The 144179-nt window shown below is 29.0% G+C and overlaps 1 protein-coding gene, 1 long non-coding RNA gene and 1 pseudogene across 2 annotated transcripts; 2 read left to right on the plus strand and 1 right to left on the minus strand.

Moving 5' to 3' along the window:
• Window positions 1-8294: 8294 nt before the first annotated feature.
• LOC142332227 (uncharacterized) lies at window positions 8295-15831 on the minus strand. Its single transcript, XR_012758229.1, has 3 exons — window positions 15684-15831; window positions 13636-13826; window positions 8295-8565 (listed from the first exon to the last, which is right to left on the minus strand). It is a non-coding gene; the product is annotated as an uncharacterized LOC142332227 (long non-coding RNA).
• A 15357-nt stretch (window positions 15832-31188) lies between these two features.
• Window positions 31189-78319, plus strand: LOC142332189 (AP-3 complex subunit delta-1-like; annotated as a pseudogene).
• LOC142331959 (AP-3 complex subunit delta-1-like) lies at window positions 78278-82291 on the plus strand. The gene is made up of 3 exons (XM_075378013.1): window positions 78278-78334; window positions 80314-80431; window positions 82036-82291. Exons 1-3 carry the CDS (start codon window positions 78278-78280, stop codon window positions 82170-82172), a joined length of 312 nt encoding a protein of 103 aa, XP_075234128.1. The 3' UTR covers window positions 82173-82291.
• Window positions 82292-144179: the final 61888 nt, after the last annotated feature.

Genomic DNA, 144179 nt, shown 5'->3' on the forward strand with positions numbered 1-144179 from the left:
AGATAGTTGTTTGTCTATAGTTTTAACTGTGTACGGATTTAGATACGTCATGAGGGAGCGCTCGAGTCTCTACAGACTACACAACTCCGATATGATTGACCAATCAGAAGCACAGAACGGTAATTAACTTGTTTTTGAACGTCATACGCAGTAAAAGACCGTCGTACCTTTCAGTTGCGTCGTATCCGTTGCTGTGTGTGTGTGGAACTCTGAACAATCTACTAGAAAAGAAAACCACACAATTTAGGACATTATTTTAAGTGAGGTACATTTATTTTATTGTATGCAACATAGATTTATTATTTTTTTTTAATATATCGGTTTTAAATTAAACATTTCTTTCTTAATTTACAAACATTTAAACGTGGTTTTCTAAAGCACGTTGTTACAATTTATTTGTTGAACTTTTTTACTGTAATTTTGTTTTTTAATTTAATATCTATTATAGATAAATAATAATCTCACATTTTACAAAATTTGTTTTATAAAAAAATAAGGCAGGGGTGATGTAATCTTTTTTTGAAATGGATACATCAACTCGCAAAAATTTTATATTAATTACTGATGAATTTTCTGTAGGAACTAAAATGAATTTTATTTGAGAAAATGCTATAAAATGTATTAATATTTTAAATAATTTTATACGAATTGCATTTTTATATATTACATCTGGATTCATTACTTGTATAAATAGTTAAGTGTAATTTATATGTACTGAATAGATAAGTTTTTCTTGCGCTTGGCTACCTTTAATGTCTACTGAAAATAAGTACAAATACCTTAGTACGATAAATATCTTGCAGGAACTATCAAATTTTGTTTAATGTATCGAATACTTTATTATTGCTTAAAACAGGAAATATTGTTTAGAAACTGTATTAAGAAACAGTTTGTATTTTGAATTAGGAAAATAACAATGTGCAGTTTTATATCATATTTAAAATACACTTATTCCTTTTTGGTTTTTTCAGATGATCATAATAATTATGTTATCTCCCCACTAGAACAATCAGAATCTTCTTTCTTACAAAATCATTGAACTAAATCTTATTGGACAACCACACATTTTCACATCTACATTGTTTAAGTTCTTTTTTCTGTGATTCTCTAGAAAATTCTAGAAATAAAAGCAAATTATCACTTCTACAAATATTTTCCATTATATTCTTCATTTATTTCTCATTTGTGTTTCCTATGTTTCTAAATTTTTCCTGGACGTCAGTTGTAGTTAACTGCATTCATTTCTGGGTCTCTCAATTGTAACCTGATAAAGAAATCTTTTGTAAAGCTGTTTTTATTGTGTAATCGACCAATCCTTTTTTTATATTATATTTGCATAAATTATTTTAATTTTTTTAGTTCACTAATAAATACCAACAGAATATTCTAAAGAAAATAAAACTTGTTCTAATCCATTTTTAATATTTTCATTTGATCCATTACCATGTTTAGCGAATTGCCAACCGGCACACAAATTTCTGAATACTGATATAATCAAAAAAGTTTAATCATATTTTTTAATTATTTTCAAGCAGGTGCAAATTTTTTATTTTTCTGATTATACAAGAGACTAGGTAGAAAGAAAAATAAGGGCATAATTTTTTTAGTTACTCATTTTTCTTCTAAATGAATTTTAGTCTACGCTTTAATATATTTTTTTATGTAATTCTTAACTTTGTTAGGTTAGGTACTTTGGTAGTAAGGTACTACATTTATATCAGAAAGTTGGGCAATTAATTCAAATAATTTCTTCATTGAAATCATTTACAATTTTTTAGTCTGTTTTTTCTTTTCAGTTACAATTATTTTACTGAATTTATTTAATTATGTATAGCCGTTAGTAAAACTTCAAACAGGAAGAAAAATACAATCCCAATTTATATTCATGCCTTTAAGCAAGTAGTCAAATGACCATTACTGTAAAGGTTCCATTTATTTTCATAATAAGTAGTACAGTGTAATTTTGTTCTTTATGTGAATTCTCGGTTTTGTAATGTAATGTAAGTAATACATTTTTTCAAAAATATTAATAAGCATCATTTTCCTAACCTTTTAATTAAATATTTAACCTCTTTGGAGAGAGATAAATGTTTTTACTATGTATATTTCATATACAATTATGTTTACATGGTTTTGTTGGCTCATATACAGTAATTTAAATAATATACATAAAATAATTAGGTAGCTTGTAATTGCATGTACTTGTTATGTAGCTAGTAATTTCATGAATTTTTATGTAGCTTGTAATTGTTTTTATGTAGCTTAGAAATATAACTGTTTTATCATAAAAAGTTGTTTTACTAACATTAAATTACTAACATTAATTATACTAATTTAAGTTTAGTTGATGGGTATTTTATGTATATCATTCATTCTGCTGTATATGAGTTGAATATATAAATTTAAATGTAATATAAATCGATTTTCAAGTATTAAATTAGAACTGTGTCTTCAAAGAGGTTAAATTATAATATAATTGATTTTAAGGAAGAGGGTATTATATAAACCACTTAACAAGCTGTTAATACAATTTCTGCAGTTTTCTGTAAATTTATTATTTTTACTATAATTTTTTTTTAAATAAGCAGAATTTTGTGATTTGCTAATTCATAGTATTGGCTTTTTTCAACCGTATTTGATCTGTTTATGTAAAACAGCCTCGCATCTTACTTTCTTTGTGCATTTGCTTTTATTTATAATTACACTAAGTAATTTCTTAAATAAATAACCATATTTAACAACAAAATTAATTCTAAAATAAATCTATTTTTGACACCATCAAACAGAATTTGAAAGTATACTGCAGAGAACCATAAGGAACTATTACAGTATATCAGTCAGGAATCATTTTAGTTCTATTTAAAAGGCCCATCACTATTACCATTGATAATTTTTACAGGAATGTAAAACCTAAAAATACACTACATTAAACCTTTCATATGAGCAAACTATATACATAAAACAAAGCCCTGGTTTTAGTCTTCTAGAGTATATGCCATATCTTGCCTGGTGGTTATCCACTGAAATTATTAGTTTATTTTTCTATAAATGTATGTTTTTTATAAACCATTTTCCAAAACCATGTAAAACTAAAATCTAGCACATTCTCTTTTTTATACGAGATTAGAATTTGCTATTTAATCGGTACCTGTCACTGGTATTAATCATTTTGCACCTCCCACTGTTCACATATAGAATTAAACTGTAATTATATTTCATATTGTTGATGAAAAAAGACCTCCTTATGGATTACTGAATAATAAGATTTAATTTTTTTCTATAATCCTACAGATAAAGGTAACTTCAATATTACATTTAGTATTTGCATTAATAAATACCCCCTTTTTCACTTGGATTGTCATCAATCGCAACTTTTTTCCATTTGCTATTCATTAGTAACTTTACCTTTTTTTCAATAATATAGATTAGACTTTTGTTTTTTTAATTCCAATTGGGATTGGCCATATTATGCTGTGAAAATGCATTCTTAAGAGAATCTTAAAGGGGGTAATTAAGAGGTCTGGATGGTAATGCATACATCTGCACAAGTGCAAAAGGGAAAAAAAGAAAATATGGAAAATACAAGTCAATTCATTATGATTAAAAACTCTGAGTAACTGATTTCTTTGAAAAATCTTCTATTTTTAATATTGAAAATAATAGAAAAATCCTGTAAGTTATATTTCATAAAATCAATAACATTTTTCTGTTTAAATTTTAAAACAAAAATCTTCTGGTTAATTCATATATTTCCCTAGTTCAATCTTCTAATTCGGTTTCATTTATAGAAATACAGTTTCAAATTATGTAATTGTAAAAACACACATATTAGGGTGTATTATACAGATACCAAATTTGCAGATATGCTTTGGCACAGGTCAGGGTGTATTATTTTAGATTCTTGCTTAACAGGTAGAAAATTCTACCTTCTAACAGGTAGAAAAGGTAGTGTATTTATTATTCACATCTTAGCTTATCAGTTACTTAATATGATAACAATTATTTTTAATTATAATTCTTGATTACATATTGACATTGTAAATATCTATGTTGTATGCAATGAATAGTTTTTCCAAGTGCTGGGTACATAAAAAGCATTCGTACCGCGTCAACCGCGCCGCGCCCGTATTTCATCATCCCGATATCGTTCATCGGGTTTCGGTTGGGGGGGGGGGGGTGCTGTGTATATTAATGTCTATATATTGGGGGGTGATATATAAATATGTTATTATTCATAATATTTATAGTTTTTCTATGTGTATTATGTTTCTTTGTCTTTTCAGCTCATCTCTTCACTACAAGTGGCTGAAGTCCTCCTTAACTCAATTTAAATTCATAAAAAATTAAATTTTATAATTTAAATTTATATTTTAATTTTAAATTTAATCGCATAAAAATTCCTATTTTAGTTTATATTGCTTTATAAAATTTTATTTGAAATATTAATGAGTGGGTTTTTAAAATTACCTTTTTTGTAAATTATTTAAATTTTGATCATTTCATTGACAAAATTAATCATTTAAATAAGTTCAAGAAATTAATAAAATAAGTAAATATGTAGAGGCAATTTCTTAATTAAATGCAGCTTTCGAATCTGGTTCATGTAGGATATAATATGTTTATTTTTAATTTTTTTTTTTATTTGATATAATATTACATAAGCTTTTTCTTAAATTTTTTTGGTAGATGTTAATCAAATTGAAGGTTAGAACATATTTATATCTAATAACAGTTTTAAGAATTTTTTATTTTATTTGAAATAAATTTAAAATTTTGAATACCCCTTTGCTTTCCCCAATCTGCGTTCAGCCAACCTGCTTCAGAGAAGATGCATGCTTGCATGTTAGTTTAATTTTTTCAAACCAGAGTCAGCTGATTTTAGAGGTGCCATAATAAATTATTTCACTTTATTTGCTTATTTTTTTATTAAAAAAATTAACTTAGTTGCAAAATTTACCATTTTTGTGGTAAAAACCTAAGTAGAATGGTTATTTGAATAAAATCCATCTAGCATAACAGTAATCAAAATTACTTCAAAATTTAATAATTTTTATATGTAATACTTTGCCTTGCATATTAAAAAGGCGTGTACTGATTCTGGTTTTTAGTGTGTAATTATTTTATTTTCACATATTTTAAAATTGTGGGGTAAATAAAGTGATGGTGTAAATAAAGTGTGAAATTAAAGTGCGATCAACATCAAAGTGTGAAATTAACGTTATCTTCCTCACTACAAAAATGTACAAACTATAAATAAAAATGAGACTTGAAATAATACAGATTACCGGGTTATATTCAACATTTCATCAACTTTTCACTTCATCCTGCATCCTATATCTTCAGAGTACCAGATCGATCTATTCTTTCAGCTGCTCGATGAATTTGATCCTTGGATTAGCCGTGGTGATAAATGTAAAGCTGTGTAGCCAAATGGTAAAATATTAAGGTACTACTAATTCTTTACTACATCATATATATTTCATTATAATACTAGTATTTATTAAAAAACTCCATCCATTTATGCAATGTTTAGCTTCAGTTAGAGCGAACAAGTAATGGAGCTACTCACTCTGTGGCTTCAACCAGCCACTATCACTTACCTTGTACCATGGGCCAGGGTCAAGGCTTTACCCCACCTGGTCTAGTCTAGTGGTTAACTCATCATTGCAAGTCAAATGATTTCAAAGTCGAGAGTTCTAAGGTTCAAATCCTAGTAAAGACTTTTAAATGGATTTGAATACTAGATTGTAGATATCAGTGTTCTTTCATGGTAGGCTTTCAATTAACCACACATTTCAGGAATGGTCGACCTGAGTCTAAACAAAACTACACTTAATTTGCATTCATACATATCAATATCTTATGGTGGTTCCAGAGGCTAAACAGAAAAAGAGAGAGTCAGAGCAATGTTTTAGACCCCAGTTTACATCATCGATAGGTAACTTTCTCTTTTGATACTGCAGTTACTTTTATTTCTAACTTTTTTAATAATTTTATGTAGATCTGGCATTAAATGTCATGCGAAACATAGAAATTTTGTGTGGCAAATTACAATATAAATGCAATAAAGGAAACATAAGTATAATAAAGAAAAGAAATTTAGTAGTGTTACATATCAAGATATGCCAGTATCTGGCCAATGCCTAATTTGTTTCTGATATATATATTTTATTTGAAATATAAACTACAAAAACACACTAATTAGATAAGTTAAACTTGCCATATTAATTTCCATTGACTGTTTTTCACAGTACCCTGCATCTTCAATCTGTATTAAATTCTATTTTTATTACATTAAAACTTATTCTTTTTAATGATTTCTCTTTTTTAACATAAATTATAATGCTATTTATTGTGAAATTTTAAATGATATTATGAACATAAATAGGGTATACAACATACCCTATTGTACAGGTACAACGTATACCAAAATGAAACGACTAGCACAAGATAGGGAATCTTGGAGAGCTGCATAAAAAACCAGTGAAATGTCCTAAGACAAAAAAAAATTAACATAATAAATATACTTGTGAAAATATTTCTAATTTACACAAAAATAATACAAATAAATTAAAAAGAATAAGATAGAATTTAATAGCAAGTGAAGGTGTAAGATACTGCACAAACCGGTTATTGGAAATAAATAAGGTAAGTATAAATAATCTAATTACTGTTTTTAGGTGGTTTATATTTCATATAATGTTAAATTTTATATATATATATATATAATACATTATATATATATAATGTAAAATAAATGAAATAAGAATCAAATTATTGTCATGGCAGTCATCTTTCACTTAGATACCCCCAAACATTTAATTATAATAAAAATGAATTTAATCTACGTTTACAGATAGAGAGCAGGTTTTGATTGATGAAACAAAGCGATATCTTCATTTAACTATTATTTTAATAGAAAATATACTGTGTAAAAATTTAGAAGTGGTTTCACAAGTTTATTCTTTTTTGACAATGAAAATTTAATGAAACCATGCTTGCACCTCTTTGTCAAAATTTGTTGAATAACTTATAAAGTAGATGGCACATAAATATTTCATGAATTTTAAATACCAGAGGCAAGTGGAAACCTATATAAAATTGTAAAAAAAATAATATAAAAATTAGTAAAAGTATCGGGTGGTATATAGATATCCTGTATCGATTTTTGTTACCATTCAACATTATTCTTAGCTGAAAATTTTAGCTCGGCCAAGTAGGTTCATATAACACACATTCCTGGATGCGATATAGATTTGTTACCATTTACATCAGTGAACCTTAATTCAGAATAGTGTTTTTGCATCTATTCTTGGTAAAGCGCTCTGATCTTGTACGAGAGGAATCCTTGTTGCCTTAAAAGGGGCTTAGAATATTTTTGAGAGAGTTATTATTCCTTTGTAACCTTCTAACTTTCACTTTTTTCCTTTATTTTCTTCCACCTTGATTTATTAAAAGGGTGTTTTTCAATTTTTTCTCAATGGATATCTAACGATGCGGGGTCTGTAAAAACTTTCTTGTGTACCTATCTAGCTAGCAATTCTATTTCTGTAAAAAAATGTCTATATACATACTTCTACCTCAGGTTAAATATTTAAGGAGTAAAAATGGACCACCTAATCATTCCTAATAAATATTTTTGTTAGAAAAAGTTCAATGCTATCATATATGAAATGAATTTAATAATTAAAACAAAGCTCTATTAATTCACAACCGCTAATTGAATTTGTCTTATTTTCTTTTGTTTCAGGTAACTCAACGGTTCATTTAATATTCTAAGGGAGAGCTGCCATGTTAAGTGGCCCTCCTTACATTGTGGTACTCCCTTTTATTGTAGGATAATTTTCTACTATAGGTATTTTGTTATTATTTTCTACTTTTGTTGTTATTGTTTAATATTATAAATTTTCATGTTAAAAATAAGTTGTGTAGTTTTTAAGGTGACAGTATAATATTCTTATAAAATCGCGGTAAGTGCCTAGTCCCAGTAGGGTCCCCTGATAGGAACTTTCCTTTAGGGAATTTTTTATGTCTATTTTTGTGTGTTTCTATTTCAGGTTCAACATAAATTTTACATTAAAATTACTTAGATAAGCAATGTAAATTAAGTTTTATGAAAATAGATTTAGATTTTGTATATGCTGTGTATTTTTTTTCAGGTACAATGTAGATATTATTTTATTATTAGTTAGTTAAGTCGTGTCCGCGATCCCAATGCCTAGTCCCAGTAGGGTCCCCTGATAGGAACTTTCCCGTAGGGAATTTTTTATATCTACTTTTGTGTATGTTTTTGTTTCAGGTTCAACGTAAATTTTACATTAAAATTACTTAGATAAGCAATGTAAATTAAGTTTTATGAAAATAGATTTAAATTTTGTATATGCTGTGTATTTTTTTCAGGTACAATGTAGATATTATTTTATTATTAGTTAGTTAAGTCGCGTCCGCGATCCCTATCCCTAATAGGGTCCTCCTCCCTAAGGGGGAGGTTTTTTAGTCGGTGAGAGCCCGACACTACCGTCTGTTGCGGGCGCAGATGGTGGCTGATACAGCTTTTTCCTCCTCCTACGGAAAAAAAAAAAAAAAAAAAAAAATTAACAGTTTATATTACGTGCATTACTAATCTTTTTGCCAAGTGATTTTGAGTTGTAGGTGCTTTACCAGGAGTACTTTTAAATTCATGGAAGCTGTAACAAAAAAAAAAATTGTTACTGATTTTCAAATGTAATATTGAAAGCAGAAAATGATTATGGAAGATAAAGAAAATTTTAGTTAAAGTGACTATCAACCGCAGTTTCAAATATGGATTGAATAAAAAGTAAGTACTGTAAATGTCTAAAACATAATTTTTTTTAAAATGCAGCAAAATAAAAAAAAAAACATCTAGAATTGGGCATGGTGATTTTAACAAATATTGTGTGCTGAATTCAAAACTTACAAAATTTTGTGTAATACATTGCATTTTTAGTTACATACGAATTATTTACCAATAAATGCGTAATCAGTGTCACACCAATATTTCAAAAAGTTATTATTTTTGTGTATTCATTTATAATTTGTGTAAATCAGCTAAGTTTTTGTTATTCAAATACAGATGAATTGAAATATATTCAATACAGTTTTTAAATGATTAAATCATTGGAACTAAATTTTTAAAATAAGTTGGCAATTGTTTTCTTGCTTGTGCGATGTTTTATCAGTTTCTCTAAATAAAAACCAACAACAGTCATCAATCATTCTAGCATCCCATCTTCCTTGGAAGTGATGCTGACAGAAACGGTCTCCCTGCTCATCACTGACAGCACAAATTTTCAGGATAAAGTCTAGATGAGACTGTAGGAAATGAATTTTTAATGACATCCTACATACTACATACTAAATATTTGTAGTTTTTAAACAGTTTATTAACCATAAACATAGTTTTCATCTTTTCTGTTACCTAAAAACACCAACTATGTCTCTGAAGGACTTCCTGTTATTTATCATGCATTAGCTTGTCGTTTCCTGTTGAACCGTTCAGTTACTGAGCATGATATAAAAATAACATGAGGCACCCAGATTTTATGTTGATCCCTGAGTGCGCAATCAAAATTAACAGGCAGTTTTCATCGATTCATAAATAAGTATTTCTTTGAGATTTATGCGTACATTTACCTTTAATGTAACAATAACTGTCTGGATGATTTGAGTATCCACAAACTTTTATAGAGTCCATGCAGCAAATAAAAATGAGAAAAAAATCTCTTCAGTATTATAAAGAATTATAGCAAATATAGCAAAACACTAACAACTGTGTGAACACAACACACAGTACAGACAATTGAAGCTAGACTGAATAAAATTTTAAGCTCTGTAATGGCAACAACAGATGTCTGTATGATATCATACATGTCTACTTTCATGATACAATGTATACATTCTTTATTTATTTTTTCTTTATTAAGCATGTGTGCATACTGTTTAAAAGTAAAAATACAGAAACTATTCTGAATTGTGATGAGTAGTTGATCAAAATGAATTTATTACCAAAAAAACATTACAAATTTATGATTTATGTAAAACCTTAACATAGTAACACAATTTCAATGGCATATTGGAGATCAGCACCCAAATTACAGTATGGAAAGTTGTGTAACATGTTAGATACAAATTTTGCATAGACAGTGTTATTTCAACATCTGACAATATGTTTAAATTGAAACAATGTTTTATTTAAATTTAATAAAATATTTAATTATTTAAAACAAATAATTTTAATTAACTATTTTACATCTGCAATGATATTACATTATAAGAATTAATTACATTTTTAGTAAGTAGAAGCAAAGTATATAATGCACTAACACCAATCAGCTATGCATAATCTAATTACATATTCATTCACTTCATTCGATTTAATGCTGGTAAACGAGTACTCGATGAAACACATGATGTTACTGTTCCCAACTGTGAGGTACATTTCGCGAATCATTTTCTGTGACCTAGCAGAAGTTGTAACTTCGGTTATTGAATTAAATAATCTGTCATAATCACAATGTAGTGATGAATATAAAGCCCAAAAGAGGTAAGAGGTACAATTGCTTTCTATTTTATTAAGAATAATGATTTTGCATATGCGACCAGTCCCAGTGGTGAATGGAGTGAAGGGGTTCCTTGTAGAGCTGAAAGATTTCCTGCGTTTTAGTGGGCTTGGCCTACTCTGTGTAGAAGATGACTGGCAATTGTTTCAGCCCTCACTTTCCTTACTAAGCCCGGCATGAAATGCTGTTTTCTTGAGAATGCCAATGCCATTTTGTGGGACATGCATCTCGTATCTTGTCGCATTAAATCTTTTGTTCATAGCAAATGACATATAAATATGATTATAATTATTTTATTGAATTATTTTTTTCTAAGTACAATTTCTTCCTAAGTAACTAGAAATAAAAAAAATTATCATAACAGCTGCGGTTCCTCTATCATGTTTTAAAATAAATATCTAAATATCAATCAGGTTTAAGGTAATTCTTGATTACAAATTATTTTTCAGCTGTTCTTCTGCAATGTTAGGACAAATTAATAAAAACTGCCAAGTTTTACTTTAGTAAAAATATAAAACTATCGTGAAAAGTCAATTCTCCAAAACGTACAGACAAATATGGAATGTACATGAATTTTGGTAAGAAAAAAAACAATGTCTAAATATTTTATTATTTAGATCACTATATCTTATAAACATATCTGCACTACACTTTTCCCTAAAAACGCTCCACTCTCTGGCATTTGTTGCACCACAACACCAACTTTTGTAGAAATGATTTTAGAAAACCACCACCCATTTCTGAACCCCTTGTTAGTTTCATTATACTGATTAACAGACAAATCTTTATCTTAATAAAGAGATGGTATTCAAGCAGTGTCTAAACAGGAGTAACAATAAAAATCTCCAACTTGAACAGACAACTAAAGCCTTTGAGTGGCATTTTGCATAACGTTATGCGTTTTCATTCAGAAGAATAATCGCCATTGAGAGCAGTCTGCATGATTTGATTTGTCCAAACTACTTCAATTCATAATAAGATTCTGATATCGCTGCAGTCTCAAGTTCCATGAATTCTGCTAGTAGACTCTTTTGTTCTCAAAATATTGTGACAATCATTTTTCAGTTCAATAATATCATTTGAATCTGTCATCATGACTACATCACTCATAATAACATGAGATTACAATCTACAGATTTGAGTAGTTTCACTGTTTGCTTGCTCACAAAAAATGAATTGCAAAACGCATCTCACAGTTGGAAACAGCAAATATCATCATGTCTTTCATCAATTGCTCCTTTACCAGCACTAAACAGAATGAAGAAGTGGTTGAACAAGTTATTACACAATAAATTCCTGATCTGTGAGTTCTGTGTTATACAAGTCATGCAAGATACAAGTGATACCATATAAAGTTGATTTCTTTACATTTATTAAGACACAATATAACCATTCAATGTGAATTAGAGTAAAAGGACCAATTTCAGGGCTGAATATCAGCTATAGTTTAGTTAGCTTCGTGCTCATATGCAATAATTTTGAGGCAAAGGCATCAGGAAAACAATTAAATATCCATTTTCCTCAGCAAGCCTAACTCGTGATGTTGAGTTTTTATTAAGACTGGCTCTGCATTTTTTTTTTGGGAATAGATATGTGTCATGTCAGGTTATCTGTTGAATTGTGACACCTTCAGAGACATAAATATTAATTATTATTATTATTATTATTGAGAATTAGACTTCTTGAGTCGATTGGAACCCCTTTTCCTCATATAGATTCCATGAATATCAATTACATCTTTGAACTTCGTCTTGTACTGAGGCAACTTTCTTAATGTCCCCTTTATTTGTCATAATTTAATAATAACTAAACTGGTAAGTTTTCTTTTTCAGCAATGTCAGGAGTACTGATATGGAGGACTTTTATCCGAGAATTTAATCAGAAATAGAATCCTAATTTTCATTAAATTAGATTGGAGAGGAAACTGTAAATCGGTGAGTTTTTAATTTAATTATTATAACATATAAAATGTGCAACACAATAAGTAAAAACCATTAGAAAATTAATGTAGAAAAGTGGTGACATCAACATACATTTAAGTGTCCAGTAGCTGTTAGAGAGGGAAGACAGTTGTAACAAAAGATTAGAAGGGCTTTAAGAAAAAAAAATTCCATAGGTTTTTAAGTTCAGAGAAAATACTTAAAAGGATTACGAAAACCTGGGATTAACTCATCACTTCTTGATTCTACAAATTTTTATTTATTTTATTATATTTGAAGGCTTAGCTCTATATCATAGTTTATAAATGTAATTAAATTACATTATATCAAAAATTATTTGTCTTGAAGATCATTACAATATTAGTGATGAAGCGATTAATTTGGATAACATCGAAAGTTCCAAGTTAACTTTTAGATTACTTCATATAAGAAATGCAGCATCATATCCTGGTGGGTTTCAATGTATCTACCAAAGAGAAAAACGATCTACTTAATTTTAAAGGGAAAATTTTTTACGTTTTTTGGGATAAGTGACATTTACACTTTTACTGTTGGGAAATTTTATTTATAATCACCGATATTCTTCAGCAGAATTTACAAAATTTGCTGTAATATTATAAGTTTCAAACGATATAAAAATCACTTATTTTAATAAGTGTTAAGAGAATCAAGCTCATCAAATGAAAACACCTTTAAATCATTAATTCACTTTCAGGCATGATTTTTATTTGTAACTTACCTGTAAATTATGGTAGAAAATAATCTACTTTGTTATCGCACTAAAAATTCTATACCTGCATTTGCATGTAGAATCTACCGTAACTTAGTTTAAAATTATATTTTAATAAATGATGTCATTTTGTCATTATAAAATTTTTAACAGTTAAGCCCAAAAATATAATTTTAATAGAACATATGAGATGAAGAGGTAATAATGATTTGAAAATTAACATAATCATCACAGTTTACTTATTAACTAAAAAACCAAACTTTTGGTATTTTGTAATATTGTTCAGGACAGGTACAGTGGTGAAAAGATTTGTTATCACACCATAATTTCTAAAAAAAATGAACCTTCCAGTTGTTGTTGATGTAACCTACCATTGACAACCTACCTGTCAGTTCCAATCTATTCTCGGCAGTCGTATAAAATACACTTTCATGATTTATTACACCTTCAAATCTAACATTTTTCTCTGAGATCATTCTGTTATTATGTAGCATTACTTTGTTCTTAGTAGTATATTACATTCTTAAATTTAAAAATATTTTATTTTTCATTTTACCTTCAAATAACTTTTGTGAACTAAAAGAAAACAAAAACACAAAAAAAAAAAATGGGGATATGCTGGTTGTAACTTTTAAAATATTGTTACCATAAATTTATATGTAAATTACAATACAATACTATTGCAAACAATAATTCCATTTTACAATTTAATTTAATCTTCACTGTAGTTATTCTCTCTTTTTAGAGCTTAATTTATTGTTAATTTATCAGAAAATGTAATAACTATACAAAATATTATCAAGTTACCTCAAAACTTACTGAGAAATAACTTTTAGAAAAACAAAAATGAGACAAATAATATAGATGGTAATATACATAGAACTTTTGATGGTAATAAATGAACTTTTATTCTGTTTTTCATATACTGAATCTATTCTTAAAGTATGTTCTGCATTACCTATCCAAATGCTACTTGATCAGAGTAAGATGTGTATATTACGTACTTAAAATATCATACTCAAATGCGTGATAACTAAAAGAAAGTGTATACTTATATTGCTATGTTTATTCTTGATAAATATCATTGTACAGTGTACTGACGGGGCAGCTTAACAGCAAGTGCACCATTACATTTATAAGGTAATCTAATTTTTATATTTCCATTAGCAGACATGTCTTAAAAGACGTAGCCATTTCCTGGTTTTTGGAAAATATTTTTAATTCTTTAAGACAAAAAAAAAATATTAAGAACAAGAAAAGATATTAAAAAAATATTAAAATTTTAAGAACAGACAATAAGAGAAATATTGGAAAACATTTATTTATACCGATAAAACAACTTAGAAGCTCGTGGTATCAGTATCTGAAAAGAAACTTGCTTTTCAAGTCGTACCTCACAAGTTGTACACAAGTAGTAGAAATTTTATCATTTAATGATAAATTAAGAATACAAGAATACACATGTAAATTTAGATCCTCGCTTCAAGATGTAGAGTGTGGAGCGCCTCAGGAAAAATTTTTTGCTTTGTTTATTGTTTATTAATGATCTGCCGAAAATTCTTGAGCCATTCATTACAACTCTTTTCACAGCTGTATCTCTATTTCTAAAGATAATTAATAAAAATGGATTGAATTTTTCACAATTGCAGCTTTAAAAAATTTTCACTGGATGGATTGTAACTTAAAATATGGATAAAACTGTCACATTGTGCTTCTTGGTTAAACATAACATTGCAGATTGTGTGGCCAGAATTCCCATTACATATATAGTAATTTTGTTGTCCACAAAGCAAAACCTTTGGGTTTTTTATTTGATAAATTCTTGTGGGATGATAAATATGATTTTGTTTACCAAAATGTAGTGAACAGTTTTACTCTGAAGCATCTTTATAAAACACTAAGCTTGTACTCATTATCAATTACTTTTATGCCTAAATATTTTCTCGTATAATGTGTAAAGTCAAATTTGTGGGCTTTTGAAAGACATAACACCTTTTAGAATAAAAAAAAATTGCTTTCAGATCATTATTGAGGCATACTTTATGAAAAAGGAAACTGTATAATCAGTTATCCATCAGCTTATTTTACAATTAAAATATTTGGTTTTACAGAAACAATATTGTTCTGTTGATGAATTAAAAAAAAATACAATTACATGATTTATCTGCGTCCACTTCTACATGTACAGATATTAGTATATGCTCAATATGATTTTCAGTAGCGATTTCTTTACTGTTAATATTTTGTAGTAATATTTTATAATTAATTTACCTTAACGTCATTTCATGTATTTGATTAAATAATTAATACGAACTTTAAACACATCTATTTCGTTTTTAAAATTTTATAATTTGTTCTTATCAGAATAAAACATTTATTTATTTATAAAGCAGCAAGTTAGGTTAAATAATTTGTTATAAAAATCAACCTTACCAACAGTTTATATTATATCCCTAGCGTTTTGGGTCATTTGACCATCATCAGGAGATAGATTTTTTTTGTAATTAAAACTTTAAAATTAAAAACATAAACAAAAAATTACAAAATATTATTAACAAAACCATTCGTCAATGTAACTAGATAATCAAGTTAGGCAACTTGATAATTATTAATTTAAATAGAAAATCATCTTCAAATTTTATATGTCCCTTTATTAATTTATTGTTGTAAAAATATACATAATTTTTTTTGAGATTGCTGGTTTTATAAAAATTGTTGGAAAATCTGATAAAATTATCATAAAGCCCGGATAAAATTATCCGGGCTGTAATTATGTTTATTTTATAAAATGTGTTTAGCATAATTGGATTTTTCGAAACAACCTTTCTTTATACTATTAATATGTTGTTTAGCTGTAATATAAAAAGAAGGGTTGGTCATAACAATATGTTGTTGACGGTAGTTTTCACGTTTTAAACTATACCAATCTTGTCTAAGATATTTATTTCATTATTTTAGTAGAATCGCTATTGTGTATAAAATTTATGTTTTATAAAGTAATAGAACTTTTAATATATCTTCATATATTTTTTTTTTTCTTTAAATTGAGATTATACCAACCGGGCTGGAAGTGATTAACGTCTTTGCAAAGCAGCTGATTTCGTAGTCGCGAGTTACATCTTTCAAATCGTAATAATATGATTTGTATACTCATTATTTCAGAAGTAATACCCTCGGTGATTCACGGAGACTACAGAAAAAAAATTACAAATTGAGATCACGTTATACAGATTATGTACATCGAAGTTTTTTCCGTGATTTTCATAACCTATTCTGCTTGTGAAATGAAAAAAATTAAAAATTTATTAAACAAGGCTAAAATGTTTCGTTGGTAAATAACGGTTAATGAAAGATTTCGCTCGGGTTTCAGCAATCCCGGTGAAAGAGGTCGTACTGAAAATTTATAGGACAATAATTAAGGGGCAGAATTAGTGATTTCTATGGGGTTTTTACCTTAAAAATAGAATAAAATAGCTACCAAAACAGTATCTGAAATAGGTTTTAAGAAATCTAGGATGAAAATCAATAATTTACAGTAAAAAACCCGTTATTATGTTTGATCTACAATAACGTTGTTAAACGGGTAATAAACATGTAAAACCTTTAAATAAAACGAATAGAAAATGTAATTCTGAACATAATGGTGCAAGATAAGTCAAATAAAACAAAGAAAGTTTAGAAAAATTAGAATTCAATTTAGAAACAATACAGTAAGTCGTACCTACCAGTTTATAACAAATATTCAAAACTAAGCCCACCAGTTTCAAAACCTCCCTGCTGTACTGCTTTTGTAGCTCTTTATAGTACTTCAGGGCTATCCTTAAGTTTCTCAGCAGCATCCATAATGTAAACAATTAATTCCTCACGAGAATGTATTTTTGTTTTATATATGATATTTCTCATCTGTCCCTAGATGCAAAAATCTAAAGGTGTTATTACAAATGTTCTTTGTGCCCAGAAATGTGGACCTCCATGACTGATCCATTTCTCAGTGAAATGATTGATACATTATCCTTTAGGTTTATTTATTTTATCATTTTTTTTTTAATGCAAGTGACTATTTATATATCTTTGCAGATTTCATCAAGACAAGAGGGAGTACAACACTTATAATTTAAGATCTGATCATATGATCAACGGGTTTAAGAATTAAGGAGCCAAATCTTTCAACAACATCCATTTAGTTATTTCATATGGCAGTCATAAACTACATAACTAAATTTTATGATGGCTGTATCATTATATTGATTGATATTACTGTGAAGTCAAGTAACAAACTTTTAAAAATTAAAAGCGTCAAGTACCATAAAACAATAAAAGTAAATGAATTACAGTCAAACTAAAAGAGAATGATTGAAGTTAAAGCAAAATTAAGTAGGAACAAGTTTACAAGTTATTACAAAAGTAGATTCTATAGAAAGCCAAACGAATAAATGTAAAAAATAGAAATAATAAAGTCAATAGAGTTAATATATTAGAAGGAACGTGGAAGACAAAAGATGCAGTGAATGGTATCAAGTTAAATACATTCAACAGAAACCGGCGAAGGAAGATCGATTGAAAGATACTGAGGTATAGGAATGACAATAATTAAAAGAAATGGATGTAACCAAAAATAAGGAAAATTTTAAAGAAAACAAAGCTGAAATGAAATAGTGAAAGTGCATACGATAGCGTTTAGGGTGGAAGAAACATAGCAAATGACTATACAGAGTGTAAAGTTATAGTGCTGGTAGAGAAAATGAACTGATTTTGAAAAATCAAAATTTGATTAAGCATAGAGAGTACAATTTCTTCCTAAGTAACTAGAAATATAAAAAAAATTATCATAACAGCTCCGGTTCCTCTATTGTTTTTTAAAATAAATATTTAAATATCAATCAGGTTTAAGGTAATTCTTGATTGCAAATCAATGTTCAGCTGTTCTTCATGATTTTCTGGCACCATGACTATGTCACTCATAATATTAGTATAAACATGAGATTATAATCTACAGATTTTAGTTTAACTGTAAGTTAAACTAAAATTTTGGAAATAGTTTTTTTGGAAATAGATATGTGTCATGTCAGGTTATCTGTTGAGTTATGACTCCTTCAGAGACATATAAATATTAATTATTATTATTACTATTGTTAATTAGACTTCTTGAGTCGATTGGAATCCCTTTTCCTCAAATAGATTTCAAGAATATCAATTACATCTTTGAGCATTCTCTTTGATAAAATTCTGGATTTATCTCTTAGACTGAGGCAATAACTTTCTAAATGTCCCATTAAGAGAGTGATATCTGTCTGCTTATGAAACTTATTTCCCAGGCAAATTATTATATTAAAAGCACAACATACTAGACATGGCTATCTTGATGAATTAATTTACACTTCTTATAACTTAATTCACCAAATTTCTTCATAACAAAAAGCATAAAGTTAAATTTTATAATTTTAAGGTGGATTGAATTTTGTGTTAACTAAATATAATTAAACAAAAAATTATACCAATACAACTTATAGACTGTTACTTATTTGTAATTTAATAATAACTAAATTGGTAAGTTTTTTTTTTCAGCAATGTCAGATGGAGGACTTTTATCCCAGACTTTAATCATACATAGAATTGTCATTTTCATCAAATTAGATTGGAGAGGAAACAGTAATCGGTGAGTTTTCAATTAATTTAAAAAAACATTAAAAATTTTATGTAGAAAAGCGGTAACATCAATGTACATTTAAGAATGTCCAGCAACTCTTACAGAGGGGAAGACATGTGTAAGGAAAGATTAGAAGGGCTCTAGCAAAAAGAAAAAAAAGTTTCATAATTTTTTAAGTTGAGAGAAAACATTTAAAAAAATTAGGAAAACTTGGGATTAACTCATCAATTCTTGATTCGATATTATAATATTTAAAGGCTTATGAATGTAATTAAATTCCATTGTATGAATAACAATTTGTCTTTATAATCAATACAATATTAGTATATTTTTTTTTGTCTTCAGTCATTTGACTGGTTTGATGCAGCTCTCCAAGATTCCTTATCTAGTTCTAGTCGTTTCATTTCAGTATACCCTCTACATCCTACATCCCTAACAATTTGTTTTACATATTCCAAACGTGGCCTGCCTACACAATTTTTTCCTTCTACCTGTCCTTCCAATATTAAAGCGACTATTCCAGGATGCCTTAGTATGTGGCCTATAAGTCTGTCTCTTCTTTTAACTATATTTTTCCAAATGCTTCTTTCTTCATCTATTTGCCACAATACCTCTTCATTTGTCACTTTATCCACCCATCTGATTTTTAACATTCTCCTATAGCACCGCATTTCAAAAGCTTCTTATCTTTTCTTCTCAGATACTCCGATCGTCCAAGTTTCACTTCCATATAAAGCGACACTCCAAACATACACTTTCAAAAATCTTTTCCTGACATTTAAATTAATTTTTGATGTAAACAAATTATATTTCTTACTGAAGGCTCGTTTTGCTTGTACTATTCGGCATTTTATATCGCTCTTGCTTCGTCCATCTTTAGTAATTCTACTTCCCAAATAAAATTCTTCTACCTCCATAATCTTTTCTCCTCCTATTTTCACATTCAGTGGTCCATCTTTGTTATTTCTACTACATTTCATTACTTTTGTTTTGCTCTTGTTTATTTTCATGCGATAGTTCTTGCGTAGGACTTCATCTATGCCGTTCATTGTTTCTTCTAAATCCTTTTTACTCTCTGCTAGAATTACTATATCATCAGCAAATCGTAGCATCTTTATCATTTCACCTTGTACTGTTACTCCGAATCTAAATTGTTCTTTAACATCATTAACTGCTAGTTCCATGTAAAGATTAAAAAGTAACTGAGATAGGGAACATCCTTGTCAGACTCCCTTTCTTATTACGGCTTCTTTCTTATGTTCTTCAATTGTTACTGTTGCTGTTTGGTTCCTGTACATGTTAGCAATTGTTCTTCTATCTCTGTATTTGAACCCTAATTTTTTTAAAATGCTGAACATTTTATTCCAGTCTACGTTATCGAATGCCTTTTCTAGGTCTATAAACACCAAGTATGTTGGTTTGTTTTTCTTTAATCTTCCTTCTACTATTAATCTGAGGCCTAAAATTGCTTCCCTTGTCCCTATACTTTTCCTGAAACCAAATTGGTCTTCTCCTAACACTTCTTCCACTCTCCTCTCAATTCTTCTGTATAGAATTCTAGTTAAGATTTTTGATGCATGACTAGTTAAACTAATTGTTCTGTATTCTTCACATTTATCTGCCCCTGCTTTCTTTGGTATCATGATTATAACACTCTTTTTGAAATCTGATGCAACTTCTCCTTTTTTGTAAATATTTCACACCAATTTAGCTTTTTTTTTTTCTGTTTAGCCTCCGGTAACTACCATTTAGATAATACTTCAGAGGATGTATGAGGATGATATGTATGAGTGAATGAAGTGTAGTCTTGTACATTGTCAGTTCGACCATACCTGAGATGTGTGGTTAATTGAAACCCAACCACCAAAGAACACCGATATCCACGATCTAGTATTCAAGTCCGTGTAAAAATAGCTGGCTTTACTAGGACTTGAATGCTGGAACTCTCGACTTCCAAATCAGCTGATTTGGGAAGATGCGTTCACCACTAGACCAACCCGGTGGGTTGTGTAATGTACCTATCGCTTCCTTACCTGCATTGCGCAGTAATTCTGCAGGTATTCCGTTTATTCCAGGAGTCCTTCTGCCAATCAAATATTTGAATGTTCTCTTATCTTCAGATCTTATTATTGTTTCTCCTGACATCATCTTCTCCCTATATAACACCACTTTCTAATTCATTTCCTCCTTATAACTCATCAATATATTCCGCCCACCTATCGACCTTTCCTTTCGTATTATAAATCAATGTACCATTTTTGTTTAACACATTATTAGATTTTAATTTATGTATTATAAAATTCTTCCTAACTTTCCTGTTTGCTCTGTTTATTTTTCCAATGATCATTTCTCTTTCCACTTCTGAACACTTTTCTTTCGCTAGTTTGCACTTCCTGTTTACAGTATTTCTTAATTGTGGATAGTTTGTTTTACTTTCTTCATCACTAGCATTCTCCTATTTTTTACGTTCATCCATCAGCTGCAATAGATCCTCTGAAATCCAAGGTTTTCTACTAGTTCTCTTTATTCCACCTAAGTTTGCAGAATATCCTTTTTAACATTCTCCCATTCTTTTTCTAAATATATTACTCACTTGTTTATAGATATTTTAAGTTTAATCCACTGTGGCTGTTATTGCAGCATCTATTGCGTGCCGCCCCTGTCGATGTGGTACGCTCACCAACTATGGATGGAGGGAATTGGGGAAACAAAATACCCATGGTTGACAAAAGCCAGCAAAGATGCACAATGGTTCTGAAGGCAGAAGAGGAAGACTTTCCCAACGTCGGAGGGAACGGACGAGGCTAGGGAGATAACCCGAATAAAATTCAGGGTAATTAAATAACTGTTAGTTGGAGAGAAAGCTTTCTGTCTATGAGAAGGGAAATCTTCTAAAATAACTTTAAGTCGGGGGTTTTGCGTAAGTTAACAACCCTAACCTATAAAAATAATCTTATTATGAAACCCAATGAAAAGTATCGGATTGATAGGAGTGTTGAAATAAACACTAGAAATGAACATTACAAAATATTTAAGGGTACAGGCATAAAACTGACTGTGTGGAGTGTGAGGATGACATAACAAACCAGGAATATGAAATTGTCAAGGAAATTACTAAGTTTCAAGTGGAGGTAGTCGTCTTAATAAGGTTAGGACAGGGCAGATTAGACAAGGAGTTTTACACTATTATACAGTGGCTCAGACACATGAGTAGGGAGAAATGGAGTCGGATTTAATATTGCACGTGGGCAGAGAGTTAATACCCTTGGCTGTAATTTAATAATGAAAGACTATAACAATGAGATTGAAAGAAAAGTTTAGAAATCTCTTTAATTTCAGAGCGTTCCAACAGATTGTCCCGATGAAGAGAAGAATAATTTCTATGAGAATAATAATTTGTCTATGCTGCACAGAGTTGCAGAAACAGACTACCAAACTACGATACCGTTGTGGTACCTGGTGACTTTAATGCAAAGATCGTAAAAGAAGACATCGTAAGAAAGGTAGCTGGCAAAGATACCCTTCTTGAGATAATAATCGACAATGGAAGGAGACTGATACAGTATCCAGTGGAAAATAACATGATTATTAAAAGTATCTTCTTCTCGCATAAAGCAATTCACAAGGGAACATGGATATCTCCGGGGATAAATGTTTTGAATCAGAATGATCATGTGATTGTATCAAGAAGACACGCATCATCCATTATTGATGTACGATCAATGTGTGGTCCGAATTGTGATTCTGACCATTTTATGGTGAGAATTTATATATATGAGAGAAAAATTATCACATGTGTTAATTGCAAGGGGAGAACAAAAGAGAAAATGGATATGGAAAACCTGAAGTGTAATGAAAATGTCAAAGTATTTGAGGAAAGTTAGGTGAGGGGACTACCTCCTCGGCTTTGTATGGTATCGGTTGATAAAATAATCGATAAGGGCCATGAAGAGATGTAGAATTGTATGATACAGTTGTTAAAGGATGAATTGGGAGAAAGGAAGGAGGAGGATAACAGCAAGTGGTTCGACGAACAATACAAAGCAAAAAAAGAAAGAAAGAAGAAAGAGCAGGTATGTTGTGCAAGGAAATGCTTGTAGAAAATGCTTACCTCAGCTAATGCTCAAAAACAGAATACAAAGTTATGATGGCCATGGAAAATTCCACGGCTTGTCAGGTTCGTGTTTCGATGTCAGGCCTTCGTATTAAATATGTTCAAGTTAAAAAGTACCTCAAGGTATTTCTTGACGAGAAATTACAGTTCAAAAAGCAACTTAACTACGTCACAAAGAAGGCCTGTCGTGCCTTCTTTGGTATTCAAGGAGTGGTCAATCCTGCCTGATTGGGGGTGTTAATTTTAAAACTATGAGTGTCCTGTATAAAGGCATGTGCGAGGCAATTATGCTATATGCGGTCTCTGTTACCGTACTATTTCACGGGAGACAATCTTGATTTCAGACGTGAAACCGATAGATTTAATTGCGTCAGAAAAGTAGCAGCGTTATGTTGCTAAGAAATCAGGTGAATTGACTTCAGAAAGAATCCGCGAGATAGAACGGCATGACAATGCTTTATGGCAGGCCAGATGTGATGAGGCAGTGGGTGGACTTATACGCATGATCTCTTCCCAGATGTTGCTAGTTTGTGGGACACCCTTGGGTTCACCCTAACAAGCATGTGATGTAATTTCTTTCTGGTCATGGCTCCTTCAGAGAGAGACGTCAGCTATTAGGCCTGGTGGATTCAGGTGTGTGTCCAGATTGTGTACAACTAGATGACACATAACATGTAATTTTCGAATGCGAATTTTACGCACGGAGACTATTTGTCAGCTTGACATTAGATCTCCCTTAGAATTGGAAAAACTGGGCCGAATGGGTAAGCGTTGTAAATCCATCGGGTACCTGGCAAGAGAACAGATTACTGAGGGAATTTTAGGGTTCCACCTGGTCTTTCCATGTTTTGGTTTTGTTGTTCTTGTTTTATAAGAATTGATGTATTTGTAGTAACTTATTTTTTTAATTTTATTTTTATTTCTTGTTTTGTGTTATGTTATGGGTTGCGTGTTAAACTCAACTTCAAGTAGGTAGTTCCGTTTTTTGTTTCAGTTCCTTCATGTAACTCAGTCTTGTTAAAGACTCAACATAGACGTGTTTTGTTTTAAAGATTTCATTTCCTAGTAATACACCGATGTGGTATTCGCATCGGTGGCATTCTGACTGAGGGAAGAACAAGGCCTTCTACCAGGGTTCTAAATATGACCTCTGAAGGTCATATTCAGAATATGGCGAGTCCTCTTGAAGTTTGCAAATAATTTGAACAGCATTTAATGATCTGCTTTTACTTTCCCATTCAGATAACCCAAGCCGACGGGAAGAAAATTAATATTCAAAAAAGGTTTAACTTATGTATTTTAAAAGAATTGTACACAGCCTTCAAAGAAAAACATAATTTAAAAATTGATTTTTCAAAATTTGCTGATTTAAGACCTAAATTTTGTGTTCTGGCTGGTGGATCAGATACTCACTCTGTGTGTGTGTGTGTCAGCCACCAAAATGTAAAACTCATGTTATCTGCTCTAAAATTGAAATTTGATTATAAAATTCTCCTCTCAACCATGGTATGTGATAGAGAAAATCAAACATGCATGCTGTCACAATGTGAAAAATGTCCAGGCACTAATGAACTGCTCAGATTACTGCAAGAGAGCTGGAATGATTTTAATACAGAAATTATCTTCAAACAGTGGGTTTCTGTTGACTGCTGTTAACTAACTACTTAAATTCTTCATTTCAAGAGTACATATATAAATTTACTGAAAATTAAAATAATCTAAAAAGGCATCATTTTGTTGCAAAGAAACAAGCTCATTTCCTCATCATTAAAAAGGAAAAAGAGGGTGAGAATATATTGTAATGGAAGACTTCTCAAAATTTTCCTGTTGTGATACAGGATGAAGTGCATACCACCGGTCAAAAACTTATGCTACAGTACACACATTTCTCAAATATTTTTAAAAAGAAGGAAAATTACTAAGCCAAAGCTATTGTGTGAATAGGAGTTCTTGAAGCACAATACTACATCGTTCTTCTGCTTCTAAAATATTTATAACTTGCTTAATCACAACAGTCCCAGAAACAAGAGCCTTTCAAAGTTATATTCCACAAGTCAGAAATGTATTCTGTAAGTCTGGGCTACCTCTGAATCAGAAACATTTACATTAGTATCGGTACAAGGACATTAGTGTTTCTGATTCCTTTATTGGTTATCTGCTACATATAAGATGCAAGTAGTGATTATGTGAAGTCATTGAAGTCAAAATACATGAAAATGAAGAGGAATATCAAATACACTTTTTCCATCAGCAGGGTTCTGGTACTTCATTTAAGAAATTTTTTTTGGCTGGGCATGCAAAACCAGGGTGAGTGAGAATGCAGTACAACAAGGAAAAGGAATTTTGCTTGCTTAAATTTATATAGGAAAGTACTAATGAGTCTCAAAAACATTATTATAAAAATTTAACAAAAGTTTGAAAAATTCTCTGGGCACAGTTTTATAAAATTCCACATGTACGCTTCATTACACTTAGCTTTATTCGCTATCTTTGACAGCTCTATATTACTGATGAATTCAGAAATTCATCTACTTGAAATGGTATACATAAGATATATGGATTGCACAGTGATCAGCTGACAGCAAGCTGCATAAAAATTGGACCCATGTTTCTACCTTAATATCCACTGCACATATAAAATACTTTTTGGAGGTATTTACTGAATTCCGGAAATTTTCCTTTTGTTATGAAATTACACCCTTAAACCGATAAAGACTATTTTATTTTTTTTTATATAAACTAACATAATGTTGTTTTTTTTTCCAAATATCGAAGTCTCATCACTGTGAAACTGCAGCACCCCCTATTTCCACTTTATATTATCGATAACATTTAATATACTGAGTCCTTTTTTCTTTAATTCTTTCTTTACACTTGTACATTATATAATTGTAATTATAATTTTTAGCTTAATGTCAGTAGCCATCCGCCAGTTTATGAAAAAGATACAACAATCTTTGTATGGAACTGTGCGCTTCACAGTTCTAGCAGTGTGATGTTTGGCTGTTGTACGCATGCGAACATAGGAAGCTGGACACAAGGCTGCGAGGGAGAGAGAACATTGTCGCTTCTGCAGTGCTGACCCTGGCATGCTGATGGAAGATAGTTTTTTTTTTACTCTGCATTTGTATGGAACGTTCCTTGTTCATTCCCTTTTCTAGTTTAGTTGTTTAGTGGTCTTTCCATAGTAATCAAAAGATGACAGAAAGCAAGGGCTCTTTGATTGCCAAATCTGCCCAAGAACATGCTGAAAGTGTGAAAGAGAAGGTAATTAGTCAAAACTAATTATGTATTTGTTTCTGTGTACATAGAAATTGGTCTGTAGTGTTTTTAAGCTGACATTTTATTAGGTTATTATCTAATAATAATTAAAATATTATCTGTATTGATATTTTTTATATATTCCATATTATTTATTTTATTAAACCATATTCTTGAATGTAATAAAATATAAAATTAGATTATTATCCTTCTTCCAGGTATTATATTTGATTCTTTTTTTTGGTTCTTTTATTTTACATAAAACTTTAACCATGGACTTGAAAAGGCCCAAAAAAAATTTTCTGGAGTAGCACCCCCACTAATATTAGCTATGAACTGCCACTGTTTAAACCAATGGAATTTAAAGTCATTTCAGCCACCTTTTGTCACCTGTCAATATCAAATACATGATTGTGCTCACTACCCAGATTAGACAATTTATATGTATAAATCAATGAATCAACATTAACAGTTTTAGATATCTTCTTTGTAATTGACTTTTTCTTCTATTTTGATCAAAATGCTTAAATTCTAAACTACTCTCTTTATTTAAACCATGTTTGAATTATGTTTTTAATTTTGAAATAGGTGTAGGATTATAATATGGAATATTTGAAGGAAAAAACTTGTCTGAAGAAAACTTGTTTGCAAATAATATCTGAGAACCTTGTATTAGGTCCATTCTTAATACACCCGGTTTCATTTTAATTTAAGCTCTTTTCTGTTTCATGCAAGAAAATCTGTCTCAATAAGTTACTATCAGTTTGTTTTGAGTCACTGTTTAATGTGATTATAACAAGAAATATTTGTTTCTGTTTTACAATGTCTGACATGGCAATAATTACATTGTCATAAATTACTGGTATAGAAAGGACAGTTAATTTAAAATATCCTTTTGGTGGTGGCATTGCTCCTGTATTGTTATAAACTAGTTTATTAATATTATTTCTACAGTACCTAAAAAACACTTTGATAAAATAGTTGAAGTAATGTTAACTTTTTTACATTATTTACTTATTTCACAATTAAAGTTAATGAAATGTAACTCTGTATATAGCAATTTCTCTTTGGTGATAATAATATTAACAAAGGTAAATTAAATATGAATAAATTAAAATTATATAATAATATGAATTGTTGTGAACCCATTTCCAATATTGAATAATGTCTGAATCTCCAATAATTCCTTTCTCTGGTATTAATCATAAATTCAAGTACTGAATTGTAGAACCTTCAATATCCGTGGTCAGAGGACTAAAAATATGTTCAAATAAAACCCACCTTGCTGCCTCACCTTGGTTTGGTGTATTTATTCTGTCTACTAATAAGTTATAATGATAACTATATGTTTGACATTTTAATTTAATTTGTATTACATTGTTGAAGAATGTATGTAATATACTGTGTGCACTGTATGAAGTGTAAATTTGGACTAAACAGTATCAACTTATATACTTTACATGAATAAGAAGAAGGTAGTTTAGTTTCCTTATTTATAAAATAATGAAGAAATTATACATGAGTCTGAACACCTTGTTATTGCGACAGTTACGGTGGTGAACACATTCGGAATGTCGTTCAGGGTAGTTTCATTTACCTCGTCATACTGTCTTGAGTTTGTGAGATATAAGTTTCAGGTAGAAAATATCCCATTGTTGATAGGGGATTCACAAAATGAATTTAACATACCCTTTTCTTATAATGAGCTAAGGTATGCCTTGAGTAATTCTCATGACACTTCCCCCGGAAATGATAATATCAGGCTCAGTATGTTATCATACCTCCTAGATAGTGCTGTACTATTACATCTTTCGTGTATCTATAGTAGAATATTCTATGACCATGTGTTTACAGATTCTTGGTCAGAGGCACTGGTAATCCCCATACTGAAACCTGGTAAAGATAAATCATGCTCCACAAGTTATCATCCTGTTTCCTTGACCAGTACTCTATGTAAGGTGATGGAATGAATGGTAAATTGACATCTAGTGTGGTACCTTGAGAGAAACGTCTTAATTACCCCAGAACAATGTGGTTCTCGCCAGGGCAGATAATCAAGCTGTTATTCAAAATGCCTTTTTACTTCGCCTATACCTGGTTGCTGTATTTTTTTATTTACAAAAGGCATACAACACGGCATGGTGGAGCGGAATCCTAAATACACTTCATGAATGGGGTATACAAGGTAATCTTACATTTATCTGGGGTTTCCTCAGTAGTCTGTCCTTTCGATTTGGAGTTGGTTGGTATCTGAAAGTTTCAAACTGAAAAATTGAGTATCCCAGTCCTTAGTGTTCCTTTGTTTGGCATAGCCATAAATAATATTACAAACTGCGTGCGAAAACCTGTTATGTGTTCTTTATTTGTAGATTATTTTTCTAATCACGAAGCATGTAGAACGATAGCTACAGGTGATGAGAGACTTCTATAAAACACAATAAACTGCTTAGAATAGTGGTGTGAATCTATGGAATCACGTTTATTCTGGAAAAGTAAAGTGCATTTGCTTTTCACAATTGAGGGAACATGTTGACCCTCAACTATATTTACATGGTGAACAATTTGAAGAATATATGCGGGTTTGACCAACAACTTATGTGGGTAACACATTTGAAGGAGCTGAAGGTAGAATGACTAAAAATGTTAGACATGGTGAAAGTTCTGCCTAATACTCATTGGGGAGCTGATCATACATGTGTGTTGCATTTCAATTGAGCTCTGATCCATTCCCCGTTAGACTACAGTTGTGTAGCTTATTCATCGACGTGGGCCATTGCTCTAAAGATGCTTGATGCAGTCCATCATTTATTTAGCCATAGTGCTACAGGTGCGTTTGGGTCAAGCCTGGTAAGTTTGCTGGTGGATAGTGTTAAGCCATCTCTTTGTAATAGACAGAAGCAAATGATATGTTCCTATGTGGGAGGCATTAAAGTGCAACCAAGTCATCCAATCTTTATTGTGGTATTCTCAAACCAGGCTGTAAATTGTTACAGGAACAACGTAGATCTACTGTTCTGCTAGGCATCAGAGCTCAGCACCTTTAATCAGTTGTAAAGAAAAGAAGGCCCTTGGTGATCTTCTCTTGTTAATAGTTGCTTTGATCTTTGCCAGTATAATAAAAAGAACATAAATCCAATTATTTTGTGAAACAAATTTTATAATATTATAAATACCCTGAATCCTGATGTTAAAGTTTTTATTGATGGCTCTAAAATCGTTAATTCTGTGTGTTGTGCTTTTGTGGTTGACAACAGAACACACATATTTGCCTCCCATTATTTCTTGAATGCCTTACAGGCAATTAATGATGTGTACTCCTGATAACCCTGTTGTCTGTGAGATTCAGTGTATTTCGCAAATGAACCACCGTAATGCAACTGTGAGCTTCTATTGGATCTCCAACCATATTGAGATTTCAGGCAATGAGCACGCTGATAGTGCCGCAAAGTAGGCTTTTTTCCAGCTTCCTTTCACCAATTGTGTCGGGTCCAATGATCTTTTCTGTTTACTGAATTGGGTGATTTATGATGAATGGAATGCTACCAGGAACAATAAAAATTCAGCCAATTAAGAAAACTATGTTACCAAGGAGCTTCAACTGCAGAAATAACCGTTGAGAGGAGGTTATTATCTGCTGTTTGCCAATAGGGCACTCTAGGCTCGCTCATGGATGTATGATGACTCAAAAGATGCACAAGTTTGTGCTCGCTACAACTACAAACTAACAGTGCACCACATCCTTGTGATTGTATTGCATCACGTAGCATTTCGTCCCAAGTTTAAACTAGGGGCTAACATACTACTGAAGGGGATAATGAAATGCTTTCTTATGTTTTACGATTTGTTAGGGCACTTCATTTGTATTTAAATTTCTGCAGTGTGTTTCAACAGTTCGTGCTATTTACGAGCAGGTAATATATTAATTGCGATATATAATATGATGTGTCTTTGTGTGTTTATTTCACTTTTAGTATGCGTTACAGGCTTTTTACTTTGAAGATGTGTTTTTGCGTTGGTGGGTTTTAATTTTTAAATGTCCATTTTTTAAGTGTATTTTTTACAACAAATATATCATGTCTGGACGACGATAACACGAAAGCTTTTTTGCCCAGAAAATCCAAAATCTCTTATCTAGAAGGGAAAGTAAAAAAGCTTAAACCCCAAATAATCATATTGTAAAATGTATTAGGAATAATATTAAAAATGATGGAGAGAATTTAAAGGGAATGTGTGAAATTAAATGTAATGAATGTAATAAAATTTATATTGATAAAACTAACAATTTAAAAAAAAACATTTATGGAAGATTAAAATGCTTAGAGAAACTGAAAGAGAAGTGTCTTTCTTTTTCTTTTTTCCTGTTTAGCCTCCGGTAACTACCGTTTAGATAATTCTTCAGAGGATGATATGTATGAGTGTAGATGAAGTGTAGTCTTGTACATTCTCAGTTCGACCATTCCTGAGATGTGTGGTTAATTGAAACCCAACCACCAAAGAACACCGGTATCCACGATCTAGTATTCAAATCCATGTAAAAATAACTGGCTTTACTAGGACTTGAACGGTGTAAATCTCGACTTCCAAATCAGCTGATTTGGGAAGACGCGTTAACCACTAGACCAACCCGGTGGGTCAAAGAGAAGTGTCTAACGTAGCCGCTAATTTGTTGCAGTGTAAGCGTAAGTATTACTGATTATAAAAATAATTTTAAAAAATTTCAAATTTTTTACAACAGTAAAAAATGAGTATGCTTGAAAAATATTATATTTATAAACTTAAACAAAAGTGTGAAATAATTAATCAACAGATCGTTGTTGAAGATGATGTTTTAATTGAAGATATAGTGCGTTGTAGCAGTTGGCAAATGTTTATGAACGTAGTTTCGTGACGTTTTAAAAGTACATCGTTCCGGTACAGTTAGTTACAATGGCGCTGTGTTTACGAGTTTTCTGATGCCTGAGTTTATGTTTTTTAAGCTTTTATTTCTTTTTGGTTTTTGTTGATTTGAATGTAGAATTATGTACCTATTGATGATACGAGTTTCGAATAAGAAAAGTCGAATATTTCTATTACTTTTTTCTCTGTTAACGAGTTTGGTGGTAAGTTTGATATGTATATTTATATAAGATAATCTATCCATTCCTGATATATATTTATAAGAAGTCTACCAAAATACTTATAACATTAAGTTTACATTACATAAATATGCTCTAAGGCAGTTGTAACAATATTAATTAGTTTATGAACGATTTTCTAGACTTACGGACGTTGGCATTTTTTAAACAGAATTCTCTTTCCGTAAAATCGGATTTGGGCATTTTTTGAATAAAATTCTGAAGTTTGTAAAACCGGACGTTGGTTTTATAAGGGTTTAAGTTTACATTATTGTATTCGTAAATATGCTGTATATCATCACCAGGCAGAATATGTTCTAGCCTCAATCAACTTCTAATAAAATATCTGTTGTCGTAATTTACCATTCTATCTTAATTAAATTATTCTTAAGTTCTCTGTGATAGTTGACTAGGGACTCTTTGTTTCCTTTCCAGAAGATTGCAAAAAAAAACCTGTCTTAGGTATTTGTATGGTCAACTTGTTTATTCTAAAATTTAGAATCGATTCTTTGTTTATAATAAACATGTTTATTTTGAAACTATCAAAATAGTTTTCTCAACTTAGATTGATTGGTTAGGAAATTTTAGAAATATGATCAATTTTCAAACGTCCACATTTCATCCATTTTTTACAATATCAAAACCATTTTTTGTAACCTTTATCCCTTAATTGCAATGAAAAGAGTTTTTTTTTAATCCTATGCATAAGTTTGAAATTCCCGTTTATTTTTCTGATGTTTCGTTTTCTTTCTTCCAGATGAGATAAAAATATCTTTTCATTTTAGCGCATCTGGTTTCTTTCTTCGCTCCATTTTAAAACTGGATTTGATATTTTCTTTTCAACTTAAGGGTTCTTTATTCCTTTTGTCATATCTTTATACTGGAGATATGAATTATTTTAATAAAAACTGTTTGAGTATTCTGTAATAATATTACTTTAAGGAAAAAGAAAATAATGAAAATATAAGACATATTGTAATTCCATGAATGATGTTATAAATCAATTTAAACAAGAACTGTGATTTACTGTTTACAGAAATATATTTGTTAGCTTGTTTCTTGAAATTTCCTTAAAGTCTCTTAATTTTGAATTTTATCAATTCACTAATTGTAAAAATATTTTAGAAAACTAATTTACTTTTCTAAATTAGTTTTTTTTGTTGTTTAAACGATTTTCCACTTGCTTAATTAGGAAGTTGTTCGATTTTAATTTTAAAAGACAACTTTTTGTGTCGTACTTTTTCAACTTGTTCAAATTTAAAAAAAGAGAATGCATATATATATTGAAGTGTTATGTTATTAAATAGCTACTAATATTTTATTATGCCCTTTCTTTTTCATGTTAATCCTTTATTCAACCTCATGCATTATGTATCCACATTTTAACTTCTGCTTCTATTCCTCTGTTACTCTCACCACGTCTTCACATTTCTGCTTACATTCTCCCTCATCTTAATTATCCATCATCTCCTGGGTCCTTCTTTGGTCTTATTCCTTTCTTCTTTGTTTTTCCTGTAATTACCATTCAGATAGTACTTAAGAGGATGAATGAGGATTGATATGTATGAGTGTAAATGAAGCGTACTCTTGTACCCTCTCAGTTCGACCATTCCTGAGATGTCTGGTTAATTGAAACCTAACCACCGGTCCACGATCTAGTATTCAAATCCGTGTAAAATTAACTGACTTTACTAGGACTTGAACGCTGGAAACTTTTGACTTCCAAATCAGCTGATTTGGGAAGACGTGTTCACCACTAGTCCAAGCCGGTGGGGTTTGGTCTTATTCCTGCCAACATTATTCCTACAGTCTTATCATTCTCTCCATTTACTTCAAATTATCTGCATCTACAAATTCTTTTCCATACTAGTAACTCCTTAATTTTCTCTGCTTGTTTTTGCCATCACATCCTCTCTTTTCTAATTAATTTTACTTTCTCCTAAATTTCATTATTTCTGTTTTTACTTATTTTAAAATTGAATTTGTTACCAATAAAACATTCATTATTTCCTGCAAAATGTTTTATCAAACTTTAGAAAAAAGTGGAGATTTCAATTCATCTTGTATTTTCTTATGTATGTTTTTTATATTTTTTTTATAATATACGTATTTTACAACCCAAATAACAATATCGTTGCATAAATCCTTTTTAAAAGATTGTTAGTTTTACCAATATAAATCTTATAACATCTTATTTGATACATTCCCCTTTCCATCATTTTTGTTATTATTATTCCTAATATATTTTTATATGATAATTTGGGTTGAATTGTATTTTTATGTTATGTTTTTATTTTTTTTATAATACGGCAGCTTTTTGATTTAGCCCATACAATATTTAAGAAAAAGTATTACATTAAACATAATTAACTTTTAAAAGCTAGTAAATAAATTGATGTTAAAAAACCATGTAAAAAAAAATATTTATCCAATTATTTAACACTTCAATGGAGCTACTGGGCTGTTAGACCAGAGGTAAATTTCGTTTTGCAATAGTGGCAATCCTGTTTTGCTAAGATTGCTGCCTGTCTCACTACCTTCTTATACGACCCCCCCATCACCTTACCAAAGATTTTTTTTAGTTATGATTAATCATTTAGCGGTGGCATGTCGATAACTCCATACCCGGTAGCTCCAGTAACATATAGTTTCTCTATGGTCTGTTATACCAGATAGCTACAGTAACAGTGTGAACTTATAATGTTAGTTTGTGGGAAAAAATGGATCGTCCTTCTACGACTCAATCTGTGCATACGTGATGAACAATTTGTAGAATGCATTTGTAAGGTGTTAGACACCTAGCAATTCATTAACTCACCTAGCAGTTCATTAACTGCTAGGTGATGAATCAGTTTGTGAGGAAGAATTTTGTTTCTTCAAATTTAGATATAGACTCAGCAGGGACTGCGGGACTGCTTCTTATTCAGAAAGTGATGACGAATCGGTAGAAAACAGCCATGAGTATATCCAAGATTGAGCATGATGTAGATTTACAACAGCCTGACTTCTACTACGGTATTTGTAAAATGAAAAATAATTGTGTAGAGGCACCTGGTTTTCAGTGGAGTAGTCTCTTATTCTATAGGCTTCTCAACCTTGCTAGTATCAACAGTTTTTTTTGCATGTGCTTTGTTGATTGTCCAATGGTCACACATTTCAATTTTGTCAAAGATTTGGGAAATGATTTGATCAAACCACACCTTCAGTGAAGGCTTGAAACAACTAATCTACGGCGCGATGTAAAACACAGCATCATGATTGCTCTATGAGGTAACAAACTTCCAGCAATTCCAGAGGGAATTCCTTCCAATCAATTAGAGAAGTGGAAAACCTGCAGCAATTGCCCATTTGCAAAAGAGAGATAAAACCCATTATAAGTGTATAAAGTGTTCCAGTGATATTTGTCTGGAATGTAGCCAAAAGGTTTGTAATAACTTTGCAGTCATATGTATGTAAACTGGAAATCTTTTTCAGTTCAAATATATGTATGTCTTCAAGAGATTTTTGTATTTTTTTTTAAATGTATTTTTCTATTTTTTGTATAAAAAGCAAACGTTATGGCACTTTTTGTATTTGTAATTCTTTTTACTATCTTGGATAAAAAATATTTATAAAACAATTCTATGAAAAATGTTTATTTTTTATACAAGTAATATTTTGTATTTTTATAAACCAATTCATAGTTTTTGCATGTATTTTTTGTATTCTTACATGAAGAATCTAGAGTGTTAAATTTTTTATTTCTTTTGTTATTCTGTGCTGTAGAACTGTGATATATTTGTTACTGTATTTTTATTTATAAACATTTTGGTTTATCAGTGTGTGTGCTCTCCTATATTACATCTATTCAAAAAAGATGATTTTAGTTAGTTGGAATGATACCTCCCATCTGTTGATAGATATGAAACTTATTATGGTGATACGCCAAGGTTTCCACTGACCAAAAGCATAAGAACATAGAAATAAAAGAAAATTTCATTATCTTTAAATCGTGTAATATCTGTCTAATACAGTATAAGAAAGTATATATCAATTTAAGAGGTAGATCTTTAGGGTGATTAACTCATTCACTTTTGACACATTCCCCTCTCTAGGTAGATCTTAAGCTACATTATTCTTGTTTTATCTTTTAACAACTCTATTCCTGCCTTCTCACACTTCCGTTACTTTCTTAAAGGTCTTGGAGGACTTTCTTAAAGGAATTAACACCGTAATTTTTTGAGTATTTATTTAAATAAATTCAGTAATTATTGCAATTTATTATTTAAATAAATAAGCACTCCTGTTAATTAGTCAAGGTTAGCGAGCAAAGCAGCGTAGGTTAAGTTTGGTTAAATTATATTTATAAAATAAATAAATATAAATAACCGTTTATTAAAATTAATAAAGAGACTGTTTTGAATCTATGTTAAACTCTATATCGGCCCATTTTCCACCGAAATCCGATCGACTACTTGTTTTTAAATAAAGCTGTAGCTGCGGTGGCATTAATACGTAACTACCACTGCATTTACTACAAAATGAAACCATACTCTTTTGCTTGGAAGGATTAAGTAGAACAGAAACGTTAAACTTGTCGATGTAATTAGATTTTTATTATAATTACTCAATATTTCCCAATGGATTTACAATATTATAGCTTAGAAGTCCTTCAAAAAGTAAAATATTTAAATTTTTGTGAATTAAAATCTGGCTGTTAGATCACGGTTTGGTAAATGTAAATGTGTATTGTGTAGCCCAATAGATATTAGTAAATTTAAAATTCTAATATTTCATGCATTATTATTAATGCGCTTTAAAAAAATGTTTATTCCTAAAAAAATATCATTATCAACATGTTTCAAATCAAGAATTAGAATATGATTACCACGGAATAATATAAAGTACTAAATACAAAAGTGTTTTTAATAATTTAACAGATCAATTTTTTGGAAATTAAATTGTAAGATTTTTGTACAAATATATTTCTTATTTGAGTTTTTAAATTTTCTGATTTATGATTTAATAATTAATAACTTCTAATTAATCTTATTAATCTATTAATGCCTTCCTACTTTTCTTCTAACTCTTTCATGATTTATTCTGTCCTGACTATATTTATTTACTGTCTTCACATAAGTATATAAAAGTTGCTGTTGTATCATACATCTATTCTAATTATTTCATATTATTTCTCTTTTTTATTAATTAATTATTTACATGTGATGGTGCCCTAATTTCCACACAGTTTCCCTTTATCCGTTCCGATAAATGCTAAATACTTCTTTTTATTATACTTTACATTCACGGCACAGTTTATGTAATGTATTATATACTACTAAAAAAACTAAAAAAAGTTATCATTTTTTTTACCAGATGCTTTTGAAAAAAATACTGTTACTAAATGCGATTAAACTTTTTAATTGATTTTATATTAATTTTCTTTTGAATTTATTAGGATATGCTTGATGTAATTCAAGGAATGACCAGTATTTGTTTCCACATCAGAATAAGATTTTTTTTTAGTGTAGTTTTATACCATTGCCTGATATTGCCTGTAATTAATTAACTACAAGATTGTTTAATTTCATTTATTCTTCTTTGCGAAATTTAATTTGTAAAATAGTTCATGGTGAAAATTTTTCATTAAATATGTAATTATTAAACAGCTTAATTTTATGTAAATAGTAGAAGTAAAATTAATATTGGTTTCCAGGTAATATTATACAAATAAATATTTTATTCTGATTCATACATTAAATAAAACGCTTATGGAACGCATAGGTATGCTACTTCATTGATAAACAGCATTTACCAGGTTGGATCAAGGGAAACTGTACTAAACTTGATTAAAGTATCTTTTAAAACCAAAAAATGCTTTAACCACAATAACTAATAATTTAAATATAAACATGAGATAATATGGTAAATATTTGAAGATACTAAATATGTTAAATAAAAGCATTAATGATCATTTTCTGAGCACATATTTATGTAAACGTATAAAATTCAGGTCATTTTTATTTTATTTTCTTAATGTTATGTAGAAATTTATCTAAGGGTAATATTTAGTTTTCTAAAAGAAAATCTTTTAATTTTGTTTTAAATATATTGGTGGGAAGATTGTTTTAACAGATAATTAATTTAATAGAAATTTCAAGTGAAGTGTAATAAGGGGCTTTCTTATAAGCCAAAGTATTGTATCGAGTTAACATGTAAACAATTGTCTGGTTTCATAATCATCATCATATGATTATCTGTGCTTAGACAAGTCCCTTGCACCATGTCTGCCTATTCTTCTCTATTCCCAGGTAAAATTTTATTACCTTAATATTTCCCATTTCCTTTTAGGTTGTCTATAATCTTTGCTTGTTTCCAGCCTTTCTCTTTTGCACCTTCTAGCATCACTTACGATTGTACTTTTTTTCTCATTATGTTTTGCGCCAGTTGGTTTTTTATTCTGAATTAATGAGTTAATAATATACAGTTTCCCCTTGATCGTTCCCGATAAATGCTAAATATGTCCTATTATTCCTGATGGTTCATGTTAGGTCCTATTATTCATGAATCTTTTTGAACGTATGTAAATAATGATACCTTACTCCTTCTCCTAGGCCAAACGAATCTGTTAGAGCGCTTTACATTCTTGGCGTAGTCTATGTAACTTCTATTCTTGATATTATGTGCTCTTTATGTGTAACATTTTATTATGTAACATATGTTCTTGTTAACTCAGCTCATTACATCTTCATTTTTCACTCTGTCTTAATATCTCCTTCTCCAATCTTCTTCAGATCCACATTTTAAATGCCTCCAGCACTTTTCACTGTTTTATAAATGTGACAATGTTTTATATCTAAACAGAAGTACCTTCCAATTATACCGCTTAACAAGACTGCTTTTTCAAGTTTAACTCTTCTTTGCTATCTAATAACAATTTTTTTTCTATTAAATAGTTCCTCAGCCATTGCTGTTCTAATTTTTGGCTCATTTTCACTTATCCTATTCTCTGCACTGTTTTAAATATGACTGGTGTTTTTACTTGCCCGATTCTTTCTTCTTTTGAGCAGCGAGTCATTGATTTATAGTCTTCTATTCTAATTATTTTAATTTTCCTAACATTAATTTTCATTAAATATTCTAGTATATTATCATGTCATTTGCCACATATATTGTGCTTTCTCTCCTAAAAAGAAAAAAATCATTTATGAACCGTGAAATCATTCCCCTTGCTTCTACACTCATTCCTTCATAATCATGTAGAACGTTTTTGAACATATGTAAATAATGTTACCTTACTCCCTCTCCTAGGCCAAACCAGTCTGTTAGAGCACCTTAGCAGGTAATTGAAATAATGAAGAATATATACAGATATTATAAATTTCTACATACATAAAACACATTACTGTAGAAACTTTTCCATGCTTGAGTATAAGCCAGAAAAATCAATTTTACAATATAGTAAATTTGGAATTGATTCTTTTTTTCCAATATGATTTAATAAATAATGTAATACTTATTTTTAAAAAAAAATAACTTAATTGCAACAACAAAAAAGTATATAATTTTATACATATGTATATATAATGTTATAAATAAATACAAACGGCAAAGTTAAAAAAATTAGACTAAAGAAAAGTGAACCACCATTAAGACATTATTTATATTAAAAATCTTGTAATCTTTCAAAAAGTTGAAAAAAGGAATACCGATAATGAAGGAATTAGCTGAAATATTAAAATTGAAATTCATTTTGCATGTTTATCGTGTGTGTTTGTAGTCCATGGAACTGAATAAAACTTTTTGCCGTTTCTTAGATCCTGAACAGAAGGATGTTAGAAATTTTTGAATTTTTTTTATAATTTATCTCACCATTTTCTGTATTTTAATTTTTTATTTTGAGGGATGTACAAAGGGAAGTCATATATATTTAAAAACATTTATTCATAATGTAATATATTTAAAAACAGTATTACTCTGTTGAATTAAAAAAAAAAAATTATAGTGGCTTCCTAATTGTAAACAACCAATTTTTTATATTTAATGTACTATATTTACCTTAACATTCACGAGTTTGTGTTTAAATAATTAATAAAGACATATCTATTTTTACATGACTGCCCAAAAAGGAGTGTAATGTTTTTAGGGTGTATGTATGCATGTATGTATCTTTGTTTCACCTTAGCAGCTCAACAACCCAACCAAATTAGATGTGTGACCATGCTTTGGAATCCTTATGTTACGGAGAGTGTCATAGGCTGTATAATTACAGTCTATGACCATTATACAACCTATGACACATGTATGTTTAATTTAATACAAACATGTTAAACATACATTTAATACATGTATGTTGAATTGTAACTAAAAGGCCACAAAAAATCATTTTTACGAATCTAAATCCATAGTTTATAGTATTTTCATTATCAATTTAAAATATTTAACTTAATCTGATTGTGCTCGATGATTGGAAAAGACTTTTTGATTGAAGACAGATTGATTTAGGAGGAAAGTGAAGTAATTTGGGAACTGATGCTAGGGCTTGAAATAAGGAAAAAACTTCATAGAAACTTAAGGCTCAGAAAATGCTTTGTTATCAAGTTACGGTTAGCGGAAAATTTCGCCTGGATTTCAGTATCCTCAGTGAAATCAGGTCATTCAGAAATTTTTAAGGTTTGACATACAGTAGCTTTGTTAAATCACTATTAAATGCGTAAATGAAATTATCAAAATGTGTAGAGAATTTAATTTTGAGAAAATTTAAGTCATTAAATCAGTGAAAAACAAAAAGAAAGATCAAATTTTATTATTAAAAAGAAAACGTAACAGAAAAATGTGATGAATATAAAAATTAAAAGCGGCTGTTTTTAGTGCAGTAGAGTTTGATCTTCAAAAGATTAGGTTGGCAACAGTAACTGTATGTATGTTTTGAAGATATATTTGAATAGTACTCGTAAGATTGTGGTCATGTGTTAATAAAACCCACCGGTTGGTCTAGTGGTAAAACTCGTGGTAAAAGCCGATTTCAAAGTCGAGAGTTCTAAGATTCAAATCTAATAAAATTAGTTAGTTAGGAATAGTTAGTTGCTTTCATTCCGGATTTGAATACTAGATCATGGATATCTTGTTCTTTGGTAGTTGGGTGTCAATTAACCACGCGTCTCAGGAATGGTCGGCCTGAGTCTGATAAAAATCGTTTACCTATATATTTACACAGATATTGATGAGTTGCTAATGACTTTAATTGTTGATGCGACTATAAATGAAAAATACGTGCTAATAATAAACATCACCATGTTCAGGTTTTAATTATTCATTTTTTAATTATTCATTTACATGTAACTGAACTAAATATACATGTCTATAATCGGTTTAAATATTTTTTTGTTAAGTGTGAAATCAGATAGATATATAAATTTGTCTTATACAGATTTATTTTCTCTCTTTCAATTGCTGTATTTTAACTTTTCCTACGAGATTTTATTCTTATATCAGAAATATAAAAATTGTAATCGGTTGATTATTTATCTATAAATGAAAAGTAAACTAAGTGTTTCTGTCACTTTCCATTAAACATTTTTATTAGTGCTTGTTCGCATACAATGTTTTTCATATTAATTATAAACTTGATGTCACCAAAATAATTACTTTCTGAAATTTATTAAGTAATAATTTGGTTGTTTATGTCTGTACAAAATTTTAAATTATATAGCTCGTATTTGAAGTATGTACTGACGTCGACAACACTTACTTATTGATGTAACTGCAGGCCTAAAATCTTTTAACATTTTTAAATTTCTGTGATTTTTTTTGCTATAAATTAAATGACAAAAAGAAAGATCAGCGTCTAAGCTTCCAGAGGTTATCAGTTATTTACTTTATGAAAAAATGTTTACATAAACTCTATCTCACTTCCTTGAGATTTCTATTTATCCTAAACTACAAATTTCAAAATATTTAACCTCCACTACCTTTGTATTTTATCCATTTTGTTGTCACTAAATGTGCCTTGAGTAACTTGAGGTTACTCTTTAATTAAAAGTGCGGTGTTTAACAATGACATAGGTTTATTTCTATCCAGAAGAATTAATGTGCTTCTCTGAAGGTCTGTGCGTACTTGATGCTTCTAACCTTGTACACGTCAGCACAAAAGCTTATTTACTTTAAATGTTCATTTTGTTTTTCATAATTTGGTTAAATCATGTATTTTTTTAAACATGTACATCTATGTACTATGTATTTGTTTAACATGTACATCTGATAAAGCAGATGACATTTAAATCGCATACAGTAGTAGTCGCCTTGGGTTTGGAAACTAACCCTAAGTACAGTAATTCTTGCTGCTTGAAGCATATTTTTTGTTCACATATTGTTAATTCTCTTTTACATTATTATTCTTCCATTATGCTAGTTTAAATCTACAAGGCAATGCTGCAAAATATATCATTAAATAGACCATTATAAACTATTCCCGTGGCAGTTGTCCAAGCGGAATATTGTTCAATCACCAGACAGGTGAATTAAGAAATGGGTTGAAGTGTTGAATCCCAAATGCTAATAAATATGATGACGTTACGCTATAATTCTGCAATAATTACTTCTAGAGCAATACTATTCTACGTTATTTTCAATGAGATGATGTAGCTATTAAAGCATATATCAGATATCTTCTGCTATCACAAACTAGAAAAAAAATGTTTTGGGGTTGTTTCAGGTTTGTACATTACTTCCAGTAGATTGTGTACTGAAAAATAATGAATTTTGTTCAATCTCATTTCCTCCTTATTTATGTTAAACAAAGTACGTAACTCTTTTCTTCTTATTTATGTAAGCCATACAAATATTTTAATTAAGTTGAGTTCAACAGCTTTATAATATATATTTTTCCTTTATAAATACTATTTTTAAGTATTACATTGGGTTTAAAGATGTAAAACAAATAAGTTTTTGAAAGATGTAAATAAATCCGTTCTTAAAAAGATATTATAAATGCACTTATTATTTAAGTTCAATAAGACACATATTCGAACACTTTTTTTTGGTCGTCCAGGCTGGATATGTGAAGACTTAATTTATTGTGGCATTCTTCAGTTAAAGACCAACCGGGTTATGTCTTACAAATCTTTTAACATATCAATTTATGGCTCAATAAAGGAGTTTTACGGTTGCCTATTACCCAATGAAAGCAGCCTACAACTTAACTTCTTCATTATCAACAAGTAATTTTATTTAATTCTTATTATATTTATCATTGTTAATTAAGACTGTTAATTTATAATGAACAGAAAACAATTAATTAGACAGAGAAGATCAATTAAATCCTTTATAACAAGAATCTGTACTTTTTAGAAAAATATAATGTTTCTCAACTTGATACTGATATTCATCTTTTACAAATTAAATTGAGAAATCTTCAAGCGTTGCAAGGCAAATATGATGCCATTCAAATGCAACTTGAAATTGAAGATGATTTGTGCAGATTGTGTACAGGTTGAAGATGATTTATACAGTTTTGAATGTAAATTGCAATTTGCTTAAAATTATCTATTATTTTAAGCAATCGACCATCGATCAAGAAATTAATGTAGTTATAGCAACTAAGCAAACGCAACTACAACTGATTAATTTACCATTTTTCAGAGGTAATTTTCTTGACTGGCAACATTATTAAGGTTTATTTAGTCATTTAGTGTGTAATAGAAATCATTTAAGTAACCTACAAACACTTGATTATTTCTCCTTTGACTATTTCTCCTTAAGGAGATTCCTCCTTAAAGGATGTAAATTTACCATTTACGAATGAAAATTATACAATTGCCAATAGATATATTAAAAAGCCATTTTGACAAATATTTAATTGCATCCCATAATGTAGATTGTATTTTACTACTAAATTCTATTAAGTGAGAATCATTGGATAATTTATCCAAATTCATCATTGAAGTATCTTCATATGTCAGTGCCCTTGAACCAAGAATAATCCAATCAATACGTATGAATTTATTGTTAAATTGTTAACATCAAAGTTAGATTACGGAAGGAGAAACTTTCAACTCAACAAGATTTCCCATTCTCAAAGATTGCATAGAATTCCTTGAATTTTAGAAGACAGATGCTTGAAAATATTAATGCAAATAAGTCAAACCAGCAAAACATTTCAAGACATATTTCCAAGGGACCAACGAGATACAACAATGGAACAAAATCCTGTACAAATGTTTTAATATAAATGGTAATAAGAAATTCAAGGAAAATAATTTTAGTTATTCAAAATTTAATTATAAACAATGTCTAATTTGTAATTCTAATCGTTATTTACATTGTAGTAAGAAATTTTTAATCTTTCTTATTGAAGAACTGAAGGAATTTCTGGAACATCATAATTGTTTAGTAAAGTTTCAGATGTTTAGTTCAGTTCGTCTTTCAGTTGACGAATATTATTTTCTAAACATGTATGTGAGATTTTTTCTCAAAAACATAACACACTTATTCATATAAATAATATTAATTCTAAATTAAAAGACTATAAGTCTGACAATAATCATACCTCATTTAAGTTGCGATCAAATAAAAACATAATTAATTTTATCTACTGTATTACCAATGATGTACATGGTAATACTCATACATGTCGAATTTACTAGATTCTGGCAGTCAAGCAAATTTTTGTACTTAGGAATTCATATGAAGCTTAGAACTTCCATTTATGAAAAATATTCCGATGTTAGGAATGAATAACATGCTTTCTCATTCTGAATATTGTCTTGAATTGACACTGCATTCTTTATATATGATTTTTTCATTCCAATTGCAACGTGCTATTTTAACAGAAATAACAGATAGCCTACTGACACATGTACCTTTGATATATTGCATTTTAATTTGCTTCATAATGTGTTTCTTGCAGTTCCTAAATTTAATATAACAAATAAAATTTACATCCTTATTGAAGCACAATTTTACTTAAATTTTATTTTACCTACAAAATTTATTTGAAACTTTAAATATCCTGTTTTCCAAGAAAACAAATTGGAATATATTCTTAGTGGTTGTTTCCCTATTAACTCTAAGAGCAATAATACTATTACATCTTTTATTTTTCTCGAAAGGATTCTACAAACCTTTCGACTGTACTTAAGAACTTAGGAAAATTGAGGAATTTAATACTGATATTCCATTTAATGAAAGTTATATTTGTGAAAAAACCTTTTCAATTCAATTCTACTCGAAAAAATCAAGCTAGATTTGTAGTGACATTACCGTGTAAACCCAACAATATAAGGTTAGGTGATTCATAAGTGGAAAGAAACAATTTTTATCGTTGGAAAGAAGGGTAAATAATGATCTCAATCTTAAACATGATTATTATGACTTTGGTCATATGTTATTACGTAACTCCGATAATATGTTAATCGACAAATCAAATGTATGATAATTACCCCATCATCCGGTATTTAAATCTACTAGTCTTAACAACCAAACTTTGGTGTGTGGTCTTTGATGGTTCTCTAAAATCACTAGCGGTTTATCTCTAGTGATTTTAGAGATAAACGATACTCTATTTTAGATTTTAACGATAATCTATCAGGTGGGCCTGTTGTCCAACAAAATTTATTTTCTATTTTGTTGGAAACCAGTCAGGAAAGGATATTTTAAAACAAAAATTATTTCCAGAAATGAAGAATATGAACAACTTAAAGTTTTGCACGAAAGAGAAGTTGGTTTTCCTCAAATTTATGATATAAAAGGTTTTGTCTTGTGCATTATAATGGTGCTTTGTGGTTAGTTTGTGTATTATCTAGAAAAGAATCAACAGAAGAAGCGGAAGTAAGTTTTCCTCACTTTCAAGGTCCATCTCCTTTTTATGTTTTTCCAGCACACAGTGATATTTTAATATTACCTTGACAGGAAATACTAACAGAAGTTAATCCGTAAACTGTTTCTGGACATAGATACACATTATCTGAAAAGGAAATTACTTGGGCAAATGAAAAACTTCATTTGGTATTTCAAATAACCAAATAAACACTTTTAAAATTTAACTCGATACCAGAATGTTCTTGGTATAATTTTTAAGTAGCAATAATTAAAAGCCAATGAAAATATCAGATTACATTTATTAAATCATTATAAAAAATTTAATTATTTAGAAGCATTACTTTGAAAAATTAATTAGTACGTTACCATTCTCTCTTTTTTTGATTAGGTTCTGGAATCGCTGCAAGATATTTCTTCAGAGGATGATATATATGAATATAAATGGAGTTTAGTCTTGTACAGTCAGGTTAACCATTCCTGAGATAGGCAGTTAATTGTAACCCAATACCAATATCCTTAATCTAGTAAAATTCAAATCTGTATAAAAGTACATATCTGTACTGCCTTTACTAGGATTTGAACCTTAGAACTTTCTTTTAAACAGATTTGAATACTAGATCATTAATAACGGTGTTTTCCTTTTGCGGTTGAGTTTCAATTACAACCACACATCCTAGGAATGGTTGACCTGAGATTGTACATGACTAAATTTCATTTATGTTCATACATATAATCCTCTGAAGTAATACGTTACATTCCAGAGACTAATCAGAAAAAGACAGTACATTAGCGTTAATCAATACATAAGTGCTGTTGATTTATTTTATGAAACTATTGTTAAAATTAATATAAACTAAATATATTTATTTAAAATAATTGCTACTGGAGTGAAACTGTTAATTTAAGAATTTATAAAACTTTAATTTGAAATTCTTATTGATTTGCCTTACTTTCTGTATACTGTGCAAGATTTTAATATTGTCAAAATGTACAAATCGCGAATGCCATAACTGTAATTATTTAAAGATCTGCTTTATTATATTTTAATTATTAGTCATACAGATATTATTCATATTACTCTTCTATTAGAAGAAATAAGTCTTGAGAATTATATTTTATACATAATTATGTTTTATACTTGTGTTTTTATGATCACTTAAAAATGTTTGAGATTTATTGTTTTACATAATATTTATTTATTTATTTGTTTAGTCTTTAACAATTTCATGCGTGACTTTTAAGTTGATGTTATGTGAGTTTATTTAGTTAATTACATATATAACAACCCACCAGGTTGGTCTAGTGGTGAACGTGTCTTTGCTAATCAGCTGATTTCGAAGTCGAGAGTTCCAATGTTAAAGTCTTAGTAAAGGCAGCTACTTTTATACGGATATGAATACTAGGTCACGGATACCGGTGTTCTTCGGTGGTTGGGTTTCAATTAACCACCCATCTCAGAAATGGTCGATCTGAGACTATACAAGACTACACTTCACTTACACTCGTACATATCATCCTCTGAAGTAATACCTGACAGTGATTCCCAGAGGCTAAACAGGAAAAAAATTACATATATAACAAGGCTTATGGGATAGGCTTATTTTTAATGTAGTCATTTAACAATGTAAGGGATAAGTAATTTCTACTAGTTACGTGTGCAAAAATTATTTATCTTTTCATTTTGAGACCACAATCAGTTTTATCAAAATTAAAAAAAAAACATCAGAAAAGGGGAGGAATGGATTGTCATCTTTCTCATCTTCCGTTTCTGTCCGTTATGAGAAGATAAACAACTACTGTGTTGTAAAAATTCTAGGAGTTACTATGAATTACCATTCATCAGACCGCTGTATTCTGTATGTTATATAGACGAATGCCATAACAGAAGTTTTCAATTTCTATTGTATATTGTAAAGGTTACAATTTCTATTAATGTCCTAAAGAATTACAATTAGTATTTACTTTAATTTATTTCATTCATCAAATCTACGAGGTTGTTAAAAAAGTTTAAGAAACAAATGACTGTAGAAAAATGATTATTTATTCAATGACAACACTATTATACTAAAACTTTCAAACAAACACTGCAATTTCCAAATAACACTACTTTCAACATAATTCCTGGCTATATGTAAACTCTTGTATGTTTCTATGAGCAGCTTTCTTATTCCAGTAATAAAGAGTAATTCACCTCAGTCTTTGAGCCATTCTAGACCTGCTCATTATTGCCAAGCTTAGTGAGACAGAAACTCTTCGAAAGGACGATAAAAAAAAAAATCTGATTGTGTGAGATTGAAACTGTAACATGGATGTGGCAACACTTCCCGACCCGACTTTTGAATAGCTTATGACTTTTGTGCAGTGTGGGGGCACATGTCCTTATTGGGGATTTCATTTCATTTTATTTTCTAGCCTCTGACAATAGTACTTACTGTACGTACATTTTTCTTCCAAATAATAGGAATAGATTGTATCTTTAGTCCCAAAACATTGTTAGGATCACTTTACCAGTTAATGTTTAGGTAATGAATTTTACCTGGTGGGTATGATGTTTGAATTTTAGATCAAAAAGATGAATCCAAGTTATGTGATTTAATAAAGCATTACCATCCATTAAAAATCATTGTTTAAGTTTCATACATATTTGAATTCAAGTTGACTGTTTCACAGCACCTATGTTGAATATATTTTGCAGTATTTCAGCTTATTATGGATGATGGAATAGACTGTTCGATACTTGTAATACAAATTTCAGTAATTTCTCAAATTTCTATGTCTGTGATAAAGACCATTAATGCAATTTTGCAAAGCGTCAATAGAAACTTCCATCAGTCTTCTACTATGATGAAAATTGATTACAATTGTTCTGCTCGATCCACTTTGAAAAATTTGCATTATTAATACACTAAATACCACAGCTGCTAGTGAATTTTGGCTGGTTTTTTACACCTTCAGAAAATAAAACCCTTATCACAGCTGCTGTTCTTTTACATTACAGATTTTGAATGGTGCCAGCATTTTGAAATAAACAAAAGAGTTGTAATGAAGGAAATTGTTTTTGGACAGTGGATATTTTCTATGTCAGGGGTATTGGACTTGAACATCAGATAGTTTAAGTTTATTCTATTAAAGTTTTCCTCTGTTGCCATTTTCCTCTTTATTGATTGAATGCCCCTTCTAATTAAAATAACTTTTAATTAGCTGTCAGTTGCTTAGAATCTCTGTTTTATTTTGTGATAAAAAAAGAAATATGTTCCTAAAAAAGTACTTTTTTTTCATATACAGAATTCAATATTTAATAAAATAATTCTATTCTGTGTCTAAAGTTATCTGTTGCTTTAAGATCTATATTAGGGTTCAAGATAAATAACTGTTTTAAATATAGATTAGAATACAGTTACAGTTTTTTAAATAAAATTAATGAATAGACCAAGAGGTTTTGTAGGTCATTCTAAGGTCAAGTTAGAATTCAAAAAATAGGATAGCAGTGTGGATAGCCATACAGAAACATTCCTGAAACTAATAATTAATATATATGTATAGTAGTATATTATTTATGCATAATTGAATTGTAACGTTTTAATTTTTTGATTAATGATTTAATTGAATATATTAGTTAAGTGACAGTATTTATTTCTCTTTTTTTTAAACTTAGAAAATAAATATGATTTTATCGCATTAATAGCTTTTTTAATTGTTGCATATTTATTTATTTCTATTAGCTTGATATATTTATTTTTAAATCATGCATGTTTATGTATGTATTATCTGTTTTTTTAATTTTTTGCTTTCAATTTGCATTTTCAAAAAATAAACAAAATTTTCATATTTCTTAGGTATGTTTTAAAAGTAGAATTTGTCAATTTAAAAAAAATATTACATACCTTTTTTTGTTTTTTCAGTTCTAATTTCAATTTCATTCGGAATGCCTAACCATAGTGCATCTATTCAGGTAAATAATAACTTGTTTTTATTGGTAGTAGATAGATGAATAAATTATGTAGTACAGTTTACTCATGTATTTATTTATCTGTAATACATTTTTTCTACGAATAAACTGACCTGTTACCAATTGAAAGACCTAGGTAAAAATGTATGAATTTAAATTAAAAAAAAGACGTAATGCAGATAAATCCATAAATAAAGCTACTTTAATGCGAGTGTGAAATCAAAATCAAGTTTAAGAAATAAAATATTTTTCTTTAGATCTACTCAAAATAGTGAAAAGTTATACTCTGATATCTTGAAAGTAAAAGTTTTAAATGCAGCATGTGAGGAGTGAGTTAATGATGCAGTTTTAGTGCTGGAGTTTGGTGGAACTCTGCACATTGTACAAGTGTACTGCAACTAAGAATCTTGCCAGCTGTTCACTACACTATGTAACAAGAAACTGTTAACCCGAAACTTAAAAAAATTCATTATCAATTTTGCAAAGTTTACGATGAGAATGCATGATTGAAGATAGCGGGAGGCAACTGTTCATTAATTGTATTTAGAAATGGCCAGACCAATGTCTATGATGAGAAGCAGGTGGCTGATAGTCATAAATAATGAATTGGTTCAGCCCAACAGTGTGGATTTAGATTAATGCAATTCAATTTTATGATTGATTTCTTTAGAACTCTTGATCGATTCATAAAGTTCCCCCTCAGTAATGATAGACGAGTGTTTTGTGCCTGGTGGGATCTAAAATTCTTGTGCGACATAAAGACAGTGGAAAAGATTGTTATTGACCTTTCTTTAGGATTACAACACTAAGGTGATGCTTTCCTGGATAAGTTTTTATTCTCTTTCACCAAAAATATCAAAGAAGCAAATGAACCTCTCAGACAGATAAATTATGGCAATTTGGGACTAAGAGGGTGAACGGTTGATTCATGGGTGTGTACCTAGTTTGGAATTGTGCTATGAGATATATACAAAAAAAAAAGATAGGGCGATTCAAAACAAGCATAACACCACATTGAACTAGGGTATCATTTTCTTGCATAAAAGTGCACGCTTAGTTGCTGCCAGATAAACTTGAACTTTGGTATAATAATTCAAGTTTGAATTATTTGACATCCTTCATAAAGCTGTGATTTATTTAGTGATTACGAACTCTTAAAAGATTAAGAAGCGTCTTGTAACCAGTGCTTTGATGATTATGAGGATGAGCACTTGGAATTCATTGTTAAAGGGTAGATAAGATTACAGGTAAAAAAATTTTAGGATGATACAGTTCAAAAGTTATGTGATAATTTGTGATGAGTATTTTAATTTGGCTGGAGGCAATTTAAAAAAATAAAACTTATGGTTTTAAATTGTATGAAGTAAAAATGTTTTGTATGTGTTAATATTTTTTCAAAATAAATGAACAATTTCTAGGTAGTTGTTGCTTGCATTAAAATATTTGCTTTTACTAACAAATTATTTTATTTCTAAGTCACTGAACTATTTATGTAATTGGTAAACTAAATTGTTTTATAGATCTCTGCTTTTGCGTGTGCAGTGGAGTAATTTTTTTTTAAACTGTTCACTATTTGATATAGAGAAGTAAAAGTATACCTTCAAATTGTATGTAATTGTACTGCTCTTATACTCTTGAATTGTTTTGAGTAAGAAATGAATGTTGTGTTTTGGGTATATCTTACTTTGTGGTATTAAATGGAAAACCTCAAATTTTTTTAATTTTGGTGGTAGCAGCATTATGTCAAGTTTCGACTTTCTCATGACTTAAACGTCTTCTTCTTATTCAGACACATAAACTGGTAATTATATATATGATGACACTATACTTTTTTTTAATATGGTTGAGTGGTATTTGTTTAATTTTTAAATATTACCTTTTTTAACTTAACAGCGTCAACAAAGATGTTACTTCTAAAAATTGGAACAGATCAGGATTGTTGTGTAGAGTGGTGCAGTATATTGTGTAGTAGTAGAATTTAAGTTCATAGTTATGTCATTTAAATAAAATTATTACTGGATTTTTACATAATGGGTTTTACCTCTGATTAAAAAATAACAAAAAGTCTATCTAATATTAGGTCACTCAGGACCTCTCCACTTAATGTCTATATTATCTTGGGATAATATCATGAGATTATCATGAACGGGAGAATAGTGGGTGAGCAACTTAAAACCACAAAAGAATCAATACAGTTGTAACATATAACATTTTATGAATGAAATGAAAAATGAAAACTTAAATTACATTAAATTCTGTATTTACATTAGCAAAAGTTTACATATTTTTACAAAACATTTTTAATGCGAGAACTCTGAACAGCAATGCACTATTGTGTTTGAGTGATCATATCGAGAGTCAGCTGATTCAAAATTCGGGTGAAATGCTCGTTCGGGTGAACTCCTATTGAGGAGTAGACAGGGAGGGCAGAGACTGCTGCCATGGCACCCTATGGTGACTGTGTATGCTTAATTGCTGAACCAGAGAGGGCTTATGAAAAACAAAAAAAAAAATGATAGAAACCTGATATGACAAGAAATACAGCATCAGGTCTATCTGCCAATCAATGTTTTTGAAAAGCCCTTTGCAATAATCGAGATGTTTCAATTAAGTCACGCGTTTCCAAATTTTTTAACCTAAGGGCCACACTAACTCCTCCTCCACATTTTTTTTTTTTAGGCTGTGGAAATGCATTTATACACAGTGTTGGACTCCTGCTGATGGTCTTATCCGACCGCCACTAGCAGACTACCGACTAAAACCACCTCCCCTGTAAGCAGTACACCTTAAACTACTATTAGGCATAACATCAGAGTGGGCAGGCTCCAAAACTGGTTCACTCTTAACTTTAATGAGAGATCAAACCATGTAAAACAGAAACACAAAGAAATGTAACACTGATATGACACAACATGACTCAATGACATAACACTACAACACAAATCTTCTTTTTTTTCAAATTACTATTACAGCAGAAGCCTTACACTAACAATGCAATCCTATTGGCTATATAGGTGTGAATTAAAAATGATAACAAAACTAAAAACAAACATAAACACGAAAAACAACACGACACATCACGAAGTAACACGCTGACGGATAACGCAGTTACAATACGAAACATGCAAGATAACCCCTCAATACAAGTGTTGAGTTATATTCATTCTGTATTATGTTCATTCTTTGGAGGCCCTCCCTTAGGCACACAGCCAATCTTCTTACAAACCTTGTATGACCTAAATCTCTGCATACCAGGCATTAACTTGCACTTTGACTATCCTTAGCCTGGTGCCCTTCTTCACTGCAGTTGAAGAAGGGCACTATCCCAACATTTGAAGCACCTGGCTTCCTCTGCCCACACCTCCGTCCTAGAATGGACCCCGACCTGAAACTCTTTATGAGTGCAGCACCTCCTCGCAGCCACCTTGTCCACATGCAAAACCACATTCCAGGTCTGCCCAAAAGCAGCCCTCTTCGATACAATTAAAGGCGTGCAGCTGGGTTTGAGACGCAGCACTAATACAGTCAATAATTTCTTTTGCTTCCGTGTCCTGACAGACACCCCTAATACTAATGGCGGACATCTTAGAAGGCTTCACCTTACTGGTTACCTTCTCTTCGCTTAACTCTCTTGCATCATCTTTCTAACAGTCCCAGATGCTTCCGCTTTCTCTGTTAGCTTCAGTTCCAACTCTTTTCTGGGACCTTTCCTTATGTAGAGTACCTCCGCACTCTAAGGGCCAAAATCTAGCTAGCTCGTTATACCAACATTCTGTAGTTTTGAATACGCGTAAATTTTTGTTTCGGGTCTAGCCGGAGAGTAAGATATCTATGGTGCAGTGCATGGGGGTGGACTGAGGTCTGTATACAATTTCGGTTGGTACTTATGGGCAAGTGTCAAGGACATTTCATTGCGGCGGAGATAGCATTGCGGATATCCGCCGCAATATGTTACATATTGCGGCGGAGATATATGTAACAATATGTTACATATTGTTACAACTACTTACGACCATGCTAAATGTATAGTATTGATGACATAAGCAGTGACTAGTAAACTTGATACACAACTGCAAACAATTGTCAGTGGAAAGTTACAGCTACATAAATTTCATTAATCATTTAATGTTTAATTTCGTTGTGTGAATTACCTATTTATGTCACTGATTGTAAGTTTTTAGATCTCATATCATTAGTTAGTTAAAATATGTTCAGTTTCATTATGTACGTCAGTTACTGTGTTTCTTAATCGGTTGTTAAATAAACACATTGATTATTATTTTGTATGATTTACTTACATTGTAAATTTTACAAGATACCAGGCATGTCTGTGGGCTGGATTGGTGATACTTACAGGCCAGTATTGGCCCACAGGCTGTAGTTTGGAAACTACTGTCTTACGTTATTACACAGTTGCTATTTGATAAATTTCTAATTTAAATCAAAGAATTTTACAGCAAGATGTTTGTTTTACACTACGTGTGACAACTTACGTTTCGATTTTTTCAGACTGGCAGAAATTATTCTTTGAATATTATCGGCAATGGATTTTAGAGTCTTGACTAAAGGTTGCCTATTTAATTTTTGCATTTGAAACCAGCCTCATCATGTGACACTTTTTAATTAATTTGTGTACGCTACTCTTTTCTGGGATGCTGGCATTCAGAAATTTTTCCATGATTATTTGATGTGTTTCAATCTTGAAAGGATCCAGAACGCACATAAACTTACACTAATAGTCACCCTTTCCTCAATCAAAAAGGCTTTTTAGAAAAATAACATCTGCAGACAATGAAACTATACCGAACTGTTTACAACTTACAGCAATAGACTAGCGTAATAACATATACAACCAATAGTGGCATTACTAGCAGCAGTGAACATAGAATTGTTAAAAACGACACTCAAATAAGTTCAGTTCAACGTAGCTCAGTTTGGATTTAAGTTGCTTACCCAGTACAAGAACTATCCACAATTGAATAAAATATATAATTAGATTTTTTCTACGTAGTTACCACACACATTCAGGCACTTATCATCTTGTGATATCAGCTTTTACAGTATTTGAGGGCCAGATTGAATTTTTGTTGGCTTGTTATATGTATGAATATAGATCCATTATTTAGACTATTCCTTGCTGTTTTCATGCTCACAGTTTGAATCTGTATCATAATTTTGTCATTAGTGGAATTTAATTTCATTTTGTTCTCATTGTAAAAATTAAATCATATGACAAATCTTACAATTGGCAGGGGGAGAATGTCAGTTTCTTTCAACTGATCTTTTATCAGCACTCAACTGATTAGATGATACTAGACAGATGCTGCGTACCCACTGTGTTGCTGAGGCAGTTGCTTTATTTTCAATTGATAATCAGTAACAATTTTGGAATAGCGTCTTCTGTTTATAGTCGGTAAAATTTATCATTTACTAAGATGTTGGTTTTTCATTGTTTTTTGTTTTTATATTCTTATAATTGTTGGACTTTTATTACTTTAAAATTAAATGAAATGTTTATCATTTGAAAAAAATTTCTTCCGAGTTAGTGATATGCTTAAATGTTTTATTAGTATAATATATGATGCGGGACTTATTTTCCACACGTAATATTCTTCTTTAAACTTTTCTAAAAATTTAATGGCTTAATTTTAAAACTTAATTTTAACTTTAATGGCTTTTCTAAAATTACATTCTGATAGATATGATAGCATTAAGGCTCACCAGGATAATGAGTTCATAATGAAATCTTTTTCTTCTTTATTATAAATTGTTATTTTTACATTCTAGGATTAAATTTCAAATAGGTTTAGCCTGAATAATAAAGTATTTTATCTCGTAGAGCTTTTTGTTGTACACACAAAATATATTTTCTTACTAATTTAGAATTACTCGATACAGTAATGAATTTGTCAACTTGTGTGGTTATGTGCGAGTAGTCTACTTTCTCTATCGGTTTAATTTCTTTGAACGTGACAAGAAATTAGTTTTCTTGTTGTTAGTCTTGGTTTAGGCTATTCTCCATACCTTTCTATTTTGTACTAACTTTTTTTAACTTCAATGAATTTCCTATATCCTATATTTTCAGTTAGTTTACATATTCCAGTCTTTGTGTTCCTGTTTAGTTTTTACTTTTTATGGAACCCTTTACCATCAAATTAATGAAATCAGTATGTTTTAATTCACGACCTATCAACATACGTCATCTCTTTATAAGATTCTACTATAGATTTATTTTCTTCTGTAGTATAAGTGATTTTCAATTTCTCTTCTGAAGACCTCATCATTTCAAATTTTATCGACCCAGTTAATATTTAATATCTTACAGCATTACATTTCAAAGACTTCTATTTTTTTTTCTTTCTCTTTCACTGTGATAAATGTTGTCTGTATTTCACTATGATAAAGCACATCATGGCACACAAATATTTGGAGCAATTTTTTTTTAATTCTTAGATCTACATTTGAAACTAGTATTTGTCTTTTTTTTCATGTTGTAGATATTTGCTAACTGTTGCAGTAATGGTAATGACTATGCTCGCTATTGACTAAGATTTCTAAGTCGTGTAATTTTTAAAAAACTTTTAATTTTTATTAAAAGATGTAACGCATCATTTATACATTGTTATGAATGAATTAAATTAAACGTTAATGAGATTACGTTTTTATATTCCAGTTATCTCTGCAGCAGAATGGTAGTAATGACTCTGCATTTCATTCTGAAATGGTGAATCATTCCAGTTCAGATATATTAACCGTGCTTGATTGATATCTTTATATGAGATTTTTTTGTTTATCATATAAGTACCAGGCTTCTGAAGTAAATTCATAAAATAAAAAGAGAATGTAATTTTTATTTTAAATGGATTTTAATTCATTTAAAATTATAAGGATAATTTTTTTTATCCTGTCTCCCTCTATACATGTGACATTTTATTAATACTCTCTTAAAAAAATAAAACTTCTGTTAAATCCGTAATTTTAATAAATACTAAAAGAAAAGTCACAAGTTATGATTAAATAAAGATTATTATCCACTTCAAGACACTTCAGATACTTTCTCTTGCTCTATAAAGATATACAGCCAATCTTTTAAGCATGTTATCATCAATTAAAACTGTAATTGTTTCCAATGAATAAAAGAAGATATAATAGGTAGTTATTGATGTACTTGAATAGCTTACCTCCCATAACTGAATAACATACTTATTGATTTAATTTAATTGAAATTGGATTAATTTAATTTTAATGTTTTTTGTCCCTTTTGTAAACAATTTTTTTTCTGTTTCCTATTATAATTTAATCATTAACATAAATTTGCATATTACTTAATTGAAATTATTCAATAATTGTAAAATTTTCTGATGAATGGGAAAAGTAATGCTTATTTAATCTACTAAATTTTAATTTACTGAGTTTGCCTGATCTTGTGTCCCATTAAAAGAAAAAATGTAATATTTCTTTCCTTTAATACAATAGTTTTTTAAAATTTTATTACTGCTTTATTTAAAAGATTATGCTTAGTACTATTTCAATCCTTAGATTTTAGGGTGATTTTCACTTTAATTTTGTTTAAGGGTCTATTTCTAACATTATTGTGTGTAAACCTCTCTTATTTATTGAAAATTTATATTATATAGACATAAAAATAACATTATCTATAATTTGTAAGATGATTTTGTTGTTATATGTTTTGTAAATAATTAAGAAATGTTTATAGAAATTGAATTTATAAGTTGAAAACTGCGTTAAGAAATCTTCTTGAGTCGCTCATATAGATGTTTTATTAAATCAGCATGAAAATGTAATTTTAAATCAGAATTTCTTAACAGGATTCCTCAAATTTTCTTAGAATAATCTATGAAAATTTGCTTTTTCATGATATAAAAAACTGAATTCAAAAGATTACAATATAAATTAAACATAGAAAAAATGTGATACTACTCGTTCGGTTTGTTATGTTATAATTTATCATTAATGTTTCTACATTCATTTTTGTTTTGCAGGTATCCATTTAAATAATTTTGCCGACAGATCTGTTGATTTGTTTTTCTGATGCAGTATTTTTTCTGCTAAGAATGATTAGTTCTTTTTTATGTTAATGATTTTTCGCATAATTGAGCTAGAGATGTAGTAAATTCTCTTTTACGTGATACACCTACTAAAATGATTTTTATCCAGCTCTAAATCAAATTATTATTCATTTACTTTTTGTACTATTTCAGAATAGTATAAAATATTAAACTTAGATTTTTCTTGTAGTTAAAATGTAACTGAAAATTACGATTCATTATGGTAATTGTTACTATTTCTAACATATAACGATAATAATAAACAGTGATTACATACAAAACAGAAATTAAAGGAATCGCCAGGTTTTATTTACAGGTAGTTAAATATTGAAAACCAGAATTCAGTCCCATTGACATAAGACATTAGTATGACCGCTAATTTTAATACTTTTAATCACTAATCTTGTAACCACAATAGATAATACAAGTATAAAATTCTTTCACTGCCAAACAAACACTACCAATTTATGAATGAAATTTAGTACATTATCTCTTTCGCTTATATTCTTAACTGTAACTCACTGAACCGTTTCTTGTTTTCATGTACTGGAATTACTTGTGATGTCACCTTAATTGCGTTGAACTTGTACGCACTAGAAATTCGCTCCTTCACCGTCCTTGCAGATTACTCTTGCTTCAAACTTGCATAATAAATCCTCGTTTAGAACTCTCTCGCAGAACTGATTTCAACTCATCTTCCCTGGGGTATTTACACTCCTACCCTCTTGACCCGCAGGACCAGACCTCGGTTGAGTGTGAGAACGATTGACCCTTTCACTTTCTTATGCATTCCTATTCTGGGTCCAGTAACTCATCTCACGGAACATCTGTTAAGGTGTGTTTATAAGTAGTATTACAAAGGTCGATTGATAATGGACCTGTTAGCTTTACTAAAAGGGTTCCTTTTAGTCCCTTTCTGATTCCTCCCATTATTATATTTTCTACTGCTTTCTTCTTTAGTAGGAATCAGTTATTCAGGTCTGTTTTATCTGTCTTACTACAATATGTATTTTGATTTACTGCCTAGTAGTACTATTCACTTTTTTATAGTAAAAAAAAAAAAACTTGAAAATTAATTTTTATAAGTATTTCTGTATATATTAATATAGTTTTAAAGATTTAAGTTAATAATATGTTAAAAAAGCTGTTTATTATTTTATTTTTGTTGAGCTGTTTTTTCTTTTATATTTTCTTAAGTTTTTTAGTAAAATGTAAATCATTAATAATACTGTATTACTTTGTTAATCCGTGGTTACTATAATTTTTTGTCTTGTGATTAATTTGATATTAGTATATCTAATTTGGTATATAATCCATAATTTTAATAGTTGTATTATTTTTGTTCTTTAACTGTTAATTTTCGTAATGTAAAAAATTAATATTGATTCTTTTTCTTCTTTAGTTAAGGTAGTTCGTGTAGATGATTTTTTTTTTTAAATTTTACACTTCATTTTCTGTTTGAAACTATAATATTACATATTTGTACTGATCATTTCATTCTTTTGCAAGTGTATTATGGCTTTTTTCTTTTTTCAGTTATGTGATCAAAAATTAAGGATTCTTATTGAAGATTCTGATCAAAATTGTAAGTTATATTTATTAATTTTTTGTTTTACTAATTATATCTTATTCAGTTAGCTTATAAGTTGAAGTCAACAAACTGCGCATTCAGATGTTCAGGTGGCCGATTCAGAAGCATCTCCTGTAAATCCTGATGCATATAAAACTAGTAATCATACGAAAATATCAATGATTTTAATAAACTGAAAGGCATAATATTATAAATATTTGATTACACGAGTACTATATGACCGACTAATTATATGATGACTAATATCAGTTATGATTATTGTGTTGTATATAGATACAGCCTTGTTCTGAATCAGCACTGATATAAGGGAAGCGACTCGGCAGAAACATGATGAAATCTAACACAAATGCAATGTTTGTTTATTCTTCACTCTACAACCTAACTGACTACAGAATAGTTACACTAATTTTACTAATTGTGCTGGATTTTATTTTTAAGCATAAGAGGATTAGATTTATAAAACATTACATTAAAAAACAATATATAATACCGTTTAAATATTTTAAATATAGTCGTACAACAAAATTTGTTTAATTATTGAAATACAAATATTACAAGAGAGAATTTTATTTAAATTTGGCATCCTGTTGCCAAAGTAGTAAACACAGAACATTACTGTTCTGTGTTTACTACTTCCCAACTGATTTACTTAGAATAGTTATTTGAAAGGGGAAATTATGTAGGTGGTCATATCAAAAATGGGGAATCGGGTTTTTGAAAATCTTTTATGTGTTACAGTCCAACTAGTTCATTTAGTCCAAAAATATATATATGTGTGTATATGTATATGTATGTGTAACACTGCTTTTAGCCTTATATTTCAACATTGATCAAACCAGTTTTGTTAGAATTTGGTTTGAATATTTCTTCACACGGGGCAATGACCATATTAATTTATTTACAGAATTTGTTCAGGGTTGCGGATATTGCAAAAAAATACAATTTTCTTCCGAACCACTTTGGAAGTAGATTACTTTAGCAAATTTGTTACTACATTGCATGTGTAAATAATAAAAAAAATGTTTTTTTTTTTTCAGAAAATCAATCCCCACCAATTGAAATTGAAATATATGTTTTTTGCTGTTTCCATTCAGTTTTGATATTTAAAAAAAAAAATTGCATTTTTTTACATAATTTTCCAAAATTATAAACCCTGGATCTTACACAGAAAGGTTTTTTTGAAAATGTATATGTTTTTGTTTTATCCTTCATGGAAGGAGTGTTAGATTTAGAGAAAACTTTACTTAAGCAAATTTAATAAGGTTAACCCATCTATATATGAATATTTTTACAAAAATTTTATTTTTAATCCTACATCTAAAAAATGTAATATTCTAACTCTTAATTTGTATTATAAATGCCTTCTTCTTTTTTTTTTTTGTCAATTTGGGCAATTAAAATAGTTTTGGCTTCTGTAGTATACCCTAGACCTAAAATAAGAAGCAGTTTTTTTCATTACTTTCATAAAAGTTATATTTTATTCTTAAATATTGTTAACAATCTTTTTTTTAAATTTATTAATTGTTTTAAGGATAACCTTTTACTGTCCCGTAGATTACGAAAGCCCCCAAAATCAAAAATATTTTTTATTTGAAATGTAAGACTAAATCTTATTTTGGTAATCGTAATCAATAAAAATGCCGTGTTGATACTAGGGCCCCAAAATTAAAAAAAATAATCAGAATTACTTTGTTACTTATATTTAAACGTTTATTATGAAAATAAAAATAAGACTTAATTATCTCAATCGCAAAGCTTTTTTGGTGCCGCCAGAAAAGTTTTGCAATGTAAAAGCTGAGCAAGGTATTGTATGGTAATCAGCATAGCTAGGAAAGTCATGCAAAGTATTGCCAGTTTTTTCTATTCTGTATAAGTAATTATGAGTTTAAAGTGATTCGTTTTAATTATGTGTTTTTTTTGCTGACCAGATCTGATAAATGTTTCATTTTGTTGTATCTGATTTTTCTTTTAAGGTCTGTTGTCCTTTAAGTAATATTTTATTATTAGATTTTCTAGAGGGAAGTTTGTTTTTTGTTACTGCCTTGTATAAATTCTTAATTCGATCTATATTTCCTCTGTTCATACCCATCTACCGGCTTTTTTTCACTTTTCTAACCTCAACATCTTTTGTTCTGCCTTCTCATTCCTTATGTTTGCCATAATTTCTTTCATGTGATCCCAAAATTTTGATTGATGGTCTCCTTCCACTCGATCTTCTTTTCACATTTGATTTAACAAATCCCCCTTCCTTCTCATAAATTGAGAATTTTTAAACCATTTCAGATAAAATTTTTGTAACTTAGCGTATTTAGCTACTTTGTAAGTTGCTAAGCATTCTTTAAATCTTTTTTTTAAAATCCATCCTTATGAATAGATTTACTTATCAGCATGTCAGTTTATTGTAAATTATTAAGAAAAAATGATAACTGTGTCCATGTACAATCAATTAATATACAACAGTTCCTTTAAAAAAAATTTAATTTTTTAAAATGACATAACTCAATAAAGAAAAGTGTAAAAGTTTTAAAGTAATATATTTATGAAATATTTTAACAGTAAAAATAAACATAATGTATGTACAGTGCATACGATGAAAATAAAAGCTTTGTTGCACAAGGCAGACGGTCTTTGTGCAGCGCTTTATATATTACTCTTTTCTCATAACATTAGGCTCATTCAGAAACCAAGTATTCCGCAATATAACGTGTGTGTAACTATTTTCATAAATAGCAAAAATTCATTTTTTCATTTTGTTTAATTTCAGACAATAATTTCGTTAAAAATATTTATTCCTACTATACAGTTCAAAAACAAATAGTTTATACTTGTATTATGAGACTCCTTTTCCATCAAATGAGTCATAAAATGAATGAATAGAGGTTATCAAAATATTTCATTTGAGTTATCTTTATATGCACTTGTGTAATGAATGGGTATTGGTACTGATGATGTTTATAGTGATAAACATTGTCATTAAATAATAGGCCTATACGCTACAAATTATAGTAGTTTATTAATAGTTTAGCCATTTTATATATGTTGATGGAATAGCTAAGTAATTTTTGTTCCCGTTGTTGATCAGTATTCAATACAAAAGTTTACTTTTTATTTTCAATAAACCTATTTAGTTGTTTAATGTTTTATGTGTATTAGTGAATCGGTTTTTTGTTAGTGAATGCTATTATTTGTTTGCAGTGGGAAAATTTAAATCTACCTAAATATCATTTTGTATTAGGTATTTTGTGGTATTAAGGCTTACACCCTAGAAATTATAACTTACTACTAGTTTAGTCACTGCTTATTATTTTCAATAAACTGATTTAGTTCAATTCTTGGGGGAAGTTGGCACAAATGGTTTCCTTCTGTAGTGTGTGGTGTGTTAGTGAATGTTTTGTGTTTTATTGAATTTGTATGGATGGTGGGTCGTTTTTGGTTGTAGGGCAGGTGGAAGCCCTGAACAGATTTAAGGTAGTATTTATTGCACACATTGTTTATGAAGACAATGCTATGTAGTCAAGCTTGTGAAATAGTAAATAATGTATATGATTTTACGAAGAAAAAAATTATAATGTTAGGAAAATTAGAAGACGAGAGACATTTAATATGCATTCAAAGATGTGAAGAGCTGCTGCAGCTTATTGGATTTCAAGATCACAAATTCAAAAACTGCTAAATGAAAAGTAGGTTCATGTTAAATCTAAATCGTATTCGTGCTTGTTCAGCACACCAAAAAGTAAAAACAACTTTCATAACCATTTAGTGAATTAGACAATTTTGATCAAGGTGTGTAAGATGAACAGTTAACGAGTTTCATGCTATACATAATGAACTGCCTGCATTAAATAAATTACTTGGAGGACTTCAAAAGAGTATTCATTTTAAAGGTTCTACAACTATACTAAAAGTATTAGGCTTTAAATGTAAAAACTGGTAATGATAGGAAACCTTTGTGTCAGAAAGAAAACATCCATGAAAGAGGATAGAATATTTAAGAAGAATGACTGATTGCAGAAAAGAAAATTGTTAGATTGTTTATTTGGATGAATCATATATTTTAATGTCCTATGCGGCGACAAAATCATGGTTGGATGACAGTGGTACAGGAGTAAAATTGCTGATTCAAATGTTAGGAAAAGTAGCATGATTAATCGGTTAGAAAAGAAAAATATTCTGTTAAAGCAATGTTAAAACCACAATTGTATGACATAATTAAATCGCATAATTAAATAGAAATTCAAAAATAAATTACCATTTTGATGAACTATTAAAAAAATACCGGCATCATGTTTTGCCACTTCCTCCTGATTCTTTACCATCCTGATTTATATCTTCTTTCTTTTTCTGTTTAGCCTCCGATAACTACCGTTTTAGATAATTCTTAAGAGGATGAATGAGGATGATATGTGTGAGTGTAAATGAAGTGTAGTCTTGTACATTCTCAGTTCGACCGTTCCTGAGAAGTGTGGTTAATTGAAACCCAACCACCATAGAACACCGGCATCCACGATCTAGTATTCAAATCCGTGTAAAAATAACTGACTTTACTAGTACTTGAACGCTGGAACTCTCGACTTCCAAATCAGCTGATTTGGGAAGGCGCGTTCACCACTAGACCAACCCGGTGGGCATCCTGATTTATATCTGATTGAGATGATATGGACGACTCTGAAAAAATGTTGATAGTAATTCCTCAACATTTTTAATATTAGATATTAAAAGATTAGCCGAGGAAAAAATGAATAAGGATGATCGGAAAGTATATTGTGAACATGTAAAAAAAAGTTAAAACAATCTAAGAAGATGGAACCACTAATTGACAAAATTACTGATAAATTTGTCATATATGTAGACAGTGGTGGTAAAGGCGACCGACTATTCCAATAAAGACAAAGAAGATTGTGATTTTGCAAAGGAACTGGACATGTAATAAAAATATTAAGTAAGAGTTAATAATAATAGTGCTATCAATAATGAAAACAAAAAAAGCATTTGAAAATTCTAAATATTAAGAAATTCCAAATATTGTACAAAAAAGAATTTTACTATAATAATTGTACATCTAATTTAGTGTAATTACAGATACAATATACATTCAAGCACTAGTTAAAATTTTTTAGTTTAAAAGTACACCTAAATTAAAATTCTTGTTTTTGCAATCTCTATTAAATTATTAATACTAATTATGTAATAATGAATTATAACTAATAAAACATGAAACCAATAAATTAAAAGTGCATAATTAAAAACACAAAAATCATTATTGTTATCATGTTAGATAGTTGTAAATGTAGTAATGCAGTTTCAACCTTCTGCAACACAAGCTTTCATTTTCATTATATGCACTATATTCTTATTACTTAAACTTTTATTTTAATCTTTTTAGTGTGTGTTTGTATGCTTACTGTATATGAAGTTTGTATCTTTTACTAATTTTTGCAAGTGTTTTAATATATTGAGTGATACAAAATAAAGATATATTTCCTTATGGATGGAGTTTATGTTTATTTATCAATTTTCACGAAGTGAAATTGTATTGAAAATTAATTATAAATTGGTTATGAATGTTATTGGGAGAATTTAACTTTATAATTTAAATGTTGTTACTAAAGCCGGTGTAGTATACAGTTATTTAAAATCTGTCCTTTTTAATAATGTGTCCATAAATTAAGTTACCGACACCTCATATCTAGACAAAGACCTCTGATGTGACATGTATAAAACTATTGAACAGTATTGTATATTTATAAATTTAGTAACAATAAATATAAAATAGTTTTCTTTAGTAAATAGATTTAAAAAATATGTATTTTATGAAATAATTTGCCTGCTAATTAAATTTAAGAATTAATTACCTTTACAGCATATTGTAAATTATTATTATGTATTATATGTAAAGAAACTTGTTCATTGTTGAAACTATATAAAGTATAAATCTTTGTAAGTATCGATTTATGAAACTGAATTGTAATATATCTTGTTCAGGATAATTTTAATGTTAGTGTGATTAAAATTTTATTTAGTTCATTATTTTGTATTAAGTGTTTCAGCTTTAAAATTTTAGATAATTTATTAATTTTTTTTTGTCAGTGTCACGTTACTATTAATTTTTAATCGGTTTAAAATTCTTTGTAGTATTATAAGTGTTATAAATCTAAAAAGTGCAATTTATTTTTTGTTTATAATACTTTAGTTTTTTCTTTTTTTTTAGTAAAATATTTGGGCCTACTTGCTATGTCAAAGATATTGAAGTCTCATCCAAAATCTGTTCAATCACATAAAGATTTGGCTATGCAATGTCTGGATGATAAAATATGAGTCCATTCGCTTACGAGCTCTTGATCTTCTATACGTAATGGTAAAAATTTATATGTTGGCATAATTTTTTATTTACTGTTATAATAAATAATTACAGTTCTGTTACCAATTTTTTTTTTTTGTAATAAAATGAAGGATTCTTAAGACTATTAAATAGCTTTTATCTATGTATATTCATTAGTAAAAAAATACTCACAAAGAAAAACAGTGGTAGCTCTATGACATACCATAGAGTTATGTCATAGCGCTACCCTATTTCGTAGCCAGTGGTACGTAAGAAAATGTTGCGCCTAACATTATTCAAACCTGCAATTCTTGGATAGGGAGCCAGTGGTTTGCCTTTATACGATGTCTGATCAGAAAATATTCAAACTTTATTTTTTTAATCTTTATTATTAATTTGACAGATAAATTGGTCCTTGTCCCTTTCAAAGTACTTTCCTTCCCAAATTACACACTTTTCCCAGTGGTTTTTGTACTTAGCAAAGCAGTTCTGGGTAGCTTCATATGAAATATTCTTTAAGGTTTCTGACGAATTTGCTGTAATACCTTCAATTGTTGGTGTCCTTTCATCGGTGATTTTAATTTTGGAAATTAGAAAAAATCGCAAGGAGCCAGATCTGACAACTAGGGAGGCTGAGGGAGGACAGTGATCTGATTTTTGGCATGAAACTGATGAATTGACAAAGCTGAGTGTGTGGGCGCATAGTCGTGGTGAAGGAACCATGAGTTGTCATGCCACAACTCTGGTCTCTTTTTGTGGATTTTTTTTCACATAACCATTTTAAAATGCCTTGATAATACGCACTGTTCACTGTTCCACCTTGAGGAAAGAATTAAAAATGCACAATTCCATTAAAATTGAAAAACACAAAGAATCACTTTTACATTGGATCGAGACTGATATGCTTTTTTGGGGGTGTGGCGATCCTTTGTCAGTCCATTGTGATGATTGAACTTTTGTCTCGATGTCGTAGCCGTAAACCCAGCTTTAGTCTTCTGTTATGATCTTGGCATGAATGTTTTATCATCGTTGGCTTGTTCAAGAAGTTCCCGACAAATGTCCACTTGATGTTCTTTCTGCTGCTTGGTCATCTGCTGCAACCGGATGCATATTCAATTTTTCAGTCAAAACATCACGGCATGATCCAATTGAGATGCTAACCTCTTCTGCAAGTTCTTTAACAATCGATCGGTGATTTGCACATACCAGATCATTGATTTTCTAAACACGGGTGTCATCAATTGAAGTAGAAGGGCTTCCTGGTCGAGGGTCATCTTCAGTTGACTTACGACCACTTTTAAATCGTGAAAACCATTTTTAAAATCACGTAAGACCTAGAGCATCATCTCTGTAAGCTTGTTTCAAAAGTTTAAATGTCATGTGAAAGTTTTCCCCAATTTCACGCAAAACTTTACGTTATATCGTTGCTCTTGAAAATCACACATTACAAAAATCACTACTAGCACTTAAACACGCTCCACTCAAATAATAATAACATGAAAACTAAATGAGATATCAGCATTTCAAGAACATATGGTTATAGAGGAGATTATGAACACAATGGTGCCAACTGCTCATCACTAACTATCTTCCTTGGCGTGTAATTGAAAATGTTCAGTTATTTTCTGAACAGACTTCATAAGTCACCGTAACTGCCCTTTTATACCGATTCTCTTCTTGTTATAATTTTTATAATCAACATAATTTAGAATGAATTGTGTCTCAGTTATAGAATTATTGTATTCCCTGTTGGTTGGTAGAAAATTTCTCATTTCTTTCTTTTTTTATTATTGAAACTTATTTTGCTTATTACAGGTTTTTTTTTTTTTTTTTTTTTTTTTTTACATTAATTGCAACATATTGATTGTTTTTCCATGATTGGTAGTAATTAATATCTATTGACATTTTTGATGGCAAATCAAACAGACCTTATTAAATTACGTTTTGAAACTTTTATCGTAACATTTTCAGTTTTAAAACTTAAATCATAACATTAAGTTATGTCATAGCTTAATTAAGAAAATGCTATAGTGGCATTTTTAATGTCTGACACTGCTGTTTGCAAGCTTCAGTTGATGTTATCGGTAGGAATTTTCTTTTGTGTTAGCCAAATATACTTTAGAAATCGGTCAGAAAGTGTGTTGGATCTGCGCTCGTTTAGTTGTATGGTGTGCTTTTGTATATTTATATATTAGTTAAAGCACGTTTTAGTGTGATCTTTTTGTGGTTAATGTGAAGGTTCTTGTTAATGTCGGTAGATTCATGTTATGCATCTACGAGACAGTTCTGAAATGATGATTGTTATATTCCAAGGAGGACTTTTAATATTCATTACACCTCTGAAGCTGGATCTTGTTTCAGTAAAATGTGCTGTCAGAGCAGTTCTATTTTCAGGGATGTTATATTTAATTGGTGATTGTGTTTAATATTTAACTTATTGTTTCCCTTTACGTTCTGAATGGTATATGAAAACGAGCTATTTTCTCCAGTCTTTGTTTTTTGTGATGTATTTTTGTTTTATTATTTTTATTTAATTTATGCAATAGTGAGTTAATGAGTAAGATGATATGTTGTTACTGTGTGCGGTAAATAAGTAAAATGTTATCTGATTGTTACATAATAATATATGGATCACATCATTAAAGGTAAATTATAAATGTAGAAAAAAATGATTAAAGTCTATTAATATTTTAATAAAAATACATGAAATTTTTAATTAAATACTAGAAGTTACTAAATATAAAAAAACTTCAAAATTCAGAAGATGCTGTTGAAAATTATTTTGATCAGATATTTATGTACACATTGAATGGGGTGTAGATAGATCATCATGCTTTTATTTTTAAATAGTACTGTTTAAAAGTTTATCGACAGAGTAATACTTTTTGTGTGAAAGAAAATCTTTTACTTGTATTCCAAATAAATAGGTTGGAAATTTTTCAAATGGTTTGGTAATCTATTAAAAATGGTAACAGAAATATAATAAAGCCATTTCTCTTATGCTGAAATTTTGTGTTGAGTTACATGAAAACAGTTTTTTGTCTGGTTTGCTAAAGGTGGTTGTTATTGTTCTTTTCTTTTTTTTTTAAGAATAAGTGAACATTCTTTTTAATAAATATAATCACAAGGATAAAGTAACATATTTAATTTTCTAAATATCGGTCTATATAATCCATAAGTACAGGTGCCAGTCACAAGATAATGGTCTGACAGCCCATTTCTATCTTAAAAACTAATTCTGACTTTTTGAGGGAGCTCCAAGAGATGACAGTATACTTTTATGACAATATATGAAGGCATAATAAATATTTAATAAATGTGACAAGTTAAGCGGTCTTTTTAAGAAGCTTCAAAGCTAACCAGTACTTGCATAGTAGATATTTTAGAATATTATTTTCTATTTGGTCTTCATATGATATGTATTTATTAAATATTCTATGGAATTTATTTCTAAACGTAGACAGTTTAAGTTAAGTCAGATTGTTTGAGGTTTTGTGAATATAAGTATCTTATCATTATTAATTTTCTATATATGTTGAAAGTGTGTTTTTATCAGTTACTTTTTGTGTTAATGAGATCTTTCTTCTCCAGCTTCTTAAGCCTTATAGTTTTATGTGTATATTTGATCGATGAATCTGTCTTTGATCCTAGCTGTTTTTCAGAATGTTTGTTGCAAAAATAGAAAAGAATTTATAATATTCTGATGCGAAGCAATATTTTTGATACGATGTAAATCTAATTTTGTTTTCTTCTAGACAAAGATTATGGATAACTTGTACTCAAATGAAATTAAAAATAAAAACTTGGGAGTTATTAATTAAAAATTTTTGTTTTAGGTCTCAAAGAAAACTAATGGAAATAGTTAAAAAGTTAATAGTACATATGGATAAAGCTAAAGGTACAACATATAGAGATGAATTACTTTCTAAAATAATTGACATCTGCTCACAAAACATTACTAATTTTGAATGGTAGGTATGTTTATTTATGGTAGTTTAATTTTTATTGTACCCTTATTTTTATTATTTTAATTAACTGTCTTGCGTAATGATTTTTACTAGTTTGTACAATAATAGCAGTAACTAAATGGTGGTTTGATGATATTTAATATTTTATCTGTAAGTAACTCTGTAGACATTTTAATTGTGTTCCATGTGTCTGTTATTGAAAACTGAACATTTATTATTATTATTATAATGTAATTTATGTTAAAACAAATTTGATTTGTGGCATTTTCATTTGAATAATCTGCTGTTCTAATTCTTTATGGTTTGTTTATGTTATTGAGCTCTAAAGATGTTTAAAAATTAATTTGTAATCCAATTATTTTCTGAGAATTATGTGTTCCAACTGGAATACCTGAAAATTTATTGTTTGAAGGTGCTAGTTAGATATTAACAATTAACCTGCTCTATTTGACTGATATACATTGTGTTCAAAAAGTAATATACACCCGTCATACACTAATGCACCTGGAAATAATTTTTATGAACAGTCAGATATATCTGCACTCATTTCTTCTTGTTGTCAAAGACTGTCACGGTTTTGTTTAGTGGATTGTTCTTGGTGAAATCACGAATAGCAGTTTGAAGTTCCAAGAAGGTGTGGAGGTTTTCCTTGACAAACATTACTGTATATATCTGAAATACTTATAACTGTATACTTATAACCCCAGAAATAAAAATCCAGCATGCTTAAGTCCGTAGAATGTAGTGGCCACAAGCCCTTAGAAATGATTCAATCTCCAAAAACCTACTTCAGCAACTTAATGGATTGCCTGGCTGTATGTGTAGCTGTGCCAACTTGTTGAATCTAAACGTTATAAATTTCATCCTTGTTTACCTTCCTGTTATCTGGTGAACTGTTTCACAATAACGAGCTGAATTATTGTTTCTAGAAAAATATTGTAATGACTATTCTTCTCATGGATATTGCTATCTACACCTCAATCTTCTGATCACGTAGAGGACTTTCATGTATGGTTGTGGGTTGTTGGAAGACCATAAATACGAGTTCTCTGTGTACGTATATCATGATAAATAAAACCATGCCTCTTCAGTGTAGAAAACATAATCCAAAACATCGTTAGAATTGTCTGTAGAAACAGTTTAAACCATTCACAGAATTGAGTTCATTTTCCACAGTCTGAAGTTGATAAATTTGAACCGGTTTCAGATGAGACTGAGCTTCTTATGAACTGCCTTATGTGTTGTGTGCAGTTGTAACTTGCAGTTTTTCTGTTAGGGTGACTTTCACATGGACTTATTGGGACTACGTCACATACTAGCTGATATGTCTTACAGTTTTTCTTCATTGAGTACTGTAATTCTACTGATTTACTTATATTCCTTTACTTCTCCTGATTTCCTAAATTTCTCGATTAACACCCTTATACTATATTGATTAGGAATTGGTGTACCTGGAATTCAAACAGAATACTGGTCTACTGTTCTAACAGAAGATGTAGTTAACAAGAAATATTCATTGTTATAAAACAGAAAAAAAAACGGTTTCAGTCATTTAAAGGTGGACGTTCGTCCACCTTCATTCATTGTGTGTTCACACAATGAATAACGAAGAACATGACAAACATTCTCATTTTAAGGTCATCGGCCTGACTGGCTCACAGAAGCAAATTGCACACAATGCAGTATAACCAAACTACAAAAAACATTAATCGCAGTACAAGGAAAAAAATTGCCTCAGTATATATGTTTATATAGATGTATGGATAGTTATTTTTCAAATGCACTTTTGTAAAGAAAAATTAAGAAGATGAAACCATTATTAAAAGTCTGGCATTAAAATAACTATTATTGAGGCTTATGCTCTGAAAACTAGTAGGCTAGTTATCGGTACAGTATTGCTCTGATTAATTAGAATACAAGGGAAACTTTGCAATATACTTTGTTTTAACAGTATTGTGTCAAGACTGCAGCATTTTTTTTTCTAATTGTAGCCTCAAAACTAGTAAGTCCACTCTTAAGCATTGTGTTTCCTGTATTGTTCATTTAATAGACTGGTCCAGTAGATTGCTGACATTAAATTACCGGATTATAGTTTCCATACTTGCTATTGGCATTTAGGATCTTATATTAAGATTGTTTTTGTGGAACGATTCAATATCATTTTTTAATTCATATCGGTATTGTTATGGTATTTACTTGTTTAATTTTTTTTTAACAGATACGTAAGTGTACTGGTAGATTTAACTAGAATGGAAGGTACACAACATGGCCCATTAGTAGCTGCTCAAATGTTAGTTGTCGCAGTGCGTGTACGGCTATAAGAGGATTTGCTGTACAAAAAATGGCTCAGTTGTTAGAGGATGCACACATACTTACACAACCAGGATCAAAAATGGCTGATGTACTTTATGCTGCTGCTTGGATTTGTGGAGAGTTTGCTTTGTAAGTAAATCTTTTTATGTATTCTTTTAATTGTAGTGTTTTATTCCTAATTGTTGTTACTATTGTTATTATTTTTTTTGTTAATGATAACATGACTTATGAGATTATGCAAATATTAAGTGTAAGTCTTATCCGCTACCATTAAGTTTGGTGTTGCACATACAGTTCTTAAATTCTATTTACAGATGTTATTATGTAGATTGGCTTATATACCTTCAGCTAATTCATTTCCATTCCAGTTCAGTTAGTTTCTGAAACTGTTATATGATTTATATCTGTTAGTTAGATATGTTGGTTTATTGCAGTTGTAGGTTTATTGAAGAATATAGAAGTACGTATTTCATCCTTGGTAATCTTCCATTGCAGTTTACTTTTTTTTACCTCTAATTTTTGTCTTCCTTTATGGTTTCTATAACCAAATTTATATAATCAGTATGCTTTAATGTTCAACTGTATTCTAAATTTTTTCTCTTGGATTCTTTTTAAACCCTCTGTAGATAATGCTGTCAAAAAACATATTTCTGAAGATTATCTTTATCGCCAGATTACAAGAACCTTTATTCTTAGTTGTTAATATTTTTGTATATACTACTGATAAGTATTTTGTTGCCATGCTCTAAATGAATATTGTTATTTTTTTTGTTGAGTTTATCTCATTATTTTCCTCATCATCAAATTTTTATTATTTTTTCAGATTGAATTTCTCCCTGACATTGAACCTATTCTTATTAACATTTAAATCATTTCCAGAACCAGTCAGCTAGAACAGTATCATTGATGAAATTAAGTATTTTTATTTTTTGTCCTGTGAGTGTCCTCCAAGTTAAAAATCTTTTAAATTATTCTATTACTTCATCCATGCATTTTGTTTTGTGTAATTGTGAATAGAGACAACCTCAATTTCATAATTTAGCAGCATTTGTAAAATCAGATTGCGGTCAGCGTTATGTTCTTGTTTACTGTAATAATAGCTACTTATTCTAGAAAGTCTCGTACTCTTGACGAACTGAAAGATTACATTTACGACGCATTCAATGATTTGGACAGTGTTAGAGAACTTTGTCATACAATGTGTAACAGTAATCCCAAAAAATTGCAAAAATGTATTAATGAAGATTGAAAATATTTTGAACATAAAGTATAATTGTCTGTAATAAATAAAATGAAATAAATTCAGTACTTTTATAAATAAGTGTCAAGTGATTTTTGTGCCACCTATATTTCTGCCAAAGGAAACTTCTTTAAAGAAAATTTTAGTTGAATTTTAATATGTACTATTCTTTAAGATAAATATATTCCAAGAAAGAACTTTTGTACAGTCTGTCTGGCATGATATTATTTTTGTGTGTGTTGGTATGATCAGTAATGTATAGTTGCTTACCCTCTTAAGAATCATTTCCTAGTGCGGCTTACCCACAGATTCGCATTTTAGAGACAGTACTACTTCCTGTCTGCTTCTTATTGTCACACAAATTCTTCCCGACTTACCAAAGTAATGTGCCATAGTTAAAGAGAGATACACCCAATATATATTTTTCTTATACGTATTTATTTATTTAATTACAAGTAATATCCTAATATTAATTACATTAGTGATGGGATATGAATTTGATAATATGGGAAAAATGGAATGGAATCCAGTGTGTGTCTTCAATTCAAACTGGGAAATTTACTATTTAAAGAAGATATTTGTGCAAATGTAGGATATTCAATGAAATTTACTTTAAATTGCACAAAAAGCACTTTTGTTATGGTATAATTTCTCTGAAACTGTGTAAGTTACTCGACCGTAACAAAATCGTTCTTTTGTGTTAAAACAAATCTCCACGTTTATTCATATTCACTTTTTATTTATTGCCTTTCTGCTAATTTTTATTTCTCTTGAGCACCTTTACGTATTTTATTTTTCTATAAATCATTTTCACGTCTTAAATATTATTTTGTTGACTACAATTACAGTAACTGTGGCTTTAGTAAAATCTTTATTTGTAAAAATTTTTTTATTTTATTTTATTAAAAGAAAATTTAATAATTTGACTTCATTTTTATTTTCATAGGGAGTTGGATAATGCTGAAGCAACATTAGAAGCAATGCTTGGTGGTAGAGTGAATTCCTTGTCTGGTCATGTTCAAGCTGTATATGTTCAAAATATTCTTAAGGTGGTTACTGTTTTGCTGACTAAATCACCAGCCAGTCATGATGCTATCTTGATACTATATCTAATATAATTACTATTTGTCTATATGTTTTAAGTTTTTTTTTTACTTTTATTAATTTTTATTTACATTATTGTTTTGAAAGTGGATAATTAAAGCAGATATTTACATATTTACTTTCCCAGCTGTAGCACTGTTGCTGCTACTGCATTACTGTAGCTATAAAGGAAAAGCATAGCAGCAATGGGCAGAAATTTTGGGTCTGGTTTTCTAAAAATGTTATGTTTCAAGGCTTTTAAAGGAAAAAGTTTTAATAGAAATTTTCAGATGTACACCTAATGTATGTAATATTGATATTGGCCTGTATTTAATTAATTTTAACAAATTGGCTCAACATAAATTCTTCCAAAGTGGCTCAAAACATTTTTTTTGTGGGGTATTGATGTCATTAAATTTTGGTCGGAATTAAAAGAGGCAAAGGGTAGTTTAGTTTTTGGCATTTTGAATTTTTGACGTTGCCTTAGTGGTCACAAAAAATTGAGCTTTTAGTATGAAAGTACTTATTAAGTTATTTAAAATTTTGATGTTTTAAGTTGATTACATGTAGCGGCAAGGGGGACATTCAACATTATTTGTAAACAATATTTACTTTGTATTTCAAAAACTCTTTGACCAAAAAGTTGAAATTTAGCCCAGATATTTGGCTGTATACATGCAAACTGTGTCTGCAAAATAATATTTGGGTTTTAAATGGTTATATCTTTGTAACAAAGCATTGTAGAGAGATGAACTGTATATTAAATGAAAAACAAACACTCCAAGTGTATGTGTTGAAAGCTAGCACGTACGCGTTGTTGTTTCCAGTACACTCAAGTAAACATGTGTGTTAGTCATCATGTTTGCAGTGCAGAGGAAGATTCAATGTGTGTTATGGCTTGCTATGTTTGAGACAGTTACACATGTTAGGCGTGAATACCATTGTGTGTACAATGAAGACCCCCATCGCATGAAAATAACATTTGGCAATGAGACAAGCAACTCAAAGAAACAGGCAGCCTACTGAAGCAAACACATCCACGATGGCCATCAGTGTCTGATGAAATGACTGAAGCAGTGCAAAAAAGTTTTGTATATGCAGAAGTGTTCTAGCAAGTTGGGCATTCCTAAATCAATTGTTCGTAAGGTGTTAAAAAGACTGTTACATTTCACTGCGTACAAAATTCAGGTTTTACAATAGCTCTACTACAAAGGGAAACAATTTGATTTTGCTGTAGACATTGTGGCAGGGTGAAGATTTTTTAGTTAAACATGACCATTTTCAATGATGAAGCAATGTTTCATGTTTGCATCAGCATGACTGTTCAACAGAATGTTAAGACGTGCTATTTTCGCTCCGCTGTTTTTTGCTTTTTGATCGGGGTGTTTCAGCTTTATCTATCAGGAAAGTGCTGTTTAACATTGTGATTGGATTACTGGACAAGTCTAAAGAAAAAATAGAATTTTTGGTTAACGGATTACTAAGTTTTTTAAATTTTTTAAAAAACTTTTTTGTTTTTTTAAACGGAAATTTTGGATTCACATCGAGGATGGATATACAAATAAGTGTTTAAAATTTTGGGAAAATTAGACAACGGAGTTATTTCTGTTTTTTGTAGTGGAGATTTCGTGCAAGTTAATACAGGAGAGTGACATCACTGTATTTAACGTAAACAAGGACTGAAAATTTTTCACTAATAACAGTAGGTATACTGAATTGAAAGTGTATACAGACTTTTATATGGGGGTAACTTTAAATGTTCATATCTTGTTACCCGTTGGTCGTAGACCAAAACCATTCAGGATCTATACGAATTGGGCCATTTCCTATCGATTGACCATCCTTATTTTTTTTTTTATTTTGGTTGATACCCGACTTGGGCATGTTGCTTGATAGAGGACATGGTGAGGTTGGTTATTATTTTACTCAAATACTATCTGGGCATGGTAGTTTCGAATATTATTTACATCGATTCGGTAGAAGACCAGCATCTATTTGCATGTTCTGCCAGGATTCGGATACTGCCGAACATACTCTGTTCCACTGTAATAGATGGACTATACATAGACGACGTTCAGGGCTGCAGGAATTAAATCTGGAGAATCTGCTTCTTTTTCTCCTGCGATCCGCTGACTATTGGAACAAAATGGAGGAGTTTGCCAAGATAGTACTAAAGGCTAAAGATGATGTAGCCCTTTTAAGAGGCCATTGAGGCCCCGTGGTAACTTAGTAGTTTAATATTTTTGTTAAGGCAAGCAGCTATGAGGAGAAGATCATATCTTTGTTTGGAGATCATAACAACTGGGTAATGAAAAGACCAAGACCCGGTTCCCTTGGTGGGGACTAGGGACGGCTTTGTCGGGCCTGGTTCTCTGTCGGGGGGGGGGGGGGGGGGCTTGAGGCAGGCACATTAAAACAGAAGATCCAACCGGGGGCTGACCTGCTGGGCCGGACGAACAGCTGGCGAGGCCTCCTTTCAGTTTAAAGAACACTTTCGTGGGCTGCGCATACTTGATTGGATACCCGGCCCGGGGAAAAAAAAGCATTGGCCCCCTTCTAATTTGCTGAAGAAACTGTAATGGGAACTTCTTCCTGGATATGTTAGAAGGGTATGCAGCATCCCAAATACCAGAGAACTTCATGTTTCAGTTAAACAGAGCTCCTCCACATTTCGCCACAGTTGTGCAGGATTTTCCTAATGAAACATTTCCTTAGCACTGAATTGGACGAGAAGGGTGAATTACCTGGTTCCCATGGTTTCCAGACCTTATCTCCCCATGGATTTCTACTTTTGGGGTTATGTAAAACATAAGTGTATTCCATTCATGTTCAAAATCTGGACCATTTAAAAGAAAGAATCACTGAAGCTGTTTCATCTGTCATTCATTATTTTATGGACACACTATATTTTCGACTGCGTTGGACTAGGGGGGCATCATGGTACACAAATTTTCTTTTTGTAAGCTGTAATTTTTTAGCCTTGTTAAATAACTGTGCCAAATCAAGACGACTTATTGAAGTAAATAATTACACTAATAAATAAACTTTTAAGTCTCAAAAAACAAGGGTGGGCCTGAGTGGGATTCATTTTTTAAATATTAGTTCGCCAAAAATGTTAAAAATATAAGATTTTTTATTTATAAATAACTGATATTATTTTTACGTGAGACACAGTTTTATGCTGTTTCATTATAGTATGAAGTTGTTTTTCATTACTTTGTATGATATATAAAGATTTCCTAAATGTTTTATATGATTCTTTGCCATCATTAATTTTTTTTGAAACTGTAAAATACATCCAATGACAAAATGTATTCGTTTAAATGTTCTTGATTGTGTAATGACATTTATTTATCACATTTTCTATTGATAAACAAACATACTTTATCTGTTTTATTTAGATAATTAATTTGAAAATATAACAGTTTTGTGTGATCTCTTTATATATTTAGATTGAACATATAAACATGTGTGTTTATGTTATACCATAGAGTTTTTCAACTAATAGAAATTAATTTTCTTACATTAGCCTTTCATGTTTAGAAGTTAATTGAACATTAGTTTCACCTACTTATAAAGTAAATTATTATTTATGTATTATAAAATATATAAGCATTTTTATTATTTATGTATAATTTTTATAAATAAACAGTTTCTGAATTGGCAGACCCCCCTCAACAAATGCAAGGAGAATGTGTTAGGACGAGACTTACACATCTAGAATCGATATTGGGAAAGAGAAATCGAGGAAAGAGGGTAGGTGATTAGAAGGAATGATTTAATAATCAGGTTGATTTGGGGATGGTTTGCTGTCTTGCTCAGGACCCAATAATAAATAAAAAAAAAAATATTAAGGAAATATTACTTAAACTCTGCAAAAACAGAAGTTCACCAGAAAATGTTTGCAAAGCTTTGTGATTTATAAGAGTGAAGTGTATACTGTAGAAAACCAGGATGGAATAGAATAATGCATTAAAATGTACTTTATAGGAATATTTTGGAAATTAATTTGATCAATAAGACTACAAAGTGAAGATATTTGAAGATGACTTGAAGAAGGAAAAGCATAGAGTACAATCTTACCAAAAGAACAAGGCTGATCATCTGTAGTTTTTAATTAATAGTCTTAAAGTAACTTAATTTTGTCACCAGAAGGAGAGAGAAAGAGTAAAATCTCCTGGGAAAATCAAAGATTAGAGTATGTGGAACAAGTAATTGAGGATATAAAATGTAGTAAATATTTTGAAATTAAAATTTTTAGTACATAATAGAAAAGAATTATGAACTTTATCAAATCAGTTAAATGATTAATTAAAAAGCAAATGATTGGTTATAAATAAAAGTTGTTAATGTAGTGGTGTATTAATTTTTTTATTTTAGTAGACATATCTTTATTTATTTTTGTTTTTTCCAGATATGTGCACATGTTTGTAATAGGCTTCCTCGGTTTGTGCAGTGCAGATCTTGAAGTCCAGGAGCGTGCAAGTTCAGCTTTGCATCTGGTTCAGTTTTTTCATGAACAACTTAAAGGTGGTGAACCGTTAGAGATTATCGCTTGTGAAATGGCTGCCCTATTTTCTGGTGAACTTAATCCTGTTGCACCTAAAGCTCAACGAAAAGTGCAAGTTCCAGAAGGGTATGCTTAACCAATTTTATAGATAATGTTAGTATTCTAGACTAATAACATCTTATGTTAAAAATGGGCTTTTGTTTTTAAATAAATTAATATATATTACTTAATGAAGGTAATGTATGAGGGATCGCCAAAAATAAAGTGAAATTTTCCTTTCGGTCAGATGTCTTACAACACTGACTGTTCTGGTATAGATTGTAATCTTATACGTTTATTCATTGGAAATATTGTTCCATTGTTAATTGTTATGATTATTTTTAAAAGACAATTTAAAATGAGTGCTCTTTTGTCAGAGTGCTTTAAAAGGATTGTTCACTTTAGAAAAGGTAGGATTTCTCTCTGTGATAAACAACAAAAATATGGGCCTTCCATTTTAAAGAATTATGACAATATTGAAGCAGTTATAAACAAATTACTCATTCTCAAAATAAACTTGATGAAATTGCAAGTTAGTTCAATACAAGCCAATGGTTTGTTATTTATAGTCATCCATGACTTTTTAAACTTTTAAAAGTCTGTGCTCACCTGGTTATACATCACCTGACAGACAACCATTTTCAAAGAATTATGACAATGTTGAAACAGTTAAACAGATTACAATAATTCACAAATTAAAGTCGATGAAGTTGGAACCGAGTTCAATATAAGCCAATGGCTTAAGTCACAAAGATAATCGTTTAACAATTCTCCAGAAGGTTTTGATATGTAATGAAAATGATGAGGTATTATCCAATTCAAAAGAATTGGATAATACCTGGACCAGCCGGTGGGTTTCCTTGTAATCATACGTAAGTTTAGGTGCAGATGATCTTTTACATCTATTCACAGGTATTTAACATTTAAATCATTAATATTTCAGGCCATCATATTTTATTCAGTAAAAACAACTATATCAAACTGTTCGAAGTCCTCTCACATCAGTTCAGAAGATCCTTTGCCAAATGTTATATTTGTGTTTGCTATAATATGAATTCTGTTTTAAAAATTGGTAGCAGTACTGTAAGAAATGTTATACCTCCTTAATTATAAAGAACATCACTCTTCTACTTCCTTTCTTATGGTTACAGTTTTAATCTTCTTTGTTATATAAATACAAATGATACTAATATAAATATAGATGATACTTTTCTAACTGAATACTTTTTCTATTTTGCTATTGTTTTATTAAAAAATTAATAATATTTTTATTCTCTTTGATATTTATTTTTTTGTACTCATAATAATATCAAATTGTTATCCAGATCCTGTTCATCCAGACATCCGGAGTATCTGGGTCAGTTTAGCATTATGATATGTTAAATGTATATATATATTATTTACAAAACTTGAGTTTCCTGCTGTTCTTTTTTTTTGTAATTTTGGTTTGATTTTTTTTCTTTCAAAGTGACTTAGTATTGTAAAGTTCAAACAGTAAAATCAGTATATTGAGGCTTCAGGGTTTACTCAACCATCATTTAATTAAAGACTAGATTTTAGACCCATCAATTAGGTGCATTATTTGTAAGTATAAGCTTTTGTAGCCACAGTAGTACGTTGAACTCGGTGGAACTATCCCTTGTTTGAAGAAATATGAGTGACAAGGTGACACTGTATTTTATTGGCTGACTATTTGTTTTATAAGTTTTTTTTTCAAAATTGATCAGATTGTAAGTAAAAATTTGAATCTAATATATTCATTAAAAATGTTTTGAAATTTTATGTATTTAACATTTAATTTTTACTGTGGTATGAGATCTCTGAATTATCTGAACGTTAATTGATCTGGATCATGTCCAGTCAGATGAATGTCTGGATGAGTAGAGAGAATGTCAGCATGAGTGGGTTGTACTGTATTGGTACAATGTCCTTAACATTTTTATCATATGTTGAATAAAATTTGACAACTTAAGTTTATCTTCAACTTAATTAATATAGTATTATTTAATGATAATGAACAGATTAATTTTGATTATTATTTTTCTTTAGCTAAGAGAGGCTCGTAAATTGGAACAGGCTATGAACCCACATTATCTGAAAACAAATAATGATATCACTTCAGACATTCCAGTAGCAGAAATTGAATCTGTTCCACTTAAAATACAAGGTATTCCATATCTACGTTTTATATCAATCTTTTTTTGGTTTTCAAAAAGAAACTTGCTTATTAATTGTAAATGACTATATAACTATTATTTATTTATTAGTAATTGAATAAGAAAAACACTTTCTTCTTATTATAATAAGAGAGAATATAATTGTAAGAGAGAAGAGAGTGTGAGGCAGAAAATTGATACATTTTTGTTAATTTTTTTATAGTTAGGACAATTATAAAAGTGAGGAAATTATACTGAATTAAAAAACCATTGGTATGCTACTGAAGCTACCAAAAGAAAATATATAATACATTGTGTGTGTGTGTGTGTGTGTGTGTGTGTGTGTGTGTGTGTGTGTGTGTGTGTGTGTGTGTGTGTGTGTGTGTGTGTGTGTGTGTGTGTGTGTGTGTGTGTGTGTGTGTGTGTGTGTGTGTGTGTGTGTGTGTGTGTGTGTGTGTGTGTGTGTGTGTGTGTGTGTGTGTGTGTGTGTGTGTGTGTGTGTGTGTGTGTGTGTGTGTGTGTGTGTGTGTGTGTGTGTGTGTGTGTGTGTGTGTGTGTGTGTGTGTGTGTGTGTGTGTGTGTGTGTGTGTGTGTGTGTGTGTGTGTGTGTGTGTGTGTGTGTGTGTGTGTGTGTGTGTGTGTGTGTGTGTGTGTGTGTGTGTGTGTGTGTGTGTGTGTGTGTGTGTGTGTGTGTGTGTGTGTGTGTGTGTGTGTGTGTGTGTGTGTGTGTGTGTGTGTGTGTGTGTGTGTGTGTGTGTGTGTGTGTGTGTGTGTGTGTGTGTGTGTGGGCGCGCGCTACTGCATCAAGTTATTTTAAAAACAAATATTTAAATCCACCAATTACTGTTCAAATAAAAGGTAAGAACACTCACCTATCTGTAGCACTTCCTGAGTTTGTACTCCATCATCAGAAAATAAATTTTATAAATTACATACAGTTATAAATGAAAAGATATAATTAAAAATCTAGTTAAACTTTAACTATAAAAAGTAAGAAAATAACTATTTTAATTTATAATTATGTTTAAATTATAAAATTTGTTTGCTGATTAGGGAGTAAAAACTCTGAGAGCAGGCTGCAGATAGGTGAGTGTTCTCTCTCCCTGCTCAACCCATCAGACTTAACTTCTTCAGACAATTATTTGTTTCCAAACGTTAAGAAGTGGTTTGCTAGAAAGATATTTCTAGCAAAAATAATGATTTGAAAATAATAGTAATGATATGAAATAATAATTTCTAGCAATAATAAGCAGATGTTTGTCAAAACATCTGCTTATTTGAAGGGTCGAATAACTGTTAAAAATTGGTAGTTATATTAAGAGATTAGAAAAACTATGCTATCCTTAAATAATGTAATTGTATTTAAATGTACCTAATTTATTCATATTTAACTAAAACATGTAGAAAAATCAGAATTATATGAATTTATCATCAGAATGTGGATTTTTAATACTTTAATTTTGCTTTATATTTATGTGTGATGCATGGCAAGTATTTATAAAATAAGTGAAGATATAGAGAAGAACTCATAAAATTTTATTTACATAACAGGAGGTAATATAATTTTTTTCAGTTCATCATACTGTATTAGTTTTTTATTTTACTACTAATTCAGGTTTAAATTCTGACAAATATTTAAGAAAATCATCTAAAAAGAATAAACGGAAGAAGAAGAAAAAGGGAGGAATAGAAGTTGATAAAGAAACTAGTTCGGCGTTAAAGAATTTGAAAACGAATTACCTGTTTAAGTAAATAGAAGTAAAGGAGAAATGCCTGAAGGAGCAATGAATTCAGGTGGTGAGAGCTCTGAAGGACTTGATGAAAATGATCCCCATCGAGCACTTGATATCAATTTAGATGAGCGAGTACTATGCTGGATTACGAGCTATAAATGTAGTTTGTTAAATTTTAATCATTTGTTTCTTAAATTTTTATAATTATTAAAAATAAAAACTTTTTATAGTTGTACAAAGTCAGACATTTTTCTTCTAATAAATTGTTTTCCTTCTTAGTAATTATTATTGGCCATAATTTTAGTAATGTTAGTAAAATACGATAACTTAGAAAACATCACTGAGTTTTTAGGCATCATATTGAGTGTCGTTGCAGAGTTCTTTATGAGGTGATAATTTTATCAACTTTGTATTTAAGTATTAAGTATTTTCTTTATAATTGTAATCTGCCAAATTTGTAGGATCAATAGAAATTTACTCATGGTAAAATCATGAGTAACAATAGAAATTTACTCATGGTAAAATCATGAGTAACAATAGAAATTTACTCATGATTTTCCGTTTTCCCTCTTTCATATTATTTTTCATGCTTGTTTTATAATTAAAACATGAGATTATGATTCATAATCTCATCTTCTAATAGTCTGTCATTCTTATCCATTTATTTACATCATTATCTTAATATTGCAGCTCTCCCACTTAGATTCATTAAATCATTTAGTATATCTGAATGCCATCTTTATTCTCTCACTTGCTCACTTCTTGGAGCCTTTCTTTTTTCCTATTGCAGGAATTTTTTCTGTTGTGCTTTTTTCTGAGAAGTTGCTTCTGTTGATGTATGACCATCTGTTTTGATCCTTAGCTGTGTTTCTGAAAGATTTCTTTCACTAGTGCTAGTCTATGGTAGATGGCCTATTCAGAGATTGTATCGTCTGTATGTTTCCATTCAAGATTAAATCATTTGCTAACCTTTATGCACCGCTTTGTCTCACCTTTTCATTCGACAGGATAATTTTGCATCGTATTCCTCATGTCTACTACTTGCATGTAAAATATCTTGATGCTAAGTTTCAAAGCAGTCTTTTTCTCTTATATCGTATGAGTTTTCATCTTAACTATGTGTTAATGGAAATGAGTGGTACAAATATCATTTGAATATGGAGACTTGATCAGAATTACCTGTAATTTCATGTTTTACAAAACACTTGGGTAGTTTCCTTCATGAGAGCTGAAGAGTTCCAATGAGTACATTGTTTTTTAACAGTATAGCTTGTTCTGGAATATTATACCGGTTATCATTCATCCATAGGGTGTGATCTTCACAGAATTTCTTGAGTGAGGGTAAAGATTATAGATTCAGATTTGTTTGATTTTGAATTAATAAAGTGGATTATAAAGCGTAATGTTTTTCCAATGTATACAATAAAATCCCAAGTATAATTAACCTGCTTAAAATTCACCTAATTCAAAGGCTTTCAAAGTATATATTACCTAAATGAAAGGAATCCTTTCTTGAGTAGCACTCTTGTAATGTTCTGTGAAAGATTATAAGCTGATAGAAACTTTTGGTGTAAATTACATATAATAGTATTTTAACAAGTTTAATTGTATTTTGGAATTTGGTGGTTGTATTTAAATTTTAAATTCATTCTAATTTTTTTTATATATTAAAATTATTTGGCTGTTTTGTAATCAGAAAAATTAAGAGCTTGCAAAGAATTGTTCATATTAATTGTAATTCTTCATGGGTGGGTAATTCTTCTAAGAATGGCTTTGCATTCTTAGAAAAATATAAGGCATTCTTAAAAAAGTAGGATCATATGATCATAAATTGGGATGTTTAAACAATTTTTTAAAAGCGATTAAAAAAATTAAAAATAATAGAGATAAGTCTGTATGCATTTCCTAGCCTGTCCATTACTTGCTTTCAAACTTTGCTTATAAATTAACTTCCATTGATTAGTAATTATGAATTTTTATTTTCCGATTTCTTTGTACATATTTTTCCTCTTTTTCAGTAAAGCAACAGAAGTAGCTTTTCTGATGGGAAAAGTGTAAATTTAAAAAGTGTTGTACGACAATCTAAAATAATAAATAACCACTGATAAAAGTCTTTTGCTTATTAATTCAAATAAATCTATAGAAATTTGACATCCTTTGCATTAGGTTGTAATTATGTACATTTCATAATTTTTTCTACTTTTAATAAGTTCATAGTATTTACAAAATTTTGTTACTCTATTTACCTTATGTTACAGTTTGAGTTTGATTCTAGAATTTTAGTAATTCTCACCCTATAGAGGAAGACACCCTCTATGTGACGGTTTCGGTTGTCACACCTAGCCCTTATGGGCTTTACCAGAGGTCATCTTCAGTACCTTAGAAATGGCATCTTTCAGTCAAGCCTCAGCCGAGAGCCACCAATGTGAATGCCACAAATGACATTTCCATGGTGTACTACTAACTAATATAAACTCCAAACAAAACATATCTAGCCAAGTCTCAAACAAAACTGAGTGACTTTCTAGGAACGAAGGAACTGAACTCTACCTATCTGAAATGTAAAAGTGAGTTCAACACAACGAATCATAAAATCAACACAAAAACACTAACAAAACATAACAATAACAATAAATAATGCAACATAACAGTAATATAAAACGTAACTAATGAAAGACAAACAAATCTATAACCAAACAGAAACAAAAACAGCAACAGTTTAGCTAACTGTTAAAAAAATAACAATAAAACCATACATAAACACAAAGAAGAAAAGTCCAAGCAGAACATCACACCCCTTCAGTGATTCTTTCCTTTACCAAATATGTAATAAAACCTTCTATGATAACCCATTCGGCCTGGCTTTTCCAATTAACATAAGAGATCAAGTGTCAACCCGATAATATCAAGTCGACAAATGGTCTCTGTGCACATTGTCATACTTTTTTCCTGTTTAGCTTCCAGGAATCACCATCAGGTATTACTTTATTACTTCAAAGGATGATATGTATGAGTGTAAGTGAAGTGTAGACTTTTACAGTCTCAGGTGAACCATTTCTGAGATGTGGTTAATTGAAACCCAACTACCAAAGAACATGATGTATCCATGATCTAGTATTCAAATCCCTATAAAAGTAACTGCCTTTACTAGGACTTGAACGTTGGAACTCTCGACTTTAAAATCAGCTGATTTACAAACATGCGTTCACCATTGGACCAACCCGATGGGTTACATAAAGTCATACCTGGCACATTCATATATCACATGATAAGCATCATCCAATAATCTATATTTCAGACACATACCGGAGTCAGCCAGGCCGAATTTCTGTAGTCGTCTCGAAAACAAAATTTTCTCACTATTTACCTTATGTTCCAATTTGAGTTTGATTCTAGAATTTTAGTAATACCAGCATATCATAATTTTCGGTACATTTCTTCAATTAGATCCTTAACAAATACTTCAGGATGAGCTATTTTCCATTTCACCAATTCTTTTTACAAAAAAATATAGTTCATTAACTGTATAATATTCAGAGACATTTAAGTTGCCTTCTGGTTTCACGTTAGACTTTTTCATCCATTTATCTTGCTTTTGGTCATTTTTAAAAATTTTGAATTCTTTTTATTTTTTTAGATTTTAAATCTTTTCATCAGTTCTGGAAATGATGTTGGCAATAATATTCTTTTTACCGGGTATATATTTCTTCATTTTAATAAAATTTTGTAAGGTAACAAGGATAGGCAGTTAGCTTACAATGGAGTTTATTGATGCCCTTTTTCAGAGTGATTGAAGAGAGGGCCTCTCCTTTAAATCCAAAATGATAGCGTCAAACTTGGTTCCATTTTAGAGTTAACTTCATTTAAAGATTTTTTGATTGGTTTAGGTAGCTTATTTGTATTCTTTATATACCTTCAATAACAGTAATGATAATAGATAAAGTGATGAACATTCCTGTTACGTGTTTCAGAGCTCTCTGACTCAAGGCTGTGTGTTGTTTTTTAACTTTTTTTTTGTTGTAAATATACACTAATATCATATTGAATAATTAGATTTGCCATTATAATGTAAATTTTTATATATAATCAAAAAATATACATATTTGTATATATTTTACATGAAATTAGGTTGAGATCGTTTACTTTGAAGTACTGAACTTACAATATTATTTTTGAATGTGTCTATTTTTTATTTTAAATTTCCATCTTATATTTTCTAATTAGTAGTTTAATAAAAAATAAAAAATTGACCTTAGCTATATATTGGTTAGTGCTAATTGATGAAACTCAACCTAACACCCCTCATTTTCTAAATTCAGTCTATATAGAAATTCACTATAACAACTTCATTCCCATACAGTTTACTTTAAAGCAATTTTATACATCTTTTACAATCTGTAAGATTTAGAATATTTTGCCACAAAAAAATTCTATTTTTTTCTGCTGTACACACGCACAAAAAATTTCAAAGCATTTCTCATTGTCAGTTTTTTAAAAAGTAAAGTATCATTTTAAAGAAAGAATTCCCAGTAATTTTTTTTTAAAATAATTAAATATAAAAAAATAAATAAAGGTTTTTCTAATAACATGATTATTTGATACAAAAAATAATAAAGTTACAATCATCACTGTACGTTTCTTTTATTTCACAGCATATATTTTCGTATTAATCCCTTAATAAATATGCATGTAATACCATCATCATTCCTGACTGGTGTGTATACTAAATTGTTGTGAGATGACAATGGTACTTAGTAGGATCTTTTTTTATCAGATTAAAAAATTACAGGTCTGTCTGGAAAACAAATATAGATGATGCTTATTAAGAGAATGCATAATAAGGTCTGAAGTTATAGGATCCTCATATAAATTAAATTTTGTATAATTTAAAGATTTAGATTATTTACAGTGTTAAAACTGCTGAAAAGTGACGCAGTAAGTATCCATATAAAATAAAAATATGTGGCTAGAATTGAATGGGTTTGGCTGAAGCATATCTGGTAAATTCATAACAGCAGTGATTTTATTATAAAATCATCTAATAAAAATATTTTTTAGAGTTGTCAAATATAATAATTAAAATAGTATAAATAGTATTAATAGTATAAAAAGTGCAAAATTTATGTCATCCAAGAATTATATATAATTTTAAAAGTTTTATATAATTATTTTATAAAACAAATCCTGTGCTTTATTAACAATGTTATGCTCTACTCACCCCTTACTACTCACAGATTAAAGTTTCATGCTTTTTATTTTACTAAAAAACAAGATTCCAATTTTTTACACACCATTTACCTGCAATAACATTTTTCACACGTGAATTTATATTTAAAAAAAAAATAAATACACAAACAATGAATAAATGTTATAGTTTTTAGATTATTATAAAAACAGGTTTTCAGTTTTTCTTCTTAGTTTTATTGTTTGCATGTCGAAACAAAGATAAAGAAATTCTAAACTCTAATAAAAAATTTCAATTAAAAAGATCCCTTTTAGCATGCCAGAAGGTGGAGGTAGATTAAAGGAGATATGGTGGTAAGTAGGAGATAAAAAAGATTTCCACCTAAAGTTAAGAAAAACTTCAAAATTTACTCAATATGTCAATGGTTGCATGTGAAAAAAAGTTTCGCATGTTTAGCATACGACAAGCCTCATCTTCTTATAATTCCAGCAACATTTTGGTCATCCCTTGTCGTAAGGGTTGGTCATTTTACAAATTGTTACAGACAAAAGTTTTAGGTAATGTTCCTTAAAAATAACTCATCCCAAAATCAATTTAAACCGATTTGATACTGTGCCTATTAAGCGAGGTATGATTCTTTTTGTCTTTGAAACCCCTTGGGCCAATGGTTGGTGATATAAAAAAAAATTTGGCCTTATCCAAAGAATAGTAGGAACTTTAAATGAAGTCAATATTTTACTTAATAAGAAAGTTATAAGTTATTTTTTTGTAAAAGCCCCTCCATTTCCACCCCGATGGTCCGATTTTGGCCATTACCAAACACATCCGAGATTTTGGGATGAGTTATTTTTAAGGCACAATTGGAAAGTTACCAGCACAAAATTACGGCAGTTATAGAGTCCACAAGAAAGTGAAATATATATAAACTTGTACATATAAACCTTTGAGCTGACACTAGTTTTGGGGTCTGAAGGATAGCTTTCTTATGAAATCTACCTAAAAATAAAATCAGCTAATTAATTTAAATTCAAATATAGTTCAAAATTAGAAGTGTTTTAGTATTCACTACTTATCAGGGCTTGGGAGGTGATAAATAAAAAAATTGTATTTTTTTAGTTATTTTACAATTCAACATATTTGAAGGGATAATACTAATGTATACAGTAACTTAATGAAAAATGCTATAAATAGAACAATAATTTAAGTGGAATAAAAAAGATGATTTTTTTTTAATATTTTGATGACATTGTCCATATGTAATGTTACATTTTATGCAATTCCCTTAGATTAAAAACAATTAATCTTTTATTATAAACAGTTATTTTATAATTTTATGATAATCAGGTTTCTATATCATAATCAATTTTCATTATGTACCATTTGATATATGTTTGAAATGAAAAAAATAAATAGATCTGTTTACATCAGGATATGAGACTTTGAAAATAAACCAAAATGTTATATAACAAAAACATGGTATTTAAAAGCATCTAAGCCAGCAATTAGACCCTTATTCAATTCCTAGAGAGAGAATATAATTCTAGAATAATTCTGCAGCAGGTAGAACAAACTTTTCACTATGAAACTGAAGTGACGAAGTGACTGGTAACAGTTTTAAAAGTAGTTAACCAGGTAGAAAAACTGAACAATAAAACGGGTGGGTTGACAAAGAAGATGATCAACATAGCAGAATGACTATTATGACAACTCAAGTTAACATTACACGTAGGCTGTGAGTATTCATGCTGGTTTTTCAGACCTACTGAAAACTATCTTCCTTGGTAATACATAAATTTTTACCACTCCAAAGGGAACAGTGTTAACTATTTATACTCTGCATGGTAATTTTAGTTAATGGTACAGATATGAAAATATATTAACATTGCACCGGGTAAAATTTCTTGAACTAGTATTTTTTCAAGGTTTTTTTATAATAAAATAAACATGCATTCATTTAAATTTGTTCACAAGCTGTCTAATTTAAATCAAAATCTACATGTTAAATTACATTTCACACATATTTTAGGTTAATAAATAAAAATATATCCAAATCACTTTTGTGATTTTTCTGATGACAAGATTCTTTTAAAATATATTCTAGATTTTTATCAGTGTGTTTTTATGAGTAACAATTACTTAATATAGTATTAATGAATTACCTAATATAGTATTTTATAACTGATGATGAAAACATGGACCCCACAAATTCTCATTTAAGTTGGTCAATCTATATTACGCTTCTTATGTGATGTGTATATACATGATTTTTGTTAATCTATATGAATGAAAAGCTCTTTATATAAACTGGTAAAACTTTCAAGCTCGCTATTTTGTTGTTAATGATTTTGTATTAATAATTAATTGCAGTACACTAAAATATACCTTTAATAAAATGTATGTTAATGTGTATGTATGTATATTATAAATGGTGGAAGAGGAATCTAAACTTAATTTGAAAAGAATAAGCAAACATAATAAAAAAATAATCCATAATGGATTAACATATAAATAAAAATTTTTAAAACCAATCTTTTTTAATTCAATCTAGCAAAAATTCAAAAATTTACTAAAATGATCAATAGATATTTTTTCTCCTACTTATTAGGCAGTTCATATATAAGCTTTTTACACAAGGAGAAAAAATGGAGTAAATGTTGACAGATGAAAAGTGCCAAATCCAAGCTCAGAATTGGAATTGTTAACTGTTATACAACTTTTAAGTGTTATAACCATAATAGGTGTAGGTAATTTGACATGGGTTACAAGCCACTCTCCAAAACGATGCAGTCATTCTCAAGAACAACAAGACCCTATTGTAAAAGGCTTAGTAGGAAAGTGAGGATTACAGTGGTTTCCAAACAGTATTAAAAACCCACCAAAATATAACTGATATTTAACCCTACAAGCACACCTACCCTCTTTTTTACCACTTGGGCACTAGTGTGTAATAAACATAATTACTCTCCAAGTAAGTAACTCGACTGATATTTTTGATACATTAGGTATTTTATATGTGTCACAGTCACAATGAAACAATGGAAGAGATAATGTAAAGAAACAGTTTAATGTACCTATTTGTTGTGAAACAGTGTGCTATGGAATGGAAAATCAGTTGAAATATGTTTAGTAAAGTCTTGTAATATCATATCATTTTTTATTTTATATTAACATTAGATGATTCGCAGTTTTTTAAATGTAGGAAAAATAATATTCAAGTAATATATTTTTTAAATTCAACTGCGGTTACTGATTACCAATAATTCCTCTAAAAAAATTTTTATTTTCAGATAGCCAATTCATAATAATTTTTTTACTAATTTAATGTTTGTTATATTTTCATGATTATTTTTGTAAAATATAATTTTTTTTTAACTTTCATGACTATTTTTCAAGCATATCATTATAATGAAACCCAACAACACACAAATCTGAAGTCTATTTTTCCTGTATTATTATTATTTGATATTCCATTAGATGATTTTCAAAAATGTTTGATGTTTTGGTTTGGAGAAACCGGTTTACCTTCTACAATTTTATTTTCTTCAAATAATTTTATAAGCCCAATGTACTTAATTGGCATGAGTTTGATGATAATGAAAACTGATACAGCCATTCTGGAGTAAATTTGTAAATCAAAATATAAACAGATCTGCTACACAAAACCTTCCTCCTCCTGCAATGGCAGGGACAAAAGTATATTTAACTTTTTTTTTTAGTACAATTATTATAAAATTTCATCGGGAGGATTGGCTGTTTCCTAATCAATTGTTTTTCAAAGTAAATATATGAAAGCTAAAACCCAATAGATTGAGAATTTTTGAGAGGGATTATGTGTGAGAAAAAGAGAGCTCAAACAATTTAGTATGATGCATTAAGAATAAAAATACTTTAGAATACTTTACTGAGACATAATGTGAAAAGTTCTTCAAATATATATAAAACAGCTAAAAATTGCAGAATAATTCATTGAATGATTTCATTAGTATTAGAGAACATTCATGAAGTCACATAACCAAAACCTATATAGAAATGCATAGTGGTAGTCGAAGGGAGGGGAATGAAAATACCATTCACTTAAATTGTGGTCTACTAATATTTATTTACAGGTCTATGTATAAACTTTTGGGCTCAAAACTCTCCAAACCTACTAGACTAAATATTAATTTTTATAGTAAAAAAATTTTAATTTTAATTTAATTCTAATTTTAATTTTTATAGTAATTTTAATTCCATTGAAATTTAGATATGCTATAGTAGTGTATCTAAATTTACGCATTTGAAAGGATGATAGATTAATTGAGTTGTTCTGACTTTTTTTGTTTAAGCCTGTCTTCTAAAGTTAGCCTGATCGCCAGAATGGCCTCTCTTGAACCCATACTCTTTCTCAAAATGAACTGTCTTCAAGTACATTTTCTTACACACATTCTATTTACCTTAAACTATCCAAGTAAGCATTTTCAATGAATGACACGTTGAATTGATGGAACAATTCTGAAATCAATTTCTATGTAAGTTTACAGCAGGCATTCATCTGCAATCATAGCTTGATGAATTCATGAATTTGTTTTATACAAAAACTAACTATGTAAAGCTGACAGAAGAAAGTAATTTCATTAACAATAACCTTGATCAATGGACTGAATTAAAATAAAATAACAGTGAATCATTAGAAAGAGAGCTATGAAATTGGAATCATATTAAATTATGAAATAATGCACTGCTATATATTACATAGCTAAATTCAATGTGAGCTGGCAGACACATTTGTGTTACTGAAAATTCAAACAAGATAAGAGAAAAATAAAATTATTGTTTTTTATGTACATGAAATTTGTTTCAGTCATCAGTACTGTAAAATTAGCTCCCAAATGTATCTTCAAGTTATATGTTTTATAACTATTAGTTTTAACTTTGTAGTTTCATTTTTTATATTCTCTCATACTTTTCAAAACATGGTCGTAGCATTAACCGAATAGGTTAGTCTATCGGTCATTCTGCCATTTTTATAGATCCTTATTTTAAATTAAATACAAAACAGAATTTCATATTGTTTTTTCATTAAAGCTTGATTATTTTTTGTTTTTATAGAAAAAGAATGGTTACTATCACCACTTGAAGTTGTAGATGCAGTATGCAGCTGGAAATCAGTGAAAATTAGTGATGTTAGATCATATTTGAATAGTGTATTACAAAGTGAATTGAAGACAGCTGATCATGAACAAGCACTTATTGAAAAATATACACAAGAAACTGCCAGAATAGAGATGTTATAAAAAGTTTACAGAACTCGTATGTATTTAATTTTTAATTTTATTTTAGTGTGGTGTTCAGTGTTTAAAACTTTTGTTATGTCTTCTTTATGTTTGTCCAAAATGAACCTCTTCGATTTATTTATCGTTAGAAAAAATGTATGAATCTTGAAATGTAATGTAATAACCTGATATTATTGCATAACAAATACATTTATTTGCTGAAGTCATTATCCTTCAGATATTAGTGATTCAGGCTATAAATTCAGTTATGGTAAAAATTGGCTTCAGTCTTAGTTAATTATTATTCTATTTTAATAATTTTAAGTAGTAATTAACTTCTAATTAAATGCTAGATATTTTTCATTTTAAGTTTCATATTGTGCCAATATATATTTTAACGTAAAAAAGATTCACTTTATTTAATGAGATATGGTTATTCAGTTTATGCAGTTAACTAACTAGCTGCTCAATGAAACACTTTTTCATAAATGGAAGAACTAAAGATTTTTAAAATTATATTTATAAGTGGAAATTGAATTATTGTATTTTATCACTATTATAACTTTAAAAAAATATGTTAACTAATAATGAGTAGTATTGTGTTACTAGTAATGGAAGTCAATGTTGAATTGAACAGTTGTAGCTTGAATAATCTGTCCAGAATTGTTTTGTAGTTATTCTTTTCCTTTCTATAATAGTTACTTGATAACATTTGTTTCATCTGAGCTGGTTTTAAATCCAGTGCATGGCTGGAAAATCATCATCTATTATTTAATTTAATCTTACTATATCAATGTATACCAAATGGTAGAAACGTTTTTGCTTACAAATTTGAAATTGGAACAGAGTTTAACTTTTGTATTTATGTATTTTTTTATCATATCTGTTGCACTTTAAAATACCTGTATATACTCAATTTTATATATATATAATTAGTATGATTAATAATTGATCTGAATTTTTTTATTAATTCTTTGTTTTAGAAATTTGTTAGCTGTGTCCTTAATTTCCTTAAATTTATTATCAACAATGTATTGTTACGTTAAGTTATTAAATTATTTTGTGTATTAAATAATTAGTATTAAATTTTATGTAACATAAAGTAATGATTAATTCAGTATAAATTTAAAGTAAATAAAGAAGTGCTTAACAATAATTGGTTGTCTGGCAATTACTTAATGTATACAGTTTACACAACCGACAAATTACTCCACAGCTAAATTGTTGTACAGCCCAAATACAAACTAATTAAAATAGTTAATCAAATTCAACAAGAAACATACTTAACTATTATCTATTAAGAATTAAGAAACCTCCATGAACAGTGCAAATATTTTACTTCCTAAATATTTATTTGAAATTCTCTCCAACTGTGAATAGAACAGGTTTTATTTAATGATTTTATTGTTATTGTATAAGATATTTTAATTTGTTGTAATGTGATGATGTGTTATGTTGTAAACTTGTAGAAGAATATTGTTATACTTAATATACTTTTATATATGCATGTATATATATATATATATCTTATAATAATGTACATTTGTATGTGTTATATTTTTTTATTTAATTTGTTTTTCCCCCATTTGATAAATGCTTAGGTTTTATATATATATATGGGTCACTTTTTGTTTTAGTGGTTCCTTTCTTTTAATATTTTATAGAACTACTTCTTTTTAATAGGTTTTATTTAATAAACATATTTTTCTTTATGTGCAATGTCCATTATTGAATGTTGGCAATCATTTGAGCAATTTCAACCTTGTCTACAGCTGATGGGAGTGAAGATATGGTTGATCCAATGCTTCAGATTCTTCAGTCATGAAATTCTGGTCTTGGATTTCAACTTTCCGTGAAATATGAGGTGCAGAAACCAGCATTCCTCTGGATGTCTCACTTTATGTGCATACTCCAGGTTTTTCCTCTTAATAATCTTAAATGCTAGTACATTCTCATAGTGAATCTTGTATCTTCACCTAATCATTGCCAGTAATTGATAGACCACATCTTAAAGGCATCATTTTTAGGTGTAGTGGTGTGTTACTTTTTAATTTTAAAGTCAACCAAAACAGTTTTAATATATATTGTTTGTAGCGGAGTTAACAAAAAATTAGCTTTATACTCTATATAATTAATTCTCAAGGAATATATAAATTGTCTACAATAAGCATATGAGGTGGTATATAAAATATTTTGGAGGGTAGTAATGCAAAACCATTTTCAGAAAAGCAATACATTTCAAGAAGTGTATATTATTATGGGATTTGCATCAGTTTGCATCACTTTGTACATTGAATTGAAAGTGGAATTGGTGATAATGACATTCTTAAATAGCCTGACATTGATACCTGAAAACTGCTGATGTTTTACTGTACATGAAGAGTTTGATCACACTTCAGATGTATGTGTTTCTTAACTGTGTGAACTAATCTATAAGATAGCTTCCAAATAATTATTAACTGCCTGAACTGAGTTAAACATTTCTGAGATTGAATAAAATTTTGTACAAATGTATTATTCATCTTTTACATCCATCTTGAAAATTCCTGACAATACATGTACAATGATAACAAATGAGTTACAATGCTCTCATTTTTACATTTACCTCCATGCAATCATGGCACACTGATCACAACACATACTAGTACCATATCAGATACTAGTACCTACCTAGTACTGCATCACATACTAAAAGTGGTTAAAATTCATGGCCCCAGTTCAGAATATTACGGATACAATCTTATAGTAGATTTATTAACTACTTTACAGAATAATTAAGAATATATTTTTTCGTGACTGTGATAAGTTTTGTAAAGTGTTTAAAATGTCCCTTACTAATAATGTACTTATTTTTCTTGGTTTCAGGTACCAGCAAATATTACAATACCATTTATGTCAAAAAGATTACCAGAATGTGATTACTTGTTGCCGCAGATTTGGTAATCAAGATTCTAGTCTTTGGACTCAAGCACTTTGGGCCGGTGCTAGAAATCCAAATGTACCCCCATATCTTTTTAATGAAATACTTTGTGTTATAGGTACTATTAACTGTTATTAATACTTCTAAACGTGGCTCAATAACCACAATATTAATAAACCAGCATAATTTTAATTAGTAACTGAAAGTGTCATAATGAGATACACTAGTGTGGTGAATGTCAATGTTTAACTGCAGATTTTTCAAAACACTCTTTTGTCAACCTTATGTGGCAAATGCATTTTTCTGTAAAAAGAGAATGTCTTTCCACAGCTTCTTTTGCTATGAATATTTTTCCTAAAAACCTCCTTTTACCAGTAACCATAAGAAAAAATAGTTTTTGAAATTTTTTAACTTTTAAATGATATCAGACACTTTACTTATAAAAAAAAGTGTGATTTTGCTCATTATTTTCATTTCTTATTTACATTAAATATTTGGCACCCACTTTACTGACATCTTTTGTATAATAACTAGGTACTCATAGTACCCAGCACATTTAACTGATTAAGTTTATCAATAATCATATTAGCTGAAATTTTCAAGTCTACAAAATAAGACTGCATAATCAGAAATTTTAATATTTGATGATGTAAAAGGCCTCCCCAAATCTTAATGCATCGCCGCTCTAAAATCATACAGAAAATTAACTCCTACGTTTTCATCAATGAATGTTATAAATACATCACAAACTGTTTTTATTATATTTGCATGTATTTACATTGGAGTTTACTTCTGGTTGAATAAAACTTTATTCATGTATTCTCCAGAGTTAAAAACTTGAAAATTTTATCCATTTCATTAGCATGATTCCCTAAAAAATCTGAAAACAAATACAGAAATTGTTTGTTTTTTTTAAGTCACCAGTCAGTTGATTTGATGAAATTCTCAATTCTATTCTAACTTTTCTAATTTTGTAACCTCAACATATTTTCTAATTTTACATGATCAACTATCTCTTTTATATTTCCCAATCTTGTTTTCTATCACCGCTATCTGTCACTGTCTCCAAACTAAACTTAGATATCTTAATATTCTTTTCCTTTCTGCTTTTCCTATGTCCATATTCACAACTACTACTTTCTACAATAATAATTTCAAGTTTCTCTCTCTAATTCATAGATATATATTTGACTCGCAGGTTTTATTTTTTTCATAAAAGCTGCCTTTTCTTGTTCCAGTCTGCTTTTGATTTCTACTTCATTTTGGACTTCTTTTTAATTTTGCTTCATAAGTAGTAAGATTCTATGAGTTTGTTTATTATATTCTGTTTTAATGTTTAATTTATTATCCTTCTTTCTGTCATATTTCATTATATTTATTTTACTCTTATTTATCCTTAGCCTGAATTTCTCCCCTAGCAGTAATAAATCCATGCCATTCAGGCTTGTTACTCACCTTGGTTTTTGCCCAAAAAAAATTGTGAATTTTAACATCATTTTTTCCTCCTCAATTTTCATCTTTAATTCCTGAATTGTGTCTTCTAATTTCCAGAGTTGTTTAGTCCCCCAGAACTTTACAAATTTTGTCCATTTCTTTGGCATGAATACTTTTCAAAACATGCTTACAATGTTAACCAATGTAACTTTATCGGTCATTCTACCAGAAGTGCTTGTTCACTCACTCCTTTTTGAATCAGGACTCATCTGAGCCCTTTTTGAATCAGGAGCCTCATCTTCTATTCTTATAACATGCTACCTGATTTTTGCTTAGTTTATATATGTTTTATTTCCCTATATTTCAATCCAATTTTCTTAAAAATATTAAACATTTTGTTCAATTCTGTATTATCAAATGCCTTCTCAATCTCTATAAATATAATGCAGATGGCTTTTTTTGTTTAAGCCTGTCTTCTAAAGTTAGCCTGATCGCCAGAATGGCCTCTCTTGAACCCATACTCTTTCTCAAAATGAACTGTCTTCAAGTACATTTTCTAACACACATTCTATTTACCTTAAACTATCCAAGTAAGCATTTTCAATGAATGACACGTTGAATTGATGGAACAATTCTGAAATCAATTTCTATGTAAGTTTACAGCAGGCATTCATCTGCAATCATAGCTTGATGAATTCATGAATTTGTTTCATACAAAAACTAACTATGTAAAGCTGACAGAAGAAAGTAATTTCATTAACAATAACCTTGATCAATGGACTGAATTAAAATAAAATAACAGTGAATCATTAGAAAGAGAGCTATGAAATTGGAATCATATTAAATTATGAAATAATGCACTGCTTTATATTACATAGCTAAATTCAATGTGAGCTGGCAGACACATTTGTGTTACTGAAAATTCAAACAAGATAAGAGAAAAATAAAATTATTGTTTTTTATGTACATGAAATTTGTTTCAGTCATCAGTATTGTAAAATTAGCTCCCAAATGTATCTTCAAGTTATATGTTTTATAACTATTAGTTTTAACTTTGTAGTTTCATTTTTTATATTCTCTCATACTTTTCAAAACATGGTCGTAGCATTAACCGAATAGGTTAGTCTATCGGTCATTCTGCCATTTTTATAGATCCTTATTTTAAATTAAATACAAAACAGAATTTCATATTGTTTTTTCATTAAAGCTTGATTATTTTTGGTTTTTATAGAAAAAGAACGGTTACTATCACCACTTGAAGTTGTAGATGCAGTATGCAGCTGGAAATCAGTGAAAATTAGTGATGTTAGATCATACTTAAATAGTGTATTACAAAGTGAATTGAAGACAGCTGATCATGAACAAGCACTTATTGAAAAATATACACAAGAAACTGCCAGAATAGAGATGTTATAAAAAGTTTACAGAACTCGTATGTATTAAATTTTTAATTTTATTTTAGTGTGGTGTTCAGTGTTTAAAACTTTTGTTATGTCTTCTTTATGTTTGTCCAAAATGAACCTCTTCGATTTATTTATCGTTAGAAAAAATGTATGAATCTTGAAATGTAATGTAATAACCTGATATTATTGCATAACAAATACATTTATTTGCTGAAGTCATTATCCTTCAGATATTAGTGATTCAGGCTATAAATTCAGTTATGGTAAAAATTGGCTTCAGTCTTAGTTAATTATTATTCTATTTTAATAATTTTAAGTAGTAATTAACTTCTAATTAAATGCTAGATATTTTTCATTTTAAGTTTCATATTGTGCCAATATATATTTTAACGTAAAAAAGATTCACTTTATTTAATGAGATATGGTTATTCTGTTTATGCAGTTAACTAACTAGCTGCTCAATGAAACACTTTTTCATAAATGGAAGAACTAAAGATTTTTAAAATTATATTTATAAGTGGAAATTGAATTATTGTATTTTATCACTATTATAACTTTAAAAAATTATGTTAACTAATAATGAGTAGTATTGTGTTACTAGTAATGGAAGTCAATGTTGAATTGAACAGTTGTAGCTTGAATAATCTGTCCAGAATTGTTTTGTAGTTATTCTTTTCCTTTCTATAATAGTTACTTGATAACATTTGTTTCATCTGAGCTGGTTTTAAATCCAGTGCATGGCTGGAAAATCATCATCTATTATTTAATTTAATCTTACTATATCAATGTATACCAAATGGTAGATACGTTTTTGCTTACAAATTTGAAATTGGAACAGAGTTTAACTTTTGTATTTATGTATTTTTTCATCATATCTGTTGCACTTTAAAATACCTGTATATACTCAATTTTTTATATATAATTAGTATGATTAAAAATTGATCTGAATTTTTTTATTAATTCTTTGTTTTAGAAATTTGTTAGCTGTGTCCTTAATTTCCTTAAATTTATTATCAACAATGTATTGTTTCGTTAAGTTATTCAATTATTTTGTGTATTAAATAATTAGTATTAAATTTTATGTAACATAAAGTAATGATTAATTCAGTATAAATTTAAAGTAAATAAAGAAGTGCTTAACAATAATTGGTTGTCTGGCAATTACTTAATGTATACAGTTTACACAACCGACAAATTACTCCACAGCTAAATTGTTGTACAGCCCAAATACAAACTAATTAAAATAGTTAATCAAATTCAACAAGAAACATACTTAACTATTATCTATTAAGAATTAAGAAACCTCCATGAACAGTGCAAATATTTTACTTCCTAAATATTTATTTGAAATTCTCTCCAACTGTGATTAGAACAGGTTTTATTTAATGATTTTATTGTTATTGTATAAGATATTTTAATTTGTTGTAATGTGATGATGTGTTATGTTGTAAACTTGTAGAAGAATATTGTTATACTTAATATACTTTTATATATGCATGTATATATATATATATCTTATAATAATGTATATTTGTATGTGTTATAGTTTTTTATTTAATTTGTTTTTCCCCCATTTGATAAATGCTTAGGTTTTATATATATATGGGTCACTTTTTGTTTTAGTGGTTCCTCTCTTTTAATATTTTATAGAACTACTTTTTTTTAATAGGTTTTATTTAATAAACATATTTTTCTTTATGTGCAATGTCCATTATTGAATGTTGGCAATCATTTGAGCAATTTCAACCTTGTCTACAGCTGATGGGAGTGAAGATATGGTTGATCCAATGCTTCAGATTCTTCAGTCATGAAATTCTGGTCTTGGGTTTCAACTTTCCGTGAAATATGAGGTGCAGAAACCAGCATTCCTCTGGATGTCTCACTTTATGTGCATACTCCAGGTTTTTCCTCTTAATAATCTTAAATGCTAGTACATTCTCATAGTGAATCTTGTATCTTCACCTAATCATTGCCAGTAATTGATAGACCACATCTTAAAGGCATCATTTTTAAGTGTAGTGGTGTGTTACTTTTTAATTTTAAAGTCAACCAAAACAGTTTTAATATATATTGTTTGTAGCGGAGTTAACAAAAAATTAGCTTTATACTCTATATAATTAATTCTCAAGGAATATATAAATTGTCTACAATAAGCATATGAGGTGGTATATAAAATATTTTGGAGGGTAGTAATGCAAAACCATTTTCAGAAAAGCAATACAGTTCAAGAAGTGTATATTATTATGGGATTTGCATCAGTTTGCATCACTTTGTACATTGAATTGAAAGTGGAATTGGTGATAATGACATTCATAAATAGCCTGACATTGATACCTGCAAACTGCTGATGTTTTACTGTACATGAAGAGTTTGATCACACTTCAGATGTATGTGTTTCTTAACTGTGTGAACTAATCTATAAGATAGCTTCCAAATAATTATTAACTGCCTGAACTGAGTTAAACATTTCTGAGATTGAATAAAATTTTGTACAAATGTATTATTCATCTTTTACATCCATCTTGAAAATTCCTGACAAAACATGTACAATGATAACAAATGAGTTACAATGCTCTCATTTTTACATTTACCTCCATGCAATCGTGGCACACTGATCACAACACATACTAGTACCTACCTAGTACTGCATCACATACTAAAAGTGGTTAAAATTCATGGCCCCAGTTCAGAATATTACGGATACAATCTTATAGTAGATTTATTAACTACTTTACAGAATAATTAAGAATATATTTTTTCGTGACTGTGATAAGTTTTGTAAAGTGTTTAAAATGTCCCTTACTAATAATGTACTTATTTTTCTTGGTTTCAGGTACCAGCAAATATTACAATACCATTTATGTCAAAAAGATTACCAGAATGTGATTACTTGTTGCCGCAGATTTGGTAATCAAGATTCTAGTCTTTGGACTCAAGCACTTTGGGCCGGTGCTAGAAATCCAAATGTACCCCCATATCTTTTTAATGAAATACTTTGTGTTATAGGTACTATTAACTGTTATTAATACTTCTAAACGTGGCTCAATAACCACAATATTAATAAACCAGCATAATTTTAATTAGTAACTGAAAGTGTCATAATGAGATACACTAGTGTGGTGAATGTCAATGTTTAACTGCAGATTTTTCAAAACACTCTTTTGTCAACCTTATGTGGCAAATGCATTTTTCTGTAAAAAGAGAATGTCTTTCCACAGCTTCTTTTGCTATGAATATTTTTCCTAAAAACCTCCTTTTACCAGTAACCATAAGAAAAAATAGTTTTTGAAATTTTTTAACTTTTAAATGATATCAGACACTTTACTTATAAAAAAAAGTGTGATTTTGCTCATTATTTTCATTTCTTATTTACATTAAATATTTGGCACCCACTTTACTGACATCTTTTGTATAATAACTAGGTACTCATAGTACCCAGCACATTTAACTGATTAAGTTTATCAATAATCATATTAGCTGAAATTTTCAAGTCTACAAAATAAGACTGCATAATCAGAAATTTTAATATTTGATGATGTAAAAGGCCTCCCCAAATCTTAATGCATCGCCGCTCTAAAATCATACAGAAAATTAACTCCTACGTTTTCATCAATGAATGTTATAAATACATCACAAACTGTTTTTATTATATTTGCATGTATTTACATTGGAGTTTACTTCTGGTTGAATAAAACTTTATTCATGTATTCTCCAGAGTTAAAAACTTGAAAATTTTATCCATTTCATTAGCATGATTCCCTAAAAAATCTGAAAACAAATACAGAAATTGTTTGTTTTTTTTAAGTCACCAGTCAGTTGATTTGATGAAATTCTCAATTCTATTCTAACTTTTCTAATTTTGTAACCTCAACATATTTTCTAATTTTACATGATCAACTATCTCTTTTATATTTCCCAATCTTGTTTTCTATCACCGCTATCTGTCACTGTCTCCAAACTAAACTTAGATATCTTAATATTCTTTTCCTTTCTGCTTTTCCTATGTCCATATTCACAACTACTACTTTCTACAATAATAATTTCAAGTTTCTCTCTCTAATTCATAGATATATATTTGACTCGCAGGTTTTATTTTTTTCATAAAAGCTGCCTTTTCTTGTTCCAGTCTGCTTTTGATTTCTACTTCATTTTGGACTTCTTTTTAATTTTGCTTCATAAGTAGTAAGATTCTATGAGTTTGTTTATTATATTCTGTTTTAATGTTTAATTTATTATCCTTCTTTCTGTCATATTTCATTATATTTATTTTACTCTTATTTATCCTTAGCCTGAATTTCTCCCCTAGCAGTAATAAATCCATGCCATTCAGGCTTGTTACTCACCTTGGTTTTTGCCCAAAAAAAATTGTGAATTTTAACATCATTTTTTCCTCCTCAATTTTCATCTTTAATTCCTGAATTGTGTCTTCTAATTTCCAGAGTTGTTTAGTCCCCCAGAACTTTACAAATTTTGTCCATTTCTTTGGCATGAATACTTTTCAAAACATGCTTACAATGTTAACCAATGTAACTTTATCGGTCATTCTACCAGAAGTGCTTGTTCACTCACTCCTTTTTGAATCAGGACTCATCTGAGCCCTTTTTGAATCAGGAGCCTCATCTTCTATTCTTATAACATGCTACCTGATTTTTGCTTAGTTTATATATGTTTTATTTCCCTATATTTCAATCCAATTTTCTTAAAAATATTAAACATTTTGTTCAATTCTGTATTATCAAATGCCTTCTCAATCTCTATAAATATAATGCAGATGGCTTTTTTTGTTTAAGCCTGTCTTCTAAAGTTAGCCTGATCGCCAGAATGGCCTCTCTTGAACCCATACTCTTTCTCAAAATGAACTGTCTTCAAGTACATTTTCTAACACACATTCTATTTACCTTAAACTATCCAAGTAAGCATTTTCAATGAATGACACGTTGAATTGATGGAACAATTCTGAAATCAATTTCTATGTAAGTTTACAGCAGGCATTCATCTGCAATCATAGCTTGATGAATTCATGAATTTGTTTCATACAAAAACTAACTATGTAAAGCTGACAGAAGAAAGTAATTTCATTAACAATAACCTTGATCAATGGACTGAATTAAAATAAAATAACAGTGAATCATTAGAAAGAGAGCTATGAAATTGGAATCATATTAAATTATGAAATAATGCACTGCTTTATATTACATAGCTAAATTCAATGTGAGCTGGCAGACACATTTGTGTTACTGAAAATTCAAACAAGATAAGAGAAAAATAAAATTATTGTTTTTTATGTACATGAAATTTGTTTCAGTCATCAGTATTGTAAAATTAGCTCCCAAATGTATCTTCAAGTTATATGTTTTATAACTATTAGTTTTAACTTTGTAGTTTAATTTTTTATATTCTCTCATACTTTTCAAAACATGGTCGTAGCATTAACCGAATAGGTTAGTCTATCGGTCATTCTGCCATTTTTATAGATCCTTATTTTAAATTAAATACAAAACAGAATTTCATATTGTTTTTTCATTAAAGCTTGATTATTTTTGGTTTTTATAGAAAAAGAACGGTTACTATCACCACTTGAAGTTGTAGATGCAGTATGCAGCTGGAAATCAGTGAAAATTAGTGATGTTAGATCATACTTAAATAGTGTATTACAAAGTGAATTGAAGACAGCTGATCATGAACAAGCACTTATTGAAAAATATACACAAGAAACTGCCAGAATAGAGATGTTATAAAAAGTTTACAGAACTCGTATGTATTAAATTTTTAATTTTATTTTAGTGTGGTGTTCAGTGTTTAAAACTTTTGTTATGTCTTCTTTATGTTTGTCCAAAATGAACCTCTTCGATTTATTTATCGTTAGAAAAAATGTATGAATCTTGAAATGTAATGTAATAACCTGATATTATTGCATAACAAATACATTTATTTGCTGAAGTCATTATCCTTCAGATATTAGTGATTCAGGCTATAAATTCAGTTATGGTAAAAATTGGCTTCAGTCTTAGTTAATTATTATTCTATTTTAATAATTTTAAGTAGTAATTAACTTCTAATTAAATGCTAGATATTTTTCATTTTAAGTTTCATATTGTGCCAATATATATTTTAACGTAAAAAAGATTCACTTTATTTAATGAGATATGGTTATTCTGTTTATGCAGTTAACTAACTAGCTGCTCAATGAAACACTTTTTCATAAATGGAAGAACTAAAGATTTTTAAAATTATATTTATAAGTGGAAATTGAATTATTGTATTTTATCACTATTATAACTTTAAAAAATTATGTTAACTAATAATGAGTAGTATTGTGTTACTAGTAATGGAAGTCAATGTTGAATTGAACAGTTGTAGCTTGAATAATCTGTCCAGAATTGTTTTGTAGTTATTCTTTTCCTTTCTATAATAGTTACTTGATAACATTTGTTTCATCTGAGCTGGTTTTAAATCCAGTGCATGGCTGGAAAATCATCATCTATTATTTAATTTAATCTTACTATATCAATGTATACCAAATGGTAGATACGTTTTTGCTTACAAATTTGAAATTGGAACAGAGTTTAACTTTTGTATTTATGTATTTTTTCATCATATCTGTTGCACTTTAAAATACCTGTATATACTCAATTTTTTATATATAATTAGTATGATTAAAAATTGATCTGAATTTTTTTATTAATTCTTTGTTTTAGAAATTTGTTAGCTGTGTCCTTAATTTCCTTAAATTTATTATCAACAATGTATTGTTTCGTTAAGTTATTCAATTATTTTGTGTATTAAATAATTAGTATTAAATTTTATGTAACATAAAGTAATGATTAATTCAGTATAAATTTAAAGTAAATAAAGAAGTGCTTAACAATAATTGGTTGTCTGGCAATTACTTAATGTATACAGTTTACACAACCGACAAATTACTCCACAGCTAAATTGTTGTACAGCCCAAATACAAACTAATTAAAATAGTTAATCAAATTCAACAAGAAACATACTTAACTATTATCTATTAAGAATTAAGAAACCTCCATGAACAGTGCAAATATTTTACTTCCTAAATATTTATTTGAAATTCTCTCCAACTGTGATTAGAACAGGTTTTATTTAATGATTTTATTGTTATTGTATAAGATATTTTAATTTGTTGTAATGTGATGATGTGTTATGTTGTAAACTTGTAGAAGAATATTGTTATACTTAATATACTTTTATATATGCATGTATATATATATATATCTTATAATAATGTATATTTGTATGTGTTATAGTTTTTTATTTAATTTGTTTTTCCCCCATTTGATAAATGCTTAGGTTTTATATATATATGGGTCACTTTTTGTTTTAGTGGTTCCTCTCTTTTAATATTTTATAGAACTACTTCTTTTTAATAGGTTTTATTTAATAAACATATTTTTCTTTATGTGCAATGTCCATTATTGAATGTTGGCAATCATTTGAGCAATTTCAACCTTGTCTACAGCTGATGGGAGTGAAGATATGGTTGATCCAATGCTTCAGATTCTTCAGTCATGAAATTCTGGTCTTGGGTTTCAACTTTCCGTGAAATATGAGGTGCAGAAACCAGCATTCCTCTGGATGTCTCACTTTATGTGCATACTCCAGGTTTTTCCTCTTAATAATCTTAAATGCTAGTACATTCTCATAGTGAATCTTGTATCTTCACCTAATCATTGCCAGTAATTGATAGACCACATCTTAAAGGCATCATTTTTAAGTGTAGTGGTGTGTTACTTTTTAATTTTAAAGTCAACCAAAACAGTTTTAATATATATTGTTTGTAGCGGAGTTAACAAAAAATTAGCTTTATACTCTATATAATTAATTCTCAAGGAATATATAAATTGTCTACAATAAGCATATGAGGTGGTATATAAAATATTTTGGAGGGTAGTAATGCAAAACCATTTTCAGAAAAGCAATACAGTTCAAGAAGTGTATATTATTATGGGATTTGCATCAGTTTGCATCACTTTGTACATTGAATTGAAAGTGGAATTGGTGATAATGACATTCATAAATAGCCTGACATTGATACCTGCAAACTGCTGATGTTTTACTGTACATGAAGAGTTTGATCACACTTCAGATGTATGTGTTTCTTAACTGTGTGAACTAATCTATAAGATAGCTTCCAAATAATTATTAACTGCCTGAACTGAGTTAAACATTTCTGAGATTGAATAAAATTTTGTACAAATGTATTATTCATCTTTTACATCCATCTTGAAAATTCCTGACAAAACATGTACAATGATAACAAATGAGTTACAATGCTCTCATTTTTACATTTACCTCCATGCAATCGTGGCACACTGATCACAACACATACTAGTACCTACCTAGTACTGCATCACATACTAAAAGTGGTTAAAATTCATGGCCCCAGTTCAGAATATTACGGATACAATCTTATAGTAGATTTATTAACTACTTTACAGAATAATTAAGAATATATTTTTTCGTGACTGTGATAAGTTTTGTAAAGTGTTTAAAATGTCCCTTACTAATAATGTACTTATTTTTCTTGGTTTCAGGTACCAGCAAATATTACAATACCATTTATGTCAAAAAGATTACCAGAATGTGATTACTTGTTGCCGCAGATTTGGTAATCAAGATTCTAGTCTTTGGACTCAAGCACTTTGGGCCGGTGCTAGAAATCCAAATGTACCCCCATATCTTTTTAATGAAATACTTTGTGTTATAGGTACTATTAACTGTTATTAATACTTCTAAACGTGGCTCAATAACCACAATATTAATAAACCAGCATAATTTTAATTAGTAACTGAAAGTGTCATAATGAGATACACTAGTGTGGTGAATGTCAATGTTTAACTGCAGATTTTTCAAAACACTCTTTTGTCAACCTTATGTGGCAAATGCATTTTTCTGTAAAAAGAGAATGTCTTTCCACAGCTTCTTTTGCTATGAATATTTTTCCTAAAAACCTCCTTTTACCAGTAACCATAAGAAAAAATAGTTTTTGAAATTTTTTAACTTTTAAATGATATCAGACACTTTACTTATAAAAAAAAGTGTGATTTTGCTCATTATTTTCATTTCTTATTTACATTAAATATTTGGCACCCACTTTACTGACATCTTTTGTATAATAACTAGGTACTCATAGTACCCAGCACATTTAACTGATTAAGTTTATCAATAATCATATTAGCTGAAATTTTCAAGTCTACAAAATAAGACTGCATAATCAGAAATTTTAATATTTGATGATGTAAAAGGCCTCCCCAAATCTTAATGCATCGCCGCTCTAAAATCATACAGAAAATTAACTCCTACGTTTTCATCAATGAATGTTATAAATACATCACAAACTGTTTTTATTATATTTGCATGTATTTACATTGGAGTTTACTTCTGGTTGAATAAAACTTTATTCATGTATTCTCCAGAGTTAAAAACTTGAAAATTTTATCCATTTCATTAGCATGATTCCCTAAAAAATCTGAAAACAAATACAGAAATTGTTTGTTTTTTTTAAGTCACCAGTCAGTTGATTTGATGAAATTCTCAATTCTATTCTAACTTTTCTAATTTTGTAACCTCAACATATTTTCTAATTTTACATGATCAACTATCTCTTTTATATTTCCCAATCTTGTTTTCTATCACCGCTATCTGTCACTGTCTCCAAACTAAACTTAGATATCTTAATATTCTTTTCCTTTCTGCTTTTCCTATGTCCATATTCACAACTACTACTTTCTACAATAATAATTTCAAGTTTCTCTCTCTAATTCATAGATATATATTTGACTCGCAGGTTTTATTTTTTTCATAAAAGCTGCCTTTTCTTGTTCCAGTCTGCTTTTGATTTCTACTTCATTTTGGACTTCTTTTTAATTTTGCTTCATAAGTAGTAAGATTCTATGAGTTTGTTTATTATATTCTGTTTTAATGTTTAATTTATTATCCTTCTTTCTGTCATATTTCATTATATTTATTTTACTCTTATTTATCCTTAGCCTGAATTTCTCCCCTAGCAGTAATAAATCCATGCCATTCAGGCTTGTTACTCACCTTGGTTTTTGCCCAAAAAAAATTGTGAATTTTAACATCATTTTTTCCTCCTCAATTTTCATCTTTAATTCCTGAATTGTGTCTTCTAATTTCCAGAGTTGTTTAGTCCCCCAGAACTTTACAAATTTTGTCCATTTCTTTGGCATGAATACTTTTCAAAACATGCTTACAATGTTAACCAATGTAACTTTATCGGTCATTCTACCAGAAGTGCTTGTTCACTCACTCCTTTTTGAATCAGGACTCATCTGAGCCCTTTTTGAATCAGGAGCCTCATCTTCTATTCTTATAACATGCTACCTGATTTTTGCTTAGTTTATATATGTTTTATTTCCCTATATTTCAATCCAATTTTCTTAAAAATATTAAACATTTTGTTCAATTCTGTATTATCAAATGCCTTCTCAATCTCTATAAATATAATGCAGATGGCTTTTTTTGTTTAAGCCTGTCTTCTAAAGTTAGCCTGATCGCCAGAATGGCCTCTCTTGAACCCATACTCTTTCTCAAAATGAACTGTCTTCAAGTACATTTTCTAACACACATTCTATTTACCTTAAACTATCCAAGTAAGCATTTTCAATGAATGACACGTTGAATTGATGGAACAATTCTGAAATCAATTTCTATGTAAGTTTACAGCAGGCATTCATCTGCAATCATAGCTTGATGAATTCATGAATTTGTTTCATACAAAAACTAACTATGTAAAGCTGACAGAAGAAAGTAATTTCATTAACAATAACCTTGATCAATGGACTGAATTAAAATAAAATAACAGTGAATCATTAGAAAGAGAGCTATGAAATTGGAATCATATTAAATTATGAAATAATGCACTGCTTTATATTACATAGCTAAATTCAATGTGAGCTGGCAGACACATTTGTGTTACTGAAAATTCAAACAAGATAAGAGAAAAATAAAATTATTGTTTTTTATGTACATGAAATTTGTTTCAGTCATCAGTATTGTAAAATTAGCTCCCAAATGTATCTTCAAGTTATATGTTTTATAACTATTAGTTTTAACTTTGTAGTTTCATTTTTTATATTCTCTCATACTTTTCAAAACATGGTCGTAGCATTAACCGAATAGGTTAGTCTATCGGTCATTCTGCCATTTTTATAGATCCTTATTTTAAATTAAATACAAAACAGAATTTCATATTGTTTTTTCATTAAAGCTTGATTATTTTTGGTTTTTATAGAAAAAGAACGGTTACTATCACCACTTGAAGTTGTAGATGCAGTATGCAGCTGGAAATCAGTGAAAATTAGTGATGTTAGATCATACTTAAATAGTGTATTACAAAGTGAATTGAAGACAGCTGATCATGAACAAGCACTTATTGAAAAATATACACAAGAAACTGCCAGAATAGAGATGTTATAAAAAGTTTACAGAACTCGTATGTATTAAATTTTTAATTTTATTTTAGTGTGGTGTTCAGTGTTTAAAACTTTTGTTATGTCTTCTTTATGTTTGTCCAAAATGAACCTCTTCGATTTATTTATCGTTAGAAAAAATGTATGAATCTTGAAATGTAATGTAATAACCTGATATTATTGCATAACAAATACATTTATTTGCTGAAGTCATTATCCTTCAGATATTAGTGATTCAGGCTATAAATTCAGTTATGGTAAAAATTGGCTTCAGTCTTAGTTAATTATTATTCTATTTTAATAATTTTAAGTAGTAATTAACTTCTAATTAAATGCTAGATATTTTTCATTTTAAGTTTCATATTGTGCCAATATATATTTTAACGTAAAAAAGATTCACTTTATTTAATGAGATATGGTTATTCTGTTTATGCAGTTAACTAACTAGCTGCTCAATGAAACACTTTTTCATAAATGGAAGAACTAAAGATTTTTAAAATTATATTTATAAGTGGAAATTGAATTATTGTATTTTATCACTATTATAACTTTAAAAAATTATGTTAACTAATAATGAGTAGTATTGTGTTACTAGTAATGGAAGTCAATGTTGAATTGAACAGTTGTAGCTTGAATAATCTGTCCAGAATTGTTTTGTAGTTATTCTTTTCCTTTCTATAATAGTTACTTGATAACATTTGTTTCATCTGAGCTGGTTTTAAATCCAGTGCATGGCTGGAAAATCATCATCTATTATTTAATTTAATCTTACTATATCAATGTATACCAAATGGTAGATACGTTTTTGCTTACAAATTTGAAATTGGAACAGAGTTTAACTTTTGTATTTATGTATTTTTTCATCATATCTGTTGCACTTTAAAATACCTGTATATACTCAATTTTTTATATATAATTAGTATGATTAAAAATTGATCTGAATTTTTTTATTAATTCTTTGTTTTAGAAATTTGTTAGCTGTGTCCTTAATTTCCTTAAATTTATTATCAACAATGTATTGTTTCGTTAAGTTATTCAATTATTTTGTGTATTAAATAATTAGTATTAAATTTTATGTAACATAAAGTAATGATTAATTCAGTATAAATTTAAAGTAAATAAAGAAGTGCTTAACAATAATTGGTTGTCTGGCAATTACTTAATGTATACAGTTTACACAACCGACAAATTACTCCACAGCTAAATTGTTGTACAGCCCAAATACAAACTAATTAAAATAGTTAATCAAATTCAACAAGAAACATACTTAACTATTATCTATTAAGAATTAAGAAACCTCCATGAACAGTGCAAATATTTTACTTCCTAAATATTTATTTGAAATTCTCTCCAACTGTGATTAGAACAGGTTTTATTTAATGATTTTATTGTTATTGTATAAGATATTTTAATTTGTTGTAATGTGATGATGTGTTATGTTGTAAACTTGTAGAAGAATATTGTTATACTTAATATACTTTTATATATGCATGTATATATATATATATCTTATAATAATGTATATTTGTATGTGTTATAGTTTTTTATTTAATTTGTTTTTCCCCCATTTGATAAATGCTTAGGTTTTATATATATATGGGTCACTTTTTGTTTTAGTGGTTCCTCTCTTTTAATATTTTATAGAACTACTTCTTTTTAATAGGTTTTATTTAATAAACATATTTTTCTTTATGTGCAATGTCCATTATTGAATGTTGGCAATCATTTGAGCAATTTCAACCTTGTCTACAGCTGATGGGAGTGAAGATATGGTTGATCCAATGCTTCAGATTCTTCAGTCATGAAATTCTGGTCTTGGGTTTCAACTTTCCGTGAAATATGAGGTGCAGAAACCAGCATTCCTCTGGATGTCTCACTTTATGTGCATACTCCAGGTTTTTCCTCTTAATAATCTTAAATGCTAGTACATTCTCATAGTGAATCTTGTATCTTCACCTAATCATTGCCAGTAATTGATAGACCACATCTTAAAGGCATCATTTTTAAGTGTAGTGGTGTGTTACTTTTTAATTTTAAAGTCAACCAAAACAGTTTTAATATATATTGTTTGTAGCGGAGTTAACAAAAAATTAGCTTTATACTCTATATAATTAATTCTCAAGGAATATATAAATTGTCTACAATAAGCATATGAGGTGGTATATAAAATATTTTGGAGGGTAGTAATGCAAAACCATTTTCAGAAAAGCAATACAGTTCAAGAAGTGTATATTATTATGGGATTTGCATCAGTTTGCATCACTTTGTACATTGAATTGAAAGTGGAATTGGTGATAATGACATTCATAAATAGCCTGACATTGATACCTGCAAACTGCTGATGTTTTACTGTACATGAAGAGTTTGATCACACTTCAGATGTATGTGTTTCTTAACTGTGTGAACTAATCTATAAGATAGCTTCCAAATAATTATTAACTGCCTGAACTGAGTTAAACATTTCTGAGATTGAATAAAATTTTGTACAAATGTATTATTCATCTTTTACATCCATCTTGAAAATTCCTGACAAAACATGTACAATGATAACAAATGAGTTACAATGCTCTCATTTTTACATTTACCTCCATGCAATCGTGGCACACTGATCACAACACATACTAGTACCTACCTAGTACTGCATCACATACTAAAAGTGGTTAAAATTCATGGCCCCAGTTCAGAATATTACGGATACAATCTTATAGTAGATTTATTAACTACTTTACAGAATAATTAAGAATATATTTTTTCGTGACTGTGATAAGTTTTGTAAAGTGTTTAAAATGTCCCTTACTAATAATGTACTTATTTTTCTTGGTTTCAGGTACCAGCAAATATTACAATACCATTTATGTCAAAAAGATTACCAGAATGTGATTACTTGTTGCCGCAGATTTGGTAATCAAGATTCTAGTCTTTGGACTCAAGCACTTTGGGCCGGTGCTAGAAATCCAAATGTACCCCCATATCTTTTTAATGAAATACTTTGTGTTATAGGTACTATTAACTGTTATTAATACTTCTAAACGTGGCTCAATAACCACAATATTAATAAACCAGCATAATTTTAATTAGTAACTGAAAGTGTCATAATGAGATACACTAGTGTGGTGAATGTCAATGTTTAACTGCAGATTTTTCAAAACACTCTTTTGTCAACCTTATGTGGCAAATGCATTTTTCTGTAAAAAGAGAATGTCTTTCCACAGCTTCTTTTGCTATGAATATTTTTCCTAAAAACCTCCTTTTACCAGTAACCATAAGAAAAAATAGTTTTTGAAATTTTTTAACTTTTAAATGATATCAGACACTTTACTTATAAAAAAAAGTGTGATTTTGCTCATTATTTTCATTTCTTATTTACATTAAATATTTGGCACCCACTTTACTGACATCTTTTGTATAATAACTAGGTACTCATAGTACCCAGCACATTTAACTGATTAAGTTTATCAATAATCATATTAGCTGAAATTTTCAAGTCTACAAAATAAGACTGCATAATCAGAAATTTTAATATTTGATGATGTAAAAGGCCTCCCCAAATCTTAATGCATCGCCGCTCTAAAATCATACAGAAAATTAACTCCTACGTTTTCATCAATGAATGTTATAAATACATCACAAACTGTTTTTATTATATTTGCATGTATTTACATTGGAGTTTACTTCTGGTTGAATAAAACTTTATTCATGTATTCTCCAGAGTTAAAAACTTGAAAATTTTATCCATTTCATTAGCATGATTCCCTAAAAAATCTGAAAACAAATACAGAAATTGTTTGTTTTTTTTAAGTCACCAGTCAGTTGATTTGATGAAATTCTCAATTCTATTCTAACTTTTCTAATTTTGTAACCTCAACATATTTTCTAATTTTACATGATCAACTATCTCTTTTATATTTCCCAATCTTGTTTTCTATCACCGCTATCTGTCACTGTCTCCAAACTAAACTTAGATATCTTAATATTCTTTTCCTTTCTGCTTTTCCTATGTCCATATTCACAACTACTACTTTCTACAATAATAATTTCAAGTTTCTCTCTCTAATTCATAGATATATATTTGACTCGCAGGTTTTATTTTTTTCATAAAAGCTGCCTTTTCTTGTTCCAGTCTGCTTTTGATTTCTACTTCATTTTGGACTTCTTTTTAATTTTGCTTCATAAGTAGTAAGATTCTATGAGTTTGTTTATTATATTCTGTTTTAATGTTTAATTTATTATCCTTCTTTCTGTCATATTTCATTATATTTATTTTACTCTTATTTATCCTTAGCCTGAATTTCTCCCCTAGCAGTAATAAATCCATGCCATTCAGGCTTGTTACTCACCTTGGTTTTTGCCCAAAAAAAATTGTGAATTTTAACATCATTTTTTCCTCCTCAATTTTCATCTTTAATTCCTGAATTGTGTCTTCTAATTTCCAGAGTTGTTTAGTCCCCCAGAACTTTACAAATTTTGTCCATTTCTTTGGCATGAATACTTTTCAAAACATGCTTACAATGTTAACCAATGTAACTTTATCGGTCATTCTACCAGAAGTGCTTGTTCACTCACTCCTTTTTGAATCAGGACTCATCTGAGCCCTTTTTGAATCAGGAGCCTCATCTTCTATTCTTATAACATGCTACCTGATTTTTGCTTAGTTTATATATGTTTTATTTCCCTATATTTCAATCCAATTTTCTTAAAAATATTAAACATTTTGTTCAATTCTGTATTATCAAATGCCTTCTCAATCTCTATAAATATAATGCAGATGGCTTTTTTTTGTTTAAGCCTGTCTTCTAAAGTTAGCCTGATCGCCAGAATGGCCTCTCTTGAACCCATACTCTTTCTCAAAATGAACTGTCTTCAAGTACATTTTCTAACACACATTCTATTTACCTTAAACTATCCAAGTAAGCATTTTCAATGAATGACACGTTGAATTGATGGAACAATTCTGAAATCAATTTCTATGTAAGTTTACAGCAGGCATTCATCTGCAATCATAGCTTGATGAATTCATGAATTTGTTTCATACAAAAACTAACTATGTAAAGCTGACAGAAGAAAGTAATTTCATTAACAATAACCTTGATCAATGGACTGAATTAAAATAAAATAACAGTGAATCATTAGAAAGAGAGCTATGAAATTGGAATCATTAAATTATGAAATAATGCACTGCTTTATATTACATAGCTAAATTCAATGTGAGCTGGCAGACACATTTGTGTTACTGAAAATTCAAACAAGATAAGAGAAAAATAAAATTATTGTTTTTTATGTACATGAAATTTGTTTCAGTCATCAGTATTGTAAAATTAGCTCCCAAATGTATCTTCAAGTTATATGTTTTATAACTATTAGTTTTAACTTTGTAGTTTCATTTTTTATATTCTCTCATACTTTTCAAAACATGGTCGTAGCATTAACCGAATAGGTTTGTCTATCGGTCATTCTGCCATTTTTATAGATCCTTATTTTAAATTAAATACAAAACAGAATTTCATATTGTTTTTTCATTAATTTTGATTATTTTTGGTTTTTATAGAAAAAGAACGGTTACTATCACCACTTGAAGTTGTAGATGCAGTATGCAGCTGGAAATCAGTGAAAATTAGTGATGTTAGATCATATTTAAATAGTGTATTACAAAGTGAATTGAAGACAGCTGATCATGAACAAGCACTTATTGAAAAATATACACAAGAAACTGCCAGAATAGAGATGTTATAAAAAGTTTACAGAACTCGTATGTATTTAATTTTTAATTTTATTTTGGTGTGGTGTTCAGTGTTTAAAACTTTTGTTATGTCTTCTTTATGTTTGTCCAAAATGAACCTCTTCGATTTATTTATCGTTAGAAAAAATGTATGAATCTTGAAATGTAATGTAATAACCTGATATTATTGCATAACAAATACATTTATTTGCTGAAGTCATTATCCTTCAGATATTAGTGATTCAGGCTATAAATTCAGTTATGGTAAAAATTGGCTTCAGTCTTAGTTAATTATTATTCTATTTTAATAATTTTAAGTAGTAATTAACTTCTAATTAAATGCTAGATATTTTTCATTTTAAGTTTCATATTGTGCCAATATATATTTTAACGTAAAAAAGATTCACTTTATTTAATGAGATATGGTTATTCTGTTTATGCAGTTAACTAACTAGCTGCTCAATGAAACACTTTTTCATAAATGGAAGAACTAAAGATTTTTAAAATTATATTTATAAGTGGAAATTGAATTATTGTATTTTATCACTATTATAACTTTAAAAAAATATGTTAACTAATAATGAGTAGTATTGTGTTACTAGTAATGGAAGTCAATGTTGAATTGAACAGTTGTAGCTTGAATAATCTGTCCAGAATTGTTTTGTAGTTATTCTTTTCCTTTCTATAATAGTTACTTGATAACATTTGTTTCATCTGAGCTGGTTTTAAATCCAGTGCATGGCTGGAAAATCATCATCTATTATTTAATTTAAATCTTACTATATCAATGTATACCAAATGGTAGAAACGTTTTTGCTTACAAATTTGAAATTGGAACAGAGTTTAACTTTTGTATTTATGTATTTTTTTATCATATCTGTTGCACTTTAAAATACCTGTATATACTCAATTTTTTATATATAATTAGTATGATTAAAAATTGATCTGAATTTTTTTATTAATTCTTTGTTTTAGAAATTTGTTAGCTGTGTCCTTAATTTCCTTAAATTTATTATCAACAATGTATTGTTTCGTTAAGTTATTAAATTATTTTGTGTATTAAATAATTAGTATTAAATTTTATGTAACATAAAGTAATGATTAATTCAGTATAAATTTAAAGTAAATAAAGAAGTGCTTAACAATAATTGGTTGTCTGGCAATTACTTAATGTATACAGTTTACACAACCGACAAATTACTCCACAGCTAAATTGTTGTACAGCCCAAATACAAACTAATTAAAATAGTTAATCAAATTCAACAAGAAACATACTTAACTATTATCTATTAAGAATTAAGAAACCTCCATGAACAGTGCAAATATTTTACTTCCTAAATATTTATTTGAAATTCTCTCCAACTGTGAATAGAACAGGTTTTATTTAATGATTTTATTGTTATTGTATAAGATATTTTAATTTGTTGTAATGTGATGATGTGTTATGTTGTAAACTTGTAGAAGAATATTGTTATACTTAATATACTTTTATATATGCATGTATATATATATATATCTTATAATAATGTACATTTGTATGTGTTATATTTTTTTATTTAATTTGTTTTTCCCCCATTTGATAAATGCTTAGGTTTTATATATATATATGGGTCACTTTTTGTTTTAGTGGTTCCTTTCTTTTAATATTTTATAGAACTACTTCTTTTTAATAGGTTTTATTTAATAAACATATTTTTCTTTATGTGCAATGTCCATTATTGAATGTTGGCAATCATTTGAGCAATTTCAACCTTGTCTACAGCTGATGGGAGTGAAGATATGGTTGATCCAATGCTTCAGATTCTTCAGTCATGAAATTCTGGTCTTGGATTTCAACTTTCCGTGAAATATGAGGTGCAGAAACCAGCATTCCTCTGGATGTCTCACTTTATGTGCATACTCCAGGTTTTTCCTCTTAATAATCTTAAATGCTAGTACATTCTCATAGTGAATCTTGTATCTTCACCTAATCATTGCCAGTAATTGATAGACCACATCTTAAAGGCATCATTTTTAGGTGTAGTGGTGTGTTACTTTTTAATTTTAAAGTCAACCAAAACAGTTTTAATATATATTGTTTGTAGCGGAGTTAACAAAAAATTAGCTTTATACTCTATATAATTAATTCTCAAGGAATATATAAATTGTCTACAATAAGCATATGAGGTGGTATATAAAATATTTTGGAGGGTAGTAATGCAAAACCATTTTCAGAAAAGCAATACATTTCAAGAAGTGTATATTATTATGGGATTTGCATCAGTTTGCATCACTTTGTACATTGAATTGAAAGTGGAATTGGTGATAATGACATTCTTAAATAGCCTGACATTGATACCTGAAAACTGCTGATGTTTTACTGTACATGAAGAGTTTGATCACACTTCAGATGTATGTGTTTCTTAACTGTGTGAACTAATCTATAAGATAGCTTCCAAATAATTATTAACTGCCTGAACTGAGTTAAACATTTCTGAGATTGAATAAAATTTTGTACAAATGTATTATTCATCTTTTACATCCATCTTGAAAATTCCTGACAATACATGTACAATGATAACAAATGAGTTACAATGCTCTCATTTTTACATTTACCTCCATGCAATCATGGCACACTGATCACAACACATACTAGTACCATATCAGATACTAGTACCTACCTAGTACTGCATCACATACTAAAAGTGGTTAAAATTCATGGCCCCAGTTCAGAATATTACGGATACAATCTTATAGTAGATTTATTAACTACTTTACAGAATAATTAAGAATATATTTTTTCGTGACTGTGATAAGTTTTGTAAAGTGTTTAAAATGTCCCTTACTAATAATGTACTTATTTTTCTTGGTTTCAGGTACCAGCAAATATTACAATACCATTTATGTCAAAAAGATTACCAGAATGTGATTACTTGTTGCCGCAGATTTGGTAATCAAGATTCTAGTCTTTGGACTCAAGCACTTTGGGCCGGTGCTAGAAATCCAAATGTACCCCCATATCTTTTTAATGAAATACTTTGTGTTATAGGTACTATTAACTGTTATTAATACTTCTAAACGTGGCTCAATAACCACAATATTAATAAACCAGCATAATTTTAATTAGTAACTGAAAGTGTCATAATGAGATACACTAGTGTGGTGAATGTCAATGTTTAACTGCAGATTTTTCAAAACACTCTTTTGTCAACCTTATGTGGCAAATGCATTTTTCTGTAAAAAGAGAATGTCTTTCCACAGCTTCTTTTGCTATGAATATTTTTCCTAAAAACCTCCTTTTACCAGTAACCATAAGAAAAAATAGTTTTTGAAATTTTTTAACTTTTAAATGATATCAGACACTTTACTTATAAAAAAAAGTGTGATTTTGCTCATTATTTTCATTTCTTATTTACATTAAATATTTGGCACCCACTTTACTGACATCTTTTGTATAATAACTAGGTACTCATAGTACCCAGCACATTTAACTGATTAAGTTTATCAATAATCATATTAGCTGAAATTTTCAAGTCTACAAAATAAGACTGCATAATCAGAAATTTTAATATTTGATGATGTAAAAGGCCTCCCCAAATCTTAATGCATCGCCGCTCTAAAATCATACAGAAAATTAACGCCTACGTTTTCATCAATGAATGTTATAAATACATCACAAACTGTTTTTATTATATTTGCATGTATTTACATTGGAGTTTACTTCTGGTTGAATAAAACTTTATTCATGTATTCTCCAGAGTTAAAAACTTGAAAATTTTATCCATTTCATTAGCATGATTCCCTAAAAAATCTGAAAACAAATACAGAAATTGTTTGTTTTTTTTAAGTCACCAGTCAGTTGATTTGATGAAATTCTCAATTCTATTCTAACTTTTCTAATTTTGTAACCTCAACATATTTTCTAATTTTACATGATCAACTATCTCTTTTATATTTCCCAATCTTGTTTTCTATCACCGCTATCTGTCACTGTCTCCAAACTAAACTTAGATATCTTAATATTCTTTTCCTTTCTGCTTTTCCTATGTCCATATTCACAACTACTACTTTCTACAATAATAATTTCAAGTTTCTCTCTCTAATTCATAGATATATATTTGACTCGCAGGTTTTATTTTTTTCATAAAAGCTGCCTTTTCTTGTTCCAGTCTGCTTTTGATTTCTACTTCATTTTGGACTTCTTTTTAATTTTGCTTCATAAGTAGTAAGATTCTATGAGTTTGTTTATTATATTCTGTTTTAATGTTTAATTTATTATCCTTCTTTCTGTCATATTTCATTATATTTATTTTACTCTTATTTATCCTTAGCCTGAATTTCTCCCCTAGCAGTAATAAATCCATGCCATTCAGGCTTGTTACTCACCTTGGTTTTTGCCCAAAAAAAATTGTGAATTTTAACATCATTTTTTCCTCCTCAATTTTCATCTTTAATTCCTGAATTGTGTCTTCTAATTTCCAGAGTTGTTTAGTCCCCCAGAACTTTACAAATTTTGTCCATTTCTTTGGCATGAATACTTTTCAAAACATGCTTACAATGTTAACCAATGTAACTTTATCGGTCATTCTACCAGAAGTGCTTGTTCACTCACTCCTTTTTGAATCAGGACTCATCTGAGCCCTTTTTGAATCAGGAGCCTCATCTTCTATTCTTATAACATGCTACCTGATTTTTGCTTAGTTTATATATGTTTTATTTCCCTATATTTCAATCCAATTTTCTTAAAAATATTAAACATTTTGTTCAATTCTGTATTATCAAATGCCTTCTCAATCTCTATAAATATAATGCAGATGGCTTTTTTTGTTTAAGCCTGTCTTCTAAAGTTAGCCTGATCGCCAGAATGGCCTCTCTTGAACCCATACTCTTTCTCAAAATGAACTGTCTTCAAGTACATTTTCTAACACACATTCTATTTACCTTAAACTATCCAAGTAAGCATTTTCAATGAATGACACGTTGAATTGATGGAACAATTCTGAAATCAATTTCTATGTAAGTTTACAGCAGGCATTCATCTGCAATCATAGCTTGATGAATTCATGAATTTGTTTCATACAAAAACTAACTATGTAAAGCTGACAGAAGAAAGTAATTTCATTAACAATAACCTTGATCAATGGACTGAATTAAAATAAAATAACAGTGAATCATTAGAAAGAGAGCTATGAAATTGGAATCATATTAAATTATGAAATAATGCACTGCTTTATATTACATAGCTAAATTCAATGTGAGCTGGCAGACACATTTGTGTTACTGAAAATTCAAACAAGATAAGAGAAAAATAAAATTATTGTTTTTTATGTACATGAAATTTGTTTCAGTCATCAGTATTGTAAAATTAGCTCCCAAATGTATCTTCAAGTTATATGTTTTATAACTATTAGTTTTAACTTTGTAGTTTAATTTTTTATATTCTCTCATACTTTTCAAAACATGGTCGTAGCATTAACCGAATAGGTTAGTCTATCGGTCATTCTGCCATTTTTATAGATCCTTATTTTAAATTAAATACAAAACAGAATTTCATATTGTTTTTTCATTAAAGCTTGATTATTTTTGGTTTTTATAGAAAAAGAACGGTTACTATCACCACTTGAAGTTGTAGATGCAGTATGCAGCTGGAAATCAGTGAAAATTAGTGATGTTAGATCATACTTAAATAGTGTATTACAAAGTGAATTGAAGACAGCTGATCATGAACAAGCACTTATTGAAAAATATACACAAGAAACTGCCAGAATAGAGATGTTATAAAAAGTTTACAGAACTCGTATGTATTAAATTTTTAATTTTATTTTAGTGTGGTGTTCAGTGTTTAAAACTTTTGTTATGTCTTCTTTATGTTTGTCCAAAATGAACCTCTTCGATTTATTTATCGTTAGAAAAAATGTATGAATCTTGAAATGTAATGTAATAACCTGATATTATTGCATAACAAATACATTTATTTGCTGAAGTCATTATCCTTCAGATATTAGTGATTCAGGCTATAAATTCAGTTATGGTAAAAATTGGCTTCAGTCTTAGTTAATTATTATTCTATTTTAATAATTTTAAGTAGTAATTAACTTCTAATTAAATGCTAGATATTTTTCATTTTAAGTTTCATATTGTGCCAATATATATTTTAACGTAAAAAAGATTCACTTTATTTAATGAGATATGGTTATTCTGTTTATGCAGTTAACTAACTAGCTGCTCAATGAAACACTTTTTCATAAATGGAAGAACTAAAGATTTTTAAAATTATATTTATAAGTGGAAATTGAATTATTGTATTTTATCACTATTATAACTTTAAAAAATTATGTTAACTAATAATGAGTAGTATTGTGTTACTAGTAATGGAAGTCAATGTTGAATTGAACAGTTGTAGCTTGAATAATCTGTCCAGAATTGTTTTGTAGTTATTCTTTTCCTTTCTATAATAGTTACTTGATAACATTTGTTTCATCTGAGCTGGTTTTAAATCCAGTGCATGGCTGGAAAATCATCATCTATTATTTAATTTAATCTTACTATATCAATGTATACCAAATGGTAGATACGTTTTTGCTTACAAATTTGAAATTGGAACAGAGTTTAACTTTTGTATTTATGTATTTTTTCATCATATCTGTTGCACTTTAAAATACCTGTATATACTCAATTTTTTATATATAATTAGTATGATTAAAAATTGATCTGAATTTTTTTATTAATTCTTTGTTTTAGAAATTTGTTAGCTGTGTCCTTAATTTCCTTAAATTTATTATCAACAATGTATTGTTTCGTTAAGTTATTAAATTATTTTGTGTATTAAATAATTAGTATTAAATTTTATGTAACATAAAGTAATGATTAATTCAGTATAAATTTAAAGTAAATAAAGAAGTGCTTAACAATAATTGGTTGTCTGGCAATTACTTAATGTATACAGTTTACACAACCGACAAATTACTCCACAGCTAAATTGTTGTACAGCCCAAATACAAACTAATTAAAATAGTTAATCAAATTCAACAAGAAACATACTTAACTATTATCTATTAAGAATTAAGAAACCTCCATGAACAGTGCAAATATTTTACTTCCTAAATATTTATTTGAAATTCTCTCCAACTGTGATTAGAACAGGTTTTATTTAATGATTTTATTGTTATTGTATAAGATATTTTAATTTGTTGTAATGTGATGATGTGTTATGTTGTAAACTTGTAGAAGAATATTGTTATACTTAATATACTTTTATATATGCATGTATATATATATATATCTTATAATAATGTATATTTGTATGTGTTATAGTTTTTTATTTAATTTGTTTTTCCCCCATTTGATAAATGCTTAGGTTTTATATATATATGGGTCACTTTTTGTTTTAGTGGTTCCTCTCTTTTAATATTTTATAGAACTACTTCTTTTTAATAGGTTTTATTTAATAAACATATTTTTCTTTATGTGCAATGTCCATTATTGAATGTTGGCAATCATTTGAGCAATTTCAACCTTGTCTACAGCTGATGGGAGTGAAGATATGGTTGATCCAATGCTTCAGATTCTTCAGTCATGAAATTCTGGTCTTGGGTTTCAACTTTCCGTGAAATATGAGGTGCAGAAACCAGCATTCCTCTGGATGTCTCACTTTATGTGCATACTCCAGGTTTTTCCTCTTAATAATCTTAAATGCTAGTACATTCTCATAGTGAATCTTGTATCTTCACCTAATCATTGCCAGTAATTGATAGACCACATCTTAAAGGCATCATTTTTAAGTGTAGTGGTGTGTTACTTTTTAATTTTAAAGTCAACCAAAACAGTTTTAATATATATTGTTTGTAGCGGAGTTAACAAAAAATTAGCTTTATACTCTATATAATTAATTCTCAAGGAATATATAAATTGTCTACAATAAGCATATGAGGTGGTATATAAAATATTTTGGAGGGTAGTAATGCAAAACCATTTTCAGAAAAGCAATACAGTTCAAGAAGTGTATATTATTATGGGATTTGCATCAGTTTGCATCACTTTGTACATTGAATTGAAAGTGGAATTGGTGATAATGACATTCATAAATAGCCTGACATTGATACCTGCAAACTGCTGATGTTTTACTGTACATGAAGAGTTTGATCACACTTCAGATGTATGTGTTTCTTAACTGTGTGAACTAATCTATAAGATAGCTTCCAAATAATTATTAACTGCCTGAACTGAGTTAAACATTTCTGAGATTGAATAAAATTTTGTACAAATGTATTATTCATCTTTTACATCCATCTTGAAAATTCCTGACAAAACATGTACAATGATAACAAATGAGTTACAATGCTCTCATTTTTACATTTACCTCCATGCAATCGTGGCACACTGATCACAACACATACTAGTACCTACCTAGTACTGCATCACATACTAAAAGTGGTTAAAATTCATGGCCCCAGTTCAGAATATTACGGATACAATCTTATAGTAGATTTATTAACTACTTTACAGAATAATTAAGAATATATTTTTTCGTGACTGTGATAAGTTTTGTAAAGTGTTTAAAATGTCCCTTACTAATAATGTACTTATTTTTCTTGGTTTCAGGTACCAGCAAATATTACAATACCATTTATGTCAAAAAGATTACCAGAATGTGATTACTTGTTGCCGCAGATTTGGTAATCAAGATTCTAGTCTTTGGACTCAAGCACTTTGGGCCGGTGCTAGAAATCCAAATGTACCCCCATATCTTTTTAATGAAATACTTTGTGTTATAGGTACTATTAACTGTTATTAATACTTCTAAACGTGGCTCAATAACCACAATATTAATAAACCAGCATAATTTTAATTAGTAACTGAAAGTGTCATAATGAGATACACTAGTGTGGTGAATGTCAATGTTTAACTGCAGATTTTTCAAAACACTCTTTTGTCAACCTTATGTGGCAAATGCATTTTTCTGTAAAAAGAGAATGTCTTTCCACAGCTTCTTTTGCTATGAATATTTTTCCTAAAAACCTCCTTTTACCAGTAACCATAAGAAAAAATAGTTTTTGAAATTTTTTAACTTTTAAATGATATCAGACACTTTACTTATAAAAAAAAGTGTGATTTTGCTCATTATTTTCATTTCTTATTTACATTAAATATTTGGCACCCACTTTACTGACATCTTTTGTATAATAACTAGGTACTCATAGTACCCAGCACATTTAACTGATTAAGTTTATCAATAATCATATTAGCTGAAATTTTCAAGTCTACAAAATAAGACTGCATAATCAGAAATTTTAATATTTGATGATGTAAAAGGCCTCCCCAAATCTTAATGCATCGCCGCTCTAAAATCATACAGAAAATTAACTCCTACGTTTTCATCAATGAATGTTATAAATACATCACAAACTGTTTTTATTATATTTGCATGTATTTACATTGGAGTTTACTTCTGGTTGAATAAAACTTTATTCATGTATTCTCCAGAGTTAAAAACTTGAAAATTTTATCCATTTCATTAGCATGATTCCCTAAAAAATCTGAAAACAAATACAGAAATTGTTTGTTTTTTTTAAGTCACCAGTCAGTTGATTTGATGAAATTCTCAATTCTATTCTAACTTTTCTAATTTTGTAACCTCAACATATTTTCTAATTTTACATGATCAACTATCTCTTTTATATTTCCCAATCTTGTTTTCTATCACCGCTATCTGTCACTGTCTCCAAACTAAACTTAGATATCTTAATATTCTTTTCCTTTCTGCTTTTCCTATGTCCATATTCACAACTACTACTTTCTACAATAATAATTTCAAGTTTCTCTCTCTAATTCATAGATATATATTTGACTCGCAGGTTTTATTTTTTTCATAAAAGCTGCCTTTTCTTGTTCCAGTCTGCTTTTGATTTCTACTTCATTTTGGACTTCTTTTTAATTTTGCTTCATAAGTAGTAAGATTCTATGAGTTTGTTTATTATATTCTGTTTTAATGTTTAATTTATTATCCTTCTTTCTGTCATATTTCATTATATTTATTTTACTCTTATTTATCCTTAGCCTGAATTTCTCCCCTAGCAGTAATAAATCCATGCCATTCAGGCTTGTTACTCACCTTGGTTTTTGCCCAAAAAAAATTGTGAATTTTAACATCATTTTTTCCTCCTCAATTTTCATCTTTAATTCCTGAATTGTGTCTTCTAATTTCCAGAGTTGTTTAGTCCCCCAGAACTTTACAAATTTTGTCCATTTCTTTGGCATGAATACTTTTCAAAACATGCTTACAATGTTAACCAATGTAACTTTATCGGTCATTCTACCAGAAGTGCTTGTTCACTCACTCCTTTTTGAATCAGGACTCATCTGAGCCCTTTTTGAATCAGGAGCCTCATCTTCTATTCTTATAACATGCTACCTGATTTTTGCTTAGTTTATATATGTTTTATTTCCCTATATTTCAATCCAATTTTCTTAAAAATATTAAACATTTTGTTCAATTCTGTATTATCAAATGCCTTCTCAATCTCTATAAATATAATGCAGATGGCTTTTTTTGTTTAAGCCTGTCTTCTAAAGTTAGCCTGATCGCCAGAATGGCCTCTCTTGAACCCATACTCTTTCTCAAAATGAACTGTCTTCAAGTACATTTTCTAACACACATTCTATTTACCTTAAACTATCCAAGTAAGCATTTTCAATGAATGACACGTTGAATTGATGGAACAATTCTGAAATCAATTTCTATGTAAGTTTACAGCAGGCATTCATCTGCAATCATAGCTTGATGAATTCATGAATTTGTTTCATACAAAAACTAACTATGTAAAGCTGACAGAAGAAAGTAATTTCATTAACAATAACCTTGATCAATGGACTGAATTAAAATAAAATAACAGTGAATCATTAGAAAGAGAGCTATGAAATTGGAATCATATTAAATTATGAAATAATGCACTGCTTTATATTACATAGCTAAATTCAATGTGAGCTGGCAGACACATTTGTGTTACTGAAAATTCAAACAAGATAAGAGAAAAATAAAATTATTGTTTTTTATGTACATGAAATTTGTTTCAGTCATCAGTATTGTAAAATTAGCTCCCAAATGTATCTTCAAGTTATATGTTTTATAACTATTAGTTTTAACTTTGTAGTTTAATTTTTTATATTCTCTCATACTTTTCAAAACATGGTCGTAGCATTAACCGAATAGGTTAGTCTATCGGTCATTCTGCCATTTTTATAGATCCTTATTTTAAATTAAATACAAAACAGAATTTCATATTGTTTTTTCATTAAAGCTTGATTATTTTTTGTTTTTATAGAAAAAGAACGGTTACTATCACCACTTGAAGTTGTAGATGCAGTATGCAGCTGGAAATCAGTGAAAATTAGTGATGTTAGATCATACTTAAATAGTGTATTACAAAGTGAATTGAAGACAGCTGATCATGAACAAGCACTTATTGAAAAATATACACAAGAAACTGCCAGAATAGAGATGTTATAAAAAGTTTACAGAACTCGTATGTATTAAATTTTTAATTTTATTTTAGTGTGGTGTTCAGTGTTTAAAACTTTTGTTATGTCTTCTTTATGTTTGTCCAAAATGAACCTCTTCGATTTATTTATCGTTAGAAAAAATGTATGAATCTTGAAATGTAATGTAATAACCTGATATTATTGCATAACAAATACATTTATTTGCTGAAGTCATTATCCTTCAGATATTAGTGATTCAGGCTATAAATTCAGTTATGGTAAAAATTGGCTTCAGTCTTAGTTAATTATTATTCTATTTTAATAATTTTAAGTAGTAATTAACTTCTAATTAAATGCTAGATATTTTTCATTTTAAGTTTCATATTGTGCCAATATATATTTTAACGTAAAAAAGATTCACTTTATTTAATGAGATATGGTTATTCTGTTTATGCAGTTAACTAACTAGCTGCTCAATGAAACACTTTTTCATAAATGGAAGAACTAAAGATTTTTAAAATTATATTTATAAGTGGAAATTGAATTATTGTATTTTATCACTATTATAACTTTAAAAAATTATGTTAACTAATAATGAGTAGTATTGTGTTACTAGTAATGGAAGTCAATGTTGAATTGAACAGTTGTAGCTTGAATAATCTGTCCAGAATTGTTTTGTAGTTATTCTTTTCCTTTCTATAATAGTTACTTGATAACATTTGTTTCATCTGAGCTGGTTTTAAATCCAGTGCATGGCTGGAAAATCATCATCTATTATTTAATTTAATCTTACTATATCAATGTATACCAAATGGTAGATACGTTTTTGCTTACAAATTTGAAATTGGAACAGAGTTTAACTTTTGTATTTATGTATTTTTTCATCATATCTGTTGCACTTTAAAATACCTGTATATACTCAATTTTTTATATATAATTAGTATGATTAAAAATTGATCTGAATTTTTTTATTAATTCTTTGTTTTAGAAATTTGTTAGCTGTGTCCTTAATTTCCTTAAATTTATTATCAACAATGTATTGTTTCGTTAAGTTATTAAATTATTTTGTGTATTAAATAATTAGTATTAAATTTTATGTAACATAAAGTAATGATTAATTCAGTATAAATTTAAAGTAAATAAAGAAGTGCTTAACAATAATTGGTTGTCTGGCAATTACTTAATGTATACAGTTTACACAACCGACAAATTACTCCACAGCTAAATTGTTGTACAGCCCAAATACAAACTAATTAAAATAGTTAATCAAATTCAACAAGAAACATACTTAACTATTATCTATTAAGAATTAAGAAACCTCCATGAACAGTGCAAATATTTTACTTCCTAAATATTTATTTGAAATTCTCTCCAACTGTGATTAGAACAGGTTTTATTTAATGATTTTATTGTTATTGTATAAGATATTTTAATTTGTTGTAATGTGATGATGTGTTATGTTGTAAACTTGTAGAAGAATATTGTTATACTTAATATACTTTTATATATGCATGTATATATATATATATCTTATAATAATGTATATTTGTATGTGTTATAGTTTTTTATTTAATTTGTTTTTCCCCCATTTGATAAATGCTTAGGTTTTATATATATATGGGTCACTTTTTGTTTTAGTGGTTCCTCTCTTTTAATATTTTATAGAACTACTTCTTTTTAATAGGTTTTATTTAATAAACATATTTTTCTTTATGTGCAATGTCCATTATTGAATGTTGGCAATCATTTGAGCAATTTCAACCTTGTCTACAGCTGATGGGAGTGAAGATATGGTTGATCCAATGCTTCAGATTCTTCAGTCATGAAATTCTGGTCTTGGGTTTCAACTTTCCGTGAAATATGAGGTGCAGAAACCAGCATTCCTCTGGATGTCTCACTTTATGTGCATACTCCAGGTTTTTCCTCTTAATAATCTTAAATGCTAGTACATTCTCATAGTGAATCTTGTATCTTCACCTAATCATTGCCAGTAATTGATAGACCACATCTTAAAGGCATCATTTTTAAGTGTAGTGGTGTGTTACTTTTTAATTTTAAAGTCAACCAAAACAGTTTTAATATATATTGTTTGTAGCGGAGTTAACAAAAAATTAGCTTTATACTCTATATAATTAATTCTCAAGGAATATATAAATTGTCTACAATAAGCATATGAGGTGGTATATAAAATATTTTGGAGGGTAGTAATGCAAAACCATTTTCAGAAAAGCAATACAGTTCAAGAAGTGTATATTATTATGGGATTTGCATCAGTTTGCATCACTTTGTACATTGAATTGAAAGTGGAATTGGTGATAATGACATTCATAAATAGCCTGACATTGATACCTGCAAACTGCTGATGTTTTACTGTACATGAAGAGTTTGATCACACTTCAGATGTATGTGTTTCTTAACTGTGTGAACTAATCTATAAGATAGCTTCCAAATAATTATTAACTGCCTGAACTGAGTTAAACATTTCTGAGATTGAATAAAATTTTGTACAAATGTATTATTCATCTTTTACATCCATCTTGAAAATTCCTGACAAAACATGTACAATGATAACAAATGAGTTACAATGCTCTCATTTTTACATTTACCTCCATGCAATCGTGGCACACTGATCACAACACATACTAGTACCTACCTAGTACTGCATCACATACTAAAAGTGGTTAAAATTCATGGCCCCAGTTCAGAATATTACGGATACAATCTTATAGTAGATTTATTAACTACTTTACAGAATAATTAAGAATATATTTTTTCGTGACTGTGATAAGTTTTGTAAAGTGTTTAAAATGTCCCTTACTAATAATGTACTTATTTTTCTTGGTTTCAGGTACCAGCAAATATTACAATACCATTTATGTCAAAAAGATTACCAGAATGTGATTACTTGTTGCCGCAGATTTGGTAATCAAGATTCTAGTCTTTGGACTCAAGCACTTTGGGCCGGTGCTAGAAATCCAAATGTACCCCCATATCTTTTTAATGAAATACTTTGTGTTATAGGTACTATTAACTGTTATTAATACTTCTAAACGTGGCTCAATAACCACAATATTAATAAACCAGCATAATTTTAATTAGTAACTGAAAGTGTCATAATGAGATACACTAGTGTGGTGAATGTCAATGTTTAACTGCAGATTTTTCAAAACACTCTTTTGTCAACCTTATGTGGCAAATGCATTTTTCTGTAAAAAGAGAATGTCTTTCCACAGCTTCTTTTGCTATGAATATTTTTCCTAAAAACCTCCTTTTACCAGTAACCATAAGAAAAAATAGTTTTTGAAATTTTTTAACTTTTAAATGATATCAGACACTTTACTTATAAAAAAAAGTGTGATTTTGCTCATTATTTTCATTTCTTATTTACATTAAATATTTGGCACCCACTTTACTGACATCTTTTGTATAATAACTAGGTACTCATAGTACCCAGCACATTTAACTGATTAAGTTTATCAATAATCATATTAGCTGAAATTTTCAAGTCTACAAAATAAGACTGCATAATCAGAAATTTTAATATTTGATGATGTAAAAGGCCTCCCCAAATCTTAATGCATCGCCGCTCTAAAATCATACAGAAAATTAACGCCTACGTTTTCATCAATGAATGTTATAAATACATCACAAACTGTTTTTATTATATTTGCATGTATTTACATTGGAGTTTACTTCTGGTTGAATAAAACTTTATTCATGTATTCTCCAGAGTTAAAAACTTGAAAATTTTATCCATTTCATTAGCATGATTCCCTAAAAAATCTGAAAACAAATACAGAAATTGTTTGTTTTTTTTAAGTCACCAGTCAGTTGATTTGATGAAATTCTCAATTCTATTCTAACTTTTCTAATTTTGTAACCTCAACATATTTTCTAATTTTACATGATCAACTATCTCTTTTATATTTCCCAATCTTGTTTTCTATCACCGCTATCTGTCACTGTCTCCAAACTAAACTTAGATATCTTAATATTCTTTTCCTTTCTGCTTTTCCTATGTCCATATTCACAACTACTACTTTCTACAATAATAATTTCAAGTTTCTCTCTCTAATTCATAGATATATATTTGACTCGCAGGTTTTATTTTTTTCATAAAAGCTGCCTTTTCTTGTTCCAGTCTGCTTTTGATTTCTACTTCATTTTGGACTTCTTTTTAATTTTGCTTCATAAGTAGTAAGATTCTATGAGTTTGTTTATTATATTCTGTTTTAATGTTTAATTTATTATCCTTCTTTCTGTCATATTTCATTATATTTATTTTACTCTTATTTATCCTTAGCCTGAATTTCTCCCCTAGCAGTAATAAATCCATGCCATTCAGGCTTGTTACTCACCTTGGTATTGCCCAAAAAAAATTGTGAATTTTAACATCATTTTTTCCTCCTCAATTTTCATCTTTAATTCCTGAATTGTGTCTTCTAATTTCCAGAGTTGTTTAGTCCCCCAGAACTTTACAAATTTTGTCCATTTCTTTGGCATGAATACTTTTCAAAACATGCTTACAATGTTAACCAATGTAACTTTATCGGTCATTCTACCAGAAGTGCTTGTTCACTCACTCCTTTTTGAATCAGGACTCATCTGAGCCCTTTTTGAATCAGGAGCCTCATCTTCTATTCTTATAACATGCTACCTGATTTTTGCTTAGTTTATATATGTTTTATTTCCCTATATTTCAATCCAATTTTCTTAAAAATATTAAACATTTTGTTCAATTCTGTATTATCAAATGCCTTCTCAATCTCTATAAATATAATGCAGATGGCTTTTTTTGTTTAAGCCTGTCTTCTAAAGTTAGCCTGATCGCCAGAATGGCCTCTCTTGAACCCATACTCTTTCTCAAAATGAACTGTCTTCAAGTACATTTTCTAACACACATTCTATTTACCTTAAACTATCCAAGTAAGCATTTTCAATGAATGACACGTTGAATTGATGGAACAATTCTGAAATCAATTTCTATGTAAGTTTACAGCAGGCATTCATCTGCAATCATAGCTTGATGAATTCATGAATTTGTTTCATACAAAAACTAACTATGTAAAGCTGACAGAAGAAAGTAATTTCATTAACAATAACCTTGATCAATGGACTGAATTAAAATAAAATAACAGTGAATCATTAGAAAGAGAGCTATGAAATTGGAATCATTAAATTATGAAATAATGCACTGCTTTATATTACATAGCTAAATTCAATGTGAGCTGGCAGACACATTTGTGTTACTGAAAATTCAAACAAGATAAGAGAAAAATAAAATTATTGTTTTTTATGTACATGAAATTTGTTTCAGTCATCAGTATTGTAAAATTAGCTCCCAAATGTATCTTCAAGTTATATGTTTTATAACTATTAGTTTTAACTTTGTAGTTTCATTTTTTATATTCTCTCATACTTTTCAAAACATGGTCGTAGCATTAACCGAATAGGTTTGTCTATCGGTCATTCTGCCATTTTTATAGATCCTTATTTTAAATTAAATACAAAACAGAATTTCATATTGTTTTTTCATTAAAGCTTGATTATTTTTGGTTTTTATAGAAAAAGAACGGTTACTATCACCACTTGAAGTTGTAGATGCAGTATGCAGCTGGAAATCAGTGAAAATTAGTGATGTTAGATCATATTTAAATAGTGTATTACAAAGTGAATTGAAGACAGCTGATCATGAACAAGCACTTATTGAAAAATATACACAAGAAACTGCCAGAATAGAGATGTTATAAAAAGTTTACAGAACTCGTATGTATTTAATTTTTAATTTTATTTTGGTGTGGTGTTCAGTGTTTAAAACTTTTGTTATGTCTTCTTTATGTTTGTCCAAAATGAACCTCTTCGATTTATTTATCGTTAGAAAAAATGTATGAATCTTGAAATGTAATGTAATAACCTGATATTATTGCATAACAAATACATTTATTTGCTGAAGTCATTATCCTTCAGATATTAGTGATTCAGGCTATAAATTCAGTTATGGTAAAAATTGGCTTCAGTCTTAGTTAATTATTATTCTATTTTAATAATTTTAAGTAGTAATTAACTTCTAATTAAATGCTAGATATTTTTCATTTTAAGTTTCATATTGTGCCAATATATATTTTAACGTAAAAAAGATTCACTTTATTTAATGAGATATGGTTATTCTGTTTATGCAGTTAACTAACTAGCTGCTCAATGAAACACTTTTTCATAAATGGAAGAACTAAAGATTTTTAAAATTATATTTATAAGTGGAAATTGAATTATTGTATTTTATCACTATTATAACTTTAAAAAAATATGTTAACTAATAATGAGTAGTATTGTGTTACTAGTAATGGAAGTCAATGTTGAATTGAACAGTTGTAGCTTGAATAATCTGTCCAGAATTGTTTTGTAGTTATTCTTTTCCTTTCTATAATAGTTACTTGATAACATTTGTTTCATCTGAGCTGGTTTTAAATCCAGTGCATGGCTGGAAAATCATCATCTATTATTTAATTTAAATCTTACTATATCAATGTATACCAAATGGTAGAAACGTTTTTGCTTACAAATTTGAAATTGGAACAGAGTTTAACTTTTGTATTTATGTATTTTTTTATCATATCTGTTGCACTTTAAAATACCTGTATATACTCAATTTTTTATATATAATTAGTATGATTAAAAATTGATCTGAATTTTTTTATTAATTCTTTGTTTTAGAAATTTGTTAGCTGTGTCCTTAATTTCCTTAAATTTATTATCAACAATGTATTGTTTCGTTAAGTTATTAAATTATTTTGTGTATTAAATAATTAGTATTAAATTTTATGTAACATAAAGTAATGATTAATTCAGTATAAATTTAAAGTAAATAAAGAAGTGCTTAACAATAATTGGTTGTCTGGCAATTACTTAATGTATACAGTTTACACAACCGACAAATTACTCCACAGCTAAATTGTTGTACAGCCCAAATACAAACTAATTAAAATAGTTAATCAAATTCAACAAGAAACATACTTAACTATTATCTATTAAGAATTAAGAAACCTCCATGAACAGTGCAAATATTTTACTTCCTAAATATTTATTTGAAATTCTCTCCAACTGTGAATAGAACAGGTTTTATTTAATGATTTTATTGTTATTGTATAAGATATTTTAATTTGTTGTAATGTGATGATGTGTTATGTTGTAAACTTGTAGAAGAATATTGTTATACTTAATATACTTTTATATATGCATGTATATATATATATATCTTATAATAATGTACATTTGTATGTGTTATATTTTTTTATTTAATTTGTTTTTCCCCCATTTGATAAATGCTTAGGTTTTATATATATATATGGGTCACTTTTTGTTTTAGTGGTTCCTTTCTTTTAATATTTTATAGAACTACTTCTTTTTAATAGGTTTTATTTAATAAACATATTTTTCTTTATGTGCAATGTCCATTATTGAATGTTGGCAATCATTTGAGCAATTTCAACCTTGTCTACAGCTGATGGGAGTGAAGATATGGTTGATCCAATGCTTCAGATTCTTCAGTCATGAAATTCTGGTCTTGGATTTCAACTTTCCGTGAAATATGAGGTGCAGAAACCAGCATTCCTCTGGATGTCTCACTTTATGTGCATACTCCAGGTTTTTCCTCTTAATAATCTTAAATGCTAGTACATTCTCATAGTGAATCTTGTATCTTCACCTAATCATTGCCAGTAATTGATAGACCACATCTTAAAGGCATCATTTTTAGGTGTAGTGGTGTGTTACTTTTTAATTTTAAAGTCAACCAAAACAGTTTTAATATATATTGTTTGTAGCGGAGTTAACAAAAAATTAGCTTTATACTCTATATAATTAATTCTCAAGGAATATATAAATTGTCTACAATAAGCATATGAGGTGGTATATAAAATATTTTGGAGGGTAGTAATGCAAAACCATTTTCAGAAAAGCAATACATTTCAAGAAGTGTATATTATTATGGGATTTGCATCAGTTTGCATCACTTTGTACATTGAATTGAAAGTGGAATTGGTGATAATGACATTCTTAAATAGCCTGACATTGATACCTGAAAACTGCTGATGTTTTACTGTACATGAAGAGTTTGATCACACTTCAGATGTATGTGTTTCTTAACTGTGTGAACTAATCTATAAGATAGCTTCCAAATAATTATTAACTGCCTGAACTGAGTTAAACATTTCTGAGATTGAATAAAATTTTGTACAAATGTATTATTCATCTTTTACATCCATCTTGAAAATTCCTGACAATACATGTACAATGATAACAAATGAGTTACAATGCTCTCATTTTTACATTTACCTCCATGCAATCATGGCACACTGATCACAACACATACTAGTACCATATCAGATACTAGTACCTACCTAGTACTGCATCACATACTAAAAGTGGTTAAAATTCATGGCCCCAGTTCAGAATATTACGGATACAATCTTATAGTAGATTTATTAACTACTTTACAGAATAATTAAGAATATATTTTTTCGTGACTGTGATAAGTTTTGTAAAGTGTTTAAAATGTCCCTTACTAATAATGTACTTATTTTTCTTGGTTTCAGGTACCAGCAAATATTACAATACCATTTATGTCAAAAAGATTACCAGAATGTGATTACTTGTTGCCGCAGATTTGGTAATCAAGATTCTAGTCTTTGGACTCAAGCACTTTGGGCCGGTGCTAGAAATCCAAATGTACCCCCATATCTTTTTAATGAAATACTTTGTGTTATAGGTACTATTAACTGTTATTAATACTTCTAAACGTGGCTCAATAACCACAATATTAATAAACCAGCATAATTTTAATTAGTAACTGAAAGTGTCATAATGAGATACACTAGTGTGGTGAATGTCAATGTTTAACTGCAGATTTTTCAAAACACTCTTTTGTCAACCTTATGTGGCAAATGCATTTTTCTGTAAAAAGAGAATGTCTTTCCACAGCTTCTTTTGCTATGAATATTTTTCCTAAAAACCTCCTTTTACCAGTAACCATAAGAAAAAATAGTTTTTGAAATTTTTTAACTTTTAAATGATATCAGACACTTTACTTATAAAAAAAAGTGTGATTTTGCTCATTATTTTCATTTCTTATTTACATTAAATATTTGGCACCCACTTTACTGACATCTTTTGTATAATAACTAGGTACTCATAGTACCCAGCACATTTAACTGATTAAGTTTATCAATAATCATATTAGCTGAAATTTTCAAGTCTACAAAATAAGACTGCATAATCAGAAATTTTAATATTTGATGATGTAAAAGGCCTCCCCAAATCTTAATGCATCGCCGCTCTAAAATCATACAGAAAATTAACGCCTACGTTTTCATCAATGAATGTTATAAATACATCACAAACTGTTTTTATTATATTTGCATGTATTTACATTGGAGTTTACTTCTGGTTGAATAAAACTTTATTCATGTATTCTCCAGAGTTAAAAACTTGAAAATTTTATCCATTTCATTAGCATGATTCCCTAAAAAATCTGAAAACAAATACAGAAATTGTTTGTTTTTTTTAAGTCACCAGTCAGTTGATTTGATGAAATTCTCAATTCTATTCTAACTTTTCTAATTTTGTAACCTCAACATATTTTCTAATTTTACATGATCAACTATCTCTTTTATATTTCCCAATCTTGTTTTCTATCACCGCTATCTGTCACTGTCTCCAAACTAAACTTAGATATCTTAATATTCTTTTCCTTTCTGCTTTTCCTATGTCCATATTCACAACTACTACTTTCTACAATAATAATTTCAAGTTTCTCTCTCTAATTCATAGATATATATTTGACTCGCAGGTTTTATTTTTTTCATAAAAGCTGCCTTTTCTTGTTCCAGTCTGCTTTTGATTTCTACTTCATTTTGGACTTCTTTTTAATTTTGCTTCATAAGTAGTAAGATTCTATGAGTTTGTTTATTATATTCTGTTTTAATGTTTAATTTATTATCCTTCTTTCTGTCATATTTCATTATATTTATTTTACTCTTATTTATCCTTAGCCTGAATTTCTCCCCTAGCAGTAATAAATCCATGCCATTCAGGCTTGTTACTCACCTTGGTTTTTGCCCAAAAAAAATTGTGAATTTTAACATCATTTTTTCCTCCTCAATTTTCATCTTTAATTCCTGAATTGTGTCTTCTAATTTCCAGAGTTGTTTAGTCCCCCAGAACTTTACAAATTTTGTCCATTTCTTTGGCATGAATACTTTTCAAAACATGCTTACAATGTTAACCAATGTAACTTTATCGGTCATTCTACCAGAAGTGCTTGTTCACTCACTCCTTTTTGAATCAGGACTCATCTGAGCCCTTTTTGAATCAGGAGCCTCATCTTCTATTCTTATAACATGCTACCTGATTTTTGCTTAGTTTATATATGTTTTATTTCCCTATATTTCAATCCAATTTTCTTAAAAATATTAAACATTTTGTTCAATTCTGTATTATCAAATGCCTTCTCAATCTCTATAAATATAATGCAGATGGCTTTTTTTGTTTAAGCCTGTCTTCTAAAGTTAGCCTGATCGCCAGAATGGCCTCTCTTGAACCCATACTCTTTCTCAAAATGAACTGTCTTCAAGTACATTTTCTAACACACATTCTATTTACCTTAAACTATCCAAGTAAGCATTTTCAATGAATGACACGTTGAATTGATGGAACAATTCTGAAATCAATTTCTATGTAAGTTTACAGCAGGCATTCATCTGCAATCATAGCTTGATGAATTCATGAATTTGTTTCATACAAAAACTAACTATGTAAAGCTGACAGAAGAAAGTAATTTCATTAACAATAACCTTGATCAATGGACTGAATTAAAATAAAATAACAGTGAATCATTAGAAAGAGAGCTATGAAATTGGAATCATATTAAATTATGAAATAATGCACTGCTTTATATTACATAGCTAAATTCAATGTGAGCTGGCAGACACATTTGTGTTACTGAAAATTCAAACAAGATAAGAGAAAAATAAAATTATTGTTTTTTATGTACATGAAATTTGTTTCAGTCATCAGTATTGTAAAATTAGCTCCCAAATGTATCTTCAAGTTATATGTTTTATAACTATTAGTTTTAACTTTGTAGTTTAATTTTTTATATTCTCTCATACTTTTCAAAACATGGTCGTAGCATTAACCGAATAGGTTAGTCTATCGGTCATTCTGCCATTTTTATAGATCCTTATTTTAAATTAAATACAAAACAGAATTTCATATTGTTTTTTCATTAAAGCTTGATTATTTTTGGTTTTTATAGAAAAAGAACGGTTACTATCACCACTTGAAGTTGTAGATGCAGTATGCAGCTGGAAATCAGTGAAAATTAGTGATGTTAGATCATACTTAAATAGTGTATTACAAAGTGAATTGAAGACAGCTGATCATGAACAAGCACTTATTGAAAAATATACACAAGAAACTGCCAGAATAGAGATGTTATAAAAAGTTTACAGAACTCGTATGTATTAAATTTTTAATTTTATTTTAGTGTGGTGTTCAGTGTTTAAAACTTTTGTTATGTCTTCTTTATGTTTGTCCAAAATGAACCTCTTCGATTTATTTATCGTTAGAAAAAATGTATGAATCTTGAAATGTAATGTAATAACCTGATATTATTGCATAACAAATACATTTATTTGCTGAAGTCATTATCCTTCAGATATTAGTGATTCAGGCTATAAATTCAGTTATGGTAAAAATTGGCTTCAGTCTTAGTTAATTATTATTCTATTTTAATAATTTTAAGTAGTAATTAACTTCTAATTAAATGCTAGATATTTTTCATTTTAAGTTTCATATTGTGCCAATATATATTTTAACGTAAAAAAGATTCACTTTATTTAATGAGATATGGTTATTCTGTTTATGCAGTTAACTAACTAGCTGCTCAATGAAACACTTTTTCATAAATGGAAGAACTAAAGATTTTTAAAATTATATTTATAAGTGGAAATTGAATTATTGTATTTTATCACTATTATAACTTTAAAAAATTATGTTAACTAATAATGAGTAGTATTGTGTTACTAGTAATGGAAGTCAATGTTGAATTGAACAGTTGTAGCTTGAATAATCTGTCCAGAATTGTTTTGTAGTTATTCTTTTCCTTTCTATAATAGTTACTTGATAACATTTGTTTCATCTGAGCTGGTTTTAAATCCAGTGCATGGCTGGAAAATCATCATCTATTATTTAATTTAATCTTACTATATCAATGTATACCAAATGGTAGATACGTTTTTGCTTACAAATTTGAAATTGGAACAGAGTTTAACTTTTGTATTTATGTATTTTTTCATCATATCTGTTGCACTTTAAAATACCTGTATATACTCAATTTTTTATATATAATTAGTATGATTAAAAATTGATCTGAATTTTTTTATTAATTCTTTGTTTTAGAAATTTGTTAGCTGTGTCCTTAATTTCCTTAAATTTATTATCAACAATGTATTGTTTCGTTAAGTTATTAAATTATTTTGTGTATTAAATAATTAGTATTAAATTTTATGTAACATAAAGTAATGATTAATTCAGTATAAATTTAAAGTAAATAAAGAAGTGCTTAACAATAATTGGTTGTCTGGCAATTACTTAATGTATACAGTTTACACAACCGACAAATTACTCCACAGCTAAATTGTTGTACAGCCCAAATACAAACTAATTAAAATAGTTAATCAAATTCAACAAGAAACATACTTAACTATTATCTATTAAGAATTAAGAAACCTCCATGAACAGTGCAAATATTTTACTTCCTAAATATTTATTTGAAATTCTCTCCAACTGTGATTAGAACAGGTTTTATTTAATGATTTTATTGTTATTGTATAAGATATTTTAATTTGTTGTAATGTGATGATGTGTTATGTTGTAAACTTGTAGAAGAATATTGTTATACTTAATATACTTTTATATATGCATGTATATATATATATATCTTATAATAATGTATATTTGTATGTGTTATAGTTTTTTATTTAATTTGTTTTTCCCCCATTTGATAAATGCTTAGGTTTTATATATATATGGGTCACTTTTTGTTTTAGTGGTTCCTCTCTTTTAATATTTTATAGAACTACTTCTTTTTAATAGGTTTTATTTAATAAACATATTTTTCTTTATGTGCAATGTCCATTATTGAATGTTGGCAATCATTTGAGCAATTTCAACCTTGTCTACAGCTGATGGGAGTGAAGATATGGTTGATCCAATGCTTCAGATTCTTCAGTCATGAAATTCTGGTCTTGGGTTTCAACTTTCCGTGAAATATGAGGTGCAGAAACCAGCATTCCTCTGGATGTCTCACTTTATGTGCATACTCCAGGTTTTTCCTCTTAATAATCTTAAATGCTAGTACATTCTCATAGTGAATCTTGTATCTTCACCTAATCATTGCCAGTAATTGATAGACCACATCTTAAAGGCATCATTTTTAAGTGTAGTGGTGTGTTACTTTTTAATTTTAAAGTCAACCAAAACAGTTTTAATATATATTGTTTGTAGCGGAGTTAACAAAAAATTAGCTTTATACTCTATATAATTAATTCTCAAGGAATATATAAATTGTCTACAATAAGCATATGAGGTGGTATATAAAATATTTTGGAGGGTAGTAATGCAAAACCATTTTCAGAAAAGCAATACAGTTCAAGAAGTGTATATTATTATGGGATTTGCATCAGTTTGCATCACTTTGTACATTGAATTGAAAGTGGAATTGGTGATAATGACATTCATAAATAGCCTGACATTGATACCTGCAAACTGCTGATGTTTTACTGTACATGAAGAGTTTGATCACACTTCAGATGTATGTGTTTCTTAACTGTGTGAACTAATCTATAAGATAGCTTCCAAATAATTATTAACTGCCTGAACTGAGTTAAACATTTCTGAGATTGAATAAAATTTTGTACAAATGTATTATTCATCTTTTACATCCATCTTGAAAATTCCTGACAAAACATGTACAATGATAACAAATGAGTTACAATGCTCTCATTTTTACATTTACCTCCATGCAATCGTGGCACACTGATCACAACACATACTAGTACCTACCTAGTACTGCATCACATACTAAAAGTGGTTAAAATTCATGGCCCCAGTTCAGAATATTACGGATACAATCTTATAGTAGATTTATTAACTACTTTACAGAATAATTAAGAATATATTTTTTCGTGACTGTGATAAGTTTTGTAAAGTGTTTAAAATGTCCCTTACTAATAATGTACTTATTTTTCTTGGTTTCAGGTACCAGCAAATATTACAATACCATTTATGTCAAAAAGATTACCAGAATGTGATTACTTGTTGCCGCAGATTTGGTAATCAAGATTCTAGTCTTTGGACTCAAGCACTTTGGGCCGGTGCTAGAAATCCAAATGTACCCCCATATCTTTTTAATGAAATACTTTGTGTTATAGGTACTATTAACTGTTATTAATACTTCTAAACGTGGCTCAATAACCACAATATTAATAAACCAGCATAATTTTAATTAGTAACTGAAAGTGTCATAATGAGATACACTAGTGTGGTGAATGTCAATGTTTAACTGCAGATTTTTCAAAACACTCTTTTGTCAACCTTATGTGGCAAATGCATTTTTCTGTAAAAAGAGAATGTCTTTCCACAGCTTCTTTTGCTATGAATATTTTTCCTAAAAACCTCCTTTTACCAGTAACCATAAGAAAAAATAGTTTTTGAAATTTTTTAACTTTTAAATGATATCAGACACTTTACTTATAAAAAAAAGTGTGATTTTGCTCATTATTTTCATTTCTTATTTACATTAAATATTTGGCACCCACTTTACTGACATCTTTTGTATAATAACTAGGTACTCATAGTACCCAGCACATTTAACTGATTAAGTTTATCAATAATCATATTAGCTGAAATTTTCAAGTCTACAAAATAAGACTGCATAATCAGAAATTTTAATATTTGATGATGTAAAAGGCCTCCCCAAATCTTAATGCATCGCCGCTCTAAAATCATACAGAAAATTAACGCCTACGTTTTCATCAATGAATGTTATAAATACATCACAAACTGTTTTTATTATATTTGCATGTATTTACATTGGAGTTTACTTCTGGTTGAATAAAACTTTATTCATGTATTCTCCAGAGTTAAAAACTTGAAAATTTTATCCATTTCATTAGCATGATTCCCTAAAAAATCTGAAAACAAATACAGAAATTGTTTGTTTTTTTTAAGTCACCAGTCAGTTGATTTGATGAAATTCTCAATTCTATTCTAACTTTTCTAATTTTGTAACCTCAACATATTTTCTAATTTTACATGATCAACTATCTCTTTTATATTTCCCAATCTTGTTTTCTATCACCGCTATCTGTCACTGTCTCCAAACTAAACTTAGATATCTTAATATTCTTTTCCTTTCTGCTTTTCCTATGTCCATATTCACAACTACTACTTTCTACAATAATAATTTCAAGTTTCTCTCTCTAATTCATAGATATATATTTGACTCGCAGGTTTTATTTTTTTCATAAAAGCTGCCTTTTCTTGTTCCAGTCTGCTTTTGATTTCTACTTCATTTTGGACTTCTTTTTAATTTTGCTTCATAAGTAGTAAGATTCTATGAGTTTGTTTATTATATTCTGTTTTAATGTTTAATTTATTATCCTTCTTTCTGTCATATTTCATTATATTTATTTTACTCTTATTTATCCTTAGCCTGAATTTCTCCCCTAGCAGTAATAAATCCATGCCATTCAGGCTTGTTACTCACCTTGGTTTTTGCCCAAAAAAAATTGTGAATTTTAACATCATTTTTTCCTCCTCAATTTTCATCTTTAATTCCTGAATTGTGTCTTCTAATTTCCAGAGTTGTTTAGTCCCCCAGAACTTTACAAATTTTGTCCATTTCTTTGGCATGAATACTTTTCAAAACATGCTTACAATGTTAACCAATGTAACTTTATCGGTCATTCTACCAGAAGTGCTTGTTCACTCACTCCTTTTTGAATCAGGACTCATCTGAGCCCTTTTTGAATCAGGAGCCTCATCTTCTATTCTTATAACATGCTACCTGATTTTTGCTTAGTTTATATATGTTTTATTTCCCTATATTTCAATCCAATTTTCTTAAAAATATTAAACATTTTGTTCAATTCTGTATTATCAAATGCCTTCTCAATCTCTATAAATATAATGCAGATGGCTTTTTTTGTTTAAGCCTGTCTTCTAAAGTTAGCCTGATCGCCAGAATGGCCTCTCTTGAACCCATACTCTTTCTCAAAATGAACTGTCTTCAAGTACATTTTCTAACACACATTCTATTTACCTTAAACTATCCAAGTAAGCATTTTCAATGAATGACACGTTGAATTGATGGAACAATTCTGAAATCAATTTCTATGTAAGTTTACAGCAGGCATTCATCTGCAATCATAGCTTGATGAATTCATGAATTTGTTTCATACAAAAACTAACTATGTAAAGCTGACAGAAGAAAGTAATTTCATTAACAATAACCTTGATCAATGGACTGAATTAAAATAAAATAACAGTGAATCATTAGAAAGAGAGCTATGAAATTGGAATCATATTAAATTATGAAATAATGCACTGCTTTATATTACATAGCTAAATTCAATGTGAGCTGGCAGACACATTTGTGTTACTGAAAATTCAAACAAGATAAGAGAAAAATAAAATTATTGTTTTTTATGTACATGAAATTTGTTTCAGTCATCAGTATTGTAAAATTAGCTCCCAAATGTATCTTCAAGTTATATGTTTTATAACTATTAGTTTTAACTTTGTAGTTTCATTTTTTATATTCTCTCATACTTTTCAAAACATGGTCGTAGCATTAACCGAATAGGTTAGTCTATCGGTCATTCTGCCATTTTTATAGATCCTTATTTTAAATTAAATACAAAACAGAATTTCATATTGTTTTTTCATTAAAGCTTGATTATTTTTGGTTTTTATAGAAAAAGAACGGTTACTATCACCACTTGAAGTTGTAGATGCAGTATGCAGCTGGAAATCAGTGAAAATTAGTGATGTTAGATCATACTTAAATAGTGTATTACAAAGTGAATTGAAGACAGCTGATCATGAACAAGCACTTATTGAAAAATATACACAAGAAACTGCC

Source organism: Lycorma delicatula, chromosome 11, assembly GCF_047948215.1.
Source record: "Lycorma delicatula isolate Av1 chromosome 11, ASM4794821v1, whole genome shotgun sequence".
In the NCBI taxonomy this organism is placed as follows: domain Eukaryota; kingdom Metazoa; phylum Arthropoda; class Insecta; order Hemiptera; family Fulgoridae; genus Lycorma; species Lycorma delicatula.

What these genes read in the sequence shown, in the direction of transcription:
- LOC142331959 (XM_075378013.1), top strand. Translation starts at nt 78,278, where the DNA reads ATGGCTGCCCTATTTTCTGGTGAACTTAATCCTGTTGCACCTAAAGCT. An exon ending in CACCTAAAGCTCAACGAAAA is followed by an intron (nt 78,335 to 80,313) that starts GTGCAAGTTCCA and finishes ATTTTTCTTTAG; the next exon opens with CTAAGAGAGGCTCGTAAATT. An exon ending in TGTTCCACTTAAAATACAAG is followed by an intron (nt 80,432 to 82,035) that starts GTATTCCATATC and finishes CTACTAATTCAG; the next exon opens with GTTTAAATTCTGACAAATAT.